This window comes from Elgaria multicarinata, chromosome 15 (genome assembly GCF_023053635.1).
Source record: "Elgaria multicarinata webbii isolate HBS135686 ecotype San Diego chromosome 15, rElgMul1.1.pri, whole genome shotgun sequence".
Classification (NCBI taxonomy): Eukaryota; Metazoa; Chordata; class Lepidosauria; order Squamata; family Anguidae; genus Elgaria; species Elgaria multicarinata.
Genome location: NC_086185.1, coordinates 30,941,544 through 31,085,722, shown reverse-complemented (window position 1 = coordinate 31,085,722; position 144,179 = coordinate 30,941,544). Strand labels below are relative to the sequence as shown.

The following is a 144,179-nucleotide window of genomic DNA, read 5'->3' as shown; positions in this document are numbered from 1 at the left end:
CCCCTTTGGGGGGCACCTTGGATTTTTGTTCTTCGGTGAGTTATCATGCAGGGATTTGATGGTGGATCAGGTGCCTCCCCACTGGGGGAGGTTTTCTATGAAGTTTTCTCCTGATCCTGCAAACTCCAGTGCTTCAGAGGTGAAACAGCCCCACCGCTCAGGCAGGAGGACTGCAGCAGGATAGGGGGGCAGGGGAGTGAGTCAAATTACACAAAATAGCTTAATAAGCTACTCACAGTAGCTTATTTGTGTGATCGTTGGGGGGAATAACAGTAGCTTGTAACTCCTATGTCTTTCAGGAGCTGTTGGTCCAAGCTCCCTGGCCTGGCTTCCTCACTTCTTCTATTAGCCGCAATAGGCAAATGGAATCTTGGTGTGTTATTTTCTATTGTCCCATATTTTATTCTCCCTTTTTCCTCTTCACAGCTAACAAAAACACTGTTGTAGGGTGGGTGACCTGAATCAGGGAAACTTGTGAGGGTAGGGGAAATGTTACCCCATCCCCACAAGGCAGCCTTGATCTACCTCCTTCACCCCCACGGCCCTCCTTTCAGTGAAAGGAAAATACAGAAGGCCCAATGATGGATTTCTTACATCCAGGGCCATGAGCACATTTAACACCTTTGCAATCCACGTGACTTTCCATGGGGTATTTGGCTGGAAGCAGGATGCTGGACTAGATGGAGCCTTCAAGAATGTCATTCTTACATCTGCCAAAGTTGGGGCCTGGTCTCCCCCTCCCTTTGTTTCCAGAAACACTCTGAAGTTTGATGGTCTTTGCTTCTCTTGGAAGCTGGGAGTAGACTTGGAACTTCCAACAGGAAAGGTGATACTTCATCAACAAAGGCAGCGTGCAGGGCTGAGCAAAGCTTGCACTGTCTCCCTCAATGGACAAATCTCCCCCTGGAAGTGTGTTGTCCAGTGCGTGGGTCAAAGGGAAAGACATCCTACACTAGGGTGGAAGGGTTAAGAAACATTGATTTCACAAATATCATTAGTATCATTCCCTAAACTGAGAGAGATCTTGAGTCATTAATAAAAAGGGGCTTATTGGCCATTCGTAGTTTTGAAGGCGTTGCCAAGTTGCAAAGGTGGGGGTGGGGAAGGAACGGTTCCCCCCAACTTCTCTTCTTTGGCACATCTTCGCCTCAGGCTTTGGGGCCTTGGAGACCCAGGGACGGCTGATGGAGGGAGGGGAGAGCTGGAAGAGTGAAAGCACAGGCAGAAGGTGTCCTTGGGGATTGCCAATGGATTTAGGGCGGAATGTCTTCCCTGAACCCAAACAGTCTCACTTCTTGATATTTGCCTAAAACTGTACTTTTCTTTTTCTTTTTTGGATGAGGAGGGGGGGAAATGTTCAATGAACAATACTCAAATTACTTGGAAAAGATACTTGTTTTTAAGCAGCCATGTACCAATGTTGCACTGCCTTGATTCCACTGCTCTCCTCAGCAGGAGCAAATAATATCACTGGAGTGTGCATACCCATTAAAATGCACAAGCATCCAAGATGGTAACTCCTAGAGTGCAGACCCTCTAGAGGGGAAACTGAGTGCTCCCCTATTGCTAACATTTTAGAGACACAAGAGTGTCTTGCATCAGTGCCAGAGTGTCAATAGCAGTTTTACAGAATGAGACTGCCCAGGGGGACATTCACGTGGCTTCCTAGAGAGCCTGTTGTATGGACAAAACTATCTTGGATACAGTGTGAGTATGTATGCTGAACAATCCAAGATGGTGTTGCCTTTGGAGTGGCCAATCTAGAGGGCCTTTCCAATGCCCCCTAGAGAAGGTACCATTCAAAATACTGTCAAAATGTTGTTCAGTCTAAATGAAAAGGAAATGAACAAATAAGCTTAAGTTTGATTAAGCTTTCTTTGTCCCATGCGCTTAAAGGAATTAATGGTGAAACAAAGCGTGGGATTCCTAGTCCAAGGCCAATTCAGAGCAACCCTGGAGTAACCTACACGTGGGAACCTGGCCTGGAATGGGCCATCCTTGCTGCCTGGGGCGGATTTAGCCTGCAAGCTCTCTTTCCAGATTGAAGCAGGAGAATAATATTGTGGCTGTTGAATAGATGCTTGAACCAACCATCAGACTGGGGCTAGAATATTTTCACAGCCCAGGAGGACTTGCGCCCTCTGTCCACCCCCAGGCCTGACCCCAGCAGGAAAGTTTGGAGCCTCCTCAATCCGTTTTCCTTTGGAATCAACGTCTCTCTTTCTTTTCTGGCTCAGGATCATCAGAGAAACCCTGGAGTCACAACAAGAGCCAATTTTCAGCAAGAACCTGGCGTTCATCTTGCTCTGGAGGGATTACACCAGCCTGCAAGAATTAGAAGAGGGGAAATCCAGCTGAAATCCTAGACGCCTGCACTGCTTCCCACCACAATCTCAAAAGGGCCGAGCCCAGCGGAAGAGCAGGTAACGACAGTTGCCCAAGCAACGGGGAGGGGGGGAACTTCAGCTTTTATGTCAAAGTTGACCACAAGATGGGAAAACTGGAATGGAATTCTGGGAGCTCCTGAGTAGCTAATTGTTCTGCCCCAAGCTGCAAAGGTGAAATTGAGGCGAGAAGGTATGGCTGCTTGCTGCTCTGAAATCCAGGGGAAAGGGAACAGAAGGAGCCCCTGTACGTGTTCTTTGCACTTTGGCAAATGTTCACACTCCAAACCTAAACTGGCTAAACTGTTACTAGAGACTTCAAGCCAAAGATCTGGCCGTCTAGTTCAAATCCATCCATGAAATTCAGCTTTGACACTTCATGCCACTTTGGTTCCCTGCCCCATTACCCAAACATGTCCAAAGTTCTAAGAACAAGAGAAGAGCCCTGATGCTGCATCAGACCAAGGGGCCATCTGGTCCAGCATTCTGTTCACACAATGGCCAACCTGATGCCCAGCAGAAACCCACAAGCAGAATATGAGTGCAATAACTCCCTTCCACACATGTTCCCCAGTAACTGGTGTACTGTACAAAGGCATACTGCCTCTACTACTGAAAGTAGCATATGGCCATTGGGACTTGCAGCCATTAATAGCCTTCTCCTCCAGGAATGAGTCTAACCCCCCTTTTAATGCCATCCAGTTGGTGGCCAACACTACATCTTGTAGTAGTGAATTCCATAGTTTAATTATGTGCTGTGTAAAGTACTTCCTTTTATCTGAATCTTCCACCAGTCAGCTTCATCGGATGACTCCAGATATTATGACAGAAGGACAAAAATGTCTCCACTTTTTGTACATCGTGCATAATTTCGTACACCTCTCTCATGACTCCCTCACTCACCTTTTCTCTTAGCTAAACAGCCCCAAATGTTGTAACTTTTCTTCATAAGGGAATTACTCCAGTCCCTTGATCATTTTAGTCACACTTTTCTGCACTTTTTACAACTTAATATCGGGGGATTTTTTCAGTTCAGTGACCAGAACTGCATACAGTATTCTAGGTGTGGCTGCATCATAGATTTGAGCAAGGACAGTTTGATATTGGCAGTGTTATTTTCAATTCCCTTCCTAATTATGCTTAAGATAGAATTTGCCTATTTCACAGCAGTTGCACAATTTCACTGAGGTGTCCCCACACAACCCCATGATCTCTTCCTTGGCCAGTCACTGCTAGCTCAGATCACAGCAGTGTATATGTGAAGTTGGGATTCCCCCCCCCCCCCAACATGCATTGTTTTACACTTGGATTTGCCATTTTGATGCATATTCTCCCAGTTTAGAGAGATCCCTTCGGAACTCTACAAAATAGCTTTTTGTTTTTACCACCCTTAAATAATTTGGTGTCAAATGTGGCCACTTGTAATTCCAAATCATTTATGAACAGTTTGAAAAGATTGCTCCCAATACAGATCCCTCTGGGACCCCACTATTTCTTCATTGGAAGAATTTACCATTTATTCCTACTCTCTGCTTTCTATTCTTTAACCAGTTGCTGATCCATAAGAGGACCTCTCCTCTTATTCCTTCTCTGCTACGTTTGCTCAGCAGTTTTTGATGAGGGACTTTGTCAAAAGCCTTCTGGAAATCCAAGTGAACAATATCTTCTGGATCACCCTTGTCCACATGTTTATTGACTCTCTCAACAAGTTCTAAAAGGTTAGCGAGACAGGACTTACCTTTGCAGAAGCCATATAGACTATTTGTCAGTAGGGCCTGTCCATCTATACTAATTTTATCTTTAAACTAACCAGCCTGCAATTTTCCGGATTCACCTGGATCCGTTTGTTAAAATTGGTGTTACATTGGCCATTCCCCAGTCTTCTAGTTCAGACGCTGAGCTTTAGGACATGTTGCATATTTTGGTTAGAAGATCAGAGATTTCGTATTTGAGTTCTTTGAGAACTCTAGGATGGATGCCATCTGGGCCTGGTGATTTTATTTATTTATTTATTTATTTATTTATTTATTTATTTATTTATTATATTATATTATATTTATATACCGCCCCATAGCTGAAGCTCTCTGGGCGGTTTACAACAGTTTATTTGCCTTCAGTTTGTCAATAAGGTTGAGAACTTCATCTTTTGTCACCACTATTTGCCTCAGTTCCTCAGACTCCCTTCCTGATGAGAAGAATTAATTTGTAATTCAATTTATAATTTAGGCTGAGAGCTTCACCTTTTGTCACCATTCAGATTCCCTTCCTAAAAACACCAGTTCAGGCACAGTCCATCTGCCCTACATCTTCTGCAGTGAAGACGGATAAAAAGAATTCATTCAGCTTCTCAGCAATCTCCGTATCCTTCTCTAATGCTGCTTTAACTCTGTTGTCATCCAGACGTCCATCTGCCTCCCTGGCTGGTTTCCTGCTTCTGATATATTAAAAATATATCTTTATTGTTAGCCTTGATGTTGGTAGTGATATGCTTCTCAAAATGCTTTTTTGCATTTCTTATTGTCTGCTTGCATCTCCTTTGATTCAATCTTGTGCTCCATTTTGCTTTCCTCATTGGGAAAGACTTCCATTTTCTGAAGGAATACTTCTTTTCCCTAATAGCTTCCTTGACCCTGCTCATTAAGCATGCTGGTGACCTCTTGGACTTTGTGCTACCTTGTCTGTTCTGTGAGATACATTCTAGCTGAGCTTCTGTTATTATGGCTTTGAGTAGTCTCCAAGCATTTTGGAGAGATTTAACCCTCTTGACTCCCCCTTTCAATTTCCTTTTTATCTGTTCTCTCATTTTGGAGATGTTTCCTCTTTTGAAGTCAAATGTGACTGTGTTGGACTTCCTAGGAAATTTTCAACTTAAATATATATTAAATCTGATAGCACTGTGATCACTGTTTCCAACTGATTCAACAATACTCACATTTTGCACTAGGTCTTGGGTGGCACTACTTAGAATTAAGTCCAGGGTCACCTCCACTCTGGTCACTTCCATGATCAATTGTTGATCATGGGCATTGAGAAATTAAACCTCTTTGTCATGACTGGAACATGCATTCATTGAGTCAATATGAAGGTAATTGAAGTGACCCATTATTACAACACACCCTCATTTGGAGGCCTCCCTGATTTCATTTTCCATCTCACGATCACACTGAGCATTCTGGTCTGGGGACAACAGCATGTTCCATTACTTTTGGAGCCCAGTGTGATCACCCACAGTGCTTCTGCGAAGGACACTGCCGCTTGCGGGTTTTCTAGTCTGCTTGACACTGTGCCCTCTTTGATATGCAGAGCAACCCCTCTTCCAATATGCCCTTCCCTGTCCTTCCTATAGAGCTTAAATCTGGAGATGAACGCATCCCACTGGTTCTCTCTATTCCACCAGGTTTCCATTATGTCCACTACATTCAGGTTCTCCTTTAAAAACCAGGCAGTTCAACTCTCCTGTCTTGGTCCAGAGGTTTCTAGCATTTGCATAGAAACAGCTACGCATGGTGTCCCTGACCAGATGTCTCTGGCATGTGCATCTTCTCCTATGGCCCTTAGGCCTCTTTGACTGGCTATCATGTTTCACCATATGCTCATGACCTATTCCCTCCCCATCCCCAATCAGAAGCATTTTCATCTTCATCCCTCAGGGATGATTCAACCCAAACCAGATGCTTCTCAGCTCCTGTCAGCTTTCTCCCAGGGTTCAGTTTAAAAGCTGCTTTTCATGTTTAGCACCAGAAGTCTTGTACAAGACTTGTTTGTCCCAAAACATTTCCCAGTGTTAAACAAATCTGAACCTCTTTACACCACAACCTCCCTGCGCCACCGTCTCATCCACACATTGAGAGTCCTCAGCTTTGCCTGTCTGGCATGGAACAATAGCGTTTCAGGAAGGACACCTTGGTGGTCCTGGATTTCAACTTTGTACCTAACAACCTACGTTTACCTTAATTTCCCCACCACATTGTTACCAATATGGATCAAAACCACTGACTCCACTCTAATTCTAGTTACAAAGCTATCTAGATGTCTTGTGATATCCACAACCTTTCCACCACACAGACAATTTACCATGTTTATGTGTTGAATGATCAAATCTCCCACTCACAAGCCCCCTGCCCCCTGCCACACCCTCAGGAAATACATTCTCAGCAGGAGAGGGTATTTCCTCATCTTCTGAGGAAAGGGTCCCTTCTAAGGGATCATTTTCCTCTTCCTCAGATCGATGTCCTCCTTTCCCGAGACTTCCATACTCCGTGACTCCTGAAGAGCTATCATCCAGGGATTTGGACAACAGTATTTGGCCCATGAAAGCCTTGTCCACCAACCTCTCTGCCTCTCTCAGCTTCTCCAGGTCAGCAACCTTGGCTGCAAGGGAATTAAGGTGTTCCCTGAGAGCCAGGAGCTCATTACACCAAGTACACACCCAAGTTATACATGGGGCACTCAATGTAATACACTGGACAGAATCCCTGCTGGCCTTCTACCTTCATAATTGGTTGTTGTTGTTGTTGTTTTATTGTTATAACAGGGTTTACTTACCTGGAAAAGTAAGTTGTTTACTACGAGAAGGTGAGGAAGGATGGGCTGCCCTCGTTTCCTTGGCTTGTTGCTAAACTTCCACATGGTGTTTAACTCTCTTGTGTGTGTTTTGCCTTGACGCTTTGTCCCTGAGGCCTGCTCTGCCTGGTGAGCTTTCATAGCTGCAATGCTGACTGATACCTTAAAGGTCAATATTCCCCTTTGATCTTATTGTTAAGAGAACTGAACCGGGTCTTTCTTAAAGAATATTTCAGTCCACTGATCTACATACAGACACATGCCTCCGAAACCCTTGAGAGCACTAAAATTTGCAAGTCATCTGACGCACCTCCTGTTTGTAGTACAGCAAAGAAGTGTGGGACAATCCATTGCAGCTTCTGCTCCAGACCTGACATGATGGAGACCTTGGACTAAATGTTATTATTGATGTGTTTAAACAGACATGTTTAACCTGATCATTTTTATTTTGGAGAAGAAGTCACTGTGGGCCCCTGATCTAGAATGTGCTTTTGATTTGGATTGGGACCCTTCACCATGTTGGCAACCTGCTCAGCAACAGAGCAGGCTCTTTGGGTATTTGGCAACCATTAGTCCTTTCACTTTAAGAGACTCAGAATGGAGCAGGAACAGGGCTTGGAGTTAGAATGGGACAATCTGTCAAGCAATCTTGCTACAAGGAAAGCAATATTAAGTTATGTATGCAAATCTATATTAAGCACAGATACTCAATCAAAACAGCACTTGATTAAATGTCCCATAATGGATCTGAATGCAAAAATTAAGTTGTAGGTATGTATGCATGTTTCAGGCGCTGAATGATTTTCCCCCCAGGCGTGACTGAATCATGGACAGGGAATTCCCCAATTTTTGAGCATTACAGTCTTGAAGCACAGCACTGTCCAGATTAGGTTGTGTCCACAACTCTTTGGATCCTTGATGGCTTTAGTGGTAAGTCATCCCAATCTTTTGCTGCAAGTCCAAACCTACTATTGACTCAGTCCGAGTCTCCTGTCCTTTTGTTTATTATTATGTCATGTTTGGACTCCAGTTTTTTCCCTTTGTGGACTTTCTTTGATCCCAATAAGAGCTTCAAGACCACAGCGTTCCTGGCCATCCAAAGGCAAAGTTCCACTCAGCTGCCTAATCCACTTGGTTCCAGTAACCCAGACTGGTCCCACTCTGCTAAAATGAACAGGTTCACATGATCACCACAGCCCACTGAAGCTTATTTGAGTCATAGTGGGTTGAGGAGCATGTTGCCATGTGGCAACATGTGCTGGGTGAGTTTTGAATATTCAAATGGAATATTTTGAATATTCACACTGAAACTGGTCACCCTGTAGCATGATCTTTGCCGGGAGAGGGACAAGGGGATTAAGACCCTGTTGATTCTGTTGGAGCTCTTAGCGGCTTTTGATACCATCAACCATAGTATCCTTCTGTATGGGTTGTCTGGGCTGAAGGTTGGGCTGGGAGTAGGAGGTCCCACTCCTACATGTACGGCTGATTCCAGAAGTTGGTGCTAGGGGGTTATTGCCTTCATAGTTATGCTATGGGATTCCGCAGGGCTCCATTCTATCTCCCATGCTGTTCAACATCTACATGAAAGCACTGGGAGAGGTTATCTGGAGGTGAGGGCTGAGATGTCATCAATATGTGCATGGCACCTAGCTCCATCTCTCCTTTTCATCAAATCCAGGTGAGGCAGTGGCTGTTCTGAATCAGTGCATGGTAATGGACTGGATGAGGGTCAATAAACAGACTCATTTCAGACAAGACGGAGGTACTATTGGTGGGTGGTTCATCTGTCTCGCTAGTTGATGTTCAACCTGTTTTGGAGGGGATGGCACTCCCCCTAAAGGATCAGGTTCAGAGTCTAGGGGTGCTCTTGGATCCAGAATTGTCACTACAGGCAAAGTTGGACTCAGTGGCATGGAACACCTTTTATCAGATTATGCTGATATACCAACTACATCTTTATCTGGACAGAGACAGCCTAGCTACACTTATCCAAATTCTGATAACCTCTTGTCTGCACTTCTGCAATAGTAGAGTTGGAAGGGGCCTACAAGGCCATCGAGTCCAATCCCCTGCTCAGTGCAGGAATCCACCCTAAAGCATCCCTTACAGATGGTTGTCCAGCTGCCTCTTGAAGGCCTCTAGTGTGGGAGAGCCCACAACCTCCCTAGGTAACTGGTTCCATTGTCATACTGCTCTAACACTGAAGAAGTTTTTCCTGATGTCCAGCCGGAATCTAGCTTCCGGTAACTTGAGCCCATTAGTCTGTGCCCTGCACTCTGGGATGATCGAGAAGAGATCCTGGCCCTCCTCTGTGTGACAACCTTTCAAGTATGTATTTGAAGAGTGCTATCATGTTTCCCCTCAATCTTCTCTTCTCCAGACTAAACATGCCCAGTTGCTACAGTCTCCTCATAGGGCTTTGTTTCCAGAGCCCTGATCATACTCACTGCCCTCCTCTGAACACGCTCCAGTTTGTCTGCATCCTTCTTGAAGTGTGGTGCCCAGAACTGGACGCAATACTCATGATGAGGCCTAACCAGGGCCGAATAGAGAGGAACCAGTTCCTCACACAGTTTGGAAACTATACTTCTATTAATGCAGCCCAAAATAGCATTTGCTTTTTTTGCAGCCATATCACACTGTTGGCTCATATTCAGCTTGTGATCTACAACAATTCCAAGATCCTTCTCGTTTGTAGTATCCCTGAGCCAAGTATCCCCCATCTTGTAACTGTGCCTTTGGTTTCTACTTCCTAGATGTAGAACTTGGCATTTATCCCTATTAAATTTCATTCTGTTGTTTTCAGCCCAGCACTCCAGCCTATCAAGATCACTTTATAGATGGTGCTACCTTCAAAAATGGTCCAGAAACTGCTGATCCAAAATAAGGCCACCAGACTGTTCATGGGAACTGGCCAACGAGACCATATTATGCCAGTACTTTTCCATCTACACCGGCTGCCAGTCCATTTCCACACTCATTTCAAAGTGCTGGTATTCAAAGCCCTAAATGGCTTAGGGCCAGTTTATCTGAAGAATCATCTCCTCCCATATGTACTAGCCTGGATCCTAAGATCAACTATAGTAGTCTTTCTCCTGGAGACTTTGCCAAAGGAAGTGAGGTGGGTGACTGCTAAGAAGAGGGCCTTTTCTGCTGTGGCACCTGGTTGTGGAATGAGCTTCCCAGAGAGGCTTCCCTGGCACCTATGTTCCATGGTCTTTCTGGTGCCAGGTGAAGACCTTTTTATTTTCCCAGGCATTTTTAATCCTTCAGCTCTGTTGTTTTAAATCTGTTTTTATATTTTAAATCTCTGCATTGCAGCTAGGTTGTATTGTGTTTTGTAGTTTTATATTGCAGTTTTAAGCTTTTAAAATTTATATTGAATGTTAAGATGCATTTTGTGGTTTTGATCATTGTGAACCTCCCAGAGAGCAGTATAGAAATGTAAAAAATGAATAAAGTAAAATAAATAAGCCATGGCTGAGGCTGGTTGTCTGAGCCAAACACAGAGAAGATGGATCGTTGTCACCCATCATAAGGGTGGCAACCCTGGACTTAATCCTAAGTGGTGCCGCCCTGGGCCTGGTATGAGATGTAAATGGTGTTGAACCGATTGGTAACAGTGACCACAGTGCTATCAAACTGAATTTATTCTTAAGTCGGGAAACTGCCCAGGAAGTCCAATATAGTCACATTTCACTTCAAAAGGGGAAACTTCTCTGAAATTAAGGGAACTGAAGAAAGGGAAATTGAAAGAGGGAATTAAGAGGGTTAAATCCCTTCAAAATGCATGGAAGTTACTCAAAACAACAATAACAGAAGCTCAGCTGAAATGTTTACCAGAGGTTAGGAAAAGTGATGCCAGTCCAAGAGGTCACCAGCATGGCTAACTAGCAGTGCCAAGGGAGCTACTGTGGGAAAGAGAGCTTCCTTCAGAAAATGGAATTCAGGCCCAAGGGACTGTCTTGATGTCCTCTTTGCCCCGGTGTGGCTCCGAATCTGCACTGCGTCAGTTAGATGACACAGCCACAGATTCGAAGCCATCCCAGGGCAAAGAGGCAAAGATGCGCACACAGCTAAAAAATCAGGGACTCGCCCCAACTTTTCCAGCCTGAGTAAAGGCAGCCCGACTCTTCTGCTGGTCTGCCCTCACTTGGAGCCACTAAACGGGCATTCCCCAGGCGGAAGGCGACCTCCTGTGGGTCGTTGGAAGCCGTGGGAGGGGCAGGGGCTTTGAAGAGCATATTGATAACAACATCAAGACCAACAATAAAGAATTCTGTAGAGATATCAGAAGCAGGAAACCAGCTAGGGAAGCAGTTGGACAAATAGATGACAATGGAGTTCAGGGAGTACTGAAGGAGGACAGGGAGATTACAGGGGAGCTGAATGGATTCTTCTCATCGGTGTTCACTGCAGAAGGTACAGGACAGATGCCTCCCTTTTCATGAAGGGAGTCTGAGGAACTGAGGTAAATGGAGGTGACAAAAGAGGAAGTTCTCAACCTTATTGACAAATTGAAAGCAAATAAATCACCAGGCCAAGATGGCATCCATCCAAGAATTCTTAAAGAACTCAAATATGAAATCTCTGGTCTTCTCACCAAAATAGGCAACGTGCCCCTAAGATCTGAACCAGAGGACTGGGGAATGGGCAAGGTAACACCAGCCTTGTACCTATACCAACTAGCTTTGGTGCACTGCTCACTGCCTGAGAGAAGCCTCCATGAGCTCTTTCCTCCTCGGCGCTCTTGCAAACTCACCCTGTTCCCTTCTTTCTCCCTCTTGCAGGAGTGTTTGGGAATATTATTTGTTAGTCCCAACCTCTGCTACTCCCTCATAGCCAAAGCCCATCCCTGTTCAACCTGGGTGACCCACATGTGCCCTCGGCCTGGTCTCCCTTGCATCACTACCCTTAGTCTAACTGCCAAGTGGACTTCGTAAACCAACTTCTCTTCGATTCAACCCTGGTGCATGGGTATGGATACTCTCCATTTCACACTTGTGTACATCTGCTTAATCTGCCTAGGTTTGTTTGTAATCTATGAATTAATTGAACCCATCAGACAGCATGTATTAGTGCATTTTGCCAACCAAGCTAATTCCTCAGAATAATCACTGTATACATTGATTCTTGGGTGTTCAATAACATTCCTACCTATTTTCCAAGAGGTGTGGAAAATCTCTGGGTCTCCCTTGCCAACGTTGAAAGATCCTTTAATCAGTGTATCTTAGAACATGTCGTTCTTTTACAGATGTCTGGAGAGGACATTTGGTAACTATCACTTTCCTGCTGAAAATTGCCCCCATGTGGCAGCTATTTGCCCCTGAAGGTGCTGTTTGCAGTAAATGTGGCAATTTCAATGGTGAGAAGGCACCTCATGGGCCGTGAGAACTGATCTGGGGGTGTTTTCTCACCATTTCCCTTCATACCAAGATTGGTCTGTAGACATTCCTAGGGGCTTGCAGCCAGCAGGAAACTGAAAATGGCTCCAACCACTGAAGCCCAGGGCTGGCCATGGCCCAAGGAAAATGGGCTTCGGATCTAAACATGGATCGTTCTGAAATAAAACCGGCCACACTTTCTAGATATACAAAACAGTGTCTTTCTTAGCAATAACTGAATAAAATCATCAGCATTGCAGAGATTTCTATTAGCCTTAGACACCCAGGCTTACAAGTTCCTTAGCTGCAGATTACTTGTCTCTGGTTCCCCCTTTCCTATTTCCTCCAGCCCCTGGGCCACACCCTTTCCTGGGCTTCTCTGCTTCCCTTTTGTCCACCCACCCCCCCTCTTTCGGGCTCCCTATGCTGGGATGACCTGACTCCCCATGGCTTCCCCTGATCCCCACCGAATTGTGGTGTTTTAGGACATCAGGCATTTGCATCCAGTGACTGCAGAATGGCTTCCCTGTGGGTGGAGCCGTTTTGGCCATCACTGTCAGAGGCACAAACACATCTTCCATCACATCCACAACATCCTTTCCTTTGTTATAATATAAGCCTTGTAAAGGATAGACAGGGTTAATACATGACCACTACCTAGAGTATTAACTAAGTGGAATGAGATGCAACGTTCTATTGCTGTAAGCCACCTTGGGGATATTTTAAATACATAACTACTCAGAGGGAAGGGGGAGGGCGCAGGAGTGGGAGTAGAAGAGCATAGAGTGTTAGATTGGCCTGCTTGTGTATGACTGTGCCGTTGTTTAAAACAACCCAGAGTTATAAGGTGAAAAGCAAAGGTGTCCTCACACCCCAAACTGCTTTGTCCCCAATCTGCTGCTCACTTCCATGGGGGATGCCAACCCCAGAATGTGGTCTGCGCATGTGCAGCAGGTAGACTTGTGATGCCAGTGGAAACCATGAATCATTCTGGTGGATTTCCATTCACGGGAAATGGGAATAGCTCACAGCTGGAGAAAAGCTTTTTCACAGCTCCTTCTGGCTTGACCAGGCAGGAGGAATCCCTCGAGCTTAGTCAGAACGTGTTGAGCCTGGCTCACTAGGAGTCTGGAATTACTGCTCTAAGACCTCGTAGTAACGTGGAAAGGTAGCGGCAGCTTTATTAGCTTAACTCCAGCCCAGGTGGAGATCTCCATGGAACTGAGGAACAGTTCCCAAAGTTTCTCCTCGCACTCAGCCTGACTTAGGGTATTGTGCAAAATCTGGGCTGGATTCATGGATCTGTCTATGTGCTGCTTCTGAAAGACTTGCTCTAGAAGATGGATGGACTTCATTCCATGCAGCATTATGGAGCCCTTAGAGCCCTTGCATCTCCCAACGTCAAGAGAAGCAGATGGGTGAGAATGAGCCCAGCAGGGACTCTGTGAGGCTACCTGGCAGCATGGCGAGGGGAGGCCATGCGGAGAAAAGAGGTGCATTGCAAAGTGCCTCTGGATGTGAGAAACCCTCATGAGCCCATCATGCTCTGCTGAATCAGCCTCAGGCGAAGGGGCATGTTATGCAACCACACCAGCATGTGATAGCTTGACAAAGAACGCTCATGTTTGGAATGCGCCCTATGAGGATGGTTCCACTAGCAGAGGATTCAGCTGCCAGAATATTCACTGGTACCCCTAGAAGGTGCCTCTTATACCTATTCTAAAAGAACTTCATTGGCTACCTGATCATCTCTGGGACCAGTTCATTACTGCTACTACTTGCCTTGAAAGCCATAAAGGGCTTGGTGCCCAACTATCTAAAGGACAGCCAACTCCCATACCAACCTGGCCATGGTTCAAGATCTTCTGCTGAGGCCTGTCTCCATGTGCCTCATCCATAGGTGGTGGATGTCAGGAGAGTAAAGTTTCCTTTTGGAAACATGAGAGTCCCCATGGCCACGCCCCCAAGGAGAGTCCAAAACTCCAAGTGGCTGTGTTGAGCCAGGTCAACAAATAATTTCTAGCAGTTTCCATCTCCGTCTGGAGCACGGCTTCGGCAAAGCTCATGGATCTTTATTGCCCACTCAAGACCAACCCAACCCAACCACTTTGCATTACAACAGGAAACAATATATCTTGGCTAGGAAAATTCATTCCCCGTCCCTGTGAGGATTTCAGCTAAGTTCAGAGGAAACAGCTTCTGAGAGGTCTGCAGACGACATCCGCATCCCAGCTAATCAGAAAGCGCTGGCCCGATGGCCCTGGGAGCCCTGCCCCCATTACACTTCGATGGGTGGAACGTCATTCATCTGCAAGAGAGAGGTCCTCCTCTGCAGCAGTGCCACTAATGGAGTGCTCTTCCCACAGAAATCTGCCTGGCACCAACGCTGCAATCTTTTTGGCATCGAGCAAAAGACATGTTAATTCACCAAGCATTTTAACCTGCACGAACTTCAGTCGGTTGCTAAAGAACTTATCTGCTATTTCTATCATTGTTATTGCATTACTCTTGTTGCAATTTTATGAAAGTAAACAGGATAAAGGGTGGTATATGCGTGTTTACATAAATAACATCCAAACAAGCAAAGAAACGGCTACCGGTGCAGTGACCAGAACACACCCTTGAGTCTGTGGAAGGGACACAATCCAGCAGGCGCAGGTCCTACTTACCTATCCCTGATTTCAGTCATTCTACCCAATTAAAAAAAAACCTGCTACTGAAAGCAGGAGTCAAGGACCCCCATCAGCAGAAGCAGCAGGAGAGTCAGCAAAAGTGAAGGGAAATGGAGTAGCGACCCAGTCACTGGGCAGAATGTCTGGAAAGGGGAACGGATAAGGACACACACTGCATCGAGATGTTACGGTGTATTCTCCCTCCTAACAGGAGGGTTCCTCCTCAGGGTCCCAGTCAGCATCCCCGCTAAGCAGGGCATCCTACTCCGTTTTACACACACACACACAGCATGCTCAGTCCTCGTTGGGTTCCCCCCGCCCAGTTTTTGGTCCCCTTAGGTTTTCTTTAAAAACAAACAAACCCAAAACTTCTGCAAACCACAGATCCCCCAAAGCATGCTGGGAGTCCCTTCATTTTCCCATTTGAGCTACATTCCTGACAGCACTCACACCCTGGACCTGTACTTTTCTTCTGGAAGCCCACTTCAAAATCAGACCTCTGAGCCCATGTGGCTGAACACCTGTGCTGTGAGATGAGACACCTGTGGTTCACAGCTCTCCTCTGCCACAAACGTACTTGGGGGCCTTGGGCCAGATACCCACTCTCAGCCTCTGTGCAGGCCCCCTTCCCCATCTGCAACATGGGGATAATACCTTTGACTGACGTTGTATGTCGGCTGTAAAGATTACTGTGAAATTTACCAATGTGGAATGCTTTAAAGTGTTCAAAGTGCCAGATATAAGCTGCTGCTGCTGCTGCTGCTGTCACCATTGTTCCGCCTGGCACCTACACTGTACTCCTTTCGTTGCCAGCTGAAGACCTTTTCATTCTCTCAGTATTTTAACACTTCATTTTAACTTAAATTTAAATTTTACTGTTCTAACTCTGTATTTTAATCTTTTATCAATTTCTGCTGCGTGGTTTTATCCTAGTTGTGCTTTTTATACTGTATTTTGTATTTGTGTTTTTAGACTGTTGGTAGTTTTATTATGTATGGTTTTAATTTTTGTGAACCGCCCAGAGAGCTTCGGCTATTGGGCGGTATAAAAATGTAATAAATAAATAATAATAAAAAATTGTTCATGCCCCCAGCAAATAGGGAACCCTACAACAGCATGAATGCTCCAACACTCATGATTGATCCACGTGTCTCAGAAGAAGAGAAATGTGCATGGATGGCCCAGCCTTTTTTCCTTCCTTGCCAGTCCTGTGGGACGCACGTGGCACATGGGCTGCTTCAGGCCTCTCCAGGGAAGGGAAGTGGGGCGGCTGCTGTGCCTCGTCAGGATGAACGTGGCCTTTTTGCAGGAAGGTGGCGGTGGGGAAACGCACCAGGAAGCCCAATTGACAGATGCCGCTTCATGCAACTGTCGGTATGCGCGGCTGACCTGAGTGTGCGAAGGCAGGGACAAAGCTCTCCAGGGGCGTCCCCCTTGGATTCGGTGTCCTTTGACTCCCCGGCTAGAAAGAGGCCCTGCCAGCAGGTGAAACACTTTTGTTGCCTCTCCGAAGCCCCCCCCCCCCCGAATGTTGGCCGTGTGCCCAGGAGAGGCTGCCTTATGCTCAAGCAGGTGGAGGGCACTGCTCCCCTCCCCTCTTGCCCCACAGGAGGGCTTGCAGAGGGATGGGGGAGGGAAGGGGCCCCTCCTGCCTCAATGGGAGGAACTGACAAGCACTGTTCCAGGCAGAAAGGTTAAGCAGGTCACCATAGCAACCTGAGCGCTGGCAACTGACCTAAAATGCTTCCCTAATCTCCAGTTAACATGAATGTTCAAAGCCCTCCTTCATGCTGCCTTTTCTCTGATTCTTCCCTGTCTCTGCTTTGTTTTACTCTCAATAGTATTCAGGGGCGGGGGTGGGGGGCTTCCCAGCCCCCTATTGCTCCAGAGTAAAGAAATCCCCCCAAGCCCCCATTCCTGCCCCCCCTCTCCCAACAACTTCTCATGTGGGAGGTGGAGGTGGAGGAGGCTTCCAGCCCTTTCATCCTACAAAGAGGGGCATGAGAAGGAAGGAGCCCGAAGTGCATGAAATGACAGAATAGCATTCCCTTCTAATAACGCTCACCTTGGCCAGCTGCTGCAATGAAGATTAGGGTGGCTGCCCTGGTTTTTCCTCTGGTGTCTGCTCTGAATAAATCACAGGCCCTGTCAGTCTGGGCGACGTGCATTTCCCACATGCAACACAAGCCCTTCCCAGCCCACCCCCTACCCCACCCCACCCCACCCCAACGCAGCTGCACCTGGCTGCTTGGGCGTGCACGCTTGGAAGAACCTGGAAAATCCATTAGGCAATCACGAGATGCCACAAGTCCAGGGCGGGTGGGGTGGTGGTGGAATGGCACACACACACACACACGCAATGAGTGCTGGGCCCCCGAGGGCCTTCTAAAAAAGTCATTTGTGTAAGAACTGGAGTGGAGGAGTGGGGACAACAAGGTCTGCGGGGCAACCTGAACCTGCGCTGGATGGCAAGAGCACTTTCCGGTGCAAAGGTGTTCTGAGAACTGGCTGGAGACGGTCCTGCATCTGCTGGCCCTTCTCCCAAGGGCTGCAGGGGGCTCTTCCACGGGCAGAAAACAGTCCTGAGGCTGGATCAGACTGACGGTCCAACCAGTCTAGCAACTCTGTCCAGGACAAGAAAGGGAATGGGAAACGACGCCCCCCTGCCCCCCCGTTCAACCCTGCGGACACCTTGCTAATAAAGACTGGTGGGCTCTTCACTTCTCTAGTCCTCTGAAGAAAGTAGGGTAAGGTCTGAGGCGGCAAGGCCTTCTTTCCTGAAATAAGGGACGTTCTGCATGGAGGGTCCTTGAAGAGCCCAGGGACCGAGGAGACCGTTCCCGTAGGGACATGGCTTCAGGAGGAATGGAAGCGTTTGCTCCAAATGCCTCATTTACAGGACACCCAAAACGTCCAAGTGGGCTCGTTCCGCTGTGTCTCCAATGGGGAATGATGGGAAAGAAGCAGCTCATGATGCCTAAGAAATCTGTAGCTGATTGATCTGTTGAATGAAGACAGTCCTCCATTAACCCTGTGGAAAGTCAAAAGAGGCAGCTCCTTGAAGGTTTCTGTTGGAGGCTTTGGGCCCTTGAAGGGTACACGACAGGCAGAACCTGAAGAGACTCACCTTTTCCTAGACCTGTGTTGGGGCAGTGCTGCACCTGTTGGATTCTTCCTTGGGCCCTTGCCGGAAGAGGAGCTCCGCCCCGCCCCCCGGGCAATATACAGACTGCAGCTCCTCCCCCCACACCAGCATTCTTGTGGCTCCAACGATCCACTGACTGCTCTGCAGGACTGAAACGCCAGAAAGAGCTTGCAGAGGGACAAACCCAGAAAGTCATGGGGGGAGTATGGACGTTGGTGCCAAAGGGGGGGATTTGCAACCTGAAGTGTGATGCTACATTCCTTAGTACACTCTGCTGCGATACTTATTCAACATAGTGCCATGGAGCCCCTTCCCTGGCTTTCTCAGGATAGCAGCCCCCCTTCCCTCCCCTGTTTCATATGAGCTCCCATCTGACTTTGCCTTTTGGGCCTCTCCCACCTCGGCCTGCTGCCTCCGCATTGCCATTTGGCTTCCGTTCTCCCTCCGAGTCCCACTTCCTCTGGCCAGGGAAGGGATGGCGGTGCATGGGGGGGTATCCTGTCTCTCTGTGCCACAGCTGGGGCCTGGTGCAGGCAGCATGCTCTCCCAACCCTGGGAGGGAGCCTCACCTTTTAGCTCCAGGTGTCCTCTTTTACAGAGGACAGTCCTCCGTTTGAAAGGCTGTCCGGTATAAATGTGGTCTAAAGAACCATCAGAATGAAGAGGTGGGCCTTGAAGTTGCCCGTCATCAACAACATTGTCCACACAATGGTGAAAGGTGCTGTATTTCTATTTAAATTATAATAAACATGTATGAATTTGCATCTACATGTACAATTAGCACATGCAAATTTTATGCAAATCAGCCTCCCTTTTTTCAGAGGGGAAGTGGATGATGAAAGGAGGCGGGGCATTCCTGGCTGTGGCATCAACCACATCTCTCGGATCCCCTTCCCAGGGAGCGTTGCCCGGCTGGAGCCATCTTTGGAGGCCAGGTTAAATCCTTTTTATCTGCCCAGATCTTTTACTTGTTTCACTCTGGAGAGGTTGCTCTATTACAATTTGTCTGATTGCATTTCTATTGTGATTTTGCTGTCTTCTTCCTTGTAAGCTGTTCTGAGAGCCTTGGTTGACAAGCAGCCAATAGATGCAAGCAGGCAGGCAGGCTGGCTTCAGGTCTTGTGGTGACCTGTGTGGGCCTTAAGACGTCTTCACACCTGAACTGAAAAACCAAGATGCTGCTTCCGGCTTGGGCCTCTTCTTAATGGCACATGTGGCTGGAGCTTAGAGGCAGGAAGATGGCATGCGCTGGAATCACATTGATCCCAGGTAATGCCAGGAATGTCCTCAGAAGATCTCCTACAGATAGGGAGGCAAACATTTTATTATTTCTGGCCTCCTGGACCACAAAGGACCTCCTTCCTAATGTTTGGAGAAAGGATTTGGTCTCAGTGATGTTAGCTCATCCATGAGGTCCCTCAGTTCTCCTCCTGGGCATGATGGCACACAGCAGGAACCTGCTTCAAGGAAATGAATTTGACGTCGCACATTCCCGTGAATAATTTCTGTGAAAATTGCATCTGACATAAATCACAGCCTTTTAAAAAATCTCAATGGCGACTGCCACCTTAATTTCATGTATGAGGGCAATTAGGGGCAAAAGTCTCTCTCTGTGTGTGTGTGTGTGTCACCCAGGGCCAGTGCTACCACTAGGCCAGCTGGGCAGCCGCCTAGGACACAGACCTCAGAGGGGTGCAGTACTGACCTTTAAGGGTCACAGTTTTATACAAATCAGCTGTTTTAAGGAAAAAAACATAATAAGTTCAAGTTTTGTGCTTTTTATTTTTTCTACAAAACATCTGTTCTTAAAAATTGAAGTTGGCAATTTCTTTGGAAGGGTGCAAGTAGCTCACCTTGCCTAGGGTGCAAAATAGTCTGGCATTGGCCCTGGTGTCACCCAGAGCAGAGATGGTTTTGCAAAGGAAAACCTGCAACCTGGAACAGGGAAGAGAGTCATTTATGGACATCCCATTCTAAGAAATCATGGAAGTCTCTACTAGTGCATGAAATAGTGCATACATGCATGTGAACCCAGTTACAAGCTTTCTCACAATAAGACAGCAGCAGGGGGGGGGAAATCCACACGATATAAGTTCCCCTCAACCAATGGTTCAGGATGCGTGGGGCAATCACGTTTCAACACTTTCCCACTTCACAACTTACTTGTTCATGGAAAACTTATTTGTTCATGGAAAACCAATTTATTAAGGAGATGATCAAGCATCCAACATGCATCTTGTTTTAGCGCTATTGATTTAAAACACTATGTGGATGGAGGGGTGTGTATGCGAGGTCCTGACTGAACAACTGGAAGACAGTAGCCACTTGCCCAGGGCCAGAAAAACAATTATGCCAGGCAGGTACCACACAAAAATGGTTCCCAGCAAAATTCCACCCCATTTATATAATGTTCTGAGTGTTTCTACCAGTTGTACCAACTTCCTTTCTATATTGGACTTTAAAAGGTCTGCTACCTTATCACAAGATAAGAACACAAGTAGGATTTAAGAGCATAATTTCCAGGCTGGTCTGGATGCTTCTGGTTCAGTACAAGAGGTGGTTGGTGGGGGATGATCTCTCGATCAATGCAATTTCTGCAGTAGGGCTTTCGCTGGTGTATAGGACCATTCACTATATAGCCCTGTTGTCATAAAGCTATAAACTAGGCAGACAAATGGTTCAGAGGGCAACCAGGATGATCAGGGGTCTAGAAACAAAGCCCTATGAAGAGCGACTGAAAGAACTGGGCCTGTTTAGCCTGGAGAAGAGAAGATTGAGGGGAGACATGATAGCACTCTTCAAATACTTAAAAGGTTGTCCCACAGAAGAGGGCCAGGATCTCTTCTCTATCCTCCCAGACTGCAGGACACGGAATAACGGGCTCAAGTTAAAGGAAGCCAGATTCTGGCTGGACATCAGGAAAAACCTCCTCACTGTTAGAGCAGTACAACAATGGAACCAGTTACCTAGGGAGGTTGTGGGCTCTCCCACACTTCAAGAGGCAGCTGGACAACCATCTATCAGGGATGCTTTAGGGTGGATTCCTGCATTGAGCATTGGACTCAATGGCCTTATAGGCCCCTTCCAACTCTACTATTCTATGATGGCAAAACCCCTTCCAGGGCGGTTCTCACTCCAGCTGTTAGGGATTTACAAGTAAACTGTGGCCATTTCCCCCAAGCTGGCTTTTAAATGACATATTAATTAGGTGTGGTACACATTCCTTGACATAAATAATCATGTCCCTTCCACTTTTGACTGCAACTCTTAACTTGTGTTTGCTGTAGCCCCAAAGCCTTGGTTAAGTAAGCCAACTTATCTTAGCTGGCATTAGTGGGTTTTTTGGTTTTGACCCAGTTACTGCAGAAGAGTACATGAACCCTATAAGGTAGGTGGCTGGTTAATGTGGAAACTGGCAGTTTTGCTCAGCAGCAATCCAGTTAGTTCTTTCTTCTCCCTCCTTAACCTTTAATACTGAAGAGTTCTACTTATTGCTCTTTAACCCTGTAGGGGCTGGCAGCTCTTTGGTCCCTGTGGGTCTGAAGGTGAATTTTGCCCCAGCTATAGAGTCACTAGATGCCCTATCAAATATGGTTTCCCTAAAAGCCCTGAACTAAACTGAGGGAGGGATAAAGTCTTTCCAAAGGGCCTAGTGATTGACACCCACACCCCGGGAGAGCTGTTTCAAAAACACCTCTCCACCATCCCTTGTTCATTGTCTTTCTGTCCACTGGTGGAAGTGTCCAACCGTGTCTTCCCCATCGCCCCTCCCCCCCCAGCACAGTACTCCATGAACTATGGTTACTTCTTGACCTTCCACACCTTCAAAGTAAGAAATTCATTTCCAAAGGTCTTTCTATACTAGAGGGGAAAGCACATGAGAGGCAACAAAATTCCATAGGAAAAAATCTTTTATTTAACAATATATCAGGTTCCATCATGGCTCCAGGGAATTCAAATCCCATATTATTGATTACTGATGACAATCATGATATGGTAACTGGGTGAAAGCAGTGTATAAAAAGGAATCTCTAAACAGTGACAGAATGACAACAACAAAAATCACACTGTTCTGGTAAATTCTGTGTCACCAATAGGAAACCAAACACCCTGAGCCCTTGGCATAAAAACCTAACATTGATGGGAAATGACTGGAAGCCAAAATGGGATCAACCAGGCAGTGAAATCCTCAGCTGCTGCCTTCCATGGCAAAACACCCCCACCTCTCACATATCCTGCCAAAATCCAGAAGAAAGCGGAGGGGACAATTTCTGCAAGGGCGTGTGTGTGTCTTAAACAGAAGTGATCTGCCACCCACTATGGAGACGTTTGAGAAACAGGAGAACTGGTACCAATGGAGACAGAAATTTGAATCGCCACGTCCGTCAGTGGCTGGCCAACACTGGCACGAGCCATTTGCTTCCAGGATGCGGCCAGTTTATGGCAATGCCCTCAGCAACACGCAGGGCAGTTGGTGGTGCGGTGGTGGTGGGGTGTCAGCCATGTGCCTGGATGATCCAGATGCCTGGAGGCGGCGCACAACTTACAGAAGAAAAATGGAAGGCAGCTATTTACTGCAATGCGGCATTGAATGAGATGATTCAAGTGTGCCCACAGATGGCCGTGAGGGATGGTATTCTCTTGGAACATGTGTGTGTATGTGTGTGCACATTGTACATGCACCCCTTATGTCAGGGCTGGGTAGCTCTCCAGAGGTTTTGGACCACTACTCCCATCATCCCTTACCATTGGCTATGCTGTTTGGGGCTGGTGGGCGTTGTAGGTCAAAACATCTGGAGGGCCACAAGCTGGCCACCCTGCTCTATACAGATGTGCTGGGTTACATCTCCCCAAGGCCATCATGGCCAGTCTTCAGCACACGCTTCCCTCTTAGCCCGGCCTCAGACCCAGCTGTCATGGAAGAGAGTCTGCCTGCATGGTGTGAGCCCTGTGGCTTGAAATCGAGTTGCCTGTGTCCCAGCAGTGCCACCCGTCAGGGATGGGAACTGAGTGGAGTGGGAAGCAAAGCACCATCGAGGGAGAGCTGGAGACCCAAGCACCCTGGCTGGCTCCTGGGCAGTTGGATCTTAGCCAGCACTTCCAGTGCCTGGGGGGCTCAGGCACAGTGAGTTGCTGCACACCCCAGCGCAGGAACAGAGTAAGGCTGTGGCTGCATCCTTTGCTGCTTCAAGTCCAAACTGGCAGGACATGCCAAGGAGGGCCAGATGACAAGCAACGAGGCGCCATCATGGGATGACCAGGAACCACTAGGCCAGGCTGCAGTGGGGATCATGTGGCACATTCATGCAACTTGTGCAGGGTGCCCTGGCCAGCTGCACTTGGCCAGAGCGTTTGTGTTACGGTGGCCCCGTGGATTGACAGTGCTGCAAACACAGCCTTAAACCTCTGGGGAGTGGGTGAGGAGTGAGCTGTGTCAGCCTTTCCCCCCGCCTCTGAAAGAGCCAGGACTAGGGGAAGAGTGACAAGGTTCCCCATGTCTGAATAGGCTCCAAAGCTGGAGTTCCTGCCAGGCACATGGTTGCCTGAGCTCTTTGAAACACCCCCTCCCCTGGGGGGGGGGTGTTAAGGGCCACTCCCTCTGCCCAGGAAACCCTAGAAATCATAGCTCTGTGAGGGTCTCCAACAGAATTCCTGGTAGACCACCAAACGGCCATTCCCAAGACACTTCAGGAAACAGCAACAGTTTAAAGTCTTATAGAACCAATATTTGTTTACAGTTGAAAAAGAGGGTTATCAGTTTAGGGCTGAAACCTATGGAATTCTAAAGCAATTCTACCTGTGTGCAAGGCTGGAAATATTCCTGAAGTATGACTTCAGCCCTGTTTGACTGATCAACCAGTTCCTTTCATTTTGGTCAAAACTATGAAGAATGCTGGACTCTGAAATGAACCCAAACCCACAACTGATGGCCATTTTAGCTAGGCAGAGGTTTTGTTTTCCAGTGGCAGATAAGCACAGAGATGGGCGCTTTGTCTTTGCCCGAGGCAAGTCCTTGCTCCTCCCTGGGAATGGCTGCTGCATTGGAAGGGTTGAATTCCCGGCCTGGTTCTCAGGCGCCCACATGCACCCACACATCCACACACACATGCAAGGAGAACTCTCTTTGCTGATGGATGAACACTGCTTAGCATGACAAATGTTTTACACCCGTTCTTGTGGTGGTTGTTTCTCCCCCTTGTTTTTTAGTTATTTGTGTGTTTTTTCTAAGAAAAAGCAACCAGAAAATAATCCAGAGTTTATACAAAACATCTTTACATTATATCTTCCAAAACAGACTAGTTATTTACACAAAATAAAACTTCAAAATAAAAAAGTGTCTTTTGATGGGGGAAGGGGGGGGATAACTCAAAAGAAACTGTTTTAGGACCCAGTAGAGAGAGGTGCTACAAAATACCCCACCGAAAAACATTTTCTCACCACCACCCCCTTCCATTTAACAAGTTTATTTTGCTGTCCACAGCTCAGGGACGTTGCGCCTTTCATGGTGGTAACCAAACCAACACACCCACCTTCGGGTGGAGGGTTCTGCCTTCCCAGAGTTTCTTGCAACTGAATACACCTGAGACGACAGACGGCATCAGTAAAGAGGAGGCAGATGTCATACTGGGGACGAGATTCACATCAAGGCAAACTTCCTGACACAAAGTTACTTTGTGCAGGAAATGGCATAGATCCCGCTCCCCCTGTTACGTGTCCTATATGAATATGCCTTATTTTGCCCAATGTACATGCGGCCGGAAGCAAATTCCAAGTGGAGCTTCCCAAGTGTGTACACATGGCAAAATGAGCCATTTTCTTGACTATCATCTACAGAATTAGTCCCCCCCCCCCCCCCTTGAAGCAGTCTTGAAAGATTACATTGTGGCTCTGTTCAAATTGGTGTTTTACATTTTTCTCCTACTCCTTGTTGCCACACCCAGACCACCACCACCCCTGGACCCCCTCGCCAAATTGGAGAAATGGATCCATGCAGCCCCTTTCCCCCCTGGCCCACTTGGTCTTTTTCAGTCACTCCCCATCTTGTGACCTGGGAACAGTCCCACACGTCGTAGTGACAACCGGAGCTTGGTATTTTGATTTCCAAAGGTTGCCAAATGGGCGCTGCTGCTACCCAGCGACCTGCAGGATAAAACTATTCCGAAGACTGGGAGGCGTGCGGATAAACATCCAAGATAAGTTGATTAAAGAAACAGGTTTGTGGTGTTGGAGGACAACGAAACCACAGCTGTGTGAATGCGCCCTCAACGCCTAAACCCAAAGGACAGCATCATCACCACCCATCTGTATCTAGGCCAGGGGTGGGACCTTCTGTGGATACCACCCACTAAGCTAAGGAATTTGCACCCCCACACACACACATACCATTTTAAACAACCTGAATTATCCTACATTTGTGACTAGACAGTGATGGGGGGGGGGGAGTTCAAGAAGTTCTGAATTTGTTTAAATAATAACAACTACAAAAACAACAATAAAGGCTGTCAATTATCTGTGGAGCCCTGAGATACCTGCGTCCTTGGCTGACGTCCACTAAACATGCCTCAAAGTGCATGGTTACCAAAGCCCTTACAGGGACACCCCCCACCCCCACCCCACCCCCCTCCAAATCCTGCATAGAGATCCTGATGGGGGAAGAAACAGTGCATGGCGGGAGTGGACGGGGCAGAACACAGGTGCTTCCAGTGGGACCGGCTCTTGAGGAGGGCAACTGGGCAGGGCCAACTCCGGGCCCACGAGATCAACCAGAGGGCGGAACGACCCTCCTGCCCCTCTATGTTACGCTCGGACCGGCCGCCCCGGCCAGCTTATTGCCTTGTGCAGGAGTGAGCTTGTATCACAAAGGAAAGGAAGGCTGAGCGTGATGCCCACGGAGAGGCCACGGCCACGGCCATCCCTGCGGAGCCCCAGGAGCCTCTGGCTGCAGCACGCCCAGGCCTCCGGAGCCCTTCCTGGCCCGGCTGCCAGGCCCGGCTGGTTTGGAAGCAGAATGTGGCATTAGCTACGAAGCAGAAGTAAGGCTTTGGTGCAGCAGAGGGGCGGGGAAAGGCGGGCAGTGCCAGCCTCAGCCAGACGGCGAGCGCTGGGCCTGCTTGCGATGGGGGAACGGCCTCCCCTCCCTCTCCAAGGAGGAAGGGAGGAGGGCAGGGGAGGAGTGGTGCTAACTGAGCGAGGGCACAGATTCAGGCAGGTGGGCCATCTCCTCCTCCTCCTCCGTGCCGAGTAAGGCTTCTGGCGTGACAAATGCAACATGACAATGGAAGGGAGGGCTTCCGCCACAGTGCTCCCAGGCTTGCCACCCGTGGGAGGGGCGGTCAGGGTTCCCGCCCGATAATGGAGGACCCGTGGAGGGGGCGGTGGTGGAGATCGGTGGCCTGGAGACGAAGGAGAGGTTGGAGCAGGGGCTTTGATTGGTGCTCGTGCCCTGATCGCAGCATCCGGCTGGAGCTCTCAGGGGAGCGGGGCCCCGCGGCTAGTGCAGAGGGGACGGCTGGGCTCCCCATGGCCAGCCAAGCCTCACGTTTGTTCCCGCTCTTCCCCATGCGATTCCCGTGTAAAGAGGCGCAGAGCAGATAAACCTGCCTCCAGTGTCCCCACAAGCGGCGAAAGTCACATTTAGGGTTCATTTCATGGGGGTAAAACCTCCAATAGGGGGAAATTCTTTGCCATTGTAACTGGACAGGGCTTCAAGTGGCCAAATCAGGGGCCCACCCGCCCCGCCCCCCCCCCTCGTGCTGCTGCTGGATGGATGGGCCTGCCGGCTGTGTCGAAGGAGAGCTGCCTGCCGGCCATGGAGCGTGCATGAGGGAGGACATGGCCAGGGGGTCTGGCAACGCCCTCTTTGACATCTCCTTTTCTGGCAGAACCTGGGGGGCGGGGGGCAGGAGAACTTACAAGCCACAGACCTATCCTGGGGGGAAGGGGAAGCCTAGCTGCTCTCGGGGCACGTGAGGATGGAGCGGGGCCTCTTGGCCTTAGGTGACGGTTTCTCATCATCCACAGGATGGCACAGATGTTCATCCGGCCCCCACGTTTGCCAGCCCTCCTGTGATCTTTAGGCCCGGCAGCGAGGACTTTTGCACCTCTCCTGGCTGCTGCTGTGGAAGAACTGCAGCCAGTGGGCCAGCCACGCTCCCCTCCCCGCCCCCCCGGCCACCTCCACCTGCTTCCCCTCCGGAATCTCCTGCAAACAAGTTGACTGCAGCCGCCGCCCTGTGGCCAGTCCTCCCCCCCTCCTCTAATCCAAGAGGTGGCCTAGTGGGGTGGGGGTGGTCAGAGGCCGAGCCCCCATTTGGGATGCAGAAGGGCCCCGGTTCAGTCCCCGGCAGCGTCTCCAGGGGGGCTAGGTGGGCCGGGCTGGGTGTGACTCAGTCCAAGGTAGCAGCCTCCGGTGTGGCTCAGGGCCCAGGCTCTCTCTCGAAGAGGCCGCTCACGAGCTGGCCCTGCCCCATCCGACAAGAGCCGCTAATCCACGTGACTTCCAGGAGCGGCTAAGAAGCAGGAGGAGCAAAAGAACGGGAGGGCTAGTTTCTTCATTGCCAGGGCCACCCCAGCCAGAGTGCAACGGCTCTCCTCCCACTCCTATGGAGGAAACGAAAGTGCTGATCTTCAGGGATGCCAGTGTGGTGAGAGCCCAACTGGCCTGGCACCCCTGACACCGGGGGCGGGGGGGGGGGGGCGGTGCTTGGTCCTAGATCCTGCAAGGGGGGAGGGAATGCATCACTGTGAGAGGAGGGGCCCCTCCCCACGGCTACTTCCACACCCAGCTTGTTCCAGTGATTGGGACTTTGCTCCTATTGACCAACCAGAAAACAGCACCTCATAGGGGAGAGCTCTTTCCCCAGAAGAGGGAGGGAGGGAGGGAGGGAGGGGGGGCAGCTCTTCACAATGAGATTCGCTTTCATATTGACCATTGGAGACGTTGCCGTTTTACTTTTTGTGTTTTATAAAATAAAACAGAAACAAAAAGCAGGCCCAAAACAAAGAGATGGCTGCTATGAAGAGTGGACCCGGCCTCGACATGGCAAGCCTGAGAGCTGAGCGAGCGTGTTCCCAGGGCCAGGTGCAGCCTCGGGGGGCGCTGGGGTGGGTGGGGGCTGCAGAACAGAGCGGGAAAAGCTCCTGCTGGAAAGCTGCAGGTGGCGGCTCAGAGTTCCAATGGTTCACCGTGAAAAAGAAAAGGTACAAAAATATTTAAAAACTATAATTGTAGAAAGTTGGGGGCCAGGCAGCTTCCTTTCTCCAGGGTCTCCACCTCTGCCCCCGCTGTGGCGGGCGAACGGCTCCCTTCCCCAACGCATTCTGGAACACCGAGCTTTGGGACTGGCTTGGCACAGCCTCTGCCCCCGCCCACCCCAGCCAAGAACACTGGAAATCATACACAAGCGGGAGCCTGACGGCCGGGGAGCAAAACTTAAACGAGACAGAATCCTGCAGCGATGATGGCGGTGGCGGCAGAGATGGCAGTAATCCTCCGGGCTTCCCCAGGCAGGTTCAAAGGTGAGGAAAGGCACAGAGCCCAAGCCAGGGGGCTGCGGAGCGTGCTGGCCGGTGGGCGACCGCCTCGGAGCGCCCCCGAGGCCTCGGGCAGGAGGATGCTGGCGACCCCACCCCCCTCCTCAAGTCTTGGGATTACAAAAGCTCCAAACTACAAAACTAAATACTAGAGGGGAGGGGGGAGGGGAGCGGGAGAGGCTCCCGCTCTGCCTGGGCCTCGCGGGGAACTCCGTTGGCCCTCTCCTCCGCAGTGCAAGCACACCAGGGGTGTGTGGGTGGGGTGGGGGTGGGCTGCCCCCTCACCCCTCGCTCGTCTAGTGCTTTTCTGTTGGTGGGGTGCCCAGGCTGCTCCTCAGACCTTGTAGTAAATGTTAGCCGGGCTCTGCGGGGGCATCTCCTGCACAATGTAGACCGGGTGCCCGTAGTCCCCGCTCACTTTCTCGTAGTGAGGGCAGTAGTTGTTCTCTGTAGTCCGCAAGGGGATGATGATGTCGCTGGGCTCAGAGCCCGCGTTGCCGCTGCACTTGGGGCTGGCCAGCGTGCTGAGGGACAGGGCCGCCGCCCGCTGCTGCGTGTGCTTCCGGTGCCGCTTGCGGATCTTGATCAGGAGGACGACGAGGAAGATGATGATGAGGATGAAGATCACGCAGCCAGCACCAATCGCTGCAAACACGGCCACTTTGGAGCTGAAGAAACCGTCCGTGGGACTGTGAGTGTCCCGGTCGTCTTGGTTAACGGGGTCTGGGATGGGGGGAGGAAACAGAAAAAGCAAGGTGGATGGCTTGGTTCTGCAGGAAGAGGCGTTTATTTCACGATTAAAGGCTGACTAACTAAACCACTCTTCATCCTAACCGATACCAAGGCGGCATACAACAGCCGGAGCAGCTGGACAAGGCAAAACAAAGCAAATAAAAATGACTAGAAGAGTCACGTCAATAAGGTAAATAATAAAACAAGACGCATTATCGTCATCCTAACCACTGGAGAGCAACGAAACTAGACATGGCTGGCAGGCTATGCCCAACTCAAAATGCCGGGGCAAGGAAAATAAAAATTGACCTGGCATTGAAAAGTCTGCCATATTGGCAGCAACTGTATGTACCTCTCGGGAGGCTTGCCACAGCTGGGGTGCCACTGCAGAGAAGGCGCTCCCCTTGGGACAGCGTAACATGCAACCCTAGTGGGTTTACACAGAGGAAAACCTCCCCCAAAGATCTCAGGCAGCCCTCCAAGCATTTAGGGTCCCAAGCTGTTTAGGGCACCACCACCCTGAGCAGGGCTCAGAAGCAAATAGAGAACCAGTTGCAACTCCTTCAGAATTGGTGTAATTCCGAATCACTTAACATTCTGGCAGCCCTGTTTTATATTTTGTTGAAGCTTCCTGGCCATCTTCAAAGGCAGCCCCACATATAACCCATTACAGCAGTTCAGTCAGAGGGTTTCTAGAGCAGGGGACCATCATGGCCAAGCTATCCCTACCCAGGCATGGCAAGGTGGTGAACCATCCGAAACTGGCAAAAGGCCCTCCAGACCATCAAAGCCACCTGGGCCCTCAAGTGACAAAGCCTGAACAAAGACTACAATCCAACCTGTGTTACCTGCTCTTTCTGGGGGAATGCAACCCTATCTAGAACAGGCTGCACACCCATTTCCTGGACCTGAGAACTACAGTGCCTCTGTCTTGTTAGGACTCAACTTCAGTTTATTGGATTTCATCCAGAGTTCATAACACTGGTTGACGACAGAGAGAAACAGAGCTGTGTGTCATCATCACACTAATGACCCTTCCCTCTGATGACCTCAACCAGCAGACTCCTATGGATGTTAAAAAGCTTCATATAGATGTTAACTAAGAGGGAACACAACACAAACAACTTGGGAGTCAAACAGAAAATCACATGCAACTTTCTGGAACTGACCCTGCCGGAACGAATGGAATCACCATACCACTGTGTCCCTGATGCCCAACCTACAGAGCCAGTCCAGCAAAACACCATGGCCGATGGTATCAAAAGCTACTGAGAAATTGAGGAGAATCAGCTGTACCCCAGCCCCTTGTTTCTTTCCCAGCAGAGGCAACCAAGGCTGTTTTGGTTCCAAAGCGAAGACTGAAACCAGTTTGAAATGGATCCCCCCGAAAACACCTGGAGTTGACATGACATCAATTTCTTGAGTATCTTGCCCAAGAAGGTGATATTACCAGTGGGTAATAGTTGTCACTCCCTCTCATAACGAGGCATTAATTACCTCTTGGACCCACCCCGTCAATCCCCTCTGGTCACAGTCTGTTAACAGCCAAGAAGGGCAAGGGTCAAGAACACCGGTGGTCAGCCAAACCCCTCTCCAAGGACTTTGCTTCAGCTGAAACTGATCTCACATAACCAGACCAGACCCTTCTGCAGAGGCTGTATCAATCATGGTGTCCACTTCAGAGATAATACGACTAACTTTATTCTCAAAGTGCCTTGCAAACTGGTCACAGTCGGCCTCTGAGAACGTCCTCTCCCCAGGCCTAGCTGAATAGCCTATTCACAACCTCAAACAACTCTGCTGAAGATGCAAGGGTGGTGGCGGTGATGCAAGACCACTTTGCCACCATTACTGTAACGGCTTTTGCTACACAAATAAACTATTTACTTACTTACTTAGCCTCCATCACTGCCACAAAGCTGGCATGATAATATGCTTTTACCTGCCTTCAGTCACTGTGAGACGTGCATCAGCTGCACTTAGGTTGTACCCAGCCTATTTCATGGAGCTAAACCAGGCAGAAAATTTGGTTGGAGAGGACATTTGAAAGCAATTGTGTCCACAGCCTGTTCCATCTTACCATTCCAGAGTGAGACCAGGGCTTCAGCAGGAGCTCCAACCTTGTCAGCTGGAAAATCCTCCAGAGCGTTCAGGAATCCTCCAGATTCCATAAGTCTCAGTGGTGGTGGATTGTTTCATGGGTCCACCCCCACCAAACGGCAACTGTGAATCTATACCTTACTGGGAAGTGGTCTGACTATGACAAGATGGCTTCCTATCCATCTCCAAAGAATCTGGTCTTAGCTGTTTCCATTGTGTTGAACTTGTCCAATTGAGCTTTACACAGCTCGGGCCGTTTTTCCACCTACCTCTGTGCTCACACTGAAATACACAGGTGCGCAGTGGCGTGGCCTTTTTGGCTTCTCACACAGCTCTGCAATGCCTTCCCACCACCCATGATTTAGCAACGCCTATGCCTGAACATCTTGTGGGAACCTCTTTGGAGCACCGTTTAGTGGCTGGGGTTGAGAAGGTGGGGATAATTTTAAATCCTTTCAGTAATTAAAACAGTGTAGCGTTTCTCTATTCTGAGCATTGGGATGTGGCAGGATAGAAGTTCATGAACGAATGTGGCTGCAACCATGATTAAAGGCGAAGGATGCTGTCAAGGTTCTCTGGACTCAGACCCAGAAGTCAGCTGCAGGGGCTCAAAAGAGAAGTGAGCGTCAGATGTCCCTGATTTCTTCTCCAGCTCAGACTGGATTCCAATTCATCTACCTTCACTCCCACCTAGCTTTTCTCCGATGCTTTTCTTAACCAACGCCTCCCTCGGTTCCCCCTCTCAATGTCCTGCAGTCCTTCATTGTGAGCCTGAGTGGGGACCCTGGACTTGCTACTTGTGTGCATCACTCCCCAAAGCTAATAATAAGCCTTCAGGAGTTCCAAAGCTCAGCGTCCTCTGACCGAAGAGAGATTCTACAGCCTGGCTACTATGGAGCCCTGGCAACATGCCCAGGGAAGCCCAAAGTCCCTGGAGCTCAAGCAAGACAGACTGGCAGCTTTGCCATGGTGCAGACATGGATGAGAGATGCTCCACAGGGTGCCTCCGCTACCCCCTCCTCTTGCTCCTGGCCGCTTCACCCTTCAAAGTCATCAACTCTACTGTGGGACAGAGCTGGCCTGTGATGAAGGCAGCCAGACCAAGGGAGAGGGGAGGCCGCCCATATTTCCCTGGCAGAGAAATCTCCACCAGAGTCACTGAGTGTCTTCCTGCTACAGAGTTTGAAAGCCTCAGCATTGCATGCCACAAAGGTAGGCCCAGCGGCACCGGCGGCAGCAGCAGCAGCGGAGGACACTGACAAGGGCTGCAAAGATACTTGTGCGGTTCAATTTGCACTCTGGAATTCTGATGAGCTCACTTTAAAAAAACAGGTAAGCAAGTTACTAGTTCTCATTACTATGAAGAAAACTGTGATAGACAGGCAACCTCAGTTAGAAGCTCAGAAACTAGATTTTGAAGGGATGGGGACAGACGCAAAGCAAGTACACTTTTTCCAGTGGTCAGTGGCGGGGGCTTCTCCATCCCATCCTTTCCCCCAAACCCCGCTCCCATGCTTGTGAGACCCTCTATCCTGACCACAAAATATAGAGATTTTCCCAGGATGTGGAATCCCAGAGCTGTGTGTTATTGCCACAGCCTCACCGTGCGCACAGACAAATGCATATCGTATAAAGAATTGAGCAGTTGCTCTGATTTCATTTTCAAAGCACATTTCTAGCCCTTAATGCTGCCAGGATGGGCGAGAAGGTCGTGCTGGCCATGCCTGCTGCAGAGAGAGGCTGAGTGGGATTCCCAGCAGCCAGCAAAACTCTCTTCCCCTCCACATGAGTCGCAGCATCAGGCGACGTGAGCAAGGCTGTGCACTGCGTAATGCCGGCCACAGCACTCTTGCGTGTCTTTGAGCAGAATTCTGACTTCGGGTCGCATGGAGGAGGCACAGCCCTGCCAGGCTCACCACCGCGGTCCTCTTTGGCTTGCCACCCTCGTAATCCTGGCTACAAATGAGTCAAGGCTTTCAGAGAGCTTGGAAAGCACAGAACACCTGAACTGGTTCTGCACACTTGTAACATTTATTCTGAGTGAAGAATTCTAGTACTTTTCATATTTTGTATTTTGAGAAGCGGCCTGGTGAAGCCATCCCTGGATCCAGGTGTGTCTACATTTGAGGAGCTCCTTGGTGTTATTTCCCCTCTCTGGGGTTCCGAGCAAAACGCTACCTGGCTTCCCAGGGTCCTCCACAACAGGTGGGAGTCTGTTGCGTGGGCTTTGCGTGGCGATTTTCACTGTATTGTCAGATTCCTTACTGGGCCGGCTGGTTGTCAGCTGCTCAGGCATCACAGCGTTGGGATCTAGGAACAAACACAGAAAAGAGTCTGTATAAGAAACCTGGGCCCGTCAGCAGGAGGAGGAGGAGGAGAGCGTCTTCTGTGGCCTGCCCGAGAACTCACTGCTGGAGGCTGGTCTTTGCTAGGCCACATCACTTCATCATAAGCTTGAGGAGCATGCAAGGAACAGGTTGGCTGGTTGCTAGGTGGATGGATCAGGACGCTCATGCAGGCAACATGCACTCAGAGGCAAAGGAATCCATCAGGTGCTACGGGGGCAGGGTACCAGATGGCAAAAGTCTCACTTCATTGTGCCCATTCCGTAGGAGTGGACAATCCCTGCCCGTTTCGCGCACTCCCTTTCAACCATCAGAGTGTGCCATACACCCTGGCCTGGCCCTCATGCTTAGGCAAGTGGTACACACATGCATTTCTTCTGCAAATCAGCAACAGCTGCCTTCATGCATCTTGTCAACGCTTAGGACTCCTTGAGATCAGCGGCGGCTTCAGCCTTGGTTCGCTCCCAGAATACTTCTCTTAACCCAGAGGGTGTCCAACAGCTGCACAGGGCAACCTCCACATGCATGTTCCTGAGATCCGCTCAGCCCAGTCCCCCTGTCCCACGACCTCCATGCACACAGATCTCTCTCCAGGACCAGCTACTTCATTGTCCTCTCCAGCCAAAACCCAGCATCTACATACAACAAATGAGCTAATTTTCTGTTCAACCCAAAACCTGAGCAGCCAAAGGAGCACCCGGTGTGTGAAAAAGCCAATAATGTAGATTTTCTGGGGCCGGGGGGGGGGGGGTTAATTGCGAAATAGCCCTATGCAAATTAGTCTAATTTACACAGGGTGACTTCCACTGGAAATTTTTCAGTTTGTGTCAGAAAATTTTCTGATTCTCCTAAAATGCCAAAAGGTCTCAATTTAATAATTGTAGTGCTCTGTAGCACCACAGAGTGTTTGCTGCCGAAATTCAACGGCAAAGCAGTGATTCCAACTCCCCCCCACCTTTTCTTTCTTTTTTGTGGGATACCCCACAAACTGCAGCCCACAGGTGGGAGATCTGGGAAGAAGAAAATGCTCCCTGGCCTGCCGAAGTTGCCCATCCCTGTCCTAGAGAATGTTCTAATTCTGCCTTTTTATTTTACTTGTATTTTGTAAACAAAGCTAAAAAAGTACCCCCTATTCATTTTTTGTCCCAGTATCAGACCTGAAATACTTGAGGAAAAAGAATTAAAGCACCCTTAATCTGATTTAAATATATTATGTAGAAATATATACCGGAGTGCTTCTAAAACTTGGAAGACAGTAGCATGGATTTCCCTTCCATTGCTTCAACGTGAGGAAAAAACCAAAGGCACTGAAAACTGCTGACACACCAATTCAGCCTTCCCCAACCTCCCCCCGCCCCCCAAACATACATTGGACTATTCTCCCAGCATCCTTCAGTCAACACGGCTGGCTGAAGGTGTAGGGAGCTGCAGCCCAACACATCTGGAGGGCTCCAGGTTGGGGAAGGCCGCACTAATCAATTTCAGCAACCCAAAGAACTGTGCAACAGAGCTCAATTTTCTGCCACAGAGTCTTGTTGGGGCACCTCCAGTTTCTTTCATGATTCCAAGGCCTCCAGCCAAGGAACGAGGCAATAAAGAAGTGTGCCATGTAATTCACAAAGTTTTATTCAACCAATAAACATCTCTTCACACCTGATGAGAGTGTGAATGTTAGGAGCTATCCTCTAAAATTAATTAGCCGAACAAAGCTACGCAGTTGTCTTTCAAGTAAAACTGTATAGTTTCCCTGCAGTCCAACAGGCACTTTACCTCAGGGAGGATCTTTTCAGAGAAGACACTGCCAAGTGGCTAAGGGACCACCTCCCACCTCCTCTCCTCTGCCCACTTGACTCTTTGAATGAGTTCAAATCTCCAGGGCCCGATGAACTGCATCCTAGAGGAATGAAGGAGCTAGCGGAAGAACTCTCAGAACCTTTGTCTATTATCTTTGCAAAATCATGGAAGATGGGTGAGGTGCCAGAGGGCTAACATTGTCCCTATCTTCAAAAAGGAGGAACCTGGGCACTATAGACCAGTCACTCTGACATCCATCCCTGGGAAAATTTTGGAGCAGATTATAAAGAAGTCAGTTTTGGGCACCACACTTCAAGAAGGATGCAGACAAGCTGGAGGGGGTTCAGAGGAGGGCAATAATGATGATCAGGGGTCTGGAAACAAAGCCCTATGAGGAGAGACTGAAAGAACTGGGCATGTTTAGCCAGGAGAAGAGAAGACTGAGAGGAGACATAACAGCACTCTTCAAATACTTGAAAGGTTGTCACACAGAGGAGGGCCAGGATCTCTTCTCGATCCTCCCAGAGTGCAGGACATGGAGTAACGGGCTCAAGTTACAGGAAGCCAGATTCCACCCGGACATCAGGAAAAGCTTCCTGACTGTTAGAGCAGTACGACAATGGAACCAGTTACCTAGGGAGGTTGTGGGCTCTCCCACACTAGAGGCCTTCAAGAGGCAGCTGGACAAGCATCTGTCAGGGATGCTTTAGGGTGGATTCCTGCATTGAGCAGGGGGTTGGACTCGATGGCCTTGTAGGCCCCTTCCAGCTCTGCTATTCTATGATTCTATGACCCTGTGGCTGACTCTGGGATCTGTCAACTCCAATGTCCCCCTCCCCCTCCAACAAAGGTTGTGTTCCCAGGTGGTGGGTAGGGAAAGGTCTCTGAGCCTTCGGCATCCTGTCTAATATGCTCCTGGGAAGACTCATACTTGACTTCTGAAGAGTCTTGGAGAAGCCCCAAGCTGGGTGTGTATGTGTGGGTGTGCTTCCTATCTTGGTTGATATACTTTGGTCCTGATTCTACTTCTTCTTCAGAATCCGAGCCCAGTTCAGGCCCTGGAACCCCTCCTCCCACACTAGGGAGAGAAGGCCTGATCCTGACAGTTCCGCTGTCACTACTTATTCATTCCATTTCAGATGGAGATATATATGCATTTCAAAGACAAATCATATGTACAAATCCCTGTCCTAGAGAAGGTCAAAACATCAAGGTCAAAACATATGTATATGATTACTAGGAGTCACCCTAGATTTGTCAGGAAGAAGTCATACTGGAACAACCGTATCCCCTTTTTTTGAAAAGAATTACTAGTATGGTAGATCACAGGAATACTGTGAACGAATGATATTTTCATTTCAGCAAAGCTTTTTACAAGATGGTAAATTGTGGGTTGGACAATACCACGGTTTGGTGGCTCCACGGCTTGTAGATTAATTGCATTCAATGGGTGCTACCTAATGGCTGGACATCTTTCTAGAGAAAGTTCTCAAGCGGAATGCCCAAGGGTTCTGTCCTAGTGCCGTTCAAGATTTTTATAAATGACTGGGATGAAGTTGCCTACTTGCATGAGGGTCTATCAAATTGGCAAATGACTTGAAGCTAGGAGGGAGAGCCAACACCATAGAAGACAGGATCAAAATTCAAAAGAATCTAGACCGGCTGGAACACAAGGGCTGATTCTAACAAGATGAAGACACAGGATGGGGGAGACCTGGCTCGGCAGCAGTTCATGCAACAGGACCAAGGTGTCTTAGTGGATCACAAGCTGAATATGAGCCGATGCAGCAGCTAAGAAAGCTAATATAATCATGGACTACATTAACAGAAGCATAACGTCCAGGTGACGGGAAATTGTGGTTCTGCTCTATTCTGCATTAGCCAGGCCATATTTGGCTTTGCTCTAGTTGCAAGCACCTCATTTTAAGAAGGACAGTGACAAGCTGGAGGACGTCCACAGAACAGCCCCCAGGATGGTGAGGGATCGAAAACAAGTCCTAGGAGAAATGGTTGAAAGAACTGGGTATGTTTAGCTTGCAAAAGAGAAGGTTAAAGGGAGAGATGGTTGTGGACTTCAAACACTGGAAAGGCTCTCATACAGAAGGTGGGACAGACTCGATCTCTGTTGCTCCTAGGGGCAAGATTTGAAACAATGGGTGGAGATTGCAAGGAAGCAGGTTTTGGCTAAACGTTAGTAGAAACTTTCTAACGGTGAGATCTGTACAGCAGTGGAATGAATTGCCTTGTGAGCAAGCTGGTGGGTTCTCCTTCACTGGAGGTATTTAAGAGCAGAAGCTGGGTGGCCACCTGCCAGGGAATATGTAGCTGTACCCTACAGTGCAGAGCCTGCCTTGAGCAGGGGGTTGGAGTAGGTGATCTCTGAGGTCCCTTCCAACTCTGCGACTCTATATGATTGTTAAGTACAGGGTCTAAAATTACTGAACTGCATCACTGAGTCGAGCTGGTCACCTCTCCCCGGGCCTTCAGGAGAGTATGGTGAGGCAGTGGTTCAGTTACATTTGCTGCTGGTGAAAAGTACGGCAAGACACAGAAAGCCAGGCCCACCCTTTGACCATCTGGCATTTATGAAGACATTTTCCACTGCAGGCCCAGCCAAGGGGCATCAGGCTGTGCCCCTCGGATACTGTGCCATCGGAAGATGGGGCTGGGGAATGGGCACGTCTCAGCTGTTCTTCATCCACCAGCAGCTCAGCTGTCAGGAAGGCAAGGCCTGAGACTCCTTTGCAAGGGATGGTGAAATTATTGGAGTTTGGGCTCCCTGTTTGTTTTGCTGGGGCTTGCAAAGGAAGGGTGGATGTTGGCCAAGAATCCTGTTCCAGGTTCTGCAGGAGCATCGCTGTTCCTGGGAAACAAGGAAGACGAAGGAAAATGCAGATGCTCGGGCAAATTTCATTTCCAGAGGTGGCATGAGCTGAAGGCTTTGTGGAGCCCAGGCATTCAGAGAAAGACCAGCTCAATGTGAGGCTTCCCACCATTGAAATAAAGATGCAACGCAAAGAACCCACAGCCTCGCCTTGCCCTGCCCCACCTTTCTCTGGAATGATTGGGGAGCTTCCTGCTCTTCTCCCACCATAGGACTGAAGTCCTGCTCTTTTCTTAGCCATGAAAGGCATCCCAAGAGAACATGCCAACTCACCCTGGCCGACTTTCATGACGATCTTCATGGAGCGCGTCTGGCAGACCCCGCCTTCTCTGTTCTCCAAGCCCTCCAGAGATCCGTTGGAAGTTGCTGCAAGGAGAGAAGGAAATTTAACAAGAGTCAAGATGGTGCAAAGAGATTACCGCTGCCAAATATGTATCTATGGCCAAGTGCATGCTAAGCACTTCCCAGAACAAAACACCCAGAGCGCCTCTGACGGAGACTGTGTTTTCATTCTGCAGTGGGCAGAAAAACCAGGGCTGCAGCTAACATCTGCAGGGAGGACGGACAGAGACGTGGCTGGTGGCAGAGGCAGGGTGAGGCCAGGCAAAGGCGCTCCAGACACATGATAACTCCTGTAACACATCAGACAGAGCATCAGACGTGGACTGGGGAGATGGTGGCTCAAAGCCCTGTGCAGCCCATTATGTTCCTGAAGAGCCTTTGGGCCGGTTCCAGAAGTACTGGCACAGAAAACCTCTCTCTCTCTCTCTCTCTCTCTGTGTGCAATTCTCAATATTCTCTCCCACTCCATACAGCCTCCGGCACACGTTCATGCAACCAAGGAATAAAGCTCAGCACAGCCAGAAAGGGAATATACAGGATTTCCCTCAAGGGTCAGAGACATAAAATCTACGTTTCATCATGACAGCACATTTTGTTTCCAAAGAAGAAATCAAGGAATTGGGTCTTGAGGAAACAGTTGAGGAGGAAGCAATGGAGCAACAGAGCAAAGGAAAACGTCGCAGGAAGCTATTTTTTTTTTTTAAAAAAAAATTGTAACTAAAAAGTGATCAAGCGAAAATGACTGGAAGCTGGTGACGGAGGGGGCAGGTTTGCAGTCACAGTTGGACATGTCTCCCATCTGGTTTCCTGATTATTATTATTATTATTATTATTATTATTATTATTATTATTTTATATAGCACCATCAATGTACATGGTGCTGTACAGATAACACAGTAAATAGCAAGACCCTACCGCATAGGCTTACAATCTAATAAAATCATAGTAAAACAATAAGGAGGGGAAGAGAATGCCAACAGGTACAGGGTAGGGTAAGCAGGCACAGGGTAGGGAAAAACTAACAGTAGAAAGTAACAGTAGAAGTCTGCACAACATCAAGTTTTAAAAGCTTTAGGAAAAAGAAAAGTTTTTAGCTGAGCTTTAAAAGCTGTGGTTGAACTTGTAGTTCTCAAAAGTTCTGGAAGAGCGTTCCAGGCGTAAGGGGCAGCGGAAGAAAATGGACGAAGCCGAGCAAGGGAAGTAGAGGCCCTTGGGCAGGCGAGAAACATGGCATCAGAGGAGCGGAGAGCACGAGCAGGGCAATAGTGTGAGATGAGAGAGGAGAGATAGGAAGGAGCTAGACCGTGAAAAGCTTTGAAGGTTAACAGGAGAAGTTTATATTGGATTCTGAAGTGAATTGGAAGCCAATGAAGAGATTTCAGAAGCGGAGTAACATGGTCGGAGCGGCGAGCCAAGAAGATGGCTCCCTTCCTAGGGCTCTGAGAGCAGAAGCCAACGGCAAGCAAATCTAGCCCGTTTAAATGTACAGACCAAGCTGGTCGCTGCGTTCTAAAGTGGGACTGTGTTCTGTAAGTCCCCAAAGATCAGGCAGATCACCTTTCACGGATGGGGGGAAGGCTCCCCTTCCACTAAGTGCTTCGTGGGTTGGAGGGGGGAGCCCGAGAGGTGAGAGTGGCTGCTGCCCTCAGCCTCCCCACCCCCACCCCCGAAAGTGATTAGACCAGTCCCTGCCCAGGAGGAGACGGCAGGCTGCTGAAAAGGACTTTTCACGTTTTGTCCCACCGGGTGAACAAGCTCCCTATTAAGGGGGGAAACAAAAGGAGGCAGTGGTTTTACAGCCCAGCCTCGGGAGCATTCCTCTTCTCCAGCGTCTCTGGCGGCCTTCCTGCAACTTTTATGCCCATTGTGCCACGGCTGGGCAGCGGGAGACCGGGCCTTTGTCGGCTGCGGCGGCCTCCCCTTCCTCCCTCAGAGCCCAATCTAATTAGCGACTCAGCAACCGGCTCTAGCAGGAGCAGAACAATTTTAATGGGCCGGAGGCTGGTGAGATGAATGAATGGAGATGGGGGCGCGGGGGGGGGGGGTGCAGAGCAGACTGCTGAAGGCGGCCAAACTGCTGAGCAGCACTCAAGGCTTCCTGTGCTGTTTGGAGCGACCCGGGAGGCAAAACCCGCCTTCCGTACTGACAAACACCCCAGTGGATGGTGGAAAGGTGATGGGAAGATCCTTTCAAAATGAAATCTCCCCCCCCCACACACACACACACACCAGTTACCCTAAATTTTGTTCAGCCGCCACATGCTATTCCAGCTCTGCAGCCATATGAAGCAAGATTTCCCCAATAATTCAGAGCTTGCCCAAGGTTTGAGGGTGGGGGAGGACAACACTAATTTCTCCAAGCAGGACTCTAGAAATCCCAGATGCTCGGAAGTTTGATTCTGATACTTTGACTCTTCCGAATCCCCCACCCGCAACGACCCAATGTGAAGAAGTCCGTCCTTCCTTTTGTATGTCCTGAATCCCACAATTGCATCAGGTGGGCCCAGAGTTCTAGTATTTCCACTCTCTCCCCTTTCTCCAAGCTACGCATGTTCATCTTACTCACCCTTTTTCTAAACCAAACAGCCCCAAGTGTTGTAAGGAAGTTGCTCCAGCCCCATGACCATTTGGGCTGCCTTTTTCTGCACTTTTTCCAACTCTACAATATCCTTCTTGAGATGCAGCAACCAGAACTGTACCCAGTATTGCAACTTTAGTTGCACCATAGATCTGTATATGGGCAGTCTCCCTTTGATCCCTCTCCACATAGTCCCTAGCACTGAATTCACCTTATTATTATTATTATTATTATTATTTATTTATATAGCACCATCGATGTACATGGTGCTGTACAGATAACACAGTAAATAGCAAGACCCTGCCGCATAGGCTTACAATCTAATAAAGTTGTAGTAAACAATAAGAAGGGAAAGAGAATGCAAACAGGCACAGGGAAGTGTAAACAGGCACCGGGAAGGGTGAAGCTAACAGTATAGAGTCAGAACAAACTCAAAGTTTAAAAGCTATAGGGAAAAGAAAAGTTTTTAGCTGTGTTTTAAAAGCTGTGATTGAGTTGGTAGTTCTCAGGTGTTCTGGAAGAGCATTCCAGGCATGAGGGGCAGCAGAGGAAAATGGACGAAGCCGAGCAAGGGAAGTAGAGACCCTTGGGCAGGCAAGAAGCATGGCATCAGAGGAGCGAAGAGCACGAGCGGGGCAATAGTGTGAGATGAGAGAGGAGAGATAGGCAGGAGCTAGACCGTGAAGAGCTTTGAAGGTCAACAGGAGAAGTTTATATTGGATTCTGGATTCTGGATTCTGGATTCACCTATTTTGCAGCAGCCGCACATGGGGGCCGTGTTTTCATTTTGCTGTCCACTGCAACCCCAAAGTCCCTTTCTGGGTCAGTAACTATCAACTCATACCCTATCAACACATATGTGGTTCGGATTTTTGGCCACAATGTGCATCACTTTACTTTTGTTTACACTGAACCACAGTTGCCATATTAATCCCCATTCTCCCAGTTTGGAGAAACCGTTTAGAAGCTCTTTGCAATCCCTTTTCAATTTAACCACCTTAAACGATTTGATGTCATCAGCAACTATGTCCATGCCACTGCTCACTCCTAACTCCAGATCATTTATGAACAAATTAAAAAGCCCTGGTCCCATTACAGATCCTTGCGGGACTGACTTCCTATCCTCCAAACACATCCATTATGTACCATAGCTACTGAATGACCACTAGAGAGTCACCATAAGATCTTACCTGACAGCTATAGTATACGGTGGAGCTTCTGCTTCATGTCCTACCATCATCTGAAGTGCAGCTGGGGAGAATGCGATACAGGGCCTTCTTTGTTATGGCACCCAGATTGTGTGCCATATCCCAAGAGGCCTGACTGACCCCTCCTTATTGGCATTCCAGCATGTTAAGACAGTTTTGTTCTGCTGCGCTTTTCGGTATTTTGCTTCTCAATTTTTTTCACTATTTTTGCTGTTTATTTTAATGTGTGTTTTTTAAAAAAGTTTATAGTTTTTAAACTATTTGCATGCCACTTTGGAGTCCCTTAGAGGCTGAAAGACAGGTGAATAATGACACAAATAGCACCGCTCCTATGGACGCGAAAGTCATGGACACGTAGCACAAGCACAAGAACATCCAAACCAACCAGTCAGGGATGATGGCTCTTCCTCCTTACCTACAAGAGCTAGGGAGGGCTGTGACCGCCTGCCTGCCCACCCCCACCCCAGGGCTCTTTCAGCAGCACTGTCTCCCCCACCCCACCACCAACATATTCAAGGAAGCAAAGAACTCCAGCACCTGACAGGGTAATTGGCCCAAAGCTTTCTGACCAGACAAAAGCAATGTTCCTACTCCGAGTGTAGATTCTAACATGTAATTACTCACAATCACACATAACTTTTGCCTTGCTGATTAATGTAAACTTGCAGCGCCAAGGGTTTTCTGAAATGGCTGTAATTGCAGGGCAAATGCCAGCTCAACTCTCCCTAACCTCTGCCTCCCCTCCAATCCAATCCAAACACACGACTCTCTGCAGGGCTTTTGTGTTGCCGTTGTGGTTGTGAACGTCTCTCTCATTCCTGTCAGACTAGAGGGAGCCACAACCCCATTCCACGGACCTCCTGGTTTGGAGAGGGAGAAAAATGATACCAGTGTGGTCCCAAAAGCCTGTTTCTGAGGTGCTCCTTGCATGCGACATCCTGGGATGCAGGGGAGAGGAGGCCCACATGCGGCTAGAAACATGGGACGGCATCACCCACTTGGCCTCTTCCTGTGGGGCTTGCAAGGGCTGAAGGCAAATCCCAGTCAAACACCCCAGGGGTTGGGAGGCAAAAGGAACCTCCTGCTGGACGATGTCCTCAGTTGGAAGGGATAACAGGCACCACCTACCTGTGTTGCTCCCAAAGCAAAATGGCGCCCGAGGCAGCCCCCACTCCCCTTGCAAGCACAGGCCTTCCATCTTCGTCACCAGAGTTACCAGGAGCAGCTGCTTCATAAACCCGGCCAGGTGGCACAAGTGGGGGAGGAGATCACCAAAATTGGTGATCATAGAATCATAGAATAGTAGAGTTGGAAGGGGCCTACAAGGCCATCGAGTCCAACCCCCTGCTCAGTGCAGGAATCCACCCTAAAGCATCCCTGACAGATGGCTGTCCAGCTGCCTCTTGAAGGCCTCTAGTGTGGGAGAGCCCACAACCTCCCTAGGTCATTGGTTCCATTGTCATACTGCTCTAAAAGTCAGGCAGGTTTTCCTGATGTCCAGTCCGAATCTGGCTTCCTGTAACTTGAGCCCATTATTGATGGAGCAGCTGGGCCTATGATTTCCCTCCCCACAGTTTAAGGCCTACTGAATTCATGTTATGTTGGTGGAGAAAAGGTAGCACTCACCAAATAAGTTTTGAAGTTAAGAGGACACAATAAGGACAAAGCTTCCTGAAGCCAGGTGAAGCATTTTAAGGTTACAGAGTGAGCAGGACATTAATTTTAGCCCAATCACAAGGGTCACTTCTCTTCACTTTGCCTCCTGCACATAGCTCTTCTTCCCTGCTTTGTATCGCTGAGAAATAATTGTTCTAGACAGGCAAAGAGCACAGTTTACAGCAGGCACGAGTGCATTTGGCCATGCAGACGTTTGCTAACCAGAGCATGCTGTCGAGAATTGTGTTCACAGGCAAATGGCCTCTACGCAAGGGAAAGTGATAACCTCCTAGCCATTGCCTGACATCAACATCAGGAAAGCTAACTCTCGTTGGGAGCACGACATGACCAAAGAGCAGGGAAGTCAGCAGAAGAGGGAGCACCTCTGGCAGCAGCACATGAAGAGCACACCGTGGGATCGCAGGGTCACACCATGTCTGTACTGGCAGCACCAACCTTTTGCAACTTCCCCCTGCAGAGAATCCCCTCCTCGGTGCTTTTAGGATGCCCAAAGTATTTCTACTTCGTTGCACGCATGATTTAAAAAGTAGACAAATCATGGAGAAGGATGGCTCTACCAGCTAGATATTAGCCAGGATACATTCAGAGGTGGCTTACAATGCTGGGGGGGGGGGGGGGGGAGCAGTAAGTGGGGTGGGGGCCCACTCTTGAAGGTGGAAGGCTGGTCCAGAGAGCCTTTGGTGTGATCCTGACAGAGGGCAATTCAGAGGGCAATTCAACGTAAAAAAGCCAAGCACCAGCTGCACGGGAGTCATGGGTGCGTTGTGGAGGCTCATTGTACCTCCACCAGATGAGGAAGACCGTCTCTGAGTAATCTCCTGAACTCCCAGGTTCTAGGAAGGCAGGGCAATCGCTTTTGGAAGGGCCAGAGGCTCCAGGCCAGAGTCGGTGGTCGGTGGGTAATGATTGCAAACAAATTATTTTATTCAAATCCCTTCCACCCCCAACACGCACACATGTTCCGTGCCCCCAGAATTATTGAAAGAAATGGTATTGGGGCTGCCCGACTTATCTGCCTAAGGAGACACAATGGGATAAAGAGAGCCCTCCAATCTCTCACAGAGGAACAAGAGCAGGTACAAGTTACCACTGCTTTACAAAGTTGATGGCAACACATTTCACTTGCGTAGTAGCGGCAGGGCCGGCAACCCCCTCCCCCACTGTGGGTTTGGTCCCGATTCCCCCTCCCTGTGACTGCTGCTCAGAGGGAGCTGCAGCCGATTCAGACCCAGAACATCACCGAATGGCCCTGCCTGGTTCCGAATGCAGAGAGCGAATCCCCAGGGCCGCTGCATGCACGTCCCCTGGGCAGCAGCCACACTGCCCCTTGTGCAGTGTAATGGAACAGGGTAGGAACTGGAGCAGACTTGGCTCACTAGGCAACGCTGGGTCTACCTCTCGGCCCTACCGAGCTCACGGGGCCCCTTGAGAAGGCCGTGTACGCCAGCCTGAGCCCCTTGGAGGAAAGCAAAGTGGAGAAACGTCATAAATAATAAATCTCTGGGCACAACTGACTCCTCCAGATCCTGGCCAGCACTGCACATGTGATACCAGCAGCCAGGGTTATATATCTGCATGCATTCTTCCAGGTGCACGGAAATGCCAGAGAATGAAGTCTTGGCTGCAGAATCCATCCATCTCTCTCTCTCTCTCTTTAAAGCACCTTTCCAGAGATGCTCGAAAGCAGGGCTTGATGAGCCAGCGAGGGGACTGACTAATACAATAGGCCTTAAGCAAACAAAACAGAATAAAATATGCAAAATGGTGAAATTGCAGAAGGGACATCATAGCGACGAGTGCAACGTGCATACTTTATCCACGCTGCAAATGTCAGAGAGTTCAGCTCCTCTGGCATGTAATTTCCATAAACCCACAGCTCTGCCAGTAACGTGTACTTCACTTAAGAAAATCATATGAATTGGGCTTCCCCATCTCATCTTTAAAGCTAGGGGTTCTCTGCCCACAACACCAAACCTGAGCAGAATGGCTCAGATCTCTATAGCCAGGAGCTTCCCTCCACCTTCAGATCCAACGACCCACCAAGTCTCTGTGAGGACACTGACAGCCGGGGCTCCACAGATTTGGGATTAGCTTGCCAGTTTGAAACCATTTCTGGTCACCATGACTCCTTTCCCCGAGTCCTCTGCATCTGCCAGCCAACCCAGAGGTCCTCTTCTGCTTCATATGGGGCTCCTCCCCTCTCTTCTGTAGAGTCTGGGAGGAGAGAGGGGACTTCTCGTGTCACGCTGAACAGCAGCGCTCGTTCCCAGAGGCACCGGATCCCCCAGTAAGGGCAGTTCTCGGTTAGATGCATCGAAGCCCTGCCACCCCACCCCCACCCCGGCCACGGCCCGCTCCGCTTCACCATATAACATGTGTGTGTGTGTGTGTGTTATTTCTGTTTTAATTTTTCAAGCAGAATGTGACTTTGGCAGGTTGGAAGGTTTGGAAAGCAGGCTTGGCGTAAGATAAATGCAAGGGTCTCTTAAACAGTAAGCTTTGGACGAAATTAAATCTTAGTGTTCTCTCCCAGATTCCCTTTAGCAGGTCTCTGTTATGATTTAGGCCCCAATGCACAATTAACATGCTGGGGTTGTAGCAAATCCAAGACGCTCATCTTTTATTGTTCTGAATGACTCTTCCATCTGCGTGGAACAGCCAGAGCGAGGTGCAGCTGAACGCGGTCTGGATACTTTAGAGACGCAGGTAGGAACGAGCTGAAATTACGGACTTCTTTCACTTAGATCAAAAACCGTCCCCTTTCAGGCAAGCTTTTCTACAGCAGAGCCCTTTCACATGCGCCGACCCCCATCTTAAGCAGCTCTAGAGAGCATTCAAGTGGCAGACCCGGCGCCTCCATCCTGGACCACGCAGGCCTTACACCAACTCAGGCACAGAAATGCGTGGGGCCCCTAGCTAGGGGCTGCCAGCCAGAGCCCTGCCTGTAAGAAGCTGCTTAGGCAGGGGCAGCATGAGGCCAGCCAACGAACTGCAGCAATCCAGGTGAGTCGTTATGTCTAGTTGTTTTTAACGGATATTGTCTAGTTTTGTTTGTATTTTATGCTTTTTATGGTTTTAAATTTTGTATATTTGTTTTTGATGTTCACTGTTTTTAACTTTTGTGAACTGACCAGAGAGCTTCAGCTATGGGGGCGCTGGGCGGTGGAATAATAGTAATAATAATAATAATAATAATAATAATAATAATAACAACAACAACAACAACAACAACAACAACAACAATAGCCCACGGAACAGGGGGGCCCTTGGATTCGCGGCAGCCCCGGCGTGGTAGTTGTCACGGGCGCCTCTGAATCTGCCAGCATGGATGGACAGAATCTTGCTTGAGGCAGCAGAAACGTTAGGGGAACGGCTCAAGTGTTTTAATGTTATTCTTTTGAAAAAAATTCTCACGTTGAAAATTTCTATATTTCAAGGTAAAACCCAAGAATGATGACCATTCAGCAGCTCAGTCCTAACTGGCTGTTGAAGCTCACCTGGCCAGACTCACATGCCCTGTCCCATTTATTTAAAAAGGGTTAGAGAGGGGAGGGGGGTTCTTTTCTGGAGTTGAAGGTTCCTCCACGGTGAATGAGGCAGTCTTGTTCAGCTCAGGCCCAAAATGCCACATTGTATGGGACCCTTCTTCCAGCGGCCCTGCTCTACCCATAGTTAAGGGGCATGGAATAATTTCCCAGACAATACCTGACCTGGACATTTTATAGTGTGCATTCTTTACTGTAGTTCCCGCTATAAGCCAAGTTGAGCATTTTAATAAAAAAGGGGGTTGGCAAAAGACATTTGAGAATTCTCTGGATGATTTCAAGTAAGTTGGCAAGGAATTCTGACTCCCAATTGTTTAAAAAGGGCAACCACAAAATGTGTGGAAGTACTGTGAGCTCAGTTCAATTCTGGTAATCAAATCTAATTCCTGGGCTCATAAGAACATGAGAACATCAGAAGAGCTGTGCTGGATCAGACCAAGGGTCCCTCTAGTCCAGCATTCTGTTCACACAGTGGACAACCAACTGCCCATGGGAAACCCACAAGTAGATGAGTGCAACAGCACCCTGCCGCCCATGTTCCCCAGCAAATGGTGGACACAGGCATTTTATTTTGAATTGCTTTCCTAATTATGTCCACCATGGAATTTGCCTTTTTCTGAGTCAACATTTTCATTGAGCTGTCTTGAAATGTGCACAATAGTGTTGTACTTATGCAGCTCTTGCACAACTGTGCACAATTGCAGGTCCACTTTTCCACTAAGGCATATACCGCTACGGTCAATATCCTTGTGAATTTCATCCTCTCTACACATTACTTTGTTTAGCTCAGCAGACATCTACAACTGCGTTAAAAGTACTTGCTTGAGACTTGGGCAAGAGTACAATGGAAGCACGGTACCCCCCAAGTGTCAGTTCAACACTTTAAAACCTGAGAATTGGGTTGCTAGGTGGGTGATCTGGTCCCATTTTCCTGAGTTGTCAGTGGGTGATTTGTGCACACTTTGACACTGACAACTCAGGAAAAGGGGACCAGATCACCCAGTTAGCAAGGGGGCCAGGAAGGAATTCTGAATATTAGCTTGACTCAACTCCAGCAGAGGGAAACGGAACGAAATCCACAAGGCCCAACTGGGGCAGGGGGGGGAATCCATCGAGCGTCAGCCCACAAACAGAATTGCCCAGCACCCCTATTTAGGGTTAAATAGGGTCACCTCCCTTCTGGTCAGTTCCATGACCAACTGTTCTAGGGCACAGTCATTTAGGGCATTGAGAAATTTAACCTCTTTGTTGTGACTGTACTTATCTAGTCAATGTCTGTGGGGGTGGGTGGGTGGGGGTAATTGAAGTCACCCATTATCGGAATACTTCTTCGTTTGGAGGCCTCCCTGATTTCATTTTCCATCTCCAGATCACACTGGGCATTCTGGTCTGGGGTATGATAGCATGTTCCTAAATTAGGGTTTGGAACCCACAGTGTTTCTGTGAGAGCCTGTGCCTTTTGGGATTTCTAGTTTGCTCGACACTATGAGCAATACTTCCTTCCCTTTCCTTCTTGTAGAGTTTATACTCAGAGATGACCACATTCCGCTGTTTCTCTCCATTCCACCACGCCTCCATAATGCCCACTGCATCCAGGATATCCTTTAAAACTGGGCTCCTCCAACTCTCCCGTTTTGGCTTGGAGGCATCTAGCATTTGCGTAAAACCACCTACACCCGGTGGTGTTCCTCCCCAGATGTCTCTGGCGTGTGCATCTTCTCCGATGGCCCTTAGGCCTCTTTGACTGTCTATCATGTTTCACCATATGCTCATGGCCTATTTCCTACCCTTCTACAGTTGAGCAACTGGAAACATTTTTACTCACTGCCATCCCCTAGGGATGGTTCAGCCTAAACCGGATGCTTCCCAGCTCCTGCCGGCTTTCCCTCAGGTTCAGTTTAAAAGCTGCTCCGCCATCTTTTTTATTCTTTAATTCTTTTGCACCAAGTTCCTGTTGATGAGTCTCGGGAGTCTAGTAAAAGCATGAAATGTGCCTTCCCCTGTTTTAAATAATAAATACATACACTGCATTTCCTTTGGCCAGCTGGCATTCACACACAAAGGCACCCCGTACCCACCCACCAGCCTGCCTCCTGATGCAATTCAGCTCCTCTATGCAAGGGCAGCCATATCATATTTGAGCAGTGTGTGTGTGTGTGTGTGTGCATGGGTGGGGATGGGGGCACAGTAAGGTTCAAAGACCATCTCTTGGTGACCTTTCTGCTCTTACTGTATTTCTGCATATTTTTAATTTGTCTCTTAAATCGGATTTATGGTATTTTAACATTTTGTATGTTAGCCTGGAAGCTTTATTTAAGGGCAAGGCACAAATCCCACAAATACAAACATAATATTTTCAATATGTAAGCTGCAAAGAATGTGCATTTTTAGAGGACTTGTGGTGATCCATGTTTTTGTACTTTGTAAGAATCAGAGATATCTTACTCAGCACAAAAGTTCTGCTTCCTTCTCTTTTTATTGTAATGGGTATAATAGCACTGTTATTCCCAACTCTATGGGGGCCGGTGGGGATTGCAAGATTGGAGATTGCTAAGCCTTTAGCAGCTGGACCACCTCTACCTCAGCCTTTAGCAGTTGGGACTTTTTTGTAGCAAGTTATTTTCCTGCAAGTTCTAAAACACTTGAAATATTCATTGTTCTTTCAGCCAGATCAGAAAGCAGTGGCTGGAAAGGTTAAGAAGAGGCTCCAAGCAGACGAAGCCCAGGGAGGCGCTGGAGGCCACACGTGGCTTCTGTGGCAGCTGAACAAAAGGGGATGAAATGGCAACAGGGCCGAGGAGAAGAGCCCGGATGCTGTGAAGAGAAGGAACGGGGGGTGGGGGTCCCCTCCCACAGGCCCGAAAGCTCCTCTTGTTGTCATAGGTCACGTGTCCAACAGCTGACCACAGCAGCCACACAGGCTAATTGCCTCTCTGCAGCCCCTCCAGCTGTACATCGCTCTGCGGGGCGTGCACACACACGTCCAGGGGAAGAGTGGCCCTTGACCTTGAGGCCTCTGTATTCGCCTGGAGCGGGTGGGCAAGGGCTGCACAGGGGGAGCCTCCACTGGGTACTTGGAGGGGCTGAGGTCACGGAGGGCATCCCAACATTTCTCTCCGCTCTGTGATTGACATGGCGTGCTGGAGAAAAGGCCCGCCCCCTCCCTTTCATCAGCAATACCGCCCCTTTAACACACACCCTCAGAGCATCAGATTGAGTATGGTCGGATAAAAATACATGTTGAGGGTCGAGCGCATTGCCAGAAAAACCGTTCTTTCCTCCCACCAAGAAACCTCACTGGGGGGGGTTGGAGACACGAGACCACGGCAGGACATGGACAACATCACGTGAGCCCTCAGGAAACAACGCACGGCAGGAGTGGGCGATAATGCTGTTGTGATGGAGCCCAGAGTCAGCCTGGGACGGCGTGCTATGAAGTCGCTTCTGATAACTTCCACACTATCAACTCTGGAGTAAGAGGATGTACCCCCTCCATTTTAAAACAGTAATTCATACTCCTCCTGTCTTTCCCAGAACAGCTTTGGATGTTATAAACTAAAGAGAGAACAGGTTTTTTTTTTTCCCCTGGGCTCAGTTCAAAGGGGTTATTTTGTCTTTTATAGCTCTTCATAGCTTGGGACTGGAATATCTGAAAGACTGCTCATCTCCACCTGCTCAGACAGTGAGACCTTCCAAGAGGGGAGAGGGCCTTCTCAGTGGTAGCATCCTGACTTTGGAATGTCTTCCCCAGGAAGGCTTGCCTGTTGTCATTTGGGAACCAGGTGAAGATTTCCCCAGGCTTTTAAATCCCCTGAGCACTGCTTTTATGCTGCTTGGTGTCTGTTTTTACAGTGGCATGGCTCTTTTATAATGCAGTGCTTGAATTGCTTTTTAAAATCTATTTTATTGTAATTTTAACTTCTTGTACGCTGCCCTGGGACCCTGTTGAAGGTGGGCATAGATCCCTCATATAAACAATAACAAAAGCAGGAAGGCAGAGGCTAAGGAAGAGGGAACCCTCCACAAGCCTTTGTATCGTAAAACTTTTGCGCAAGCCCAGCACGGGGGCCTCATCTACGCCAAACAGGATATTGCACTATGAAAGCTGTATGAAAGTGGAACATAAAAGGCAGGAGCCACATGACTGCTTTATAGCGGTATCAAAGTGCACTGACAACTGTTGGGGCCCATTGACACAGACCATATACCGCTTTCACACTGCTATATCCTGCTTGGTGTGGCTCCTGCCTTTTATATGCCGCTTTTGAAGTGCAATATCCTGCTGGGTGTAGATTAGGTCAGGGACAATCAGCATGTCTCCCTGCAAGGAGAAATGCAAACATTTCATTTTGCACAATATGGAGAAGGGCAGAAAACAGGGGAAGAAATCAATGTCTGCACTCTTTGCGTCCATTTGCTCTGGTGGCCTCTCTGGCTGCAGTCCCTACATACAAGAGAATATAAAGAAACTCTCACTGAACCCTGGGCAAATGATTGTGTAGGATTTAACTCCTTCTCTGTCTCCGTTTCCTAGATCAAGGTCACCAGGCCCAGCCTCCTATCTGGGCTGGAGGGATCCCAGCGTCTGTTTCTAGGTCACATAAGGCAGAGCTATACATACATACATCACAATTACTTCCTTTCCTCCCCTCCTGGCCCCGACAACATGCATTTACTTCTGCCATTTTGCTTCTGGGCAACAAGCAATCTCACACACACACACACACCCCTGCGCTTGTGTTCTCCTCCCCCCTCCTCAGCCCTCAATAACATCATGCTAATGTGCATTCCATCAGATCAGAAACATTTGTTCCCAGGCCTGCCTGAGCAAGTGCAACGCCGCTGTTTGCAACTGGATGGGCAAGCAGGGGATTAAAGAGCCAAGCTGTCACTCCGCCAGTGAACGTAGGAGCTACCTTGCAATCCAGGGAGCTCAACAAAGCGAGGCAGAGTTCAAAGGCAAAAGCAAGTGGAGGTACGGACGTAAACAGCCGGCTAGTGTACAGACACAGGTGTGTGAGAAAGTCTTAAAAGACAACACGCTCCCATGACGCCATTTGACACGGGTTTGTGGGCGTGCACGCGGCGGCTGTGTTCAGGTGCGGGGATGGAAATCCCGTCCCTCTTCGGGCACAGCCACCAAGGGGAGTTTGGTAACTTCCACTTCTGTTTTAGATTAACTGTCATGATCTCTGAACCCAAATTGCAGATAATCTTAGCTGTGGTTTATTGTTTACTTCATAAACTATGGTTTGAAGCTATCTTTTTTCAACAACAACAACAACAACAAAAATGGGTTTGGATGTCATGAGAAGCTGCTGTTAATCTACGATGGAAAATTCTGAACCCCTCCTCATGGCTACACTGGAGGAGGAACGCATGAGCCTAAAGCTCATTCTTGCAATGCTAAACCACGGTTTAGTGTTATGTCTGAAAGCAGTTGCTGAGAAGACTGCATTAAGAGCACGCATATCTGCTCTGCAATAGATATATACACGCGACGGACCTTTTGGCCGGAGGAGGTGGGGGGAGGAAGAGGGCCGAGTACTACTGTGCAGGATTGGTGCAGGGAAGAGATGGCAAAAGCTTGAAAAAGTGCAGGCACACGTTGCAGAGAAAACCAAGGTCTTGGTGGAGAAAGACTCTTTTATTGACCACAGTCATAGTGAGGAAAAAAAATCAGCACTGAAAGGAATGCCACCTCTATTAATACACACCCACACGCCACCACCACCACCGAGGAAGAGTCTGAGGGTAAAAAACAAAAGACAAAGCCATCACTGCAAGCGTGTACCCAAAGCCGGCATTCCTGAGGCACGTCTTTTGTAGCCGCACCCTGACAAAAGGTACAGCAATAGCCCGATTCAGTCTGTTCCTACCTGTGAGCACTAAAAGCATGAAGGGGCTGGGGGGGAGCTAGCCCTGCCCTCTGATGACACCACGGGTGCTGGGCTCCGTCCCCAGGCTTCAGTCAGAATGCAGCTGCTTCCATGGTCACCAATGGGCCACCTCCTCCTCCTCCTCCTTGGTGATGGGATCCCTGACCTTGCCAGCACATGCACTGTCATGGAGGTGGTGAGGCTGGGCCCATGCATGCCCATGAACCCCTTCATGTATTTGGCGATGAATGCTTGAATAGGGCTTTTATGCAATGGCGAAAAAGAGCATCCAGGCCATAGGGTGTGAGCGGGTGCATAGAAAAGGCAAGGCACCTCTGAGCTTGCAAACCTTTTGACTTGAACAAGCTGGAGCGTGTTCAGAGGAGGGCAACCAGGATGATCAGGGGTCTGGAAACAAAGCCCTATGAAGAGAGACTGAAAGAACTGGGCATGTTTAGCCTGGAGAAGAGAAGATTGAGGGGAGACATGATAGAACTCTTCAAATACTTAAAAGGTTGTCACACAGAGGAGGGCCAGGATCTCTTCTCGATCCTCCCAGAGTGCAGGACACGGAACAACGGGCTCAAGTTAAAGGAAGCCAGATTCCAGCTGGACATCAGGAAAAACTTCCTGATTGTTAGAGCAGTGCGACAATGGAATCAGTTACCTAGGGAGGTTGTGGGCTCTCCCACACTAGAGGCCTTCAAGAGGCAGCTGGACAACCATCTGTCGGGGATGCTTTAGGGTGGATTCCTGCATTGAGCAGGGGGTTGGACTCGATGGCCTTGTAGGCCCCCTTCCAACTCTGCTATTCTATGATTCTATGATTCATCCGGAGCCCACCAAACAACGAACCAGTTTGCCTTGCGCCACACTTACTTCATTTGACCCTCCATAGATCCATTGGCCAAATATTTGGGGGTCTTCTGAGCCTGGCCAGGAGCTACCAGTCCATTCTTCCTTCCTGACTCTCACTGCAGGCTTCTCTTGAATGACAATGCCTTAGCTCTCATTAAGTAAGTTTGATCAAAGATCAGAGATGGGGGCTGCTTCCTTGGAGAAGGAAGGCCCCGTAGCTGGTCAAGAAATGCAACTTATACGGTACTTTTATAGCATCAACTGAATGAGTTACAGATCTAAGGAGTTGCCTTGATACTGTAGCTTGCCATTGGCCCATCTAGGCCAATATGGCTGCCATTCTAGATCAATCAGAAAGTTCTCGTTGTCCTGGGTCCTTTAATTGAAGGTGCAACATACTGAATTCTTGACCTAAATTAAAAACATGTGCTCAACCACTGAGCTGAGGCAGAAAGGATCCAAAATGGGTTAGAGAATTTCTTCCAGCAACGAGCTCTCAGTCTGCAGGAAGGAAAACCAACCTCAACTCCAAACCTGCCACCTCACTAACACAGACAATCCAAGGCTGAAGCCATTCTGGCCCTCCGCTACACAACCAACAGGCAGAGCAGTGGCATCCAGAAGGCAGGCCCTGGTTTAGCGGCACTTGGTTGGATCCCATCTTTTCTAGAAAGTCCCAACTGTGTTGTACCTGCAGGTGCTCCTGTAACTTTCACCCAACAGTACACAGATAGAACTGTGCAGCTATGTTTGTCTTCCCACATTCAGACACAAAAATGGACTCCTTTGTTGTCTCTGCTACTCTTTTTTTTCCTTTAAAAAAGAAAAAAAACACAAGAGAAGAGCCAACCCCATCTGAAGAGGTTTAGTTGCAGAAGTTCTGTGGTGGCCGTGACTGGAGTGTCACATAATTCTCCTCCTGAGGCTCTGCCAGAATTATCTGAGGGCCCCACAGGGGAAAAGGGGAGGAGGGGAAAAGCACTTATGGAGTTTTAACAGGGTGCAAATCTCTCTGGTTGGATAACAAAACATCTGTGGCCACATAAGAATCAGCTATTACGGGAACGGAAATGGATTCCTTAGGGGATGGAGTCAGAGACCCAGTGAAGTTAAGTGTGTCTGTAGGGAAGACTTAATGCTGTGGGTTGGGGTGTGTGTGTGTGTGTGTGTGTGTGTTTTAAAAAAGACACTTTAAGGAGGAGACACAGATATGTCAATTACAAGCTAGAACACCAATCTCAGCTATCTAACCAGCAAGCCCATTCCAAAGCATTCCAAATTTTTGTGAACCGTCCAGAGAGCTTCGGCTATTGGGCGGTATAAAAATGTAATAAATAAATAAATAAATAAATAAAAGCAGGCTGAATAAAAAACACACCTCATTACTGCAGGAGGGAACAGGTTTGCATAAGAAACCCAGCGCCTCTCGTACACTGAGAACGTGTTTCTGAAGTGCTTGAAAAATACTCCGCAATCTGTTTAGGTGGCATTCAGGTGGAGAACTGGACCAGTTCAAATAGATTGATTTCTCTTATTCAATACACCAGTAAGCAGAAATACAAGTAAACTGGACAGCGCAGATGATGTACACCTTTTACTTTTCTATCCTCCCGAAATTTCTTCAGTTCCTCTTTTGAGGTGGGGAAAACCTGAACTGAGGTGCCACCAAGTTTTATCTGAAGTAATGTTGCAAGGCAAATGTGGAGTTTACTGCTAGTATTGAATATCTAACTAGAAGGGGGACTGTTTGTTTTAAACGGCTTTTCTCAGACTAGCAAAACGGCCCACGCATCTCTGCCTAGAACCCATCGATGTGGGAGGTGAGTCAAGCTGTGCTTCTCTTCAGCTCTGGATGTCCCATCAGGAATCCAAGGCTGGTGAAGCAACTCTTCATCTAATAGTAAAAGGTGCAAAATGTGGGATTTGACTTACCACCAAATTTCTCTGAAAATGAAATTTCAAGGCAAATTTCCTAGAGAAACGGCCAATAAATTCTGAAGAAAACAGGAAAACGTTTGTTGAGGCTAGTAACATTTGTGAGTCCCCATTCATGTCCACACACCCCTAGCACAGACTTTCAATTGCTAGGTCGTGTAGATTCCTAGCCCTGGTTGAGCTCACTAGGGCTTGTCACTTCTGCTCAGCCTAACTGACTTTTGGAGGAAGGTGAACATGATGTTTGGAGAACTGGTAGTTGGTCTTGAGATTCCTGATTATTCCTGCGCAAAACCCGATAAACACGATGTGAGTATCCCTGGGATACCTACACTTCTTCAACTGGGCACACAGCAACGGCCTGAAAACAGTTCTCACTGCAAGTTTGGTAAGAACGCATTTCAAATTGATGCAACTAAGCACAGACACTTCCAGCCAGTTTTCATAAAGCTAAACCAAAAGGGCAGCTGGTAACTTTCGCACGGTCCTGGAAGGCTGTCTGACTAACATACGCTTGGATGGATTCACTCATCAACTCATGATCTTCACTACAAATTCTTTTGAGTTATGCCATTTTTGGTTCGCTTGTAAATCTGCCATGAACAAGAGCCTGGGGAGTACTTTAGCTAAAAAGAGCAATCACCTTTCGCGTCTTGGGAGCGATGGACCTTCCTCCCCGAATTCCATTTCTTTCCTAAAGACTTTTCTCCCTAGTTTTGCCAGAAGGTCTCCACCGTACACATCAATGCTTCAAGTGGAACATAACATTTCCCCATGAGTCAAAGTTGCAGGCATGTTAAGCCTTCAAGCCATCAAGCGCGGGCACACACGCACACACATGCAAAGGAAGCTTGGCTTTAAAACGTTTGACTCTGTAATTGTCTAGTCAAAGACCCATCATTTGAATTTGGCGCCTTAAGGGGCCAACTGCTTCTTGAGTCCCGTTTCATGAGCGAGAGGGGATGCGAGTCCGGGCCTTGCCCTCTCGGCGCTCATGTGCAGAAGAATACAGCTTTCCTTCTCCACCCAACACCCTGTAAACCTCCCTTCAGACAGCATGTGCTGCAGTAACGGGAACTCAATTAGCGGTGTTAACACCAGCTCTGTGCTTCAAGGCAGGATCAAAGTGCAGACTCATTACCAGCAAGAGCACAGAATTCAATCACTCCCAAGGCAAGGAAACTTCCAAAAACATCCAAGACTAATTTCTGAAAAGCAGACTTCTCCCCCCGCCCCACTTTTCTTTTCTTAACAGCACAGAACACAAACTGGGTTGATTAAATACTGGAGCATGCACACACCTACACACCCATGCACACAACCGTGACCCTAAGTGGAATGTCCTTCAGCTATCCCTGAATGCAGTGTGTGACAAACCCTCCTCCAACCAGGGGTAAGTCCCTCCCCCACCCCATTTGCCTCTGACGTTTGTTTTTGTGGACTGGTTTTGAGCTGAGCCTCATCAAGGAGCAGACCTAGAACATGAGAGCAAAAGTGACTCTGGTCACATTCAGGGTGCCCTGCCCCGTACTAGCACATACCCCTCCGTGTCACCTCCTCTCTCCCTCCGCCTGGCAGCCTATCTAAGGCCCTTCCTACACCTAAGGGTGTTGAGGACGGGAGAGGGGGCGATCCCAGACTTACCTACTTCCGGTATCGTTGCCCTGTGTCTACACGGCCGTGCGATGTCCTGGATGGGAGGAGGGACGTTGAGTGCGTTGCGGGCGCCATTTTTTTTAAAAAAGGAAAAGGAGCTGGAGCACACTCGCGCTCCAGCAAAAAATAAGGTAAAAAAGAAGCAGCCCCGACCCTGCTCCATACCAATGGCCCTGGACTCCCCCTGTCCCGGCTCCTTCCCTCTGATGACCCCTGCTACTCGCAGGGAGGAGGGAAGAAGCCGGGATGGGTGGCCACACACCTCCCGCAGTCGTGGGATGATCCCGAGACCGCAGGAGGAATCGGGCTTTCCCAGGGAGTACTTATCCCTGGGAAAACCCGTGCTCATCCCCCCCCCCCCCTGCCCCTGGGAGTCCCTGTGTGTCATCTGGGCGCACAGGGACTCCGCCATGACCAGAGCGCATTTTGGGGCTGGTGTAGAAACGGCCTAAGTGAATCCACACATTCAAGGCCATCTAATGTACGCACACAACAGGCCTCTGGGTTTCGAGCTGGGAGCTCTCCCAGCCCTATCTAAAGACGCTGCCGATTGAGCCTGGGACCTTCTACCTGCAAAGCAGGCGACTCTACCACTGAGCTACACACGGCACATGGTTATACTCAAACGACATATATGCCCTTGGACTGCAAGCCCTGCGGCTAGGGACATGTCACATCTAACTGCCTTACTAACCAAGACCCAGTGCGGCCACCATCCTGAACGCTCCCTTGAGTTGTAAAAAACAAAAGCACAAAAAGCAAACATCTCCCAGGAACATGAAAGTGTAGAACACAGAAACGGCAACAGGAGCAAGTCGGGTTCTCATGATCGTAACAGTAACAACAACAGCCTGCTCATCCTTGGAAGCCCCAACCTATCCATCCACCCCACCAAGTATCATACCAAATAATGTATGATTTGGGGGAGGGCTGCATCCTGGTTGGATGCAGGGACACGGGTCCTTTCTGCTAGGAATGGAGGCTTCTGTCAGAGGCTTGAAAAGGCTGAGCTACAGGCCCAGCTGCCCAGGGACGATGGAAAACCAACTGGCAGCTACGAAGTTCAGATGGGAGTTAAAAGAAAATGCAATGGGTGTTGGGGAGGGGGGCCAACAAAATCACATTTACTCTGGCCATGGTCTTCAGACAAGCTTCCAAGACAAAGGGCAGTATGTCACACAATTTGGGGTCATTATTGGGGGTTCGGCATGGTCCATCCAGGGGACTTCAAAGTCCCAGAGGCAGCTCCGCTACACGGTATGAGGAGGTTGCGGCAACAGGTGTCATGCGGTGACAGGAAACTCCTTTGTGGCTTCCTCACTCAGCCAGAAAAGTCTCAAGGCCAACAAAAAGCAACTCAGGCAAAACATCTGGCACTTGGAGGAGGAGGAGGAGGAGGAGGAGGAGAGGTTCTCTGAGCATGAGAAAGAGAGTCTCTCCAAGGCAAGGTGGAAATGATCAAAAACTCCTCCCCAAGCAACTCTTTGGGCAGGGTAATACTTTTGTTCTGGAGCAGCCTTCCTCAACCTGGGGCGCTCCAGATGTGTTGGACTACAACTCCCAGAATGGGAGATGCAGTCCAACACATCTGGAGCGCCCCAGGTTGAGGAAGGCTGTTCTGGAAGAAGAGACTAGAAATTACTTCGAACTACATGAAGCACTTTGTCTGAAAACTGCTCCTCATATGAAAATCAGAGTGACCACATCGGATTCCCTCGCATGATTTTCACATGAGGGAAATCTCAAATTTACTCCCAACATGAATCTGACGTGGTAAAGTCACCGCAATGTGAGGATTTTACTCCCTCAGAAAGGATGACAGACAAAACAGAAAATAGGCGGTAAGTGACCATTTGACCTCCGCTGGGCAGACCGAAGCAGAACAGAGAGGGTCTCTCTGAGGCAGCGGGATGCTTGAAAAGGCCCCCCAAGGATGGATGCAGGGGAACAAAAGGCCAGGGTGGATTCAGAGCAGAAAGCCCAATTTATGGCCTTGCAAGGGGTCTTAAAACTGCCTGCAGGCCTCTCCGAAACTCTGCACCACAGGATGGGGGGGTGGGGTGGGGCTATGCCCTGAGAAGAACAGCTGTCTTGTCAGGTGGATAAAAACCAACGACTTATTTAAGAAAAAAACAACTGGATTTGAAAATAAACAAAACAAACTTTTTTAAAAAAATCAGGTAAAATACTGAATTTATTTCTCATTTAAAAACATCAGAGCTGAAATTAAATCTCATCATAAACATGCTAAACCTACACTTAAAGTCTCATAAAATAAATTAATGGCTCTGTTATACTCTCACACACTGAACTGTTTACCAGTCAAACATGGGCACTCCGTTTAATTTTTCATCTCGTGAAAATGGCTCTTTCCAGCCTAGCTACGATTTCTTGCTTCTCACTTGTTTGGGGCATTCAGCTGATGTTTCTCTCCCTAAAGTCGTATATGCAAAGACACAGCGGGGATAGAAACGTTGCTGCTTTGTGCTCATGTGGGGTGCAGTTGGGCCAAGCAAGGCAGAGGACATAGTGAAGACGGAAAAGAAATACAGCAGGGGTGATAAAAACTGGTGATAAAAACAACAACACAGATTTTTTTAAAAAATAATTTTTTTTTGTAAACATTAAGCTTCTCTGAAATAATAACTAGTTTAACTGCCGGACTAATTTTGTTTCATTTTTTCGATCGGGTAACTCCCTTAGTAGATGGTGGAAATGCTGTGGTCATAGTGGACCGGTTCACATGACAGGAGAGTGGCTGACAAGCCCATCGTGAGTGGCCGCACAGTGGCTTAAGCATAATGTCTGAACCCAGAGCAGTTTCCCCGTTATGAGCAGTTTTGTGCAAACAAATCGCCCTGAGAACCCATGGCTTGCAGTAGGGTTGCTTAGGGTGGCTGGTTCTCAGGGTGGCTTAGGGTGATGTCTGTAACCAGCAGGACATTTTTTCGTGGGTTGTCAGAACGACTAGAGAGCCAGCCGGCATGAGCATCACCCCCACCCCACCCCACCCCACCCCTTCTTGTGACCTCTCTAGTGCCTCTCCACCCTGTGTATCATACGGATTCAATCCTACAAGGACAGGTTGAACAAACTGGAAATGTGCAGTTTTATTTTTTAAAAAAGATGGGGGTGGGGATGTTGACAAGGCAAACCTTTCAATCATATGGAAAGGATTTCAGAAAGAAAAGAAGGAACGATCTACCCCTGGTACGGCTTTTGCAGTCCACCCTGCACCTAATTTAAAGGCAGCAAAATTGCCAGCAGCCGGGTCTTTCGGAAGACAAGAGGCAAATTGGTTAATTGCTGGAATGCATCGGTTTGGCAACTCGGAGAAGCCACTTCAATGTAGCAATGGGAGACTACCCAATAAAAGGGGAGCGAGGAGAAACTATATGCAGAATGGAATCCAAGAGGTTTCAGTTTCGAGTGGGATGTTTGATAGATGAGTACAATCTGCTTAGGAGACAACAGAAAGAAGTAGAAAGGCAGAGCTGTGCCAAATACTTCTTTTCCACAATGTGAAAAGAAAGAGGGAGGTTAATGGGGACTTTCCTATGGGTCAGATGGAAGAATGAAATGTACACTGGCTTTGGTCATGAGGAAGAAAATAGAGAATCCCAGCATCGCCCCAGTCCCCGAACACACCATGCAATGCACGGTGATCTGTTGTTCCCCGACTCGATCCAGAGGGAGAGGTGGGTAATAATTAAAAGTATTACTATTATTATATTATTATTGAGTGTCGCTACTAAGGCAAAGGTGGGCATCACCTCCCGGGCCCTGCAGTGACCGACGGGCACCTTTAAACATGAGAGGAAGTAGCACAGGCACCCCAGGGCCACTTCAAGGTCCCTTTGGGCTCTGAGACATTGTGGCTTAAAGTTTAAACAGTATTTGCCACCATGGCAGCAAAATGGCTGTGGCACAGGCACACGTAAGAAGAGCCCTGCTGGATCAGACCAAGGGTCCGTTTAGCCCAGCACAATGTGGCCAACCAGCTACAGACTGGGACCCACAAGCAGGACATGGTGCAACAGCACCCTCCCACCCATGTTCCCCAGCAATTCTCTGGCACCACCTTGCCCACGATGTCTTGCTCTGAGGAAAGACAGCACTGAGGGCGAGCTGACCCCTGAGATCATCCAAGGAGCTGGCATCATCGGCTACCCGAGTCAAGTGGCAGCAGTGGTCCAAAACTATCTAGCCCGCTAGGTGGCTGGCGGCGGCAGCAGCCCCATGGCCTGTGGATCGGGTCCTGATTGTGGCTCATGGCAGGGCCAGCCCTGTTTCTGGTCTGCATGTTTGGCCTGATTCAAAAGAGTTGTAATCTGAAGACTAAACCACAATCATCACGTTCTCTTCTTGAGAGCAACTTGGAAGTTTCAGCTGATGTAAAAGGCAGGTGCCTCATCCTGTGGGGAGGGGTCACCCTTACTCCACCACAGTTCCACGGTCTTTCTGACGCAGTTCATACAACCCCGAAGTGCACCAGCCTGCTGCCAATTACATCCCATCACAACACTAAACACCTTAATATACAATTCCTGGAGCACTATGAAGCCTCCAGCTGCTTGTCGAGGGTCCCAGGCCTTGCAAGCGTCTTCCCCAGGTGCTCACCACAACCCAAGGGCCTTTCAGGAGTGCTGTAATACAGTCGTCCATTTCATATGGATGCGTATACAGATATATGGACAGCTTATATTAACACACGTATTTGAAATGTAAGGTTTAACTCTCTCTCTCTCTCTCCCCCCCCCTCCTTTCCACTCCCTTCTGTTCTATATTAAGGGTGGTGGTATAAATTTATTACCGTGTGTTTCCTGTTATGGCCTTTTTTCTGATTTTCCTCCTTCTCTCTCTTTGTGTCTCCGACTTTTCTTTTCTGTTTTATTCATTCATTTATTTATTATTTATTTTATTTATTTATTACATTTTTATACCGCCCAATAGCCGAAGCTCTCTGGGCGGTTCACAAAAATTAAAACCATCATAAAACAACCAACAGGTTAAAAACCAATTTATCTATTTATTATATCCCACTTCTCTGTTGGTTGTTAATGCTGTATTTGCAAATATGCTGTAATACGTCTTCTATCTGGGCTGATTTTGGTGGCAAGTTTAAGAAGGCGATGTGTGAGTAATATGCATTTTAACTAACTGACCTTTTATTGATTTTTAATTGGTTATTGTGTGCATCATAACTTGCCTGGAGACTTTGGAATAAAGCAAGCTTGCACACACAGTTTTCTCAACCTGAAGTTTAGCATATTTTGTGAACAGATTTTTGCTTGGGACCGAACCAGTGTTTGATTAAGAAAGTCAGTTGCAACAGTGACTATTCTGCAACCTGGATTCAGCCAGATCCATTCAGGACAGCAGTTCAATGCATGAAGCATTTTCAAATGAATCCTATGAATTTGGCCCTGCAGGTCAGTAGCTATTGGATTAATTAATCTGAGCAAGAAAGGGGAGCAGGAGTGTTTGCTGCTATGTGCAACTCTACACCAACATGGCCACCATTTTACATCCCTCTGCTGTACTTCCTTTGTTTTTTATTATCTTAACTGCTTAGTTTCTATTTTTAAATTCTGTTTTCATTGATTAAAGTCTCTTTTCAACACTCGGACTGAAAAGCAAAAATGCAACAGGTATGTATGGGCAGACAGGTAGGTTATAAGATATTTTGTGAGCTTTGCTGGACTCCTTCGGAAGGTTATCTCAAACCAATTTATCTATTTATTATATCCCACTTCTCCGCCACCCCCACCCCCCATGAGCTCAAGGTGCACAAGAGGCTCCCTTCCATTTTATACTCAATTACCCCTGCGAGGTTGGTCAGGGTCAAGGTCATTCAGAGAGAAACTTCGCAGCTTAGTGGAGTTTTGAGCGCAGCGGTTCCTCTCCAGCCCTAGTCCAGGTATCCTTTGGGTGGGCGCAGTAAAAATGTATAACATGCTCTCCCTCCTCCTACACAGATGCCACGATCCTGACCAATACATACAACCTCATAAGCCGTACATATTTTAGACATTTCTGAAATTACAACATGGCCCACATGAGGCCTTTTCTATCATGCCCCCCCCTAAAAAAAACCCTCCTTTTTTTGCTATTTTTGTTTAACATCCAGCCTGGAGAAAAGCCCTACAGGCTTGATAATGATTTTTGGATGGTCCTAAAAAAAGGCATTAAAGCCTGCAGAAGTTTTGATTTTTTGTACCATAATGGACAAATGTGGCTGCAAATATTTTATAAATAAACTGACTTTAAACCTTTATTTTTCCGGCCTTTTCATTGCAAAAATCATGAGTTTCCTTCCCAAAGACAGTTTTCCTTGCAAGGCCATTGGCATAACCATTCTTGCCCCATACTAGAATGTCCGCAGGCTCTGGTGAGCGCTAGTTTGCCAAAACATCTTTCAGATTCTATCGTGGTCACTGGAAATATGCAAAAAATCCACAGAACTACGTACAACTTATTGAAAATTATTTGCAAGTTTTTTGTGTGCGGTTTATAAATCTCATTTGTTAAGATTAGTCGAGGCAATTTATACTCTCTCTCTTTTCCAACAGTAGACCTGAACTGAAGATTTACTTGCTGCAATATTTCAGAAGGAAAATTCTCAGATTTGTAGGATATTTATGAAGTAGACATTTAGAAGCTGCCTTACAGTGCGGCAGACGCTCCTTGGTCCATTCTAGCCCAGTACTGTCAACACTTACTGGCAGCAACAGCTCTTCAGGTTTTCAGGCTAGTCCTTTTCCTGGCCCTACCTGGAGGTGCCAGCGATTTAACCCGGGACTTACTGTATGCAAAGCAAGTTGTCCACCACTGAGCCACGGCCCTTTTCCATTTATGCATACACATTTTTGGCCTGTAAATCCTACCGGCAGTATTGGCTCCACTTGGGGAGTTTTGAATCTTAGGGCATGGCTAGACAAGGGGGGTGGAGGGGGATGATCTCGCGATACGATGATCGTGAGATCCTCCTCCTCAGTCTACAGATGGTGCGCAACGTCCTGGAGGGAAGAAGACATCGTGCCCACCATTTTGTTTTGTTTTTTGTATCGGAAAAGAGCGCACGAGCGCTCCATCGTAAAAGTGGTGCGTGTTTTTTTAAAAAATGCACCAAAGACCTGTCTCAGTATAGGACAGTTTCCAATTTTCCTAAATCTGAAAGTCAAGACTGAATTCTGGAGCGCTTCCAGGCTGGTGGCTTTCACTGTTACCCAAGTCATTGCTTTTCTACTGCAACTGGCTTTATTTTGTTTTATTTATTACATTTATATACTGCCCCATAGCCAAAGCTCCCTGGGTGGTTTTACAAAGATTAACAAGACTGGATTAAAAAGACTGAATATTAAAAATCAATACACAAAATTTAAAAACATAAAAACCAGCTAACATTTTAAACTCTTAAACATTTTAAACTTTCCACACTTTGAAGCGCAAAGGACTTCCTTTCTACCCTGTTGCCATTTGAACAATCAGAAATGTTTTCACCTTTATCCCTTAGGGATGATTCGCCAAACCAGAGGGCTCAGGAGGCCTTTCATTCGGACCTGTTTGACGTGAAGTGCCAGCGGTCTAGTTCCATTTCGGTTCAAATGGAGCCAGTCCTTTTTGTACAGCACCCCTCACCCCATCCCATAATCTCCCCCAGCGGTAAACCCAACCCCATCCCGCCACTACGATCTAATACATGCACCGAGAGCCCTCAGCTCTTCCTGTACAGCTGGCCCTGCGTGGGCAAACAGAAACACTGAAGAGGCAAACTGCTGGCAGGTGCTGGATTTCAGACTCCTACCTGGCGCCTCAGTGCTGCATCCAGGATCACACAACTCCATTTCCCCACATCACTGGTGCCAACGCGGCAGCCGCTGACTGCCGGGTCCCCCCCGCCAGGTGACTTAGATGCCGTGCCGTGACATCCTCTACCATTTGCAACACGGACGAGAAGCAGAGCTTCCAAATGCATTGACCGCAACGTCCTGGCAGGCTTAACAGTGGTGACTCTCTTTTAGGAATTAACCACTGCTTGGTCCTAGAGATACAGCCAAAGGCACGCGGCCTCTAAAACTTGCTCGTTTGGGCTCTGAGCAGCCCCTTGGCCTAAACACAGACACACAACACATGCCAGAACATTTGTATCTCGTTTTAAGAAAACAATTACAAATCCTCTCTCTTGCCTAACCCCTGGGAGAAAAGATGCTTTTAATGAAAGCTTTTTAGTATTCAGGAGCTTGATGTTGTGAGGAATCCAAGAGCATGGAGAAAAGAAGTCACATTAGCTTCCAAAAGCCGTTTCGATTGTTCAAAAATCTTAAGCTCAAAGCAATGAAAGAGGGGATGGGGTGGGGGGGAAGGGGCCCAGAACAAATCTCGGCATACCTAAAGCAGCTGTGCCCAGGGAGGGGGCAGCAAAGGCAGCATGAGAATGGACCCCAGGAACCAGCCATGGCCCAAACGAAAAGGATTTCCCAGCTGGCTTTGGGAAGCCCAAGCGACGCCCAGAACATTGCCAGCCGGCCTCTTGTCTGCTTCACCGCAGCTTCCCGAGGGCTTAAAGCTGCCAGTAAATAGAAAGGCAGGGAAGAAAGCTTATGTCTCTCAAGGCGAGGTTCTGCAGGGTGGGGAGATAAAGCGTGGGTGGTCTGGACGTTCAATTTTTTTTTTATGGCAATTTTATGCCTTGGCAAAAGTGAGGTCCTAGGGCTTCTTGCAGAAGGCAAATCCAGATCAGACGAGCATCTTTCAGACCACTCAAAGGCCAGAGTTCCGTCCCGGAGCCAAAGAGGCCATTTTAAAAAGGAGGAGGAGGAGGCAGCAAAATGTAAGTCAGAGACAAGACAAGCTAGAGATAAAGTACAGCCGGAGCAGGGCTCCCCCAGACTCCAAAGCCCTCAGATTGAAATCCCCCGAGTTTGGGAAGAGCCAGCAACAAAGCAAAATTCCCTGCCTCTCAGTCCCTCACTTTCGTTCGCTTTTACTGAGTTCTGGAGTGGACTACAGCATTTGTTTAGATTCTTCACCTGTGCAACACAAAGGAGTCAACATCCTCACACATGGACCAAGTGCCAAAAGCCAGGCCAAGCACAAAGATCACAGAAATACGAGCTGGTATTGCTTACAGAGGAAGCCACTTTGAAGAAATAATTTACCCTCTTACACAAATGTCCTAGAGAAGTAGGAATTTGCAGGCACATGCAGTCATAGGGCTTATGGAACAAGCTGAGCTCTATTGCCGTGGAATCCCCTGAGGACCACGCCGTCTACATAGCAGAGCCTAAACTGGAGTTTTAGTAGCCTGTTCTTAAATGCAAACGAGGGGCCCGAAGACACCCAGGAGCTCAGGACAGTCGGTCGACAGATCGAACAGAAGGCTGGACTAGGTGGGCCCTTGGCCTGATCCAGCATCAGGGCTCGTCTTAGGAAACTATTTTGGCAGCTTCCATCTTGGCGGTGTGGGTCACACCTGCCATTTTTAAGAGGTGCACCCTAAAAGCTAGGCGGCTCACTGGAACAGGCAAGAGCCGGCCATGACCCATCATAACAAGGGAATGCTGGCAGGGCTGAGCCGCTGGGGGAAAGGCCTGGGATGAAATGCAGAGATGAGTTCAAGGAGAAGCATCCCAGCAAGCTTAGGGGCAGATGTCCAGAGCCAGCAATCTTGCAGATCTGGGGTTTTGTACAGCCCAGTGGCCTCCCCACCCCACCCCACTTTTCCCCAACATGGAAAACGCAGATAGAGAAACTTGCTTTTAGGATATAAATCATTAGCAAAATCACAGAATGCATGAAATAAAAAATGAAGCGTACTGGATTTCTCTCTTCCTTCGTTTAGAACAGTTATACCCGGGCTCTCCCACCCCACCCCACCCCGATCATGGAGATCAAAGCAGCAGCCATGAGCTTCACAGAGTATCTCCCATACAAACACTAGAACCAGACCGGCTTAGTTTTGGCAAGGGGGCTGCATCAGGCACCCTCGGGGCAGGGCCTGGGACCGTGGCCTGCCCCCCAAATGGGAGATGCCTCTGAGAGGTCAACAAGAAAAGGAACGGGCTGTCAGGATCCAAAATATTTATTTTCTAAAAGCCCAACATGCTAGGCTTTTTAAAAAATCAATATTTTGCATCTTGACAACCCATTTTCAGTGGTGCCCCCCCAATTATGGAATGATCTCCCTGATGAGGCTCGCCTGGCACCAACATTGTGATCTTTTTGGCGCCAGGTCAAGACTTTTCTCTTCTCCCAGGCATTTAACAGCATTTAACAACGTTAAGTTTGTTTTTAATGGACCCCAGAATTGTTGTTTTTAAATGGATACTGTTGTTTTTATACTGTTTTTATGTTTTTATGGTTTTAAATTTTGTATACTTTTTAATGTTCACTGTTTTTAACTTTTGTAAACCACCCAGAGAGCTTCGGCTATGGGGCGGTATATAAATGTAATAAATCAAATCAAATCAATTTAACCTCCTTTTGTTTTTGAGTTTTTGTTCAGCTCATAAGAACCATGTGCAAGCCAGGAACAACAGGGTTTTCTTTCTCTTGGAGAAACAGGTTTGCCTTTCAACTTTATTCATACACTGTTACAGGAAGCAGCAAAGGTTCTGGCTGCTGGACTATTACAAGAACCACTGACACCCCGAAGGGAGTATCACAAAAAACCCCAGCAGGAACTCTCGCCTTCAATTGCCATCCGCCAACCTCTGCGTGAATTTGACCTGCCCCAACCCTTCACGTGGAAGAGCCACAGACCCACGTGCTTCAGGACGACAGCTGGGGATGTGACAGGCCACCACCACCTTCCTCCGCTCCTCAACCCTTTTGCCCGCCTGCCTGCCTGCCTGCCCTTGGACTGAAGCCGGGACCGTTGCATACAAGGAGCGGCTCTGCCACTTGGGTCCGGCCAATTCTGCCTCAACTCCGATCTGAAGGTTTCAGCCTCCTCCTTCTCAGCATCTCCATTGGAAAGATGGACGAAAGGTCAGAAACCAAGGCTGGGTGAGAGAAAGAGAGAGAGAGCGAGAGAGAGAGCATGTGCCATTTGCTCTGCCCACTCACAGCCTGGGACAAGAGTAGTTCAGAAAAGCCTTCTTCTGTATGCTCTACTTTTGAAACCCTTCTCCTGCCTCTCGGCCACCAGAAGTGTGGGGCCCTTCCAGTCATGGCATCCAAAGGACAGAATGGCATCCTAAAGGACGTACACCTTCTTTGGGTGCAGAAAACATTGCTTCTTAAGGCAAGGTCTCTAAATATGTTTTATCTTATAGCTGTGTTTACTCCTTCTCAAATTGCCATTATAGATGCTCATTGCTTTCTTTTAATAGATTGTTTGCTTTTTCTTAAACAAAACTTGCAATATGCTTTAAGTACATGTAATGTAGAAGAGTGGGGTATAAATTACACAAACAAGCTACTTCCTTTGGGTAAACATCCCTCCCACTTTTTCACCCATCATGAAGGTCCATGCAGGCACAGTGTACGTGTGCAAAGATGTGCACACGTATGTAGCCCAATGGCAACTTCTCCCCCAGATATGCCTGAGCGTGAGCCTTGCTTTCATCCCTCTCCATAAGAAGAGTTTGCATGCTGGGCAGGTGGATGAACTTGCTCTCAGAAAGAATGTGTCCACAAGGGTCAGCTGCAACAGATACCCACCCCCTCCCCAAAAGATACACAAGGAACAAAGAACAAGACAAACAATGGGAACTAAGGGCTGGTTTACACTAGGGTCCCCAAAATGTCCAGGTGCCAAGGTCTGCCTGCTAGAGACAGCGGTGGTATTTCTGCCGGGGATATTTAGAACGGTGTGCCTTGAAAGGTAAGGACATCTCTTCTGCTTTTTTAAAAATTCAGAAGTTTACTATTATTCAAATAAAACTACATATACACACAAAGCACGTAATACCCAAACGCCTACTAATCCAACTTTCTTTCCAATATTGAAGCAGTGTGATCTAGCATCTCATGATCTGGACCCTGCAGAGCTGCTGGCAGGCACAGTAGACGCTGCTGGCCCCGGTGGAACAGCTGTCCTCCGTCAAAGGCTTCTGTTCAGATGCGCTGCTAATGATTCACACGAACGTGTCTTAAGAAGCAAACCACCAGTAAAGATATCATAGGACCAAGGTGGCAGTGCAGTTGCAGAAGACCCTCTTAGCTCTCTAGGGAGCATCCCATGCAGAATACAGCGCCCTCGTCTATAGCGGCACATCACTGACTTTTGAACGGCAACTGGCAGGTGGGAATTGGAGGAGCCTTTCACCAGGAGGAAGGGTCAGGCCACACCTGCTGCTCCTACCTTTAGTTGGCAGCTGAGCAGGCTGCCTTTAGAACTGAAGACAACCACTGATGGGGGTGGCGTGGGGGCTAGAGACAGAACCATTGTTCAAGTCCTTAATTATCCAAAAGCTACATGTTGTCTTCTCCTTACCTGCTTTGTCTTTATTTTTTTACATTTCTATTGCCATTTTTAGCACTCAAGGAAGTTTTATAGTGATCATCTATTTACCTTTACACAAGCTGTACTGGATTGCTCCAAAAAACAAAAAATCTTATGAACTCCACGGCTAAGCAGAGTGTTAAACTGTGGATGCACAATTCAAGCACAATGCTAGCCATGGAGCCACATGGCACCAGAGACAGTTTCCGGGATCTGAACTCCTCAGCTATGCTCAGCGCTTGAGTGCATCTCATTATTCAGATGCATCACAGAGCAGAAATTCGGCATCCGGAAGAACTCAGCATCCTGAAAATGGCAAGCCATTAGGAATAGTATTCTACACGATGCTATAACACATCCAGCCAGCAAACAGTGACAAAATTGTCCTCATGCACCATTATTTCAAAATTGGAGAGGACCTGTATCTCCAGGCCAGTGGCATTACCATGGCTACTCACATGGTTCCACAGCATGTCAACATATTCATGGATGACTTGGAACAATACTTTGGGCCTATTCAGACAACACCCGAAGCCCTTTTGCAGTAAATGGTTAGTGAGCGTGTTTAAACCATGGTTATGTAAGCTACCACGGTTAGGAATGGTTCACATAACACACTAAGTCATGGTTCACCCAGCATGCTAAGCCTTCAGCTCAAAATGCTTAACCACCGTGGCTTAGTGTGTTATCTGAACAGGGTCTTTCTCAGCTCCTGTCCTCAGAGGGGTCACCTCTAGACGGGATCTACTGGTGGCATCTATGGGCAGGATGAGTTTATTCAGCAAATAAACATTGCTTTGTGTCTATTGGACTCTGCAACATCTCTTTAACAAGGGATTGCCTAATCCAGCTAATTGCTTACAGTGCAGTGCAGCTAATGTTGCTTTTAAACATGTGTTTTGGCAATGCCCAGTAGGTGCTTCTTTTTGTGGGGAGGTTATTACACAGAAGCATTTTGTATTGGAACAGTCTTTAATATTCACTGATGGATATGCTGTTTAAAATTATTTTCCTGCTTCATAGAAATTCAGTAATGGTCAGCGTAAATGGATTCTCTGCGCCCTTTTGACAGCTAAAAGACTGATATTACAACATTGGAAGGATAAACACTCACCTCCTATAATGCCCTGGATTGAGGGCTTTACAACACTTTCAATATTTGAAAAGGTGGCATAGAGACGTCACCTTCAAATACATACTTATTTGGATATTTGGTCTGCATTTTGTCAGCTACAAAGCTGCTAGGCAAGAGTGGTCAAAGGGGCGGCTGCCACTCTATTTTTGGAAGCAAGGGGCAATGGCGGCTTACAAGCGGGAGGACTGAGAGGAGGAGGGAAGGACGGGGGACAAGTTAGTCAACGCACCATGGATTAATAATCAACTCAGTTGCTTATAACCGACTCATGATTGGTTATTTCTTTGACTGTGTGGGGAGCACCCACAAAATAACCAGTTAACCCACTATTATCCCACTGCTGACAAGGAGCCCTTGTGTTTTTGTGCCTTTACGCTTTTGTCTCAACCTGAAGCAGACACGACTCCTGGAAGTCTTGGGTCTATGATGCGTACGGCACCGTGCAATGCACAGGGCACTCGCCACCCCCAAATGAATGGTTGCCAGTTGTAAATACAACACTAAGCAAGCTTGGCGATTAGTGTTTTTCAGGTGATTTTCCCTAGCAAGTATGGGAGAAATCTCGACTCGTGGCTGTCCTTTCTCCTCTCTGACAACTCTCCTACTCTGATTTTAGGTGACTTCAATATCCATGTAGATGACCCTCACGATGCTGCAGCTCTACGATTTCGCTCCTTATCTTCCTCTTACGATCTTAAGCTCTGGTCTGAAGCACCCACACATTCCCTTGGACACTGTCTGGATCTTGTCCTCACTCGGAACTGCTCTGTCCTGGACTTTTCTATCGCTGACTTTCCTCTGTCAGATCATCATCTAGTCTCTTTCAATATTACTCACAATCCCCCTCCTTCACGTCCCGCTTCTCGCCCTTGTCGTGACCTGCATTCTATCAACTACGAGGCTTTTTCTCAGTCCTTAGCCTCCTCTCTTCCTTCTGTCTACACAGCCGTCTCCTTGGACTCAGCCGTCTCCTCCTTCAACTCCTCCTTATCTTCAACTCTTGATAATCTTGCTCCATCTACAACTCGGATAGTTCGCCCCTCTCAACCCCAACCGTGGCTCACCTCTTTCCTCCGCTACCTTCGCTCTTGTTCCCGGGCAGCCGAACGCCTGTGGCGTAAGACCAAGGACTGGGCGGACTTTGTCCACTACAAATTTGTTCTCTCCTCTTTCTCTTCTGCCATTTCACTGGCCAAACAGCAGCACTACTCAACGTTGATCCAGTCAAATGCTAAGCACCCTCAGCGGCTCTTCGCGTCCTTCAATTCTCTTCTGAAGCCTAATCCGCCATCTCTCCCCGCCTCCCTGTCTGCCAACGACTTTGCCTCTTTCTTCAATGCTAAAATCCAAACTATACGCTCCGTCCTAGCCAACTCTGCTCCGCTTCCAGCTCCTGTCCCTCACCTGTCAGCTCCTCCTTCAACTCTCTTGGCATTCCCTTCGGTCTCAGCTGATGAACTGTCTAAAATACTGCGCTCGTCGAAGCCTTCCACTTGTTCCCGTGATCCGATTCCCTCTCGCGTCTTTATTAATCTTATCCCCGCTATCCTCCCGTCCTTGCTTCACATCATTAATTCTTCTCTGTCCTCTGGTTCATTTCCTTCTGCTTTTAAACATGCTACAGTCTCTCCCATTCTCAAAAAACCCACTCTTGATCGACTATCCCTGTCTAACTACCGACCTGTCTCCCTCTTGCCCTTTGTCTCAAAGATCCTGGAACGTCTGGTCTACTCTCGTTGTCTTGACTTTCTCTCTAATAACTCTGCTCTGGATCCCTTTCAATCTGGCTTCCGTCCTTTGCATTCCACTGAAACAGCCCTTACCAAGATCACCAATGATCTTCTTACTGCCAAGTCTAAAGGCCATTATTCTGTTCTTATTCTCCTTGATCTAACCGCAGCCTTTGACACGGTTGATCACGATCTTCTCTTAGATTCCCTCCACGACCTCGGACTCTGTGGCTCTGTCTATAACTGGTTCGCCTCCTATCTAGAAGGTCGCTCTTTCAGCGTGTCGGCTAACGGCAGCTCGTCCTCCTCTTTTCCCCTTTCAGTTGGGGTTCCGCAAGGCTCGGTGCTTGGCCCGTTGTTGTTCTCTCTATACATGCTGCCCTTGGGCAAGCTCATTCAATCTCACGGCCTCCAATATCACCTGTATGCCGATGATACACAATTATATCTTTCATCTCCGGAACTTTCTCCAGATGTTCACGATCGTATCTCGGCATGTCTTTCAGATATCTCAGCCTGGCTGCTTCATCGTCGTTTGAAACTTAACATGGCAAAGACTGAACTGCTAGTTTTTCCTCCTAAACCTTCTCCTCACCTCTCATTCTCCCTTACTGTCAACGATGTCACGCTTACTCCGGTCAAGGAAGCTCGTAGTCTTGGCTTTATATTTGACTCCTCGCTCTCCTTTACTCCTCACATCGAGGCAGTAGCTAAATCCTGTCGTTTCTTCCTGTATAATATTGCCAGGATTCGACCATTTTTGTCTGTCTCTTCTGCCAAGACTCTCGTTCACGCACTGGTTATCTCTCGGTTGGACTACTGCAACCTTCTTCTCTCTGGCCTTCCTTCGTCTCACATCAGTCCGCTGGTCTCTGTCCACCACTCTGCCGCTAAGATCATCTTCTTGGCCCGCCGCTCTGACCATGTCACTCCACTTCTGAAATCTCTTCACTGGCTTCCAATTCCCTTCAGAATCCAATATAAACTTCTCCTACTGACCTTCAAAGCTCTTCACGGCCTAGCTCCTGCCTATCTCTCCTCTCTCATCTCACACTATCGCCCCGCTCGGGCTCTCCGCTCCTCCGATGCCATGCTTCTCGCCTGCCCAAGGACCTCCACTTCCCTTACTCGGCTTCGTCGTTTTTCTTCTGCTGCCCCTTACGCCTGGAACGCTCTTCCAGAACACTTGAGAACTACCAACTCAATCACTGCTTTTAAGACTCAGCTCAAAACTTTTCTTTTCCCTATAGCCTTCAAATATTGAGTTTGTTCTGACTTTACACTGTTGGTTTTGCCCTACCCTGTGCCTGTTTACACTTCCCTGTGCCTGTTTGCATTCTCCTTCCCTCTTTATTGTTTACTACAACTTATTAGATTGTAAGCCTATGCGGCAGGGTCTTGCTATTTACTGTGTTATCTGTACAGCACCATGTACATTGATGGTGCTATATAAATAAATAATAATAATAATAATAATAATAACGTCATTGAAATAAATATATGCCTCAGTATAAAACAGACCCAGTGAAAGAGAGTTGAACTCTGGACTGGTTGTAAGCATTGTTTGGGTTGCTAAAATTTATGAGTGTGTTAACAGTTTTCAGTACCTGCCGTTTTCTCTCTCTCTTAAGTTTAAACAATGTAAAGGGAAGCGCATGGCATTGTCTGTAAATTTATGACAAGTATTACAATAAAAAATGTCTCCATAATTTAACATTTAAATCACATTTCAGGTCAAATACTTGTCGTGTTTTGGGGGGGGGGAACTAACGTGAGGCACATTTTTTAGTTTTGTTTACTAAAAAGAAAAGTAAAAAAAACCTTGAGCCCTGGGAAGTCTAAAAGCAGGTAAGGGGAGGAAGCGGAGGGACACTTACAAGTGATGAAGTAATCCTGGTGCCTTTTGAATTCTAAGCCCATGTAGTTGGGGCTGAACTCCTGGAACTTGATGGTGAAACGGATCTCCTGCTCAGGCCTGTTGCAGGTCACCAGCACATTTGGGTCCATGACTGTGCTGCAGGACTCAGCTTGGTCCCGCTTCACCAGGTACAACTTGTAATACTCATATGGTTTGGCCGGCTCTGCCTTCGGACAGATGATGTCCAGTTTGTCTCCAATTTCTGGATAGATGACCAGCCCCTTGCCAGACATGAACCTGAGAGAGAGGGAGAGGAGGAGGAAAAAGAAATTAGGGTAATGCTAATTAACCACACAAACAGCATCCTTTATCCCATATCAGTAAAAAGCTTCTTCCAAAGAAGATGCCATTCATAGGGCCTGTTCAGAAGACACCTTAAGCCCTGCCAGTTAAGGCTTTTGGTTAAGCAGCAGGGTTTAAGGCATCTTGTGCGATAAGTTTTGCTAAACCCTGCTCACTCACTAACCCCAGTCGGACCATCAGCAGCAGGGTTAGCGGCTCTAACCGTGGCTTAAAGTGTTGTGTGCAACAGCACGGATTGTGGTTAGTGCTAACCCCAGAAAACCAGTTTCGCTAACCACAGAGCCTGAACTGTCATCTGAACAGGACTGTAGTAGTGTCTGACCAATAGGACCACCAACACAGTACGACCAACAAGCAGTACATCTTGAAGAATTATCCAGAGTTTTGGGTAGAGGTGTCTCTCCAAGTTCTGCAATACAAAATCCAGAGATTTTCTGACACCATGTGTGACTAATGGAATCCAGAGATGTTTTCCATGATGGTTGCCATACTTTCTGAGTGTACAACATCTTTAGCGATGGGAATCAAGGAGGCAGGATCCCTGAATTGGAAGATCATCACAAGACTATTCAAATTCCAAGCGAACTGAAGACCATGTACACCATCACATGCTGTGAACTCTGTTATCTGTGTGCAACTAAAATAGGTCAGTTAGCTGCCTTTCTGGTGCACAATGCAGATTTCCAGTACGGTCCTTGATGCTTCAAAGGCTGCTGAATCCAGGATAGGCAGCCACTAAGTGGTGATGAAGACATGTACTACTCCCTCAGTACTACCCTGCTAATACTTCTATCGAGTCAGGTTATTGGTCCATCTACTCAAATACCATTTACTACTTCAACTGGCAGCCTCTCTCTGCTACCTGAGATCCTTTAACTGGAGAGGTCATGAACCTGCAATATTTTCTACACTCAGCATGTCCTCCAATATGAAGCTGACTGACAGTGAGCCAGAGCATCGCCCCACCAACCTCCATGCTGTCTACTCTCCAGGATTTCAGGCAAGAGTCCTTCCCAATCCTGATATTCCAGACCCTTTCGAGTGGAGATTCTGGGGATGGAACTGGGACCTCCTGTGTGCCAAAGGAGTGCTTTTCCATTTGAGAGCAGTGAAAAGAAGGCTACGGGAGCAACAACACACACAGCACCCTTAACCTTTCTGCTCCTTTTGGACTGGAAAGTGAAGGAAGGTTCATCGTACTTGAAAATGCTAGGACTGCACCACCGGATGGAGAAGATTAAAAGGGGGTGAAAGTAAGCCATCTTTAAGAAGGGAGTGGAGAGTCCTTCCCCCCCCCCCCCGCTCCCCTTATGCATAGGATTTTAGACAGCTCGCATTGGGGAAAAGAGAAAAGCATCTGTCGGGGATGCTTTAGGGTGGATTCCTGCATTGAGCAGGGGGTTGGACTCGATGGCCTTGTAGGCCTCTTCCAACTCTGCTATTCTATCATTCCATGATTCTAACTCCTGCTCGTGAGACACAGCATTTAACTGGGCAGGATGCCACCACCATGGAGACTGGGGGGTGGGGGTGGAGTGAAGGCAACGTGACTGGAAGGCAGGACATCAGGAAGGGAGAGGTTGGAAGGTACTGCAGAGATGATTAACACTCAGACTCCATTATTACAGGGCAATTACTTGACTAGGGAGAGCAGCGGAGGAGGAGCCAAACGTCTACTTAGGCTAAGTAGCATAATCTGCTCTTGATGAAAGATAACTTGGGAACAGATGTTAATGCAAAATTATCCCGGCTGCATACAGCAACCACAATTCTCCCGGCACGAACTGGGGGCTCCACAAAACCAATGGCACAGACCCAGCCGATTTGCTTCCTCCTGCCTCCAAAGCTGCAGCCATCCCCTCCTTCCCAACGCCCGCCGCTCACAGAGGCAGCGAGGCAGAAATCCTCCCGCGGACAAGCCCGCCGCTTCCTCCTCCACCAGATGTAACAACAATTCAAGAATGCTTGGCTGCTGCAATACATGCCGTGTCTGTCGCACAGACGACAGCAGCGAACAGAGTTACGTTGCCTCTAAATCCGAAGAGCTTCTCCTTACTTCTGCACCGTTCACACACAACTTCAGAAAAGGCACACGTGAATCTGCTCCCCCTTCCGCAAAAATAACTGTGGGCAACGAAGCTGGGGGGGGACGGACACAGGCCCTCTTGAGTGCTCAAACTACTTCACTCATTAATCCTTACAACACAGCCTTCTGCTTGCTGATTTCTTGGCTGAGGTGGGATTTCAATCGGGAGGAGATGATGGAAACTGAGTCACTGCTGAAAAGAGCGTGTGGTCAGCTGGGGGGAACCACGAGCCAGCGTGAGCACCAGCCCGCCTTGTCAAGTTTGATCTCAGCTCGAGTCGGGTCAAACGCGCCTCTGCGCTCCTGCTCCGACAGCAGGGAGGAAGAGCTCCGTGGATCCCTGTGAGGGCATGGTGGCCATGAGCTTGACCCCGAAAGTCCGAGAAGTCCAAAGCTCACCTCGGCCTAAATGACGGCGATCGCCTTAGGCAAGCCTCCACATGGGCAAACACAGCCTTACAAGGATTGCCATGACGTCTGTGAAGTCTTTGGAACACTCTGAAGGCCTATATAAGGCCAGGAAGTGCACAATGGCAGAAGAAGGCGCAGCAAAGGCAGCTTCTTTGCAATCGTTTCCAGCACCACATTCCGGCGTCTCTCAAGCAAGCTGCTAACCTGCTCCAACTAGAAACAGCGGCTCTTATCAAGCCAGGCTCCACCCGCAGAACGCTTCCAGCAAAAGCAAGCCGTGGCTGGTATTCCCACCCATCACCCCTGAAGGCCCAGCTGCTGCTTTCCTGAAAGGAACCACAGTTTCTCCACGCTGGAGCCATGACAAAAACGCGAGCTGGCCCTCTTGCCCGGCATGAGAGGAAACTTAAATGGTAACAGATATGAAAGCTCAGCTTACAAAATTAAGAGTCACCTTGGCATTAGACGCAGCAAGCCTTTTTCCATGGGGTGAGGTGGGGTGGGGTGGGGGGGTGGAAGAGAAGAGACTGTACATGCCTCTGCTCCAAAGCCGTGTTAAAAAAACCCACTTTCCTAGAGAGGAGACTCCAAGTGACTCTAAAGATTCCATTCAGGAAGCCTCCCATGGCCAGGGTGCCCCTTCCTGGACTGGGCCGTCCACCTCCTCCTCACCACCGCCGCCGCCACGGCCTCATCACTTGCCGTCTTGCTCTAACACCAGTCTGCACAACTTCCCAGAGGGACAGTGAGAGTGCAAGAAGGGGAGGAAGTGACATGCCAGGAGAGGAAGGCGAACCAGAGGGCTCCAGGATTCAGTCTCAGAGAACCCAACAATGCTGCCACCCCGTGCTGAAACGGAAGATGCAATCTTAACGGGGGGGGGGGGGGAGGCGATTTCACCAGCATTTTTTATTCCTCCGTGGACAGCCTTGTCTCTCCAAGTGTTCTTTGCTATTGTGTTCTCCAGCTTTAGAACACTTGGCAAAAAGAAAAGCAGCTGCAGAATAGAAAGGTAATTACAGCAACCTCTTAATGACTTTAGGCTAGCGTCCCAACATGTAATTTCATCTTTTAATTCCATTTCATTCTGTGAGTTGAATAATTTACCCTTGGAAATTTCCTGTTTTTCTTTCTAAAGATACAGATGAATAAACAAAGAAAAAAAACCCAGAAATGCAATCAACACTGGGTGTGTGCGTGCGTGCGTACACACTCTCACGCACGCACACGTCAAACCAGGGCAGCACTCTACACAGCCAGGTCCCAACAAAGCCCACCAATCCCTGCATCCGCACAATCCTTGAGTTTTCCCTGCCGGCCTCCAGATTCCCATACACACTCCTATTGGCCTCTCTTCCAACACCAGTTTCAGTCTCACACCCCAGACCAGGAATGGCCACACTCTGTATTCCCAAGGAAAGAATGATGTATAGACTCCACGGGATACATGGAGCATGCACACACATACACCCAGTGTGTGTGCATGCTTGTACATGTGGTAGAAGCCAAGCAAATCGCAACCACAATTTCCCCAAAGGGAAAGAGTGTCTTTTTCTCCCCCTGAATTACGCACTGGGCTTCCACGAGATTTTCAAGAGGCATCTTCTCGGGCATTTGCAGCAAGAACCCTCAAAGCACAAAGAGGGAAACCAAATATGGGGCAGCGTTCACAGGCAGCTGAGAGCATCATCAAGACACAACAACCTTCAACTACGTTGCTCAAGAGTTCAGCATACTTTACAAATCAAGATTATTCTAGGAAAACTGAGATCAGAAAATGGGTCAGACAAAACATGAAGAGTTTCTCAAAAGAGCCCAACTAGGACTTAATGAGTTGGCTGTAAATCCCCTTCACTAAATACTAAGGGCACTCCCAAATGGAGCTGCTTCCTCAAGATTTAGAAGCAGGACTTGCCCGTTCAGTTTTGCCTTGGCCAAGCACACTGATCTCCTCTCCAGCCACAGCCTGGAACCTGGTGCTCTTCCCATGATCCGGAGGAAATCTTGCACTCCGAGCCCTCTCTCTGCTATGCATGGAATGCGTCTGATGAGCTCCTGTAACCACAGTTCCCTCGTTTGCTCTTACAATCAGCCTTTGAAATGGGGCACCATCACCCCTATTCTAAAGACAGTGAACAGAGCTAAGAAAATGCACCTTCAGTCAGCTGTAGAGATTACAGAAAGCATAAGGAAGCACAAATTTTAAGGAGTATGGTTATGATTTCCCCATGCCCCCCCCCCATCCCTTCAGTCACATACATAACCTCCCCTTCAGCACCTTTCAGCTTCCTGGTGACTCACCACCAAGCCCCCACAGCTGATCAGTGGATTAAGGCTCAGCTCTCAAACAGCTGATGAGTGAGTCAGCTTGTGTCTGGGCTTGTATGACTGAGCGCGACTCCATAGAAAGAATGGTTTTCAAAATCCCTGCAGATAGAAAACTGGCCTGTCAAACAGAAGGTTCAGTTAGACCTCTTCTCCTTGGCATTCCCACCCTCTATGTGCAGAAAATTGCTTTGTACTGCAGGGGAATTGGAGCTCTTGATGAACCACCCCCTGGGTTGTTTGTTTTTTAATTTTGCTACTTCTGATGTCAGATTTGTGGGCATTTATTATTTTGCACAGAGACTGGCCTGCAGGAGGCAGGGCTGGCAATTGGTGGCACGTATCATATTGGGAGACAAGCAACGACAATATTCAAAAGCGAGCAGGTAAACACTTTAACCTCCCGGGAGACTCTGTCAATGACCTTAAGGTGCCCATTTTATTTATTTATTTATTACATTTATATACCTCCCCATAGCTGAAGCTCTCTGGGCGGTTCACAAAAGTTAAAACAGTAAACATTAAAAAGTATACACAATTTAAAAACTATCAGAAACATAAAAACAACAGTATAAAAACAAGAGTATCCATTTAAAAACAACAGTTCTGCGGTCCATTAAAAAACAAACTTAGCGTTGTTAAATGCTGTTAAATGCCTGGGAGAAGAGAAAAGTCTTGACCTGGAGCCTGAAAGATAACTGTGCTGGCGCCAGGCAAGCCTCATCGGGGAGATCATTCCACAGTCAGGGGGCCACCACTGAGAAGGCCCTCTCCCTTGTTGCCATCCTCTGAGCTTCCCTTGGAGTAGGCACTCGGAGGAGGACCTTAGATGTTGAGCGCATGTTGGGAGAGGCATTGCATCAGGTATTGCGCTCCCAAGCCGTTCTTGAACAAAGTAACTGACAGATTGCAAACAACAAAACTGCCGAACCACAATTCATCAATTCATTTGTGATTGTAAACTGGCCTGAGGGCCAGGTGAGTGCATGTAATTCTAATAATACATAAATAAATAAATGGAGTTTTAACTTCATCTTCTGTGGCTTGAACAAGAACAGGAAGGTTTTGGTTTGTTGTTGTTGTTGTTGTTGTTGTTAGCCACACTAGATGCGTTAATCAGCTCACCAAGGCAAGGATGACTGTTTTGTGCGGTAATGATCATTGTCGGCACTTTCTGCATTTCTCCTCCACCCGACCTCACTGTTCACAACGTATCCCTACCCCTCAACCACGCATATAATAGAGACCTGCCAATTCAAGGTAACACTTCATGCATCCCACGATGCAGGCTGGGTCCACAAAAACTTCTGCCACAACGCATTTGTCACTCTTGAAGGTGCCATGTTATATTTGCGACAACAGGCTTAACATGGCTGCTACCCTTCCGGAAATCAGAACTTACTACAGCTATTGCAAACAGCTCTCTGTATTTTCCCACCTTTCTCCATCTCCGCGATTTTGTCTTGAACATTTGAATTTCTACAATGGCAGCTGATAGTCTCTTAAAACAGCAATGGGGGGGGGGGGGAATAGTGAAAATAGGTTTCCAAAATAATTCTTCTCCACGGCATTAAGAAGCATTATGCTTTTACAGAGGACCCGAGGATGAGATACTTCTTGCATTATATCAGCCCGCTGTCTTACTATTTTCAGACCTTCGAAAAGGTAACCGCTTTAAGAACCAACAGCTCCCCCTTCCTCCAAGAACTCTCTCTCACACCCCCTTTGTGCTGGGACCAGCGAAGAAAGCCTCAGCAGGCCGGCTGGCCGTCCAGCCAGCCCTCAATGGCCTGAACACAAAGGAAAGTTTCTCCAGCCAGGGCTCTTCTTCCGGGCCACATTCGGAAGCCTGTTTGCTCGGAGAATTCTTTGCTGGGCAGGTTCCTTGGGAGCTATCAGGTGGCAGTGTCCAATTTCCTCATTGTTTCGAGAGGTGTTTTCTGATGGGAAAGGTGAAAAGGGTACTTGTGAGGCTTGTAAACCGATTCCTCCGAGTTGGGTAAACAAGGAGGCCTCTGTTGGCAGTGGGCCCCGGGGAGCAGCAGAGATGCCCTTGCAGAGAAAAGGAAAATTAAAGAGCAGCTCCTTTTCCAAAAAAAGGAGGGAGGGAGGGAGGGAAGGAGGGAGGGAGGGAACCTCTACACCAAGGACAACTCAGCCAAGCCACAACCCATTCAGGCTCTGAAAGCGGCTGAGATGTCCAGGTACCTCACCATGCTCTTTCTCCTTCGGGTGAAGGCAACACCAGACCCAACAATTGTGCACGAGGCTTCAGAGATACCCAGCACCCAGCAGAGCAGCTGGCATGGTCCTTCGTGCAGCCCCCTCTCATCTCTCTGCAGCCGTACAGTCCCGAAGTTGTAGATGAATAGCCTCCCTCCCCAGCACTCAGCATCGCCCAATTCTTCCTCCTCTATCCAGGCTGAGGGCCAATGCACATGCGCACACACTCCTGTTTCATTGCCTGATGAATTAGTACACTCAACAACTCTCAGCTGAACATGTGAATTGCCCCTATTGACAAGCATTGTATTTCAGGGGACACAAAGCAATATGCGAGAGCTCACCTGTGATGGGTCTGGCCCACATGGACTGCTATATACACGGGTTCCATTCAATAAGGAGCGGGCAACTGTGCTTTGGGGAAACAGGAACATTTATGAGGCCTTCACTAGAGACCCCCCAAGGAAAGGGGGCTGGTAGCCAGGAGCTTATGGACATGAGCTTCCTGCCGGGCTCAGAACGTCTCAAGAGGGCTGAGCAATTTAGTCTTAATCCTTGCTCACTCCACACAGGGGTTTAAGGATTCCCAAAAGGCTTCAGTGGAACTTGATCTCATGCCGGAAGTGCCATGTCTGGCTTGATAATCCAGTGGCTCCCAAGTACATGCACTACTAGAGTGTGCTGAGACCGTCTTGGTTCCCTTAAGTTAAATTTGTTTGGAGAAAAGAAAAGAAAGTGCTGAGTGGGTGAACAGCAAGCCTTTAAAAGCATGCAAAGTGGGCCTCTCTTACTGATCCCAATATACAGTGGCCCAAATTTGGGGCTTTCAAGCCCTACCCTATGGCTCAGGGTGGGAAGCAATCTCACACAATGACCCACAGTGGGGCAAGGCATGTTTTCCATTTTAAGAGTGGAAGTCAGAGGCTGCGCGTGGAAGTTGCTGACGGGTACCAAGGAAAGTTCATTGCTGAACTTGCATTTGCTGAGGTTCTTTCCACTAGACAACACGGGAAAACATACATGTGCACACGCACACGCACACACGCCCCTTCACAATATAACACGTGAGGTTTCCTATATTTGCTTGTGGAATCAACTAAATAGGCATTTGTAGCAAACCTGGATACTCTGGAACGGGAGGTAGAGTTAGCAAAATCCACACTGCTGCAATCAAATTCATTGTTCACACAATTGCTATAGAAACCATTAGTGTTGTCTTACACATGCAGTGTTCTCACAATTACAGCACAGCATGGTTTTTGTAGTCTTAAAAACACAACACCTGCAGTACGGATCACTGTGAACAAAAGCCAGCCAGACAGCCAGACAGGGTGATTATAGAGACCTCCAGCCGCTTGCTGTAGCTCTGGGGAAAGAGTTACATAGGTCAGATAATTCTACATGCCAACATATCAGCATCTCCCTGCTAGGTAAGCAACTTTCCGCCTCAATCGTGAATTGCTGAAGTCTGAGGCCCTTGCCCTTGCCCACAACTTACAAAAGCCTTAAATCACTACTGAGGCAGAGGTTACCCATAGGCTGAGAGAAAGGGCTTGGAATTACTAACCTCTCAAACTTAAACAAATGTGATTCTACCTGGAGGCTTACAATCTAACGGAGTTGATCAGCAGGGGCTGCCTTTGAAGACAGCTCAGAAGCTGCAGCTTGTGCAAAATGCAGCTGCCAGATTGATAACAGGTACCAGGAGGTTCGAACATATAAGACCAACTCTGGACTGGACCGCTTGCATTGGCTGCTTGTATGTTCCGAACCCGATTCAAGGTGCTGGTTTTAACCTAAGACATCTTACATGGCTCAGGACCACAATACCTGACGGAACACCCGTCCCGACACGAACCTACACTATGCTCCATATCTAAGGTCCTCCTCCTCTGGGTGCTTACTCTGAGGGCAGCTCAGAGGAGGGCAACAAGGGAGAAGGCCTTTTCAGTAGTGGCCCCCGCCCCCACAATCTCCCTGACGAGGCTCACCTAGTGCCAGCATTGCTATCTTTTCAGCTCCAGGTCAAGAAGTCTTAGACAGGAACAGAAAAGAAGAGCGAGCTTATCGAAGAAGAAATCCATTAAAGAAAAAAATATTTATAAACATCACAGCTTGTCTCTCTGTCTGCATCTTGTTTCACGCCCATTTTACCAGCCTTCAAAGTGGTTTCATTTTCAGACTGTTTTTGCTGGGTATTTTTGTTGCAGGCCAAACAGCAGCACAAACAAGCCAGGAATAAACCACAGTTCTGGTCCAGGCATCACAACAAGCCATAACTTATACAAGCTACACTTCATAAACCAACAACAAACCATATGTTCTATTTGTGGTTTATAACTGGTTACCATACAGGTTACCATGGTACATTTCAGACACTATGAACAAGCCAGATTTCAACAGACCACACCATGGATTAGTATTATGCCAAACACTTGCAGATATGATCAATCCTCACATCTACTCCTGTCTCTAAAATAAATGAGTTTTTTATAGTGCTTGCTTATAAGTGGATATTCTTTTCAGAGAATGTTCCCAATGGTCATTATAATGTCTCAACAGAATTAGATAATAAATATAAAATAGGTGTGATACAAAGGAAGCACAAACAAGAAAAGTGCATGTTACCAATGTAATACGGAATTCTATAAGGTATCTTTAAATAAATATACATGTAAGCAGTTAAGAGCAGAAGAAGAGCCCTGATGCTGGATCAGACCAAGGGTCCATCTAGTCCAGTATTCCGTTCATACAGTGGCCAACCAGCCATCGGCCAGGGATGAACAACCAGGACATGGTGCAGGGTCTTGCTATTTATTGTTTTACTCTGTACAGCACCATGTACATTAATGGTGCTATATATAAATAAATAAATAATAATAATAATAATACTGTCTCTAAAAAAAAACACTTTCTACCAATCACCAATAGCACCAATCACCAATAGCACCAAAATAAATTTAAAAACCTTTCAGGCTGTACTACTGCTATTCATGTTATATTATTTCTGAAAAGAGTTTCCTTCACTGTAGCAAAGAGTAGTACCATTACAGTGTCTCCGTTCATGCCACTTTTCCTGAGGTTGGCCAACAGTTGCCACTTGCCACTTTGGTCGCCGCTGAGATACCCCTATCCCCTCGCAATCCCCGTCTTGGTAACTTAGGATCTCTTTGAAATACCTTCCTCCACACATGCCTCCCTTCCCTAATGGATTGATTGCAGTTTGTGTTGATGGAGAGTTCTCCAGGGATCAGGCCCTGCTTGAAAACAGACGTTCCTTTGCCTCGTTGACAATGCATTGGTTCCATTATATAGAAGTAGTACAGACCTGTCAAGCAGCACCAGGGTATAAGCAGAGATGTACATCGGGGCTTCTGTCTGTCACAATGGAAGCAATGACTTTAGGAACTACATTCGTGTCTCAAGCTGACGTCCCATGGAAGTTTGGGTGTATGCTCTGGAGGAGCACAAAGCTCAGTGAGGGGTACACATCCCCAGTTTCTTATTCATTTCTGCATGCCCTGGGTATTATTGACATGGGGGTGCCATGCTTGACAGTGTCTTGTGGATATCATTTGGGATGGCCCAAAGTTTAGTTTGGAGTGCACATCTGAAGTTCCCTAGTCAATTACATATATTTTGGATATTATCGTTGGCACTGCAGTAGGCTTGACAGTATCCGGCATCTAAACAAAGCACTGGGCCGGAAGCAATGCTGTGAAAACTCCTAGAAGATGCCACCTGGGAAGTGTGGGTGACCCAAAGCACTCTGGGTCTTGCATTCTCCTCCACCCCCCCTCAACTCCCCCTGCCGGTGCTGCCTTAAGCAGGTCACTTCCCCTTGTTCTATGGTAGGGCTGGCCTTGGGTAAGATTAATATGAATTGTGATTACACAAAGAAATATGACTGCTGCGGGTCGATTACCTATTTTCCATCTCTTGGGGTGCAGATGTTGCCAAAAATCTCACTCAATATTATTTATCACATATGGTAAGAATTTTTGTCCTGGCTCATGGACTAAAAGAGAGAATAATGCATTTGTCACTCTCTTGCCCCCAGGGGGGCATTTCTTGCTGGGATCCATATAAAAAATGTTTAGTATGGGACAAGGTTTAAGTGTGCCAAGTTTTATACTTTTAACTCAAAGAACATGATTTTAGGTTTAACTGCGCCACTATTAATCGAGGATACAAGATTTTGGAACCTCTCGTCTAAATCAACCTAGTAGTACTATTTATTTCACGGACTTCATCGTAAAATAGTATATTGGATCTAGTTTAGTGAGGTTTGTGGTTTAACTCAAGATTCACCTAAACAAATCCTTATTCCCCTTTCCCACCAACTTCCTCCTTCTTTGAGTAACAAATAACAATGACATAATTAGAAAAAGAATTTGTGGAATTATCAGGGCCGACCTCTTTACACCAGTGAGCCAGCTTCTGCTCCTTTTCTATCTGGGGTGCTATGACTGATGACTTGCATCAATTCTAAGCCCTACTTGCTGTTGCTTCACCTTCTTTTTTTAATGTCCCCCCAAATAGAGACCACAATGACCCAGCAGGTGACCAAGTGCTTACAATCAGCCCATGAATATTAACCAGGCCTATAAGCGTAACCTCGTTTGAAGGGAGGGGTGTGGCATCAAATAGATGTCTTCAAGCTTGACTAATGGGAAAGAATCACTCCCAACACAGCCCTGCATTATCCACCATACTGTAAACAGCTTTCTGAACATGCCATTTCTTTGCAGGCTTGATTCCAACCCCACCCTCCCCCAGCATCCAATTTGCATACGAATTTTATTTATTTATTTATTTATTTATTTATTTGTTAGATTTATATACTGCCCCATAGCTGAAGCTCTCTGGGCGGTTTACAAAAGTTAAAAACAGTAAACATTTAAAAAGTATACAAAATTTAAAAACATTAAAACAACAGTATAAAAACAACAGTATCCATTTAAAAACAACAGTCCTGGGGTCCGTTAAAAAACAAACTTAGCATTGTTAAATGGTGCTAAATGCCTGGGAGAAGAGAAAAGTCTTGACCTGGTGCCTGAAAGATAACAGTGTTGGAGCCAGGTGAGCCTCATCGGGGAGATCATTCCACAGTCGGGGGGCCACCACCAAAAAGGCCCTCTCCCTTGTTGCCATCCTCTGAGCTTCCCTCGGAGTAGGCACTTGGAGGAGGAGGTCCTTAGATGCTGAGCGCAGTGTACGGGTAGGTTCATGTCGGGAGAGGCATTCCATCAAGTATTGTGATCCCAAGCCATGTAGAGCTTTATACCAGCACCTTGAATTGGGCTCGGAAACGTATAGGCAGCCAATGCAAGCAGGCCAGAATTGGTGTTATATGTTCGAACCTCCTTGTTCCAGTTATCAATTTGGCCGCCGCATTTTGCACAAGGTGCAGCTTCCAAACCATCTTCAAAGGCTGCCCCATGTAGAGGGCATTGCAGTAATCTAATTTGGAGGTTACCAGAGTATAGACAACTGAAGCTAGGTTATCCCTGTCCAGATAGGGGCGTAGCTGGGCCACCAACCAGAGTTGGTAGAAAGCACTCAGTGCCACCGAGGCCGCCTGAGCCTCAAGTGACAGAGATGATTCTAGGAGATTCCCCAAGCTATGAACCTGCTCCTTCAGGGGGAGTACAACCCCATCCAAAACCGGTTGAACACCCCCCCCCCCATCCGGTCATCTCAGTCTTGTCTGGATTGAGTTTCAGTTTATTAGCCCTCATCCAGTCCATTGTCACAGCCAGGCACCGGTTCAGCACATCCACAGCCTCACCTGATGAAGATGAAAAGGAGAAGTAGAGCTGCGTGTCATCAGCGTACTGATGACAACACACTCCAAAACTCCGGATGACTGCACCCAATGGTTTCATGTACATGTTAAACAGCATGGGGGACAAGACTGACCCCTGCGGAACCCCATACTGGAGAGTCCATGGGGCCGAGCAATGCTCCCCACGCACCACCTTCTGGAGCCGACCCACCAAGTAGGAGGGAGCAGAATATTCGCTCAGCTTCCCACATGAAAAACCATGGGCACGACAGTAGGCGGTTTCTCTAAAAAGCAAAAAGGGCGGTTTTATATTTTTAAAAATCCATATACCGTTCCTTAACACCATGACCCTTCCCTTTCCCCAAGTTGGCGCCCATGGGCCCCTACACATGTCACCCCCTTAACCCTCTCCCATCTGGCAGCATACTGACCAGTATTACGCATGCCCCAATGCTAAAAAGCTCTTATGCGCCTAAAAATCTTTTAAAGGGCACCCTCCGTGCAAGAGCAATACCCAGACCTCAGAGGAGGAGACTCTAATTGATAACGCACAACTGTAAGACTATATCTATTCACAGGAATAGGCAAAAAAAAATAAAAAATCCACCGGATAACATCAACAAAATGAACACATTAAAAAAAATTAATAGCTGTTTCTGAGACTACATGCTGTAGTTACCACACTCAGTTTTTGCATACATGAGAGAGAGCTGGGGGTATTGTTAGAGTCACTTGGGGAAAAGCAGCCTTACAAAACTGTCTCCTCTGTCCCCACTACTTCGCTAAACGACATAATTATGTATCACAGTCAAAAGCACACTGGTACAATTTTGCCTGTGCCACGGACAGCCCATTCCCATCTTTGCACAATTTCCCCCGATGCCCACTCTATGCCTTCTACTTTAGCTAACTACAGTGGGGCATCCCTTCGGGATTCCCCGAGGGTGTCTTTATTTTTGCCGCCAATAAAACAGGAGAGTTGGCGGAAGCCGCTCCCTGGAGTCCCATGAGGCGTCCCAGCGCGAGATGCACGAGCAGCCGAAATAAACTACTCCTAAGCTAAACATTGGGGACCCTCCGCCTCCGCCTTCTCAAACCTCCCCCAATGGAGAGGCTTAACTGCGATGAGTCACCGTCCTCCTCCAGCCGAAGAGATTCCCTTTCATTAAATTATGTAAAACCCTGCCAGGTGTGGCAAGCTGGCCAAACTTTCAAGAAAGGCAAGCTTGCCTCTCCCCCAGGCCACCACCAATGGCAGCCTGCAAGGGAGGCACAGAGCAGCCCACCACCTCACTTGCTGGGGGTTAAAGGCCCCTATTAATACAGTCGGAGAGATAAGCAGCGGCTGGAGGGCCTTTGTTGCTGCCCTCTTCCACTTGACCCGGCCCCCTCCGAGACACACTTTAAGGGCATTTTTTTTAATGTTTTAGTTTTAATGAGGCCCATTCAAGCCTCCCAAAGACAAAGGCCCTTCTAGTTTCTAAATGGATTTACATGATGCATCAATGAGGCATAAACAGGTTGTCTTGGTAACCTAAGCTCCCCCAACTAGCCTCCTCCTCTTCTTCTCTGCTTAAACACAAAACAGTTTAGAATTTGGAAACCTCCTCATATAAAACCTTAGGCCATGGTTAACCCTGGAGCCCTGCAGGCTCCCTTCCCACAGCCCCCTCCTCCCAAAGAGCTACCGTTCGGCAACTTCATTAACCAGCAATGCTGTCCACATTGCTTTTAGTTCTGCCGTGCAAATTCAAAGTAGTCTTGTTTAAAAATAATAAAAAATAAAGTTAAAATCTACCAGAACCATGAGAAAGCTGGGAAAGAGCCCCCACCCACCGAAGACTCTTATTTCAGCAAGGAGGGGGGAGAGAATGGAAAAATTAAGGGTGGGGAAGCAGCAAGGAACAGATGCTCCACTCAGACAGAAGCACCAGAGGGGAAAACAAGCAAATGGAAGGTTCCAGAACACATCCCATACTTCTGAGTGGCCTAAAACCCTTGTCAAACCCCCCCCCCTCTCTCTCTCTCACACACACACACACACCTATTTATTAAGGTGCTTCCACCCCATCAGCTTATTGCACAATAAATGCACATGCATGACTTACTTGCTGTGCACATCCTACTCAGAGTTGCCCCTTTGTTTCATTGTTCACTGCATTGGCGCATTGTCTTGTCAGCCCTGACCAGCAGCCATGGTTCTACAGGGCTTCGGAGAAGGATCAGTTCCAGCCCTACCTGGAGATGCCGGGGACTGAACCTGGGGCCTTCTGCATGCCAAGCCGGGGCCATTCCCCTGGGCTGTGGCCTTCCCTCCCCTTCTAGGTAAGAGCACCCATTGATCTTGTGAGTGTTGTGTGGAATGGGCACCCATTGAGGTATCTACCTATCCCTATCTATTGGAGACCTTTTCCCATGCTCAAGGGTAGGTCTAGCCAGTGTTTTAGAAAGGGGAGGCAGCCGTGAACAAAAGCACTGCTATCGCTACCTCCCCTCCCCGACGCAATGCGTTGTGTAGAGGTAGGATCTCTTACTATTGAAAAGGGACTCCGGGGGGGGGGGGGGTTGTTCTTGTGCAAAGATCAACCCATGGTTGGGCCAGCCTTTGACCATGCAGAGCGCCTTAGGAATTCCTACTCTGCCCAAATTCTTCAGCTGCAATCATATTCTTAACTGTGGTATTAATCTTCTTTCTACAGAAACTGGCTGCAGTGCCCAATTTGGAGCAGGGCAGGGGGCGAAACAGGAGAATTTTGGTTTCCCATAAAGAACTAACAGAAAGAGCGGGATGAACTCCTGGGAAACCAAATCTGCCGCTTTCAAGCCAAGAGCTCTACTGATACTGAACAAAAGGAGGAGCCAGCCAGAGAACACACATCAGCCTGTGAACGGGAATAATCCTAAAACACAGCAGGATATCTATCCCTATGCTTGTGGGGTTCACTACAAGAGTTGAAAGGGGACAAGATTCTCCCTCACCCCCACCCCCAAACAGAGCTCAACTTTTGCCTTTCTGATATTACGAGATGCCAGAATGCTGACTGAAGGCTTAGAATGTAAGCCTATGCGGCAGGGTTTTGCTATTTTATTGTTTTACTCTGTACAGCACCATGTACACTGATGGTGCTATATATAAAAATAATAATAATAATGATGATGATGATGATGATGATGACTGGGAAACCAGTTTCTGGAGAGACAATAAGAAGGAAAGTGATGCAGCTCTGCAACCTGTAAGATTTGCATTAACCTGCTCCGAGGTATCAGTCCCAAAGTCCATAAAATTTCCATGATTGCGTTGACAACCAAAGTCCTAGAACACATTCTGCAAAAGCCTGAGAGAAAGTTGCTGGTCAGTTTAACAAGGGTGTTCTATATACATAAATAAATAAATAAATAAATAAATAAATAAATAAATGATCTCATACTTGCTTATACATACAGAAAGAGAGACGGGTGGACACTGAAAAACCAGCTCCCGTAACCCATGCAGGTGTTTGCTTCCTGTGATTACCAAAACTGTGGAGGGGCCCGTGGGGAAAGGCCGGGCTGGCCTTGCTGCCTCCATGGCTCGGGGCACCTGCTATCGGTGTCCCCCAGTCAATGTGTGATCAGCTTAGTCTGCTGCAAGGAGGCACTGCTACAACGTAGGGGTAGGGTTTTCTCCATGGGAAAAATGGATGGGGTCCAGTGAGTGAGTTGTGCTTTGTTTAAGTCTTTTCTGTCTGAAGATTTCAGAGCTCAGGGGATGATCTCTCGCCAGCTTCAATCGCCCATGCTGAATTATTGTGTTGCTGCTCTGCTGTATTTGTGCCCTCCAGATTCAACTCCCATCATCCCCAGGCAGCATGGACAAGGCTGGGTACCAGGTTAGAGGAGGCTGATGTACGATATTATTGTAGATGTTTATCATTCTTATCACACACCATTTTGAGAGTTTTACTCAAGCAGAGTTAGGCACCATGGTGCCCTCCAGAGATTTTGGGGTATTATTATTATTATTATTTATTTATATAGCACCATCAATGTACATGGTGCTGTACAGTCCCAGCCAGCAGGACCAAGAGTGGAATATTATCTGTGTTGTTGTCCAAAACACCTGGAAGGCCTAGCCGTCTTCTAAACCAGCCATGCCCAACCCGATGCCCTCGAGGTGTGTTGGAATACAACTGCCTGTTAAGCAAGCAAGTGGCAGCAGTGATTGTGACATTAATGGTGAAAAGACTCACTGAGGGAGGAGGCCCATTGAGCGTGACTTGCCCAAAGGTCCTCAAAAACACGGAGCCAGCACTGAGAGCAATGCCATTAATCGAAGGGAGGTTTGGAGGATGGCAACAAGAGAAAAGGCCTTTTCAGTGGTGGCCCCTGACTGCGGAACGCTCGCCCCAGTGAGGCACTAGTATTGTCATGTTTTTGATGCTACGTCTAGACTTCCCGCGATTCCCCAGCATTTGATGGTGTGTGATCGACTCTTTAATGAATCAGTTGAAATATTTATTAGTTGTCACTGATGTTTTAGTTGGGGTGGTAATAGATTAGTGGATACTTTTTTTAACCTCTTTTAAATTTTGTATGTTTTAATTTTCTTGCACATCTTTTTTGAGAAATGCATCTAAGAAAACTAAATAATTAATTAATACATCACCATCCAGCATGTATTTGTCTAGATTTAGAATAAATCCTGCCAGAATAATCTAATCTCTTTCTTTGATCGGGTTTAGTGGACTGCAGAAATGCAGTGGACATAATTCATCTTCAGCAAAGCCGCTGACAAAGACTGCCGTGGTATTTGGCGACAATCTGTCAGCTAGATTTGCAGCTGGTTGGAAAACCAAACTAGAGTGCTCATCAATGGCTCCTCCTCAAACTAGAGCGGGGGTTCACGGGTGGTGCCACGTGTCCCGGGCCATTTTCATCAATGCCTTAGACCAGGCACCCCCAACCTGGTGCCCTCCATATGTTTTGGACTTTTTTAATTGATTTTATTTATTACATTTCTATACTGCCCAACAGCCAAAGCTCATTGGGCAGTTCACAAAAATTAACTCAACTGAATGAATACCCAGCAGCTTCAGCTAGCATGGTGAAAGGTTAGGAAAGATGGACTGTGTAGTCCCAAATTTCTGGGGGGCACCAGGTTGGGAATGGCTGTCTTAGATAAAGGAGCGGAAGGAACTCTCATCAAATTTGTGGCTGACACAAAACTGGGAGGGACAACAAATATCTCAGAAAACAAGAATAAAATGCAAAACAGTCTTGACAGAATGGAAAACTGGGCCAAAACGAATAATGGGGGGAAGCAAACGTCTGCATTTAGCCAAGTGTGTGCGTGTGCCCCCACCACAAACGGAGAGGCAGAAGTTGGGGGATACACCTGGCTTGGCCCCAGTACATGTGAAAAGGATGTCAAGACTGTAGTCAATCACACACGGGGCATAAATCAGCAGGGCGGTGCAGCAGAAAAAAGAAAAAAAGAAGGAAAGGGTAACGCAATTTTAGGCTGCATTAATAGAACCACAGTTGCCAACTCAGGAGAAGTAATACTCTATTTTATTCCACACTCTTCTGACCTCATCTGGAGTTCCTCATGCAGTGTTGGCAGCACACTTTAAGAAAGACGTAGACAAACGAAAGTAGTCAGCAGTATAGAAAACAATTCCTATGAGAAAAGACAGAAGAAAATGGAGAAGAGAAGACTGAGAAGGCACATGGCAGAACCCTTCAAATGCCTGTCGCAAAACCAGAGCAAAAATGTTTTCTCTGCTGGCCCAGAGGTCAGGACGAAATTGAATGGCCATAAAGTTCCAGGTGGGTAGATTCCGGATGAACAGTACGTTCACTGCAGCTCCACAATGGAGCCAGTTACGGAGGCTGGAGAGAAGGACCTCCCTCACTGGAGGCCTTCAAAGAGAGGTCGGCCAACCCTCTGTTGGGATCCCCTGGATTGAGCAAGGAGGTGCACCAGGCGGCCTGCGCGTCCCCCTCCCTCTCCAGCGTTCTATGGAAATATACGACGGACTTCAAAGTAAAGACAGGGAATATTTCTAGAACAAACCCTAAATAGGTAACGCAAATAGCCTGCTGTGTTTGGACCTCTCTGCCTTGCATGAATAAATAAAGCAGTCTGATGGCTACTATTTCCAGTGACAGAGGAAAGGATGAAGATATTTATAACACTCTAAGATCCGGGGGGGGAGGGGGAGCCCTTCGCTATAAGTATACCCTTTTCTGCTCTGGGCTGAGTTTTGGACAACAGGGTTCTGCAAGTTGTCAGCGTAGCTCAATTTGAATAGACAAGATGCAAGCTGTGGAGGGCACCTCGGCTGATATCGGTAACGTCACCCCCTGCACAATTCTATTTGAAATGTCTGGGAAGTTTCTGTTGCACCAAGATGAAGACCTCCTGTTCAAAATGTACAGCCTAATGCGACAGATCTCTTTTAAAGTAACCAGGTGAGCCCACCTGAAACACGTGGGGAGGAGCAAGACCGACAGAGAAGGAACGTGGCATGCCGCACCGCCACAGGGGCAGGACTACCTCTGATGCCCGTGGCACTTTCTGAGCACTTCCTAACGAATGTACTTCCACCTTTGCCAAGTAGGCTGACCAAATCCACCCGGTGCCCACAGCCATGCTGGCAGTCCCTAGGCTGACAGCTGCAACTGCCAGCAACAACCGCCCTGCATTTCTTTGCCCTTCCACCCCGCACCCCGCCCCGTGTTGGTACAATGAGCAGTTGTGCCTTCCGACAGATGGAGAGACTGGGCGCAGCTGGAGAAAAGTGCAAACCGCATTACACAGACGTGAGAGGTGCCTGGACCCGCCCTGCCCTACCCTAGTCACAGGAACATGGAAGCACGCGAGTTTTGAAAAGGGGTTGGTTCCGCTTCCCAAGCCTTTGCAGTGACTCCCAGACACCGCATGTCCTACGGCCTAACCACTTCTGTAAAACTTGCACATTAGAGAGAAACCCAAATTGCTGAGAAAAAGTTCAAACACACCCTCCTCTCCTCAGCAGATCCAGGCGGCTCCAACTTTCATTCTGGGACACTCGCAAAAACAGCCTCAGGGTCTTCCCTACAGAGGAGGAGGCTTAATACTCAGAACAAGGAAGGATTTCCCAGCCAGCCTCTCCTCATCTTCCCACAAGGCCACATGCTCAGCACAAGGCAGAACCTCCCGAGGGAACGGAGGAATGAGGAGGCAGCAGCTGCCGCCACGCAGCGGTCCATTCCTCCCAACGCTTGGGCACAATGAATCCTGTCATGATCAATCATGAAACTGGGACACCACAACGATGACGCTCCCACAGCAGATAGACCGTGGGTCAAACTAGGTGAGATGCTGCTCATGCAATCGGCAACTGTGTGAATCGTTTTAAAAAGTAAATTGCAGGTGCAGACTGGGACTGCTGCGGTGGGGCGGGCAGCAGGTTAAACCCCCCCCCCATATCCTTCATATCATGGTCAGAATGTTCCTGTCCTCCACCTGCAGTTTTACTTTTAAAATCCATTCACTCAATTGCTAATGGCATCAAGACAGTCTCCTTCGGCTTGCAAAAAATGAGCAGGGTCGAAACTAAGTGGCCGGGGCAACTTCACACACACACACACACTTACAGATATCCACACATAGCAGCACCCTGCTCTCGTGTACACGCGTGCACACGCTCACATCTCTGCACATAACAGACACACATTTGTGAAGTCCTTTCCCAAGCCTATTGGGGGTTTGGAACAGGGAGGCACAGTGGTGGGGGAGACTAACCCTTCCCTCCCTCCCTGTTTCTGATCTTTATTTATTTATTTATTCATTCATTCATTTCATTTCATTTTTATACCGCCCAATAGCCGAAGCTCTCTTCCTCAGATCAGCTGCCTGCACAGCAAGTGGGCTGGAGAGAAGCCTTCCACGGAAGTGGATGAATGCTTTTTTTCAAGCTTCCTTGCTGGGGGGTGGGGGGTGGGGGTTGGTGAAGGGGCGGGGTGGAAGCAGAGGGTTTGCAGCTGCATCCAGACACAGGGTGCCCATGGGTGCCCCAATACCATCAAGATGACGCAGGGATGGAGAAGGGGAAAGAAAACAAGAGGCCCAGGTGTCCTCCTTTGTGAGAGGGGGAAAAATGCCCGGTTTCAAAAGCAATCACTGCCTTAAACGCGATGGACACTGAACCAGTCCTGCAATAAAACCAACCTCCATGAGGAGAAGGTAGAGCCATCATTCAAAAAAAGAGAGAAAAGAATACATCCCGTCAGCTTCTGGTATTTTCTTTATATGGAGAACTCAGGGAGGCTTGTTTCCATTTTTGCAGACACGTTGTTTGGGTCTGGGTCTCTCTCATCACTAACAAAGCTCTGGGAGGATTCAGATTCGGTTCGCTTTGGAGGACCTCCTTCGATTAGAACACCTCCCAAATACGTCAGAACCACCCAACTCAGTTCGGAATTGGCCGGAATCCAAAGCGTACCCCTAAACGTTATATTGGTCATAGAATGGTTTTATCACTGGATTTCTCTTAGATTGTTTTCAGTTAGCTGCAAGTGTGCGTGTGTGTGTGATTGTGTGTGTGCGTGTTGGGGGGTGTTACTATTTGATGAATTTTTGGTATGAATTACCGCTTTGTTGATTTTATTGTTAGCCAAGTTGATGATTATTTGAAGATAAAGCAGGGTATAAATTTCTTCAAATAAACAAAAAAAATCCTTTAAAGAATTCCGGGAAATTCACTATTAATACATGAAGAATTTCAACTCAAAAAAACACCCTACAGGGAAGAGGAAACGGCAGAGGTTTGTAAAAGTATAGACAGTGTAGAGAAAGTGAAAGGCAGAAAGTTCTTCCTCCCTCCATCATGATGACTGGCCGGAGATTCAGGACAGATTACAAGGACAGACTCTTTCAGGCATCACGAGTTTAAGGAACTGCCTCCCTTGCAAGATGTCATGATGGCCATTTGCTTGGTGGCTTTAAAGTGCGAGAACTTTCTTAAGACTATTTTTAATCATCTTTTTAACTGAGCGATCGCTGTGTTGCACTTTATTTGGGTTCAAAATCTCCATCTGGGTTTAAAAGAGTGGTTCTGTCGTTTGGAACTGAGAACCACAGCCTCTACCTTGTACCTCGGCTCTTGGGATAGTCTCACCAGTTTGTCTCATGGGGAATGGGTGTTTTGTAACTGGCCATTCCCACAATGGCAGCCATTTTATTAATGAGCAAGACCCTCCATGGCAGCCATTTTGTGAGAGTGCCCATGATAGTGTCAAAATTCCTAATGTGCCCGCTGATGCAAAAACGTTAGAGACCCCTTCTCTAAGCAGAGAAAACCGATTATCTTATATTATTTTTCTCCTCTCAACACATGTCTCTCAAAGACTTCTTACCCATCTCCTGTCATTTCTTCTTTCACACTTAACTTGTATATTTCCTTATCAACAATCACTATTTGAAGATATAAAGTGTGGAAAAGGAACTATAGAGCTGATATCGAGTTTGTTGGTTGCAGCACGACTGATGGCAGCTAGGAACTGGAAGATTCAAGGGGAATATTCTATTGAGGAATGGTATAAAGAAGTATGGGACATAGCCATTAATGATAAACTGACATGTAATATTAAGTGGAGAAAAGGCGTAACTAAAATAAATGAGTTCGAAGGAATCTGGAAACAGTTCCTAGTGTTTGTGTTTACTAAGGGAAGTGGGAAACCACCAGCAGAAGAAACGATTAGATTTTGGACTCAAGAATGATCCCGAGGTGGGGGGTGCACTTTTATGTTAAGAACGAAGATGTTGTAGTATGATAAGGTATATGTAATAGTTTTTGATATTTGTACTCAACAATTATTCAATATGTATGTAGCAGATGTTTGAAGTTTTTTTTTCCTATTGTGTTTGTTTCAGTTATATTTTGGAATGTTTTTTTTTATGTTTATATAGTGTTGAAAATGAATAAAAAAAAAAATCAACAATATTACCCTTGCTCTCTAACCAACACCTGCTGCCACACCTGCCTATGCAGTGTGGATGGTGTGGCCACAGCACAGGTCAGTCAAAAAAAGACACCCTGGGCACTCTGCAGTCCAGAGTCCTGCCTGAAAGGCTGGCTGAAACCCACCATTTGAGAAACACTCAGCTAGCCTATCTGTTGGGGGGAAAAAATGCCAACCTTTGGCAGATGGGTGAGATATAAAGGGAACCCAGTAAGTGACTCAGGTGCTCCGTGATTGACCCTGGAGTCCCAGCGCCTGGAGAAGGGGCTTCTATGGCAAACAGTGTGTTTCGTTGGCTCTCTAGCAAAACCTCTGGCCACCACTGTGTCACACCAATACTTCAGTCCCCCTCATTCACAGCAGGCAGAGCAGATGTTTCCCTGCCCCCCACCCCAATCCAGTGAGCAATGCATCAAAACTAAAAGGAGCACCCAAGGGCACCTGCCGGGCGAATTTCCTAGTTGCATTGCATTGCATTGAATGAGGGTTAATGAACCACCATTGTCTGCCTCAAATTCCCAACTTCCATTTGTTGAGTGCGCACCCCTCCCCGTTCTTGGGAAGCTAATTATTTTTAGACAAAATGAGGAGCTTTACCACTTCCCTGCTCATGCTGGAAACAAGTACAAGCCATTGAGCAGCAAATATATGATAGAACGCTGTGTACCCCACCCATCTGAAGCAAGCCCCACAAAGAATGATGGCTGCACAAACCCATCTAGAAAGAGGGAGAAAGGGAGTTACCTAGATAAGACTGTCAAGAGGGGAGGCTGAGCTGGCTTCCCAGGGGTCCATGCACAATGAGAACCAGGGGGAGTGGCTGCCTGGCCCCCTCCCACCCCACCCCACCCCACCCCACCCCGGGGCATGGGGCACATCAATGTGCATATCTCCATCAATGGGCCCCCATGCTGGGAATGAGGTAAGATGCCATTCAAAGGCGGGGAGGGGGTGTAAAAGGTTGTGTGTGTTGTTGTTTTCAAAATGGGAGGCAGGGAACAGCTCTTGACAAGAGCTGACAGACAGCTGCACAAAACCATAAGGCCCATGAATGGCAACACAGCGCTGTAATTGGCCAAGGAATGAAAAGCGAAGTGAGACAATGACTTGCGGGTTCTGCTTTCCCCGGCCTGGCAGAGGAGAAGAGAGACGGAGAAAGGGGCAGAGAGCTGGGCTGGGCTGCCCTGGACTGACGAGGCAACAGAGGAGCGTCCCGACGGCCCCAAAAACTAAACGCGCAAGACGCGACTGTTGGCCACTCACCCCAGGAAGGAGCAGCCGCAGAGGAGGAAGCTACCAATGGCTACTAGACCTGGTGGCTTTGCAGTGGCTCAACCACCAGAGACGGCCTCTGAATACCAACTGGCAGGGAGGAGCAGGAAGGTGCAACTCTTCGCACGTCCTACTTGAACTGCTTTGGGGCTTCGCCTTCCCCTCCATGAATTTGCCTAACCCTCCCCCTTTAAGGCCATCCAAACTGGTGGCCATCTGGTAGGTGGCGAATTCCATAGTTTTAACTATGTGCTGTATGAGGAAGCCCCTCCTTTTATCAGCCCTGAATCTCCCAACCCACTGGGTGCTAGTGTTATGAGACAGAGAGGAGGAGGAGGAGGAGGGTTTCTACACCCTGGGTCTAATTTAACACACTTCCATCATGCCTGCCCTTACTCACCATTTTTTCTAAGCTGAAGAAGTTCTAAAGTTGTAGCTTTTCCTTTTCACGGGAAGGGGTTGCAGCCCCTTGATCATTTGGAGAGCTCTTTTCTGCACCTTTCCCAGTGCTACAATATCCTGTTTGCGGGCCAGAATTGGGGTCCAGGATTGCACGTATCCACACCATAAATTTGTATAAGGGCATGATGATATTGGCAGTTGTATCTCTTTCTTAATTGTCCCCAACACAGAATTTGCTTTCTTGACTGCAGCCAGACATTGGATCAATGGAGCTTATCCACAACCCTTTTCCTGGCCAGTCCTCACTAGCTCAGACCTCTTTGGCAAATATGTAAAGTTACATTTGTGGCATAATTTGCCGCTGCCACAAGCTGCATCCATATTGCATTGGTAATACGGAGAACAAAACAACCCCCCTGACTGCATGGATACATGTCTCTATAAACCCACCAAGATGGCACCTGGGATTGGCACTTATACAGCGAATGTGGGAAACACCCACACAGCCACGGAAGCACACCACAGGCACGGGGTGTCAATCGTGCCACAGCAGGCTGGGGATCAAGCTGGGTTAATTTCAAAAGGGAAAGAGGGAGGGAGGCCACAGAGCCAATGAGGAAAGGGGTCGTTCTCCACTCTCCTCTTTTTAAGCGTCATCCAGAAGTTCTCCTTCTCCAAGGCTTCAAAAGCTCAGTGAGAGCACCTAACTGCGAGATGGCTTTGGAATGCCCAAGAGAACAGCACATGTGTTAATTTCGTCCTGTTCAATTCCAGAACCTACATCAATTGCGCTCTTAACACTCCTGTGGTAACCAAGCTAAGGCCAAACAGGAAAATATTACCTGTTTTGTCAATTAAAAAAAAAAAAGGTCTATTATTTTGGCAATAATATCATCACAGAAGAAAAAATTCTACCGATCATATAACCACTATTATTTGTAATTTTCTTAAGTAAAGCATTTAATGGATTTCAATTTACTGTGCTGATTTTTGCCTGTTTGGACTTAGCTTGGCTACCCCACTGGAACCAGATTGGTGTAGGTTCTGAAGTCAAACAGGACCAAATGAACAACATGTGCACACATGCATGTTCTGGATGGGGAGGGGGCTGCATCATGGCTCCCCTATATCTGCACGATCCCAGCCAGACAAAATGTGTCTCAGCCAGGCCCTTTTCACAACCAGGAATTCCAAAAGCGAAGATTCCTTTGGAAACGACGTGAGCCAAAACCCCAGTGCTTGGAAGCTGCCGACGTTAAGCGATCCGACAGAAGCGGATCAGGTTCCCGGGCTTGGCTGAGCTTGTTTTTCTATTTCGATTGGGCTTGTGAAGGCCCAGGCCTGCCAGCCAGCAGGTCAGCTTCCCAATGCAGCCTCTCCATCCATTCTCGGAGATGGAGGGAAGGTTAAAAGGGAAGAAGTCTCAATCCAGCAGGGCTCCTATTCCTTCTTTGACCCCTTCGGAAACCAGGCCAGGGGGAGGAGAGAGATTGCATTTCCCCGTTCCAAAACAAAGAATTACTTTGGCACCAGACACGGTGGCTGAGTGCCCATTTGGAAGGGGGGAAGCGGCAGCAACAGCAGCTAAGCACTCCGCTAACCTGAGAGGGAGACCTCCCAGCCAAGCCCCACAGATGGCAATGCAGATTAATCCCAGGTGAGAACAGAGAGAAGGCAAACGGAAGCATCACGCCATGCCACAGGTTACACCCAAGCGCAGGAAAGCTAGAGCAGGTGGAAGCACAGGGGCAAGAACAAACTGCATGCCGAAACCTCTCGTTTATCCAACCTGGCATTTTACCATTTAATCAGGGGCAGCAAAACCTCAAGATAGTTACACGTTAGAGGCAAGCCCCTCCTCCTGGAAGTAACCCCACCCCCCGGCATCCTGATTTAACTTTCAGGTGGGTCTCTGTCCACCACTGCATCAGAAAAGCCAGCCTCAACCTATGTTTAAATATATGTCCCTGCCCCAGAGAGATGTCAATCCCTCCTCCAGTCTGTTCCAAGAGAAGTAAGACTAAAGTGGGGGGGAAGGGGGGAGGAGAAAGAGAGACAAAAGGCCTTCAAACAGACCCCTGAAAGGGTGGGGGGAATTAAGGGGGGGCACAATCTGCATGTTCAACATTCAAAGATGCGGGTGGGAAGGGGTGAAACACTTGGCAAGGTAGCGTGACATGCTACACTGAAGCCATTTGCAGGAAGGAAAAAACCCAGTGCCTCCCTTCCCCAAAAATCTCACTGCCATTCAACAGATGGAAGACATTGGCATGTGCCAAGTATCTCATTTAGTATAGACCGTAAGTCAACGCATGCGCGCCCCTCCCTCCACACACAAGCTGACATTTTCTGCTCTGGGGCCTCTTGGAGACTTTATATTATATTACAGGTGTTAAAGACTCTAGGTGAAAGCCTCACCTTTGCTATGAATGGCGTTGCTATATTCTGGCTAACACACAGCTCTTCAGGCACAGAAAAAAACTGAGACCACCAAGGGTTTGAACATCGTGTTCCTGTAATATCTGAACCCAGCCTATAACACGCCAACTCACAACAGAAGCATCAGGATCAGGCCGCGATAACAACTGGAGCAATGAGAAAAGCAGGAGCTATGTTTCTCAACAGGAGTTGAGAAATAAGATTTGGGAAAACAGGCGAGTGGAAATGTGTGTGATTTCTTCTGATCAAAGAACATTGTTTCCTAGGTCAAGAATGCTGGATCTTTACATTGCTTTTGCAACAGAATAAATACACCCTACTCTGCATGCAATTAAGCATATCAGGTACCTATTAGCTGCCTGAGCAGCTCTGTCACTCAGTCAGGAGATTTGTGTAATGTTCATCCTGCAAACAAATCATGTTGTCACGCAGAGGAGGTCCAGGATCTCTTCTCGATCCTCCCAGAGTGCAGGACACGGAATAACAGGCTGGAGTTACAGGAAGCCAGATTCCGGCCGGACATCAGGAAAAACTTCCTGACTGTTGGAGCAGTACGACAATGGACACTTGCTTTACTGGGACTCAGTCCTGGGAATCCTAACAGCCTGTCTGGAGAGGAGTTTAAATTAGCGCCATAATCTAAGAAAGCAGCAGACATTTGTGTCTTGAGCGTCGCATGATATTCTTAAAGCACTCGAGGTCACAGCACAGAAAGAGCCAATCCAGGGAAGCCACTTCCCAGTTTTGCACATGGGCCTGATGTGTGAAAACCTCAGCAGCACTAATCTTCATTAAATGGATACTGTTGTTTTTGTGTTTCTGATGGTTTTTAAATTTTGTATACTTTTTAATGTTTACTGCTTTAAGTTTTGTGAACCGCCCAGAGAGCTTCGGCTGTGGGGTGGTATATAAATGAATAAATAAATAAATAAAATATTCATCCCTGTCCCAGAGGAGGGAGCGTTCCAGAGTCAGGGTCCCCCTCCTCCAGGGAGCACCATAAATAGCTCCCTTTGGGGGCTGGCCTTATTTCATCTCACGGAGCAAATAGCAGGCAAGTCTCTCGCTTCCCGAGGCCAAAAGCTTCTTGTTAGTTTCAGCAGAGAGAGGGCAGAAGTCATAGGCCGGGGGGGGGGGGGGTCGCATTGTTTGGCCTTCACCAAATGCTTCTGATTCCCCAGGAAACAGAGGAATCACCCACGTCGGAGGGCAAACGGAAGTCCTTGATAGTCAGGGAGCCTCCCACACTTTGTTCTTCTTGCAGGACACCGTGGTAGCCCCTCGCTTCCCAACCCAGGGGTATTTTGCACGTTCACAGGATGGAAGTTGTTGCAGAGTGGGCCCCACACCATGGTCAAGGAGTTCCAACAGATTGGGAGGGGGGAGGTATTCTAACTAAAGGAACTCCTCTCTGCAGCTGAAAAACTATTTATTGACTAGCAAGACAGCAGTCCCTAGGGTGGTGGTGGTTAGGGTGACCCTATGAAAAGGAGGACAGGGCTCCTGTATCTTTAACAATTGTATTGAAAAGGGAATTTCAGCAGGTGTCATTTGTATGCATGTCGCACCTGGTGAAATTTCCTCTTCATCACAACAGTTAAAGCTACAGGAGCTATACTGCAGTTATACTGTGACCAGATTTAAAAGAGGGCAGGGCACCTGCAGCTTTAACTGTGGTGATGAAGAAGAAATTTCACCAGGTTCTCCATATATACAAATGACACCTGCTGAAATTCCCTTTTCAATACAACTGTTAAAGATACAGGAGCCCTGTCCTCCTCTTCATAGGGTCACCCTAGTGGTGGTAGAAAGCCCCCACACGCACCACACACACGCCACATGCATCCTTCTGTGTACAGAGACTCCTTGCCTGAGCCACCTGGCAGCTCGAGCAGATCCCGTGGCCACAGAGCAGGGTCTCCGCGCCCGCTCTGTCACTTGACCCTTCACCGTGATTCACACACACACTGGTGCAATTCATGTAAGTGTTGCATGAGAAGCACCTCTCAGGCCTGCAGAGTGGCGTCTCCTACCATTCCCCCCTGGCCCCGTAGCGCCTTCCTAAGCCGTGGCAGAGAGGCCATGATTTGACTGTGCGCATGCAGTCAGGGAGAGTGGGCAGCCCAGAGACCGGTCTCTGTGCACAGGCTTCTACACCCAGGCCGTGCAAGTCCAGCCCTGGGCATTGCAGGGGAGAAAGGCGTCCCTTGCTGGGGACATAGTCGGCACTGGAATCTCATTCTCCACCCCCCACCCACGTTCTTTCTCTTAAATGACCAGCCATAGATGTTAATACTGCTTCCCCAATCGCCTCTCCTAGGTCCAAATGGTTGAGGATTCATAAAACCTTTGTCGGCAGCTCTTGTCACACTTGGTTCCATTTAAAAGTTTCACTAAAACCAACAATAGAGATAAAGACAGAAAAAGAATAAAAAAGAAGCCAACAACAGGAAAAGCTCACGATGACAACTCATTTGCCAACGACTGGATCATCCCTTCTCTGCCTGCCCCACCCCCCCACCCCGCCTCCCGGGCACCAAACGCATGGGCACAGGCAGCACATTTCCCAGCTGTACACCACCCTGAGATCTTAATGATATAGGGCGGGATACAAATGTTTTAAATAAATAAACTGTAGGCAATTTCAGAAGTAGCAGCGCTATAAGTGAAGGGGATGCGCTCGCCTGGGTTCAGTAACCGTTTAGAGGAAGCAGCAATTGAACCATCAGGGTGCTTAAATGCCCTAATGTAGGAAGCCCGCCACAAAAAGACAAAGAAGATCAAGCGAGACAGGCAGCAGAATCTCAGGAACCAGCTCATCTCTCGGCAGCTGAAGCCGGGCGTCTTTTCCTCCAGCAGCAAAGCTGTTCAGAAGCGCCAGCCAGCCTTGCCCAGCATCATGCAAACAGGAAGAGGACCGCCAGCAACCTGGGAGAGCCGGCAGAAGCCCAACAGCGCGTGGCAACGTCTCGTTCACAGCCCAGGGAGTAGCGGAGCCGGGCCTCTCAGGGACACAGCGCAGGGCCCTGCGTACTAGCGGGGTGCCGGCGTCACTCCCACCCCCCTCAGAATCCCGTGTTCCCTCTGAGCTTACCTGCAATTCTCATGGTAGAGGGGGCGGGGGAGGGGATGGATTTCCCCAGCAACAATGAATTTTCCTTATTGTAATTCAAAATATTTTGTGGAGGCCTGGTCTTAACACCCCCAAAGGACCTGCTCCTTGTGGAGGTAAAAACTGAGAGAACCGGTTTGTTGATGAGGATCAAAACAGCTGTCTGAATTTTTGGCTACTCCTTGGGGAGCAGGGCGGCTCCGAGAGCTGTCACAATGAACCGCCTGCACCTCAACATTTATTTCTTTATTTAATTACATTTATATACCGCCGCATAGCCATGCATATTTATTGTTTTATACGTATGCTTTTATCTGTACGCCGCTCTGAGATCTTAATGATATAGGGCGGGATATAAATGTTTTAAATAAATAAATAAATAAATAAATAGCCGAAGCTCTCTGGGTGGTTTACAAAAGTTAACATTGACCACGGCACAGCTGGTTATGGCACGAGGAACATGAAGAAGTTCAATTCACTGTGGGGCAGTTCCTGGGAGGGGACGCTGGGCTGGTTTGCACAATCATTGGCGCAAACTGTGGCTGAAGTTAAGCTACGGCAGGTTGCAATGCATACTGGGCGCCATTGGGCATATTCAAGACACGGCAGGCAAGTGGCTGCTGTAGATTTTCATAACATGCAAACCTAGGCAGAATGGCTTGTTGCCATGGTTAAAAAGCCACCCTGGTGCCCTACTGGAGCCCATGGGTTCTGGCTGGATTGTTACCCATAGTAACAAGCCATCGTGCATTCACAATGGCAGCCAGCATGCACCACAACCCATCATGGCCACGGTGGGCTCTGGCGATCATGTGGAACATGTGCTCCCAAGCAGACATGCAATTCTGCTCACTTCCCACAACATACTTCAACTTGATAGATCTCTCCCCTCCCCAGTGCTTGCTTTCCTGGTCTCCCCACTGCTCCTGTGATTTGCGCTGCTGGGGGTGGGGGTACCAGAGACCCCCTTGCCTGGCCCTCCGAGCTACCACTGGTAGGAAGACAGAACCATCAAGAGCCTACTGCTCTCTCTAGTGGTGGATGGCAAGGACCCTTCACTGCAAAGATACATCTTTCAAGGACAGAAAAATCATAAGCGCCACATCACTGAGACATCCCCATATTGCCATAAGATTTATGTGGACACGTGGCCAGTTACTGGAAGCCAGAAGTGGGCTGAAGGTAGCTCAGTGACTCCCAAGAAAAGCAGCAAGAATTTTAGACTTCCAATTGTTTAACAACAGCAGCAACAAAATGCCCCCCTGCCCTGCCCCCAGTCCTGCAAATCTTACTGCTGAAAAGAAGAAGGCTTAGAGAGCAGTGTTTTGAGTGGAAGGACTGTGAGCTCCATTGATTTCTAGTACTCAAAATAAATTCCTGGGCACAGAAGTTTTCAATTCGAAGTGTGCATCTTTTGCACCAGGCTCTAGTAGCTCTCAGGGTTCTAGTAAAAAAAAAAAAGGGGGGGTAGATTTTGCAAGCCTGAAGTCTGTCCAGCCCTGTGGAGAGCAATACGATGACAAGTAATATCTGCTTCATCATTAGGCCAATTAAAGACCTACATACAGCCTAAACACACAAAGCCGCAGGGGCTTACCAAAAGGGCATGGGATCTCTCTACAGGTGACAATCAAACTCACTTAAGCCTTTAGTGGCAGCCAGAATGGATTTCCAAAGCCAGCGAGAGGTGGGGGGGGGCATTGTCAAAGACCCTGCCCTGCACCATTTCAGATGCAAAGTGCCAAAGAGGCAAAGAGGGAGGCCACAGAGCAACAGCCATGGCCCCATTGTCTGTGGGGAGGGGCACCCCCCCCCCCCCAGGAGCACACAGGACACTGCGGAAGACTGGGAGGAGCATCTGATAATCTTTAGGCACACCTGACAGAAAAGCCCCCTTAACTCCTGATGAAAGGGGGGCCACTCCCCTGACAGCATGAAAGGGCCCAAAGCTCAGAACAGAGCCCTGGGGGGAACCCCTCTTCGCCTTTGCCGGCCCCCTCATCCATACACATACACACACACACACACACACACACACACACACACACACACACTTGAAAGGAAAAACCAGCGTCCTTTCTGAGGGATGTCTCTCAAGAGTCTATGAAAAGCCCCATTTACATCAAAATGCACTTCCAGACAAACTCAATTTTGGTTTTCCTCTTTCATTTCTCCAAGCCTTCCACCATCTTCAAGACCCTTTGTGCATTTAGACTTTTTATTTCTAGGGCATGTTGCATGGAGGCCACAGCCAAGACAAGCTGTCTGAGTTGAAGAAATGGAGCATAAAGAATGCAGCTTAAAAGAAACCAGAGATGACACTTGATTTCTCTCCGGTAAGAGGGTCCTCCTCTCCTCCCTCCCACTCCCCACAGATTTCAGGGGGGTGGCTGTGCGGGGAGGGATGTCCTGGCATTCAGAAGTCGCATGTAAAGGAAGAAATTTAGAAGCAGGGGAGGAAATGTCACAGCCGGTAAGCGTCTGCCTCCCGCCTGGGGGGGGGGTGGTGTCTTTACTGAGCAGGGGAAGCGTAGGCCTGCACACTGCCTCCTGCCAGTAGAGAAGTACATCCATGCTGGGTCTGCCCCAAACCCATCTCACTTGAGTCATTGCAACTGGTATCTCCCCTTGGTCCAGATCCTTGAAAGAGACCAGCGCCCTGGCAGCTTGGTGCACACAACACAGTTCCATACATACAGCTTTCAGATGGGGCCGTAATGGTTAAATGTCACAGGATTGTGAAAACAGCAAGACAAAGGAATTAAAACTAAAACAACCGCAGCAGCAAGAACAACAACAACAACAACAACAACAACAACAACTGTATTTTGTAGATAGAGGGGGTATACATTGAATAATAATAACAGCAGCAGCAACAAGGAAAAGCAGAACAGGTGTTTTCAGGGTACAGCTATGAGTAACCCAAGACAGCTTTGAAGCCCTGGGAAATTAAAAAAAAATGATTCAATTGGCTAAAGGTCAGCTGATGCCGTCAGAGTTGCAAATTATAATTTTAAAGAAGAGGTCAGTTGTAAGGAAATCTATATGCAATCATACTTCAAGGGCAACAACTACCCCCTTCAGCTGATTAGTGAGAATGCTGTAGAGAAGAGCTATACAAGCTTGCATCTCCATGTTCTAGAACAGTCACAGAAAGGTGGGTTTATTTGGATTGGTAGCATTTATTACGTCATTGCCATTTTAAAATTGCTAATTCTGCTTCTAAGCTGATGCCTTCTCTAAGGGATCAAAGGAAGTCAACTGACATATACATAGGGTATCTCTTGACAGCTGGAATATTCAATAAAAGCTGGAATATTTCACAGCTGGACTAAAGAACCCCAAAATGTGATGATATGGATAGAAGGTGCATTGATGCTCAAGAACATGCCAGGAGAACCCTTCACTCCAAACCATCCTTTCAAGGTACTACACAGTATACACCAGGTCTAGGCAACCTGATGCCCTCCAGATGTTTTGAATGGCAACTGCCATAATCCCTTCGCACTGGCCATATTAGGAATGGAAGTTATACTCCAAAACATCTGGAGGGTACCAGGTTGGCAACGCCTGGCATACAGTGACTCTTGTGCAGGTGCCAAAACATCACAGACATCAAGTTCCGAGACTTCTGAACTGGCCAAGAGGCATTTATAAATAAGTCAGGATGTCCTGTTTCCCCCTACCCCCCCCACTGCCAGACTGCCCCAGGCACAACCGAGAGAGAAATGCTCAGCACATGAATCTGGAGCTACAGTTGCACACAAGAAGTGTTCTATTCTCCAGTGAGCGGAACTCTTCGGAATCGTTACAAACAACCCTGTGTTCTCTCCATGTTACATATGAGAGGGGCTGAGAGACAGCGGCTTCCCAAAGCCAACCAAGGCATTTATGAACGGTGGGAGATTTGAGGCTTTGAGCTCCTTGCTTATCTGCTGTTTAAATTAGCCGCTTCTCCTCCTCCTCCTATCCTCTAGAGGTGCAAAGGGATTCAGGAACCTCCTCAAGAAGATAAGGTCCCAGGACCAGCCCAAGACATTTGGAATGGTTTTCTTCCTGAGACGAAGGACAAGATATCTGTCCCCAATTCCACATACTTAAATCAAACGGATTGGCGGGTGAACCTGACTTCAAGCTTGCTGATGCGACAGTGCCCTCAGTTGCCCCTGTGGGCAGCAGGCTTGCTTAGGGGTGCAAGGAAGCCCCCATGGCACACACCACTCTGTTCCCCAACACGCCTCACCACTGCTCGTCTACGCTCTGACTCATGGCCTCTCAGCAGGAGTGGCACCAGAATGCACCATGCAATGCCCACTGGAATGGGCGGCCAGGGATGGCACCCTCTCTGCCTGTTCACTCCATCAGGGCCCCCTCTCCACAGTGCCATTTGTGATACGTCAGGAAGGTGGGCAACCAGTGTGATGGCGGGTGAGTGTGTTGCTTTTGCCAGCCCCAGCAGCCCCTTCCCGAGAACGCCATCTCACTCAGCCCTGGGACAAAAGAGCCACCATGCAGAAACAGAGGGCTGGAGAGGGTAGTTGGGTGACTTGGTCCTCTCGCTTCCGCTGACCTCTGGCCCAACAAAATGATCCAGACAGCTTCCAGCTGCCCAGATTATTTCAGCAATTAGTTATAGATGACAAACCACAAATGGCACGAAGCAGGCAGGGGGAGCAGAACTCCACCGAAGAGCATTTCATCCCAGGCGGTGCAGCTGAGCCACTGCAGGCACAATCTGCAGGTGCTGAATGAGGCCGGTGCCACCAAATGAGGATGCAGCGTTCCTTTCATTTTGTGAAAAAGCAAGAAGCGCACACAGCAGAAGGGGAAATTCAAGCAGACTTCCACTGGCTTCCGGAAACTCTAACCTGGCTGGGCCCAGCTTCTCACACACCCCATACACACACACAGACTCCCCCCACCTCAGCTGCTTTGGCCTCCCGGTCCCAACGAGTGAAGCCCCCGCCTCCCTGCCGCCTCCCTCTGCTTGGGAGGGGAGCCGGATCAAAAAGCGGAGGCTGATGCCCAAGCCCCCGCCATCCGCCTCCCACCACATCCGAGGCTTTGCACCAGTCCCACAAACCCCACCCTCCTTTCTTCCTTCCATGTGTTCCCCATGGCACTGCTAGGATTAAGAGCTTTAGGAACACCTTTGTTCCGCTTTTTTATTTTCCCCTCCCTCCCTCCCTTTCTCTCTCGCTGTTCTTTGTTCATCAGCAGCACTCACAAATCAGTCTGGGAAGAATGAACAAGCAGGTTGCTTGAAATGAGTGCCGGAAGGCAGAGATGGGCAGTCTTCAGGCCTGTTGAATCTACTTGGTTCTGCTTCTACTAGAACCTCAAGACCCACCAACCAGAGCCAAGCACTTGAGCTTTGGGATTTGCTTTCAGTACCCAAAATCAACTGAGTTCACCGGCCTTTGCCATGGAAATGTGCTCTGGATTTCCCTAAGCCAGGGGGTCCCCAACACAGCACCCATGGATGCCATGGCAGCTGTGGGGAGCTCAAACGGCACCCCTAAAGCTATAAGTGCCCTGCCCCCTTCAAAATGTGTTGTTATTCTAAAACCAGTCTCTCCTTCCTGTTCCTGAGCCTGCTTCTGATCAGGTGGGCAGGAAGAGAAGGACGGAATTGTTTGGGCCAGGCCCAGTCTTCTTCCGTCTACACAGACCACTTCCATTTGCTCCTGCTCGCTTCCTCCCAGCCTCCAACCTCGCTATCTCCCTCCCTATCTCTTTTGACTAGCTGGGTCCCCACAGCAGCCATTACGTGAATAGCCACACAGCAGTTCCTCAAAATTCTCAAATGTGTCCCCGGGGTCAAAACTGTCGGGTTCCCCTGGAAGCTTCCTTTATTGCAGCATTCTAATTTAGATGGAGGTAGGAATAGTTTTGTTGATGCTATTCTTAAAACAATGGAAGTCAGAACTACTCGCCAATCTACTGCAAAACACCCAGAGATCCACCAGTACATCCTGAACTACCATCTGCCCACCCCTGGGCTACAGCATTTAACGTAAATTTACCCACAGGTAGACGCTGCAGATTGCAATTTCTGGTGGTAAACTGGAAAGAAGGATTGTTCCTGCATCATCAGTCCAAGATCTTATAGTCTCTATTTACTAGGATGACCATATGGAAAGGAGGACAGGGGCTCCTGTATCTTTAACAGTTGTGCAACAGGAACTTTAAAGGGCAAAGAGGAGGAGGAGGAGGCACTTCCTTAATGAAGCATCACCCTGAGGTGGGTTCTACTCAGGTGCACTGCATACCACCAGGTGTCAACAGCAAGAGCAGGTCACAGTCTGCCCCAGAACATACAAGGAGCAATCAAGAGTAGATCCCCGGCTGTTTGGATGATCGTCATCATCACCCATGGATTCTAGTACCTAGTGGGTGGTTACTGCTACTTCATGGGGGCTCAACCACGGTAAAGTAGCAACTATGCCACAAAGAAAGGCACAAAGTGAACCCAGGACCCTCAGCAGCTTTGTATGGAGCAGACTGATCTAAGTCTAGGTGACTTAAATTGGCAAGGAAAAAAATGTCTTTTAAATCCTATCGATAGTTCTACATATATTCCCATTAAAAAATGGGCAAACCTGACTGCAAAACAATTTCCAACTAAATATATTAGCTAGACTATGGCCTTAGCTAGACCTAAGGTTTATCCCGGGGTCGTCCCTGCCTGCTCCCGGGATTCCCTGTGTGTCATTTACATGAACAGGGATGACCCCGGACGATCCCAGGATAAACTTTAGGTCTAGCTAAGGCCTAGGTTACACCATATAGAATGTGACACTTCACATATATTTGAGCTTGATTTTTATTAATTTGCTTAATGAATAATTTTTACAGGAAAATTCTTGGAAAATATTCCCATTAAGGTCTTTCTTAGACCAGCAGCCATGACAGTTTGGAAGGTGAAATTCTCTCTTTCCTTTCCGGAGTGGCTCCTTTCTGCTTCATCCTACCTTGATAGGTCAAAGTAAGGTCTGCTCATTCCTGAGCAAAGCATTTCGTTCTCATGCAGTGAAAATGAAATGACGGTGGATGGTAGGGCAGGTAGAGTGTAAATATTCATAACTGAGAAATGTTCAAATTGGTTCTTCATTGACACAGAAAACCCTGTTTAAACTCAGGGCGTCTGCTGAAGGCCATTCCTTTAGTTAAGAGATTGGTCCGGTGCACACTGAATGCTGAAACCTTGGGCTCTGCCTTCCTTTCTCCCCCTCCGGTCTGGCTGCTGAAAGCCGATTGGAAGCATTTACTTCTGTTTTCAACAAACCGCAGTTTGTCATTATGTCTAATCCGGGAACTGCAGTTAGTGTTAACCATGCATTATCCAAACAAACCAAGATCATGAACCAAGGTTTGAAGTTGGCTCCAAACCAAACCTAATTAAAACTGAATCACGGTTTCTCCCAGTTTGGACATAATGACAAACCCATTATGGAAATAAGTGCTTCAAAGCTTCTCCTCACGTCTGTGTTAGAGGAAGAGTGGGGGAGGGGAAACGCATGAGCCCAAGGCGCATGCATGTAGCGCTGACGCAGGCTTTAGCATCACATGAGAACAAAGTAATTAACTGCAGGGATAACATTTTTATTTATTTATTTATTTATTTAAGGATTTTTATGCCGCCGTTCAGCCAAAAAAGGCTGAATGGCAGACAAAAGTATTTCTTGACAGTCCCTGCCCACAGGCTTACAATCTAAAAGACATGACACAAAAGGAAAGGGGATTGGGAGGGAGGAGGAGATTTCAATTTGGTCTCCCATCCAAATTCTGACCAGACCAGACCCTGCTTAGCTTCAGCAAAGTGGCTGGCTCTTGTGCATTCAGGCAATTCCCTGGGACTTGTTTAAATGTAAACATGTTTACATTCAGGTTGTGTAATATAAACCCAGCTGTTAAGATAAAGTTGAGTTTAACCATTTATTTATTTTTTTAAAAAAACACAGTTCAAATTTTAAAAATCAATGGTTTTTATCTGTCCTGCTTTGTTCAGTGGGCATGAGGTAGGAATCAGGAACTTCTTTTAGTGTGGTATATTTAATATTTTAATTGGGAGTTTGTAGGGGGGGTTGTTCTTGGTTTTTTAATAAGTTTTATTTTAATAAATTTTATTTTAATGTAACCAACAAGTGATGAGTCCCCTAACAACTGATGTCTAAACATCTATTATATAGAATTAATTAATAAAATTTTAGGGGGAAATAATACAAAAGAAGGAAAGATAAAAAGAGGAAAAAAGGGAGGACAAAATAATAATAATAATAATAAAATAAACAAACAAATAAATAAATAAATAAGTGTGCTGTATGATCTTCATTTGTAGTTTTATAATCTTAATTATTATTTAATTATTTAACTTTTGCAAACCGCCCAAAGAGCTTCAGCTATTGGGCGGTATATAAATTTAATAAATAAATAAATAAATAAATTTATTATTGTTGTTGCTGTAGTTAAATTTACTAAGAAATACACAAGCAACACTGTCTATTTTCAAAGAAAGGTTAAAAAGCTGCCCAACTGTTTTCCCCCTATCAAGGTCACCCTGGTAAGCCAATACCCTTCAACAATGTTCACACGGTAGGCGTATTTCAACAGATACGTTCTTGAAATGTGCACTTGAAAAAAACTTCACTATCTCTTTTAGCCCTCGCCTGCTGAATCCCTCTGTGACATCAAGGCAGCTAAGCCAATGGCAGAAGAAGCAAATTCCCTCCGCCTGCCTGCCTACCAAGCCTACCGTGACATCACAGAAGATCACAAGCGATACATAACACAAGAATTTCAACTCCATCCAATCGCTTCGGCTATTGGGCGGTTTAGAAATGCAATAAATAAATAAAATAAATAAAAAATCTGTGCTATCCAACGCAATGTAAGCTGCCCTGTCTCTCTGGAAGGGAAATGCTTATTAGTCCTGCTTAGCAGCTGATTAGTAGCTGGCAATAGGGAAACTGAGTTCCAATCCTACTTTCCATGCAAGAAGGATGGCCTGGAGAACCATTCTCAGCCTCGGTTTCTCAAACAGTGAACTGTGGGGCCTTCCTCCTGGCTTTCCTCTCACACCAGAAAGTTTACCGGCCGTACTGTAACGTGTAAAGAGCTGATTTCCAGAGCAAAGAAAGACCAATTCCATAGCAGCCCAGTCACCGTCCCAGTCCGGGCCTCCCCCCACCGCCCCACCGCCCCGGTTTCCCGTGCCTGCTCTTTTCAGCCAGGATCTCCTTCCCCCAAAAGCAGATCCGCACCAATATGTATTCCGGACAAAAGGCACCTTGATCCTCCCTTGGCTTTAGCCTCGGCAGCTCCCCAAAGGAACAGCTGCTCACTGATGCATTGAGCTAGACCAGCTCTTCCTGCTTCGAGGCAGGTTTTAATTTTTATTACTTATTCTAAAATAATTGACTAATTGGCTCAGGCCCAGCACTTAGAGTGAAGTCCAGGTTCACTCTTGCATGAAACATTTATTAAATATAAGCTGAGATTAGAACAACCAAGTGCAAGAGCGCTACCAAAGCCACCAGGAGTCAGGACGGCCTCACACCCATCGGCTCCCCAACCCCGTGCCCCTCCCCACACACCCACACACACACAGGGTGCAAAGGGAGACAGCCTTAAAATCAACTTTGCTCCACGATACAGAGCCCAAGCCAAGCAGGAGCCGGCCATGTGCAAGTGGCAAGTGCCGCTTCCCCACAGGCCCAGATCTGCAACCCCAGCCTTGATCCCATTGTCCTTAGCTCCCAAACTTCCTGCTGCGGAGGGGGGGGCGCTAGAACTGTAGCTCATAAGCTCTGCAACTGGCAGCCCATCAAATGAAGGGGACTCAGAGTTACCCTATTATCTCTTGGTTTGGGGAGGGTCAGAAGCACTGGGGGAGCCCTCCATTCACATTTGTCTCCGACACAAAGGAAGGCTGAACAAACGCACACAAATGCTGTGGCACACAAGCTCGGTGCCTTTGAAAAGGCAGGGAGTTCATTACTTGGTGAGCCTGTTTCAATGGGGCGGAATCTGGGAGGGCCTCCTTTTCAAGAGCCAATCCATCACCCTAGCAAGGGGGGGGGCAGAGGGGGGAGGAAGAGAGCCACATGCAGTCGGAGCAGCCACACCTCCGCTCTCAGCTGTGGCTGGGGGCAGCCTGCCCCAATTCAGATCTCACTCGCCAAACGCCTTGATAATCCAGGAGAGAAAGAAAACGTGGCTGCTGCCCAATCCACACGCGACTCCTCCCTGCCCAGAGCTAGAAAGATGCCCACAGCATCGACCAGGAGACCCAGGTGTGCAATTCTGCGTCTTACCATGGACCTCCTTCCGTGGCTGATGCACAATCCTGAATTCAAGTGACCTGCCCACAACAAGCATGAAGCGATCCTGAGCGGGAAAGAATTGTCTGGATGCAGAAAGCAACCGCAGCCCAGCCTCCAAGGGGGACCAACAGGCAGCTCCATTGAAGGGGAGGACAGACGCTCACAACCTCCCTTGTTTTCTCATCTTAGCCAACTAATTACAGACGAGTGCAGGAAAAGCTGGGGGCTCAAAGAATCTGCCAGTTACCCTCATGCTGCAATCCTGGAGGAGAAGGCTATCAATGGCTTCTAGACCTGATGGCTAGGTACTACCTCCAGCATCAGAGGCAGGAATCCTATATACACAAGTTGCTGGGGAACAGGGGCAGTGGGGCACTGTTGCACCATTTCCTGCTTGTGGGTCCCTGCTCGACAACTGCTTGGCCACTATGTAAACAGAGTGATGGACTAGATGGACCCTTGGGCTGATCCAGCATCAGGGCTCTTCTTATGTTCTTAAGTTGGGGGAACAGAGCATTGATGCTCTGCTTGTGCCTGGCACGCCCAGCATGGTGCAGAACAACCAAAGGCCAGTCTGAACCAATTGGAGAACTCATCTTTTTTCTTAATGCAGAATGTTTTACTAGCTGATCCAGAACAACCGTGACAAAGGCAGAGTACTCACAAGAGCCTTCTGCAATGCTTTCTTGGTTGTCAGGGGAGGGTCCCTAAAACATTACGGCTACACGTAGGCTGTACTTGTAAAGTCGAGGTACTCCTCTTGGCTATCTCATCCTCTTTCAAAATATTGCTCCTCATAATGGGTTGATGATAATCCCCAGATTGCTGATGATGGGGCAGATGGGACCAGGGCAGCTCATTCGTCCCACTGTGCAAGTCATCACTGGGCGTGGTGGACCTCAAGCAACGGCAGGCACCATCGATCTGCCCCACAGTGCTCTGGCCTTTCTGAAGGAATTTATAGGCTCTGAAAGAAGCCCCAAGGGGTTCCTCAGCTGGAACTTCCGAATATTGGCAGGGACAAGGAGAGAAAAGTGGACCCCGAAAGTGCCGCGCCCCACGTGCCTCTAAGGGCAGGAATTTGCTGCCACCTGACTGCTACTGCCGCTGGGCAAGGACATATACTTTCAGCAACCCACAGCCTGTGGGGCCAGGCTAGCAAGACCATAAAAACCTTTCCCCACATATCCACACCCAGCCTCCCCGGCCTCCGTGGAGGAGACAATGGTGAAAAAGTGCAGAGCGCTTAACCCCACAGGGGGTTAAGTTCTTAACCAGAAATATGAAGTAGTTGGAAAAACTTGCGTGAATAGCAAGCAGGGGTTTCAGGGGGGGAGGGAGAAATGGAGCAATGCCTTCAGCAGACTAAGTGATCCAACAGGGCCCATTAAAAGGAAACGATTTGTAATACAATAATTATTATGTCGTTTCTCTGGACCTTTTCCCTGAAGTTCTGCTTAAAACGAGAGGGAGTCTGGACATGCATGAATACAGCAGCCATGATCTAGAAGTCTGGGCAGCTGAAGCACCCTCATGTGCAGCAAAGACACTCCACGGAGAACCTGCGTCAGAGGAGGCTTCTGGGAAGTCCCCTGCTAGCCTGGCAGTGGAAGCCCCCCACCCCACCCCACCTCACCCCTGCCACTAACTAGGCATCCTTCCCTTTTCTTAAAGACCCAGAGCTGGAAAAATATCTCACATCCCTAAACGCCAGGACTAAATAAGGGGTAGCAGAGTTTAAAATCCCTCCAAGGAACGATTCCTTCTGAATTAAATTCCGTTTCTCATTTATCACGTTTAGATCCTACCTAACTTCAGTGAAGTGTTGTGGGGGGGGGTCTAGCAGACCTGCTTAACTACAGCAAGGCAGGTCCATCCCATATGCCTTCAGTCCTGTAATTTCCTCCTGTAACACATCAAGGGCTGAGGAGGGGAGGGGAGAGGGGGGGTGCACCTGCATTTCTCAAGCAGCTAAAAGATCAAAGGAATGTAACACTGCAGCTGAGATGGACAGGCAAATCTGATGCAACAGCAGCCACTGCAGCTGGCTCATGCACCTGCCACTCTCACGTAAAACGGGGAGGGACTCTTTTACCATGCAAGAGGTGCGTGGGAGAAGGGAGCGGAACTCTCCTCCACTTGACACACACACACACGGCCCACAGCTCAGACTGCCCAGCTCCAAGCGAGCTGTCATGGGACAAAGAGGCCAGAGACAGGCCAGGCTAGGGAGGAGAGCAAGGGCTCAGCAACCCACTCACCCCTCACAGGCATCCACATTCCCGGGTGGCCCTGAACTGCGACCCAGAAAACACCCAGTTCAAACGTTGCCTCGGCCACAACTCACTACATGGCCTCTCGACGGCTCTCTGATGGGAGGTGGTCATGCTGAGCAGCCTTCTATGGCTGTTTTAAGGATCGCTGGGAAAGGAGGGAGAAGAATGTAGCTATATAAACTAAGATTATGCCGGCATTTAGAGCAAGTCATGAGCTTTCAGAGTTCTGTATTTTGGGAAGGTGAGAAATAAACTCCTGCTGTGAAAGAGGATGGCTCACGGGCCACCCTCCTGCTCAGTCATCTGAAGCTTCCACTGTCTGTAGAACCTCCTGGGCCTCTTGGCTCAGCTGCTCTAGAGTAGACTATATGACAGCAAAGTACCAGCCCTCCCATGGCAATGGACACATGTCGACTGGGGTAGAATCAGCCAAGCCTTGAACTGGACGTCTCCTCCGCTTGTGGGGAGGGCAAAAGATGGAGCTCAGCTCCATCCCCAAACAGCTCATGGGTCCTCCCGAGACTAACCAAACAAAATGCTTCCAGGGCAAGCCGCAAGTCAAATTTAAGTCTTCCTGGTTCATACAATGCCTTGTAGAAGTATTCACACACACACACACTTTGACCTGTCTACATTTTGTTGTGTTACAACCTGGAATTAATTAGGATTCCTTCTCACCTACCTACACAAAACAGCTCATAATGTTGAAGACCATCTACTTTTTTTTACAAAATGATTTATGAATACAAAACTGAGAGGTCTTGATTGCACAAGTATTCATCCTCTGTGCTGTGACACCCCTAAATAAGTTCTGGTGCAACCAAATGCCTTCAGAAGTCACATAATTGGTTGAATGCAGTTACCTCTGTACAATTCAAACACCACATGCTCTCAGGTAAAATACACCTGCTTCCAGAAGGCCCCAGAGTTTGTTGGAGAGCATATATAAACAAACTGCATCATGGGACCAGGAAGCTATCAAAACAAGTCCGAGATAAGGTTATGGAAAAGCACCAATCAGAGTTGGGTATTCCAAACTAAGAACAGCCCCCAGAGCACTGTTAAATCCATTATTACAAAATGGAAAGAATATAGCACAGCTGGGACTCTGCCTAGATAGCAGGTAAGGAGGGCATTAGTCAGAGAAGCAGCCAAGAGGCCAGTGGTAGCTCTGAAGGAGCTGGAGAGAGCCACAGCTGAGATGGGAGAAACCCACCCCCCATGGGACAACTATTTCCTGGACACTCCGCAAAGCTGGCCTTTATGCAAGAGTGGTGAGAAGAAAGCCATTGCTGAAAAAAATACATATCAAATCCTGTTTGGATTTTGCCAAAAGCCATGCGAGACACACAGTGGAGAAAGGTTCTCTGGTGTGATGAGACCAAAATTGAACTTTTTGGCCTTAGTGCAAAACACTATGTGTGGCGCAAAGCTAACAGTGCTCTTCGCCCTGAGAACACCATCCCCACGGTGAAGCATGGTGGTGCCCGCATCATGTTGTGGGAATGCTTCTCCTCTGCAGAGATTGGAAAGTTGGTCAGGATCGAGGACAGGATGGATGAAGCCAAATACAGGGCAAGTCTAGAGGAAAACCTGTTTCAGTCTGCAGGGGACCTGGGAGAGCAGCAGAGGTTCACCCTCCCAGCAGGACCACGACCCTAAACAACCAGCCGAAGATCCACTGGAGTGGCTTAAAAACAAGAATCCGAATGTCTTAGAATGGTCCAGTCAAAGCTCAGACCGCAATCCTATTGCGAAACGGTGGAAAGACTTGAAAATTGCCCATTTAAAGTCCAGCAGAACAAACGGTTCGGGAGCAGACAGGCAGCGGTTCTTGCGCTAAAGATGCCTCCCAGGCAACCCACAAGAGCCAGTCCCTGCACCAACTGACCAGTTGCACTCAACTGACCAGCCACTGTTTATATTGGTCCTTTGTTTTAAATTCAACAGAATTAAATTTACTGTTTTGTATAATAATACATTCTCTTCCCCTCCTTATTGTTTTATTATGATTTTATTAGACTGTAAGCCTATGCGGCAGGGTCTTGCTATTTATTGTTTTACTCTGTACAGCACCATGTACATTGATGGTGCTATATAAATAAATAATAATAATAACAACAATGTACACAGGAAAATCCAACATACATAATTCACCTATTATGTTATAATATTTAGGTTTTACACATTCAGGTTTTAATTGTTCATATTCATATATTGGTCATTGCTGTATTGTCATTACACTTGTACTCATTCGTCTTAAAGAATACAGTTTGGAGGTATATGTTTTCCTTAACTCTGGCTTTTGTTGATGCTTCAATTTGCTGAAGGTTAATTTTGCTTTGTCGTTCATTGCAAAAAGCCACATATACCATGAGGGATGAGAACCAAACCATTTTGCCAAGTGCATGCCTGGGAATCTGCAACTGGCAACAGGTTCTTCTGGTGCATTTATGCACAATGCAGAAATTACACACATGGCAGCCTTCAAGAGTTCCTTCTCCACAAGGGAGTCTTGGCAGGTTTAACTCGTCTGTTCAGCATTCTCTGGCTGCATCACAATATTCAAAGGAGGTATCAAAACGAGCAGAGCTTCAATGCCCTGCCCTGCCAACACACACATTTTCAAAAGTGGGGGGGGGGGGGAGAAAAGGCAAAATACACTGTAATACCCTATATGCCTTGAAGATCAACACCAGATGAGAAGCTAGTATGTACACTTATAACATAATTCTAATTCTCCGTTTGAACTTCACCAGTTCAACCCATAGATGCATTTCTCAACAGAGCCAGAGGGAAGAAAATGCTGCAAAACAGGAGTGAGAATAACATCAGATGAAAGCCAGTTGCACGTGGTGATTTACTTACTAGCGTATGTTGGGAAAGTCATCCTGTGTGAAGCAAGTCCCCTCTAAGACCAGGAGTTGGAACATTAAAGGTTTGCTAAACTTGCATCACTATTCACACCCAAAGAGCAACCTTGGAATTGTGGAGCTGAGAGGGTCCTCAGAGGTCACCCTGCTACCATGGGAAATCCATCACACCAGCGTCCCTGACGGGGGCCCTCCAGCCTCTGGCTTAAAAACTTCCTCCGGCGAAAGAAGAGCCAAGCACTTTCCAGGTGGGGCCCTGCCCCTGTCTTTCGCAGAAAGATGAAAAGAGACTATTTCACAGCTGCAGCTGCCCCACACAACAGCTGTGCATCTCTATCCCAAAGAGATATCCAGCTGCAGCATCCTCCCATGGGCCTTTTCCCCTGCTTCAGAAATGGCCATGTCACATCACGTCACCAAGACAGGCAGCCGACACCGAAATGCTGCGTTCTGCCACAACACACTGAAAACAAATCTGTGCTACAATTGTTGGGTTTTCATTCATAGCCCACCCTCTCCTGGAAGCTCAGAACACATCACAGCTGCTGTAATTCTTTGCTTTTATGTACAATCCAAAGAGCAGAGAAAGGTTGCAGTTTTGAGAAAACCAATCACCAAGTTCTCCCTCTTCGATCCTGCACATAGGTAGGTGTGTGGGTGCATTCTCGTTCTCTCTCTCACACACACTCACACACTCACACTCACTCACACACCCTAGAGCAGTTTTCTTTAACTCTTCCCTCACCCCCACCCCAGTTTTAGGAATTCTGTATTTGTTCTCTCTAGCAAAGCTGAAGACTGAACATGCGCACGGGGCAGAGATGCTTCTACTGTGGGCAGCCTGTCTGACGCATAAGAGAAACAGCGCGACAGAAGGGCCAACATGCAGGTCCATTTGTCTGCTAGGGAACTTGCTAAGCTGGACGCATTTTAACGGCAGAAGGCAACTCTGTGGCTGCTCTTGGAAGGCAAACATCTCTCTTCACCCTCAGACAAATATTATATACTAATAAGTCAGTTTAGCCATCAGTGCACATGTAGTGATGTCACCCACTCCCTGCAAAAAGAATAACTTGAGACGGGGGTTTCATGATTCTTATCCAAAACTCATAGCAGATTAAGTTAGGTATTTTGATATTTTCCATCTCAGCTACCTAGAAAATGAATAACTATCCTGCATCCAAGATCTTTTCACTTACACTTACTTTTAAGTGTATTTGTGCACTTTGAAGTTTCTTGCAACACTTATCCAGTGGTACAGGGCTTTTTATTGCATTTGCTATGAATCATTGTTATTGGGAGGGGGGTTGTAACTCAAGTAATTGCACACTTATCCTTTTTGACTTTTCTTTTTTCCCCTTTTTTATTGGGGAACTTCTTTTAAGTTAGCTTTTCAGTACTGAGTTTCTTTCTCCCAGATACAGTTATTTTATTGGCAGCCAAAAAGATCAGACACAAGAAAAACCAGATGTAGACTCATTCTACTTCAGTTCCCTAGTTTCAATGCCCTGTAATACGCCTCCCCTGCAGGGCAGACCAGTAAGAACTAGAGGCGCCACATTCACACAGTGTCCTGCACCATGCCTCTGTCCTGACCGAAGAGCGGTGAGGTCAAGCAGCCGCTCCTGTCGCCATGAACTGGCTGGTTTCTTAACCCAGTTTCCTGTGACATGGGAGCCACCTCCCAGCAGGCCATGCTTTAAGGAAGCAGCTCCTCTGCAGCCAGCCACAAAAGGAGCAGGCGCAGGAGGAGCAGGTGGAGAGAGTGAACTCGCCATTCCTTCACCAGCCCACAAATCAGATGATGCCCAGCTTCAGACAGGCCAGGACTTGTTGCAGGGCCTCAGTGACATGTGAGCCACTATCTGCTGCCTTCACATCATCTCCAGAGTCAGCATGGTGTGGAGCAGACAAAGCGTGGGAGGTAGTAGCAGCCCATTCATGTTGGTAGCAACCCGTTTAGCAATCATCCAGCACTGGAAATAGCCTGAGGGGAGTAACTCTGGATATGGGCTAATGAACACTGTGAAGGATAGTAATAATTGGGCGGGGGGGTGAGAGCAAATTTTGGTTGGTTCTAGACAAGGCACTGCCCAACTGTGGATTTTTTTTTTATTTTCTCATGGAACACCACGGCTATCAGTGCGTTTTTTATGTGATAATGGAAACCAGCGATGTCCATCTCATGGACAAACCAAACTGGACATGTTTCATGATGTATGCAAAGGATGACGGCCTGCACTAGGAGAGAGAACCCAGGCAGCAGACGACCACCACCAACTTGTGACCACTTCTAGGAAGACTACTGATCACACAACAGCATCTAAGAAGCAAAAGAAGTTGGGATTAGTTTTCTGATGTGAAATACAGATAGGCCCAGGTGACAATTGCTTGTTTATTGTGTTTTTGAATACAACTTAAAATTTAAATACTAAAAAGAAAAATGTGGGACTTGGACCAGGGAGGATGGGATTTGAATCCAGGGCTCAGCCTATGGGTCAGTCAGGCTCTCTCAGCCTAACCAACCTCACAGGGTTGGGATGCACATGTAAGCAAAAGAAAGCTAAACTGGAGTCAGAGCTCAGATATGACAAACTGAAGATTTCCACCACCGCCAAGTCCAAATAAAGGCTGCACAAACTCGAGGCTTGCTGCAATTTCAGCCATTCCTTATCTCGAAGAATGTCCGTGGCTGCTCCTGCACTGGAGACTTTTAGAGCTGCCACATTGTAGTCACTAAGAGGCTGAGCCACGGATTCGTTGATCTGACTGATGGATAACTCACACACCCCTTTACACACATGCAGCAGTGCTCTTGGCAGGCAACAGTAATAAAACCAAGATTAAAATAAACTTAATAAAAACAACCCTAAAAACGAATAGATTAAACACTCAGTTTTAAAAACACAAGAAATAAAACAGAATGCACCCAGCCCAACAGCACCCACTTCAACAGACCAGCTTAGATGCCAAAAGCTCACCTGGGGGTGAGAGGGGAATGTATTTGCCTGCTGAAGAAGAGCAGCCGGGAGGGAGCGATCCGCCTCCTCAGCAGGGAGTTCTGAATCTGAGGGCGGCCGCTGAGAGGGCCAAACGGGCCTCCGGTGGCAATGGGACCAAAAGGCAGGCCTCCCCAGAAGATCTTAAATGCTGTGGCAGGCTCATTCGGGGAGAAGGCGGTCTTTCAGGTAGCCTAGTCCCAAGCCAAATAGGGTTTTATAGGTCATAACCGGGACTAGAGATGTGAAGAAAATCCCAGAAAAAATCGGGGGGGGGGGGCGGGGAACGGGTTTTTTTCTGAAGCTTCTTTTGGTTTTTCCCAAAAAATTGGAAAAATTGAAAAAAAATGAAGAAAAAACGGATTACAGGATGTTTTATTTTAGCATGACGCTCAAACACTCCCATGTCGTTGGCCCTGGTCAACACTCAGACAGCAGCATTCTGAACCAGCTGAAATCTGTAAACACTTTTCAAAGCCAGCCCCACATATAGAGTAATCCACAATAAGGTAGTCGAAATGAGATGTAAATAAGTCCAGATCTGCACCAAGCAGGACATGACACTTTGGAAAACGGTACATGGAATGTGTCCTGGGCCCCAAGAGTTGCCAATACCATCACAAACTGTTATAAAGCAGTAGTGTAGATGCTGCCTATGGCCTGCATGCCTGCGGCCAGATCAGAAATCTCTAGGAACAGGCCCAGTTGGTGCGCTCGCCTCAGCTGGTCAAAGGCTCTCCTGGCTACCCCCGAAATCGAGGCGTCCAGGTTCAGGGCCAAATCCAGGAGTCCTCCCAACTGTGAGCCTTACATCTCCTTAGGGAATGTCTCCCTGACAGGGCTGTTGTAAGGGTCAGCACGGACGTGACCTTATTTGCTGCTACACTAATGTGGAATATCTGACGGTCACACACCGGGCACAGCATGTTCTCGAGAGAGCGGCCTCGATGGCAGCTCCCCCCCCCCCAACACACACACGGCTTCTGCTGGATGCCGTTCCACTCCACCCCACGGGGGCAAAGGCCAAGGTTATTTGTCTGAGGGGCTACGGTGGTGCATACTCTGGCACGAAGCGCCCTGGCAACAGGCTGCCAGCCAAGGTGGCTTTTTCACACACAGAGCTTCCAGGCACATCCAAAGAAACCAGCAGCCTCGAACACGAGAGCAAAAGCGACCAACCGCACCACGAGCCGGCCCAGCGCAGGGAGGCAGCAGACGCCGCTCGAGAAAGGAGCGCTGCTTTTATTGGCCCGGCCTAAAAGGCCTATAAATCCTCCCATTCAAAAGAAAGCTCAGGCCCGGCTCTTTCAAGTCCGAGGAAGGTCTGGGATGTGTCCGTCGCGGGGGGGGGGGGGCTAACTGCCGCGCGCGTCCCCTGCTGAAGTGGTCTCTTCAGCGACGCGGCTCTGCCGGAGAAGCGGCTGCTGACAGAGCCTCTCCATCGGCCAGGTAGAAACTCAGCCTCACCTGAATCCCTCCCGCCCAGCAGCCAAGGGGATTTCAGCCCTTTCACATCAGCCTCGGAAACAGCCGGGTAACAGGCCCAAAGCAATTTGCAGAACACTTTGAGCTGCTACATGCACGGCCACGTTCGGAGAAAGCGGGCACCAGTGCAAGGCGGAGGCCGGACGTTGGCCTCACTGGCCCATCACGGCCAGCCACGCAGGCATCCCTTTGCGCTCGGGGCCGCCGGGCAAGCTGCTTCTGCTAGCAGAAGCGCTGCCGGCCCTATCCTGATAGGACGCCTGTGCAACTGTGGTGAGCACCTGGGGACGGGAAGCCGAGAGGGAGCAGCCCGGCCCACGTGCGTACAGCCAGCCAAGCTCCTGCTGCGAGAGGAAGGCGAGGAGACGCCGCTCAGTTGAAATCCTCCTCTGGGCATCCCTGAAGCTGGCTGCACGGAGAGGAGCCTCTCCGGGAGACCAGCTGCTCTGCGGTCAAGAGCCAGGCTGGCTCTTCGGGGAACAACAGACTACCTCCCCCTGGTGGGCAACTGGGATTACTGCAGGAGAACTGAACAAAGGAACTGCTCTCAACCCTGAAAGCAGAAAAAGGTGGGCCTCGCAGCCCTGTGCAACCACTGGGCACGTCTTGTTTTAATGGCTGCAGGGTTCAGAAGGCTGCCTTCTCCTGCACACTATGCAAGCAAAGGTTTCTACCTTTAAAAACTACTTCATCATCAAAGAGGACGAAAAACACCAAGACATCCTTTGTCCACATCTGTCTGGTGGCCAGCCAGACACTGTCTTTGTGCCCAGCTGTTTTTGCAGAGCAAATGAGAAGGGAACATATAAACAGTCAGAGCCTGCTATTAGTGGCACGTGCATGAGAACGCCTGATGCGAAAAGCACAAAGCCAGCACAGATCAGGGACACCTCAGTGAAGAAGTGGAGTGGGGCGAGGGAACGGGGAAAGGGCTCTCATGGTGGGGCCAAAACACGTCCCCAGTCCTGAAGGCCCCAGCGTCAACCTGGGCCTGAGTAGCATCGCAGCCCAGACCAAGAGAGAGCGGGCTACTGCAAGGAACAATTAAAATAAAATAAACCACACAAACGCTCAGGAAAGTGAGAGGGAGCAGAGCACACCACACAAAAAATAATTCAATGTGGGGGGGAAATCAAAGTGCCCCCCAATAAAAACAGACTTCCCAGAATGCAATTTCAAGAGGCTGGTTATAGTATGGATCGAGCACATTCCCCAAGCCTTCTAGTGGAAGAAGCGACCGGCTACGTAGACCCCATCCAGAAGGAACCCAGCCAGGGCCCCTCAGGGCTTGGCTGTAGGCACAAGAGCAAAGCCTGCGGGTTCATTTCCACAAGGAACTTTTCCCAGACTGGCCCCAAGTCTCAGCTCGCCATCCAGGCAATGCTCCATTTTAGGGCCTGCCTTTAATATTGTACTTTATTACCGCTGTTTACATACTGACCGTGTTCCTCTACATCAGCCTGTGTATCTTTCAGAGAAAAGAGATGGCACATTTCTTAACATCTAGTGTATGATAGTGTATGGATCATCTAGTGTATGATCCAAACTCCAGCAGTGGTCCAGTCCAAAGAAAGACACTTTGCAAACCATGCCAAAGAATAGGATTCCAGACCTGGCTAGTTTTCTCTAAGACAGGGGTGGGCAACGTGTGACTATCCAGATGTTCTGGCCTATAGGGTGACCACATGAAAGGAGGACAGGGCTCCTGTATCTTTAACAGTTGTACTGAAAAGGAAATTTCAGCAAGTGTCATTTGTATATGTGGGGAATCTGGTGAAATTCCCTCTTCATCACCACAGTTAAAGCTGCAGGTGTCCTGCCCTCTTTTAAATCTGGTCACTCTAGTATAGCTCCTGCACCTTTAACTGTTGTGATGAAGAGGGAATTTCAACAGGTTCTCCATATATATTTATTATTTAAAAAACATTTATATCCTACCCTATATCATTAAGATCTCAGAGCGGCGTACAGATATACAAATGACACCTGCTGAAATTCTCTTTTCTATGCAACTGTTAAAGACACAGGAGCCCTGTCCTCCTTTTCATAGGGTCACCCTAGGGTATGAAGTACATCACAGTCGCCTCTCCCATTACAATGTTGACCAAAGCCGCACACTTACTATGGAGCAAATCCCGTGGAACGGAAGGTACCAAGGTGTCATGCAAACCGGCCAGCGGAGCCACGTTCAGCAGGACGAGACTCGGCACGTCAGCCTGCAGCGTCCGTGGCGCAGGGCCCTGGAAAGCAGCTCCACGCTCAGCCCTGCCTGCGTGCAACGGCCTCGCCACAGTTGGCCAGGGGCGGCTTTCCACCCTTGCTGACAGCTGCCACAGCCAAAACGGTCATAGCAATGACAACTGCTGCACCCCTCGCCCTTTTCCAAAAGGAAGCTGCAAGCAGGAGGCGACCGGGTGGCCCTACCAGAGACGGGGAGAAGAGCTGCAAGGCGGCCCTGGCGCTGGCCTGAGTAAAGGAAGCCCTGAGCGTGAGCCAGGCTGCTCCGCCAATTCTGCCGCTCAACGCGGGCAGATAATTCAAGGCAGATCTGTGCTATTTTTAGCTTGCCCTCCCCCATCTGGTAGAAGGAAATTTGCCTCAGGAGGGGGAGATGAGCACATTTCTGTTTAGATTGGTGCTCTCTGGGCTCAGATCACGCCATCCCGATACACTTTTTAGCCTCTTATGAATTTAAACATCAAGGAATTTCAAGCAAAACCTGTGTTCTGGTTCCTCCTGAAAGCATCCAGGATTTTACAGGCTGAACGGGGCACAGTCTAGTACAAAGAGCTCGAGTCCCATGCTCAAACCTGGCCCAGCGAGCCTCCCTTGAATTAAAGGCCCTCCAGCTCTGCCCACGTGTTACTTCTGAGAAGGAATTTTTGGAGGACATGTTTCCATTTCTACACTATTGTCCCTCCTCTGAGGCCTCTTTCCACCTGCCATGGAGCTGGCTCAAAGGGCATTACTGCCATGAATAAAGCAGTGTTTTGGTGACTGCGAAGGGACTCCACTTCACCTTTACACTGTAAGGCCATGGGACCTATTTCAGGAGACAGAAGGCCTATCCTAGGAGACTTTCAGATAAGGGTTTAGGAACCAAAACGGTTTACTCAGAGAATGCTACGCTGAGACATAACCTCTCTATTTGGGAAGCAATCAACCAGTGGTCAGCCCAGGATCAAGGGCCAAGATCTGGGCTACACAAATTGATGGTGCAACCACAGGTTCCTGCATGGAGCAGGGGGTTGGACTCGATGGCCTCAGAGGCCCCTTCCAGCTCTACTATTCTATGATTCTATGAACCACACTTGGAATGACACACACAGTTCTGGTCACCACACCACAAGCGGCATATTGCTGGAAAGGGGGCAAACAAAATGATCCAGCAGGTGAAACAACTCCTCTATGAGGAAAGGCTACTACGTCTGCAGCTGTTTGTTTACGAGCAAAGGAGAGCACGGGGAGACAGGATAGAGGTGGACACAATTATGCATAGTGTGGAGAAAGTACCCATAGAAAATCTCACGATAGTAGCACTTAGGGGCACCTTTGGCTGCAGTTCACGCAATGCAATTAATGCGTGGAATTTGCTGCGACAGGACGTGATAACGGCCAATAGCTTAGGGAACCCTAAAAGCGGATCAGACGAGTTCATGGAGGAAGGCTCAATCAGCAGCAATTAGCCACAATGAGTAAAATGGAACCTCTATATGCAGGAACAGTACACATGTCCGTTGCTGGAGGCAGGGTCTGGGAGGGGGCTATTGCTTCCAAGCCCCGCCTGTGACCTCCCACAAAGCTCCCGTCAGGCTGGCCACTGCGAGACAGCAAGATTTTGGCCCAACGGGTCTGGTTCAGCAGGGCTGCTCAGAAATCCAAGCGCTCTCTGCTGTCTTGTGGCATTTCCACACAAACACTGCCAAGAATTAGCAAGAGGCGTATCTTGTTATGAGTTTCCTTCGGTTGGTTCTCTTCCGACACTTTAAACATTTACACATACTCTTTCCACTGTCTGCAGAGGAAGGAGATACATTTGTGCTCGGTTGCACAGACATTTTGTACACGTTAAGAAAATGAAATCTCCACTTTCCTTCCACGTGTGATGCGGGAGCTGCCAGGCCATCCTGAGGGGAAAGTTGTTCATCTGGAGAAATAACCCAGTCCCTGAAGGCAAGCCTGTTGTCACGGAGAGTACAGAAACTTGCATGAGACTGATCAAAGTCCCTGTCAATATACATGCTAAATTAGGATTTGGGGGAGATGAATAGGTATCATGTTCGCATCGTGTTTGCCAATTCGTGGCCCATTCAGCCAGCTTGGAGCTTCTCAAAGTCCACGTGGCGGTCTGTACACCAGGCCACCCAAGTGCTCACCACAGAGTCCTGAACATTCATGAACCAGTTAAATAGCACTGGACCCCATACAGATACTTGGGGGGACCCTACTGCTTAGTTCCATCTATTTGGGCAACCATCAATTTCTCACTCCCGTGCCTTCTATCCTTTAACAGCTACCTAACCAGAAAAGAAGCAGTCCTCTCATCCCACGACTGTTTACGAGTCCTCGGTGAGGGATTTTGTCGAAAGCTGGCCTGCAAGTCCAAGCCCATCATGCCAGCTCACCACCCCTATAGCCACACGGGGCTACTGACAGAGAATTCCAAGGGGTTCCCCATTTAACCATTCCAGCTGTAATGGGACATTCTACTGATTTACATAGGAACTCGGGGGCCAGGGGAATTGGGTAGTGCAATGGGGAGAGGGCAACTAGTTTACAGCACCGGGGGGGGGGGGAATAGCTGGAAGAAAGGAACTTCTAAGGTTTTAGATGGGCTGCATAAAACCCAAGTTTGCACAAACCAGAAACGGCTCCTGCACGGTACCACTTCAAACCAGTGGGCGAGAAGAGCACCGTCACTGTGCCGCGTGGATTGTGTGTACACTGCCGGTGGTGCTGTGCCACATGCTGCCTTGGGACCAGTGCTCTTTAACTGTCCTGGCTCTCCGATCACAGCTTTCTTTCCTTGCGTACAGCAACATGTAGAGATGTTGTTCTAGAAGTTCCTGGACAAACAAGTAGCCCATCCAGGCAAAGGCTTCTCCCCAGCACACTAACGGGGCTCCCCACAGCCCTCTCGATGCAACCTGAACTGGTCCCACCCAGGAATGCTCGCAGTCAATGCGGACCGGCAGGGTCATGCGCCCATCTGATGCATGCCGCCCGCTTGCTCCCATACGTGCTCCAGGGACACCTGCGGGTTTCTAGCTGGGTTTATTCCCTGCACTTCTTTTGGCCCCTTCTCTTTAGAACTGGGAAGAAAAGCATGCGCCACTCGGGCCTTCTCTACCTGTTACTGTACGCAAGGAAAGCAGGCAGTAATCAGAGAGCCAGGACCGTTAAAGACCCCTGGTCCCAATGCAGCGCACGGCACGGCGCCACAGGCGGTTAGCCACACGCGTCCACACAATCCACGCGGCACAATAATGATGCGCTTCTCCCCACCAGCACTGCAACGGCTCATTTCTATGCCCAAAACAGACCCCAGTTTTTTCACCCCTTCCCCAGCAAGGATCTGGCACCACATTTCTTTTTAAAACTCAACTGGGAGGAGACTTAAAGTAACAGCTTTTTTAAAAAGAAGCAAAATAAATAAATGGGTGTTACCTGTGGATTGGCCCCCACTGGGGGCTGGTTCAGGAATTCAGTATTTATTTTATTTATTTATTTATTTATTTAGAATATTTATATACCGCTCCTCATTGAAAAAAATTCGGAGCTGTGTACAAGGTAAAATGAAAATAAAAACAGAATAAAACAGTTGAAACAAAATTTAAAAAGAAGCAAAAAAGTATGAGTCTATCATGGCTATGGGCCTTTAAAGGTGCTGCTGCTGGAATTCCAACCCCCCCCCCTTCCTCAGACAGACGGCTTCTGCCATTTGACAGGGGGGGGGCTCCCAGATGGAGGGGCTCCTAGCGCTAACAATCAAAAAGTACTGTGCAGCTATGCCGGCACTTCCTCCTTAAGAGTCTTTCCCATAACAAAAAAACATGGAATGTCAAGACCGACAAATAAAATGCTGTGGATGAGATAGTGCAACTGCGCATTAAAAGCCTCATCTGGCAGCAAAAATGAGCAATACCCACACTAGTGAGTCGCCATGTCACCTCAGCTATGTTTTATTAGATGGGGCTTGTCTTTTTTTAAAAAGAAAAGAAAAAAGACTATAGACTAAAGACCAGGGTACAAACAATCACAGTATTAAATAAACGTCCCAGATATTTTTCTCCAATACTGACTGTCCTCAGCAGCAGACAGCGTCCTATCCTTCTGCATCCACAGAGGCAATGGATGCTGTCGTGCAGCTGGCTGGGGCATTCTGGGAGTTGTAGTCCAACACATCTGGAGCGCCCCAAGTTGAGGAAGGCTGCTGTAGTGCCTGCCACGCCTACCACTCACACTAAGCCTCTGAAGAAGCTGGGTTATCTCTGCGTCATTTTCATCAATCAATTTGAAAACCTATCTAATTATTATAAACTGGAAAATTGGTGGTCTATTTTGCATCCTGGTATGATTATGCTCAAGGTCAGGGGCCTGTTGGGTTTTTTTAAAAAAGGTTCCTCGGGATGCCTGAAGGCAAAGGTCACGCAAGGCAGGAGAGGAAGCAGAACAGCTGCTCTGCTCCAGGCCGCTGCCATTCTGCAGCTGCCCACCAGGGAACAAACCTTGCATAAAGTTCCAAAAAGTGGACATTGAAAGAAGAGACCATCTGCTCACGAGTAAACCGTTTGCCCTCTTGTTTGGCAAAGCACACCGCACAACTCAAAGAGAAATGACCACACAAGTCAAGCCCTGGGACTCCAAGGTCCTAGAAGCGAACTTCACCTCTATGCTACGTGGGGCTGCCTTTGAAGACGGTTCAGAAGCTGCAGCTTCTGCAAAATGCAGCGGCCAGGTTGATAAAAGGGACCAGGAGGTTCAGGCATATAAGACCCACTCTGGCCCACTTGCACTGGCTGCCTGTATGTTTCCAAGCCCAATTCAAGGTGCAGGTTTTAACCTATAAAGCCTTACACGGCTTGGGACCACAATACCTGATGAAACGCCTCTCCCGACATGAACCTACCCGTACACTACATTCAACATCTAAGGTCCCCCTCCAGGTGCCTACTCCGAGGGATGCTCAGTGGGTGGCAATAAGAGAGAGGGTCTTCTCCGTGGTGGCCTCCCAACTGTGGAACAATCTCCCTGACGCCAACATTTGTTATCTTTTCGGTGCTGGATCAAGACTTTTCTCTTCTCCCAGGCATTTAGCAATATGTGATGAGCTTGGGTCTGTTTTTTTAGGCTCATAGTTTTTTAAAGTTGTTATAGTGGTTTTAAATGTATGTTTATATTGTATGTTTTTGTGGTTTTTATTTTTTGTATATTGTTTTTAAGTGTCTTAATCTTATGTAAACCACCCAGAGAGCTTCGGCCATGGGGCCTAATAATAATAATAATAATAATAATAATAATAATAATAATAATAAGCTCCAACACAAACTGTTCTGGTGGCCAATGCTGAGCCAGATGGACCAACAGGCTGAAGGATTTCCCTATGATCTATAGAGGGGTGGATAAAAACGGGTCTTATTTTGAAAGAAAGGGGGAAAAACAGATTTAAAATCTTTTCATTTAGACTTTTATTTATTTAAATTCCAATTGTGGCAAGTGTCTCCTTTTTTAAAAAAATAACCTGGTTTAAAATGAAATCCTAATTAAATGCACTCATTTTGGACTTTAAACTTGTACCATTTTATAACTACCACGACCAGACTGAGATAAAAGGTACTTTTCAACATCGAGAGAGATGCTCGTACCTGCTTTCTTCAGTGCCACAGTGGCTCACATATTATTCCTGGGTGCTTCCAATGGATCCAGGAAACATTGGGTCCTTCAGAAGATGATCTTGCCAGGACCATCCACAGAGCCCACCGGGGTGATCCTGTTCTCCCAACTCCCTGAGCACTGAAACGTATTTGGTTCTCTAACTATGAATAGATGCCAATCACTGGATGGAGCCCATGGGGAAGTGCTATTTTTCCAGCTTTGCTTATGGTCACTCAGTGACCTACCACTTATCAAGAGACGAAACCTACCTGTTCCTCAAACACAACCCTCCTGTTCCTCACCCGAGAAGAAACAAACCTGCTTCATCAAATCCCAGGTGTTTAAAAATATGCTACAAAAGTCCTCACTCAGAAGCAAAAACAGCAACAGACCATTAATGCTATTCTGGGTATCTTTTGCCTTTTCTAAATCAAGCAAAGTACAGCCAAGTTACCGGGTCTTTGGTGGAATTCTCACCCTTTCCCAAGCTAGAAATAAAGGCTCCTGCACCCATCTACACACATGGCACACGCACCAATGCCTGAGTGTAACATACAACATGTAGACCATTGGGCAGTTTTTCTGGCATCGCTGGCAAATCTCACAAAGTTGGATTTCGGAGAAATCCACAATGGATTCACACGAGTTTGGATATCTGTGAATCTGACCTGTGGATTCTGCAGCGCACCTGCTTTTTCCCAGCCACACAGATTCTGTATATTTGCACACCGTTTTTTTAAAAAAAACTTTCCAGAACAGTACACATATTTAGCCATAGAAAAGTACAAAAAACTGAAAGTACACTGACTTAAATGCACATTTCCCCCATAACCTAAAGTGTAAACATGTACATTTTGGGAGATCTGCGCATTTTTGTAAGCACACATTTGTGGAAGTTTGGGAAATAGAGAAAAATCCGATTCCATGAATAAGGAGACAACAAAACTAGATACTCGACAATCTACAAAACACAGACAGAACGGAGTTAACAAAATTCACACATCCTGACAGCCAAGTTACACAAATTAAACTTGTTCTGCTGACCCTATCGGCAGTTGTACAATTTGCACATTGAGTCATGGAGAGGCTTTTACACTGTGTCAGGAGTGCATGGAGGTAAAACAGGATAAGACTGGGGGGGGGGGGGAGAGAGAGGGAGAGAAAGAAGGTTGCATCCCTGGCAGAACAAAGAGCCTGCTGCCCTTCCGAAACATTCAGCAAAACATGTCCCAGCTATATCACGACTTTAATTTGCAACTCTAAGCACCACACAGCTGTTCCCTTGGTTCTTTAAAGTGAAAATCAACAATGGAAACTATTGAATTTTGAATTTCAGGTATCATTCCACAGGCCAACTGAAGCAATACAACATCTCAGCCACCGCAATGTATGTATCTTAGCAAAACAGATCCCATTTTTTCTGCCTGTGAAAGAGAGAACGCCTTAGTTCCAAGTGACTAGGGAACCCTGTCTGCTGGAATGCCCGGCTACCTCCAATTCGGCAGGTGCCTTCTCCGTTTTCCATACCTTCTCCAACAGGCATTCTCAGGAAGGTAATTTCGTCCTCTTTTTGTACATCTTTAATATAAGCAATTCATAAACGTCATTAAATAAGCAAGTCAAGAATAAGTAAAAGGGCATCTTTTTAAGAGCCACCTGCAGCAGTCTTGTCTGGGACCTAAAAGCCATGTGACCCTGAGAGGGCTTGGGGGAGCAGTGGCCTCTGCCCTCCCCATAGCACTTCCTCCAAGTGTGTCCAGAGTCCAGCGTGCACAACTCTTACTCCTCAGGAAAATTAAGTAAAGCCCATTCAAATGTACCAGTCAAACATGCACACAACCCATCTGCTCCCTTCTGGATCCCCCAAGCCTGCATGAGAACAGAACAACCAGATCACAACTAGTAAATCCCACCACTTAGGAGAGGAAAATTTCAAGGAGCTCAGCTGCTGCCACCATCCCCACCGATGGCTCCCGTAAAAAGAAGGCAGGCAGGCAGGCGAACAACAGGAATGAAGCTGCTTTTGAGAACTCCTTATGCCGAGAGTTTGCATGTGCCTGTTAAAACTACGGAAGACAGAAGGCATTCATGCTTCATCTAACGCAGAAGACAGAAGGCATTCAGGCAGAACACAAGCCGCCTTTAGGCAGACCACTCCGGATCATCACTCCCATTGATTAAAAGAGAAAATTGCACCTTTCTATTTGGGCCAAGATTTCAGACAAGTTGTTTGCATTGCTAAGGAGAAAGTCTAGGCTATAACCCTATGGGCTCTTACTTTGCAGCAGAGTAAATCGCTTCTGAGGATCATGCTGAAAAGCAACGGCATTTTTACAAGGCAAATTATAGGATACAACAAATCCTTTTCCACACACAAAAATAACAAAAATGTTGGGATTTATTTTCATCTCATCCCTAATTAAATACTTTCAGGAGGGAAGAATTCCAACCTGACATTAATTTGGAATGTTTTCTTTTAGTGTGCGCTACGGAAACCCACTGGGATTAATATTTTTTTCTAATTGCCACAAACTGTCACGGTTTGAGCTGCCAGCTGCCCCTGAACCAAGAACTCTGGCTTCAGGAGAAGTAGCACAAAGATCACGGACGTTGCCCAAGCATCCATGTTTCTTCCTCTCCTGAGAAGAAAGCAAGCCTCTTTCCACAGAGCCCATGGGACAGAACTGCAACTGTACTGGCTCACCAAGAGAATGTGTGCATTCGCACATACACTCAAAGCCCAGAATGGAGTTAGACAATTGCTTATCAGTGGTTGCTTGAAATGCAGAACAAATTGAGTCCAAAGTATTCCAAGAATAATTTGAGTCATGTTTGCCCTGCAGCCACACATAAAAATAAAATAAAAATGCTGTAAGCAAGCTGATCAAAAAATGGGAGTGCGAAGTCTACTGGCACAATCTCTACTGAAATACAGAGGAGATGAAATATACAATTGTTAGCTTACTGAGAAGCAACACTGTACATCTAAATTGAAGATTTAAAAAGCTATGACACTGTAGTAATATCAGGAAGGGGAGTTGTTCCTTCCATCTGATATTTAACCTGACAATGCATTCTCCCGGTAGCCAAGAGGCTATTTTAAGCAAAACTCCTTCTCCGCAGGAACAACCCAAGATCTGCTTGGGTGACATTTGGATAACATTATATGCTCCTGCTTTGTCTGTAGAACTGAAGCAGCAATGACAAAGTGGACAAAGATATGGGGCAGAGGAAGTGGAGATTTGAACGATTCAGAGCGACATTCACAAGGCCATCAAGCCTAATGTTTGACCCCATTTTCCAATGGCTTGGAAATTCCATATACTGTTACATTTTAAAGAGATTTAGCCAATTTATTTTGAAAATAAGCATTGAATCTCAGCACATCTGAGGGCAGTTGGGTCCTGGGAAGAAGCACCATTGCAACCTCCCAAGAAACAAGACATGAAGCGTTGCCAAAGTGGTCCTTTAAAGGTGTCTAAGGGGGGGGGGGGATTTAATTTAACACAAAGCAAATTGGACTGATGTGCTAGCACATGCCTATGATTAAGCACTGCCAGGGCTGAAAGCTTATGGGTTGCTTCCTACACACAGACACTTTCCTTTGTCAGATATATTTTTTATTTCTACCCAACAATGTCTGGAGGCATCAATATTGAACACAACAGAAAGCTGATGCCTTCATTTGGAATTAACGAACTCTCCAACACAAGCTAAGTCCACAGACAGAAGGCCTCCCCACAGAGATCTGCCTCCAAAGCAACCAAGACAGCTAGTCGTGGTGGGACATTTGGAGGGTCAGGACTTCTAGAATCCTAGAATCGCAGAGTTGGAAGGGGCCTATAAGGCCATCGAGTCCAACCCCCTGCTCATTGCACCAACTGGAGCATTCTTTAAAACCAACGTCCAGATACAAAGGCAGGTGAACATCGACAATGTCAGTGGTTTTACAAACTACCACCGCCACCAAATGTTCACAGACACGCACCAAAGCCAAGAAAAGGGTGATGCAAACAGCTGACGTTGCCGAGCGGCTGTGAGCCAGCTTGCCTGACAGGGACTCTGGTAGGGCCTGGATCTGTACAGCCCTTCTCACACTTTGGAGCACTACGTAAGTACTCTTCTGCGCTACCTCCAGAGTAAACCCCTTTCCCCCTTCACTACCAGCGCAGAGCCTTGCACTGTGCTCCAAGAGAGAGGGCCCACCAAACACCGGCATGAAATCTATAAATTTCACCACGAGTGAATCCCTGGCCAATCTTTAATGCCGCCACACTTGGAATGGTTTCAAGAGCAGGCAACGGGGAGTGGGTGTGGCAAGAATTTTTCAATTGTTCTCTGTTCACCACTGAAACCCGACCAACGCAGCAGAGACAGAGCGGTGTTTGGGTCACCCCGTGAAGTTCTGAAAGGGGAAAGTGTCCACCGGCTACCTGGGGAAGGAAGGCCGAACACAGCTTCACAAGATCTCCTCCTAGGAACAAGCAACAAAGCAAGCCCATGATTTCAACCTGCCAGGAGGAACAGGTCACGAGCCGAGGGGATTCCCTGAGCTCACCCGATTTTTATCAGCTCCTCAACAGAAGCCATTTGCCAGCAGGGAAGCAGCCAAAGCCTTGGAGGCCTGCAAACTTCTATCTACCGTGTCACCACTTCATTTCAGTCCGTGATCAGAGCAGCTTCACTGTGGCAGATCCATTTTCTTTTCTCCCAGGCCTTCATGCCGATGATTTGGTGTGGATGCCCACTTTGCTTGGGAACTGAAAAACAGTCCTCCCACAGGGAGGGTTGGAGGACACATCACAACACTATCGTGACTTGTAGAGAAGCACTTCCCAGGAATTCGGCAATGAAGTATCTGAATCAAAACAAGATACAACTCTGACAGAAATGCAACATTCCGACTCTGACCTCGGAAAGGCTGTCTCTTTCCCGAGAGCCACAGCCCCGTCGTCGTTCATGGCCAAGGCCGCCTCACCCAGCAGCAGCAACACGGCCTCCTATGCGAGCACACGATGCAAGGCAGCCAATTCAGAAAGGCTGTCTTGCTTCCTCACCACACTGTTTCTATTTTGTCTTCAAAGTTTATCCACTAAATCTATAAAAGGAATGCTGCCATTTCTTTGGAAGGAAAGTTTTCTATTTCACTTGCACCTATAATAAAAAAGAAGCTTCCAACAACGAACTTGAAGCCTGTGCATTTGCTGCACATTTTGAAGACCAGAAAAGAGTTCCTCTCCCAGTTATCTGAGTTGACTTGAATAAGCAATGCCCCCCTCCACTGTCTCCTACTGATGAGAGGGTTTGCTCTCCTGAAGGACAAAACAGGGGCAGCTCAGAAGGGTGAGCAACTGTTTTGAGTTACTTATCTTCTCCCCCACCCACCATCCTTCACAGCTTGATTCCCCCCTTCCCTAAAGACAGCAAAGCTAAAGGCCTGCTTTAAAAAAAGAAGAGGGAAGGGATAAGATAAACAAACAGTCAGATTTACAAGATAAAGCCCAGGGAAACAGCTCCCCAAAAACATCCTGCTGTAGTCAGTCTCCAAATGTCTACAGTTAATTAGCACTCAAATTGGGAATCTAAACATCTTTGAAAACTTTTACTTTCCCAGCTGATAGGCCTGTTTGGAAAAAGCAGCTGCCATTGTTAATATTTTTCAGCTAAGCACACACTTGGTCTGGGATTTCGTTCTATTTATTCTAAACAAAACTGTAAATGCCGCTTTCCCTTGCAGGACTGAAGGGGCACAAACAGGAGCTCTTCGGGATATGCAGAAGTGGGAGAGACCTGCCACAGGAACCAGAAGCCAAGCACATGGACCAGCCGTGTCTTTGAAGGTCTCCAAAATTTACTGGGAACAAAGTCTGGAGTATTTGCTTTCAGTAAATTGAGGCGCAAAGTCGGAGACATTCTTTGTATCCTTGTTAGGTTTAAGGGGTGGGGAGGGGGGCCATGTCTTTCTCTATACCTAAGAACATTTTAGTAATTAAATATGATTTCTATATCATGCCATCATGCCCACAGTACATCACAGAATAGCATCACATCTCAGGTTTCAACAATGGGAAATGAGGGAAGGAGAGAAGAGGGCCTGGCAGCCCAAGCCAAAAAAATAAGGCACAGGGTTGAGGTTTCATCCAAGAGGAATCTGCCCTACAGAAGCCCAACACAAACACAGAGAGGAACTGAGAACTTCTTGGTCCAGATGAAAATTAATGGGGAAATGGGACAGAGGTCTGCGCCTCTCTTGTGCCGTTCTCACTCAAAGAGCCAGCAGGGTTTCCCAGCGGATTGAGTCTTGAAGCAAAATGGACAACAGCTGCCCGAAAGCACTTAGTCCCAAGCATGCCGCCCAAATTAACAGTAAGCAAAAGTGGGTTTCCCCTACCTAACAAGAGTGCCTGGACAGGCAAAACACACGCACACATACTGAGGGTCCTGCCCCAGCAGAGAGAAGCAGGCAGCGCTGTATTCTGATCTACATGAACATCCCTGTAGCTCCGACTGATAGGCACGACCTTCAGCCCGCCGAATCTTCGGCCACTGACAGATAGCTGCGCGCCCAGGTGCCGACAAGGTGCTGCTGCATAAACTCCACTTGGCACCATCAGAACTTATTTACAAACTACTCTGCTGAAGCCAAACTGCTCCAACTGGAAGTACAAACACCACCGTTTGGTTTACTAAGCGTTGCCCCAACGGGGTGGCCTTATGGGACAGGGAAAGCGCTCGAACCCCTGGAAACTCAGGCTGGGAGGCGCTTTCCGAGGCGGCGGGGGGGGGGGGGCAGCGCTGGCCCCTTCCTGCCTCCCCCGTTTTGCGAGGGCCTCGCCCGGGACCCCTAACGGCCGATGCGCGTTAACCTGGCAGCCGCCCACAGCCCCGCGCGTTCCACCTGCCCGGTGGGGCGGGAAGGGCTCACCTCGGAGAACGCCACTTGGCAGGCCAGACCGGCGCGCCCCCGGGCAGCCTCCAGCGCCGCCCGCCCGCCCGCCCGGCCAGCGAGCCTCTCTGCCTCGGTCCAAGCGCCCGCACAAAAGCGCGGCGCGGGAAGCCATCTGCTGGCAAGGCCAGGCGGCCAAGAGGCATTCCTCCGCCGCCTATTTTTAAAGCGGGGGACGCGGCGCTCTAAATATAGGGGCTCCGCGGCGCAAGGCGCGGGCGCGGCGGCGGCGCTGGAGTGTCGGGTCCGGATCCGGCGGGGGTTACGGGTCCGGATCGGGCGCCCAGCCCCCCGCAGCTCGACCTTGCCGAAGAGAGCCGTTCGCCTGCGGAGCCCGGGGCGCCAAGCGAGCCGGCCGGGCGAGGAGGAGGCGGCGGCGGCGCAGCCCTCCCTTCCACGCCCGCTCCCGCAGGCCACTTGCGGCCAGAGGCGAGGCGGCGGGTGGCGCCGGAGAGGGGACCCCAAGCCCCCCGGGCCCCCTCCAGTCGCACCCCTCCCTCCGGGGAACGGAAGGGCCCGGCGCGCTCCCCTCCCCTGGCCCCGGGGGCGCCGCCCAGGTGGGGGGCCAGAGGCCGCCGGGGTAGGAAGGCGGCGGCCACCAGGCGCGCTTCTGGCTCGCTCGCTCGCTCGCTGGCGCGGGCCCCTGAAGCGCCACAGACGCGCCCCGAGGCAGCGCGGAGGGGCGCCGGGCTCCCTCCCTCGCTCGCCCGCCGGTTCCAGGCAGGCGGCGGGGCGCGGAAGCGGCGAGCGCTGTGCGCGGGGTCCGCAGGACGAGGAGCGGCGAGAGGCGCAAGTCCCCCGAGTTCGCGGCTGCTCGAGGGCTTCGCGTCCCCCTGCGGGGAGCCCGGACGGGACGGGACGGGACGGTGCGGGCTCCGCCGAGCGCCCGCAGCCTCGCCGGTCGGCCGGCCGGCCGGCCTGCCAGCCCGCCCCCCAGCCCGCGACCGGCCGGTCCCCTCTGCTTCCGCCGTCGATGCCGGGGCACGTACTTGGAGTTGGCGGCGCTCCAGGAGACCGGCTCCAGGTTCTTGGCCAGCAGCGGCGGCGCCAGCCGGCACAGGGCGAGCAGCAGCCCCACGAGTCCCCGGCACAGGCAGTCGGGGCGCCCCGCCGGCCGGCCCATCCTCCTCCTCCTCCTCCTCCTCCTCCGGCGGCGGCGGCGGCGGCGCTTAATCCACTCCGCGGGCAAAAACAATCCTCCGGCGGCGGCGGCGGCGGCGGCGTCTTCTTCACGCGGCTCCCATCGCCGCTGCCCGGCTGCGTCCCAGACCGGCGCGCGGGCGGAGCGAACCTCTCGCTCTCCAGGGGCGGCGGCGGCGGCGGCTCCTGCTGTCTCGTCTCTCTGCCCTCCTCGGGCGGTCGGGCGGTCGGTCGGGCGCCGCCGCCTGGGCGCTCCGCCCCCGCGCTCCACCCCCGCGCTCCTGGCTCCCCCGCTGCGCCCCTGCCGCTCGGCACCGGCGCCTCCGCCGTCCTGGCCGCGGGTGCCCGGGCGCTCCGTCTGCCTCGGGGATGGCGCGCGGGCGGGCGGGCGGGCGGGCGTCCTCTCCAGCGGCCCCTCTGGCGGCCAAACGCTCACTGGGCTCCCTCGGCCGCGCCGCGCGCTCTACTCCCCGCGCAGGCGATCGCGGCGGACAGCCCCGGCCTGGCGCCCAATGGCAACGCGGCTCGGAAGGGGCCTCGCCGGCCGGCCGGCCTGCTTGCTCTGGGGAGGGGCGTGGCCAGCCGACGAGGCCACGCCCCCGCGGGGTGGGAGGAGGGAGCGGGGCGCGAGCGAGCGGCGCGTCTTGCCGGAGCCGGGCGGGCGCTCCGAGCAGCCGCCGCCGCCGCCGCCTTCCTGGCAGGTGAGACGGGGCGGCGCTCCTCGCAGGGCGCTCTCCGGGACCGGAGCCGCGGGGCACGGCGGCCCTGCCAGGTAGGCGCGGCGGCAGGAGGATCCCCCCCCCGGCCCGCTGCGTTGGCGCTCGCTGCTCTGCCCGGGGCTGGGCGCGCCCGACGGGACGGGGCACGGCTGCCCCATGGCCACGGCCGTCCCGCGACACGGGGCCGCGGCCGCTGAATGGCGAGAGGCGCGAAGGGGCCCGACGGGGAGAGGGAGGAGGGGAGAGGAGGGGAGGGGAGGGGGACCAGCAAGCCTCGGCGGTGGAGGCAGCGCGGCGCTCCCTTAGGGCAGGAACCCCCCGCGCGCGTTCGGAGCCAGGGGTGATGGAGCTGGAGGTCCTCAACGCCTGGAGGGTGCCGGGTTTGGGAGGCTGCCGGGGAGCGTGGAGCTTTCCTGGGGAGGGCTCGGCGGAGGGGCCGCGAGGAGAGGCTGCACCCCCCCCCCGCCGCGAAGGAAGCACTTCTCCTCCTCGGGGCGGCGGAGGGCGCAAGAGGGACGCCTTCCCGTCCCGGGCCCGAGCTGGGCTTTGGGCTTCCTTGGCAGGGCCTGCGCTGCGCCCCCCTTCAGACCCGGGGCCCGCCTTGCTCTTGGCGCTGCAGGGCCTCGGCCCCCAAGGGGGGCGCAACGCCTTTGCAGGCCTGTCTCTCTGCAGCCCTTGAGCAAAGGGGGCTGGGCCCCCCACCCCGTCCTGCCAGGCTGCAGGGGGGGGTAGGACCAACCCCGCCTTTCACTCGGGTTATTAATCTACAATCCTGGTGAAACGCGGCTCGTGGCGGGGGTCACCGCCAGTGACTTGGGGACAGCAGCTCCAGCGCCTCATCCCAGGCGGCCCTGCATTCTCTCCTCTTTCCAAGCGCCCTTGTGAGCCCAATCGAAACCCGGGCCAGATCTACACTACTGTTATAAAGCGCTTTAAAGCAGTAGTGTAGATCTGGCCCCGTAGACCTGCTCTTTTTGTCCTTAGCTGGATAGTTTTCTCCAAAAGTGGTCTTTGAACAATTTGCCGGGAACCCCTAAGATTTAGACAATTTGAAAAAGAAAATGTTTTAGGTGACCCCACATTCCTCACGTGCCTTTTGCACAACTGTGCGCTGCATCTGCGCTTTTGTGCCAACAATGGGCCGTCTAAAAGGCTCTTGAAATTCACCCCACTCTGAATTTGTGAAGCTTGGCAAATGTGAGCTCTCAAATATGAATCAATGCTTCCCCCTGCTGGACAGTGACAGCGGTGCCTGCTTCGCCGGCTCCGGGAGAAGTGTGAGGTTGTGTCATTAATAGGAAGAGATGAATCAGTCTTCTGCAAAAGGCGCCGTTCTCACCCTCTTCCCTACCTGCACCCTGAGAGCCATAAATGTTGCTGCTGCTGCTGCTGCTCAGGGTACAGCTTTTCAGTTGCTGCTGAAGGTGGAATTGGAAATGTTGGGCAGGCTGTTACTGTTAAACTGACTTTCGGGAGCAAAATCCTCTAGGACCGTTCTGGCTGCGTTCAGAAGACATATTTGCTCCATGGAGGGGAAATAGTCCACTCCGCGGCTGGTAAATCCGTGGGTACCTTTGGGCGACACAGAAGTGGCGCTCCGTGGAGAGGACGGCCGCTGTTGTGTTTCAGCCTGTTGGTAATTTCAGGAAACATAGCCAGCCACAATCTGACAGTTGACGCTTTAACCCCTCATTGGTTAGCGTGTCGTCCGAACCCAGCCTCTCCTTTAGATACTTTTTGAG

The 144,179-nt window shown here is 48.6% G+C and overlaps 1 protein-coding gene across 1 annotated transcript; it reads right to left on the bottom strand.

Annotated features, from left to right (window-relative positions):
- Positions 1-28,264: 28,264 nt before the first annotated feature.
- On the bottom strand, positions 28,265-141,772 carry EFNB1 (ephrin B1). The gene is made up of 5 exons (XM_063142110.1): positions 141,568-141,772; positions 75,411-75,688; positions 38,813-38,905; positions 33,695-33,826; positions 28,265-29,407 (listed from the first exon to the last, which is right to left on the bottom strand). The coding sequence occupies exons 1-5, from the start codon at positions 141,699-141,701 to the stop codon at positions 29,019-29,021; spliced, it is 1,026 nt and encodes a 341-aa protein (XP_062998180.1). The 5' UTR covers positions 141,702-141,772; the 3' UTR covers positions 28,265-29,018.
- Positions 141,773-144,179: the final 2,407 nt, after the last annotated feature.

Coding starts and splice junctions, on each gene's coding strand:
- EFNB1 (XM_063142110.1), bottom strand. CDS start 141,701: ATGGGCCGGCCGGCGGGGCGCCCCGACTGCCTGTGCCGGGGACTCGTG. Junction 38,906..75,410: donor CCAGGATTACTTCATCACTT/GTAAGTGTCCCT, acceptor CTCTCCTTGCAG/CAACTTCCAACGGATCTCTG. Junction 29,408..33,694: donor GGAGGACCCTGGGAAGCCAG/GTAGCGTTTTGC, acceptor CCCCCATCCCAG/ACCCCGTTAACCAAGACGAC.